The sequence below is a fragment of the Trachypithecus francoisi genome, unplaced genomic scaffold (genome assembly GCF_009764315.1).
Source record: "Trachypithecus francoisi isolate TF-2019V2 unplaced genomic scaffold, Tfra_2.0 Lachesis_group11, whole genome shotgun sequence".
Classification (NCBI taxonomy): domain Eukaryota; kingdom Metazoa; phylum Chordata; class Mammalia; order Primates; family Cercopithecidae; genus Trachypithecus; species Trachypithecus francoisi.
Window position 1 is genome coordinate 77519226 of NW_022681456.1, and position 121896 is coordinate 77641121.

Below are 121896 nucleotides of genomic sequence, written 5' to 3' on the forward strand. Positions count from 1 at the left end.
CACTCTATTGATACTTTCCTTTGTTGCACAGCTCTTTAGTTTAGTTAGATCCCACTTGTCAATTTTTGCTTTTGTTGTGATTGCTTTTTGTGTTGTCATTATGAAATCTTTCCCCATTCCCATGTCCAGAATGGTATTGCCTAGGTTGCCTTCCAGGGTTTATATAGTTTGGGTTTTACATTTAAGTCTTTGACCCATCTTGAATTGATTTTTGTATATGGCGTAAGGAAGGGGTCTAGTTTCAATTCTGCATGTGGGTAGCCAGTAATCCTAGAACCATTTATTGAATAAGGAATCTTTCCCCCATTGTTTGTTTTTATCAGGTCTGTCAAAGATCAATAGTTTTAAGTGTGCAGCCTTATTTCTGGGTTCTCTGTTCTGTTCCATTAGTCTATATATCTGTTTTTGTATGAGTACCATGCTGTTTTGATTACTGTAGCCCTTGTAGTGTAGTTTGAAGTTGGACAGTGTGATGCCTCCAGCTTTGTTCTTTTTGCTTAAGATTCTCTTGGCTATTCTGGCTCCTTTTTGGTTCCATATGAATTTTAAAATCTTTTTTTCTAGTTCTGTGAAGCGTGTTAATGGTAGTTTAATAGGAATACCGTTGAATCTATAAATGGCTTTGGGCAGTATGGCCATTTTTTTTGTTTTTGTTTTTGTTTTTGTTTTGAGATGGAGTCTTGCTCTGTCACCCAAGCTGGGGTGCAGTGGCCAGATCTCAGCTCACTGCAAGCTCCACCTCCCGGGTTTACGCCATTCTCCTGCCTCAGCCTCCCGAGTAACTGGGACTACAGGCGCCCGCCACCTTGCCCGGCTAGCTTTTTGTATTTTTTAGTAGAGACGGGGTTTCACCGTGTTAGCCAGGATGGTCTCGATCTCCTGACCTTGTGATCCTCCTGTCTCGGCCTCCCAAAGTATGGCCATTTCAACAATGTTGGTTCTTCCTATCCATGAGCATGAAATGTTTTTCCATTTATTTGTGTCATCTCTGATTTTTTTTTTTTTTTTTTTTGAAATGGAGTTTCACTCTTGTCACCCAGACTGGAGTGCAATGGCGCGATCTCAGCTCACTGCAACCTCCACCCACCAGGTTCAGGTGGTTCTCATGCCTCAGCCTCCCAAATAGCTTGGATTACAGGAGTGTGCCACCATGCCCAGCTAATTTTTTGTGTTTTTAGTAGAGATGGGATTTCACCATGTTGGCTAAGCTGGTCTTGAACTTCTGACCTCAGGTGATCCACCCCCCTTGGCCTCCCAAAGTGCTAGGATTACAGGCGTGAGCCACCATGCCCAGTCTTCGTCTCTAATTTCTTTCAGCAGTGTTTTGTAGTTCTCCTTGTAGAGGTCTTTCACCTTCCTGGTTACTTGTATTCCTAGGTATTTTACTTTTTTGTGGCAATTGAGAATGAGATTGAGTTCCTGATTTGGCTCTCAGCTTGACTGTTAGTGGTCTATAAGAACACTAGTGATTTTTTCACATGATTTGACCATAGTCTTTTAGAGAGAGAAAAGTTAAGATCCAAGACACATATTGCCCCAGGAACATTTCCTCCAATGTCTATTTCTAAAGCAAACAATCTATCAGCATTGCAGTTATTTAAATTTCAACTAATGTTTTATCTGTCTGGAGATGATGCAAACATACTCTGAATCGATAAAGCTTTTGGGTGGAATAAGGTGCGGGAACATGCCTATAATATGCCTACAATTAGCTGAGTGCAGCAAGATTCTCACAGGAACTGCCTCACTCTTGGCAGCACACAAAGGTGCCCTGGAATCATTTCCTCCTCGGCTACGGAAGTCTCTGCAGTCTTGTTTCAGGAATCCTCATCCTTGACCACCTTTTCCTATCTTTCCAGCTCACATACTGTAGTAGTAAATGTAGTAAATGTAGTAAATATCCTTACATCCCACCAGGATCTACCACACTTATTCTACCATCTCTTCACTGTCATTCACACCCTTCATGTATTCACTCCATGTATTCACTAGCCAGCTTACATTCCATGAACAATTGTTCCAATCCCTTGTTAATAATCAATTTATTTGCCTGTAATCCCAACACTTTGAGAGGCCAAGGCAGGAGGATCTCTAGAGGCCTGAAGTTTGAGACCAGCCTGGGCAACATAGGGAGACACCATCTCTACAATAAAAATTTTAAATTAACCAGATGTGGTAGTACACCTGTAGTCCCAGCTACTCAGGAGGCTAAGGTGAGCAGATCACATAAGCCCAGGAGTTCGAGGCTGCAGTGAGCTGTGATCGCCACCGTTGCACTCCAGCCTGGATGACCCTGCCTCTAAAAAAAAATTAATAGTATTAAGAAAATAATATTATAATTAACACTATAACAAAAGGCAAATACCTTAAACTATTCCTGCAATGTTGTTTTGTCCAGGCCAAAACCAAAACTGGAGCCCCCAAGGCTGTAGCAGGGAAATTCCCAAGAAGGATTATCTGCAAACCATTTGGAGATGGGGCCAGTTGGGATTCCAAAGAGAAGCACTAAACACCAGGGTAATTAGTCTAAAGTATTTATCGGGGGAACTTAATTACAAAAAGGGTCTGCAGGAATCCTCTCGACAGCAAGCAAAAGAGATGTTCCACCTAGCTATGTCTGCAATAAGGGGGTTGTGTTGTGGAGTTTATATGAGGGTTTGAGAAGTTTGGTTAAGGGCTGGGGCTAGTTTCTTTCAGTGTTCTGGACAACAACCTAAACACGTTTACCAGAGCCTGGGAATGTTCAAGGACCTGACTTAACCCTGCAAAAAAACACGCAACTGGCCAGGTCACAGAGGGGTCAAGGCACTCTGTATTTCTTAGTCAGGACAGATAAAAAGGTTGGGAAAACTAGAGGACCCTATGAATGTATTAGCCAAATAGTATTTGATCAAAAGCATAAATGAAAATTGATGATCCCAAGCATTCATGTGGGATATCATCTTTTTTTCTAGAACTTATCCAACAGTCTAGACAAAATTCTATTTCTGTAAAAAGTAATCAACTTACAAGATGTAGTTGAAAGAGTGATGATCAATATTGTTTCAGATTGCCTAGTACATTTTCTCATGTACTGATCTCGGTGTCCTCTCAGTTCACGCTCATCCAACCCAGCCTCCCCCATGTCATTTAAACAAGGAAAAGATGTGACTTTGTTTTTATTATCTAGGTTAGACAAAATGTTTTAATTTTGCCAAAGAAATGTAATCACAGTTCAATTAAAAGCCTGTCCTAAGTAGTCATTCCTCTATCTCTGAATTTATTGGCTATCCAGTTATCTTAAGGTTTAACCAGCACAAGTTTCTTTGACTAATTCTTACTTGCATTTAGAAAAGTCATGTTGTTAGTTTCTGGAGATTGACTTCAGCTGAGAACAGCTCCACCAAAGGTCATGGATGGCAGAACGGGCTGGCCATGAAAGACCTCTGAACTCCAGTGGAAAAGCAGATGGAACTTGGGAAGTGAACAAAGTCTACCTCAAAAGAATAGCCTTTGTCTTAGGGCAGGCAAGTCAATAGATTATATGAAAATTGTTCTGGGCTGGGTACAGTGGCTCATGGCTGTAATCCCAGCACTTTGGGAGGCTGAAGCAGGTGGATCACCTGAGATCAGGAGTTTGAGACAGCCTGGCCAACATGGTGAAACCCCGTCTCTACTAATAATACAAAAATTAGCTGGGTGTGGCGTCACACTCCTGTAATCCCAGATACTCGGGAAGCTGAGGCAAGAGAATTGCTTGAACCTGGGAGGCGGAGCTTGCAGTGAGCCGAGATAGCGCCATTGCACTCCAGCCTGGGCGACAAAACAAGACTCCGTCAAAATATAGAAAAGAAAAGAAAAGAAGAAAAGAAAGGAAAGAAAGGGAGGGAGGGGGAGGGGAGGGGAGGGGAGGGGAGGGGAGGGGGAGGGGAGGGGAGGGAAGGGAAGGGAAGGGAAGGGAAGGGAAGGGAAGGGAAGGGAAGGAAGGGAAGGGAAGGGAATTGACCAGGCATGGTGGCTCACACCTGTAATCCCAGCACTTTGGGAGGCCAAGGCGGGTGGATCATGAGGTCAAGAAATCAAGACCATCTTGGCCAACATGGTGAAACCCCATCTCTACTAAAAATACAAAAATTAGCTGGGTGTGGTGGCGCTCGCCTGTAGTCCCAGCTACTCTGGAGGCTGAGGCAGGAGAATCACTTGAACCTGTGAGGCAGAGGTTGCAATGAGCCAAGATCGCACACTTCACTCCAGCCTGGGGACAGAATGAGACTCCATCTCAAACCAAAAAAAAAAAAGAAGAAAAGAAAAGAGAATTGTTCTATACTGAAGTACCGTTAATTCTCCAGGACTTCCACTGACCCTTTCAGTTTAGGTTCCAAATCTTCAAATGGTATGTGAGATTTAGCCAAATAAAACCAATCAACTACCACGTGGATTCAGAAGTACATGGACTAAAGACGAAAAGAACTTTCACTTGAGAAACCCTGGGCAGAAATAACAGAACATCCAGGACAAAAATTTGACCTCACCAAATGGGGAAAGAGAGAGAGAAAGAGCCCAAGCATGAGAGGTTCTTGAAGACAACTCCACCTTGGCTAAAGTGAGACTAGAGACTAGGCACTGTGGCTCATGACTGTAATCCCAGCACTTTTGGAGGCCAAGGAGGGAGGATCGCTTCAACCCAGGAGTTTGAGATCAGCCTAAGCAATACAGTAAGACCCTTGTCTCTACGACATATATTTTTAAACAGATATATATTTTTTAGTCAGGCATGGTGGCACGTGCCTAAAGTCCCAGTAACCTGGGAGGCTGAGGCAGGAGGATCACTTGAGTCCAGGAGTTCAAGGCTGCAGTGAGCAATGATTGAACCACTGTACTGCAGCCTGGGTGACAGAGCCAGACCTTGACTCAAAAAAAAAGAAAAAAAGAAAAAGCAAGATTGGAAAACTCATTGATGAATTTAATATATGACCAGGTATATTACTCTCAATCATATTGATGCTTTGGAATATTTTTTCCTCAAATCAATTCCTTTTTTGTTCCTTAAATACCTTAATCTCATATTTCATAAAAACATAAACTCTGATGCTAACGTACCCACCCAAGATAAAGATCTTGACATTAAAGAAGTCTCTTTCATTCAAATGATACCTTGTAATATCTCTGCCCTGAGCAAATGTGAACCATGATGAACATGAAAGCCCAACAGTGGGCCAGGCGCAGTGGCTCAAGCCTGTAATCCCAGCACTTTGGGAGGCCGAGACGGGTGGATCACGAGGTCAGGAGATCGAGACCATTCTGGCTAACACGGTGAAACCCCGTCTCTACTAAAAAATACAAAAAAACTAGCCGGGCGAGGTGGCGGGCGCCTGTAGTCCCGGCTACTCAGGAGGCTGAGGCAGGAGAATGGCCTAAACCCGGGAGGCGGAGCTTGCAGTGAGCTGAGATCCAGCCACTGCACTCCAGCCTGGGTGACAAAGCAAGACTCCATCTCAAAAAAAAAAAAAAAGCCCAACAGTGTCAAAACCATCTATTTCAATACATTTGTCAATAATTCACACTTGTAAAAAGGTGTTAATGTCACAGAAATGTTATATAACTCACACTAGATGTTCTCCTGGCTGGGTTTACTGAATTTTGCCAGATAGTTTCTGTTTCAGCCTAACCCCAGATTGTTTTCTCTTTTAAGAAGTAAAGGGCCAGGCACACTGGTTCACACCTATATAATCAGAGTACTTTGGGAGGCTGGGCTCCCAAAGTGCTTGAGCCTAGGAATTCAAGACCAGCCTAGGCAACAGAGGAAGACCCCATCTTTAAAAAATAAAAAATAGGCTGGGTGCGGTGGCTCAAGCCTGTAATCCCAACACTTTGGGAGGCCGAGACGGGCGGATCACAAGGTCAGGAGATCGAGACCATCCTGGCTAACACGGTGAAACCCCGTCTCTACTAAAAAATACAAAAAAAAAAAAAATACAAAAAACTAGCCGGGCGAGGTGGCGGGCGCCTGTAGTCCTAGCTACACGGGAGGCTGAGGCAGGAGAATGGCATAAACCTGTGAGGCGGAGCTTGCAGTGAGCTGAGATCCGGCCACTGCACTCCAGACCGGGCCACAGAGCAAGACTCCGTCTCAAAATAAATAAATAAATAAATATAAATAAATAAATAAATAAATAAAAATAAATAAACAATAAAAATTAGCCGGGTGTGGTGGTACGCACCCATTGTCCCAGCTACTTGGGAGGCTGAGGAATTGTTTGAACCATGATCACACTGCTGCATTCCACCCTGGGCAACAGAGAGAAACCCCATATCAAAAAAAAAAAAAACTGGAAGCAAAAAAAATGGGTTTTTCATGTATGTACACTAGGCAATTTACAAAAGTGAAGAAGATAATTGCGCTTGGTCCTTTTAGATCACTGGCATTTCTCCTCACCGTCACTTTATATAATCAGTCACCAAGTCCCACTCATTCTTTCTTCGCAGTGTCTCTAGGATCTGTTCTTTCTCTCCATTTCAAAATAAGATAACAGTTTTTTAATGTTTTCTGTAAACTAGAAAGTACCATACAAATGTGAGATGTTATTTCCACTATGTTCTCCTTACTCCAGGTCATCATTGTCATCACCTCCTCTTAGTTAGGTCCTGTACCCTTCTGATTCCCCTTTCTCCAGTCTTACTCCTTATTCCCACTAATTTGACATTAAAGATCATAACTATCTTGGTCACAATTGTGTCTTCTCTCTGGGACACAGAAGGTGTAGCAAACATGATAAGCAAATACTTAATAGCTGTGTCATATAAAATGTCCATACATGTTGGTAGACAAAAACATCAAGACCCCATTAAATTAAAGAGCACAGAACTATGTATGTACCTGAGAATTGGAAAGTTACCAAAATAATTGATGCTCCTGGTGAGTCCTTCTCCTCCAAAAGCTCTTGCTTCCCCCAGAGGTAACCACCATCCTGCTACCTATTTTTTTCCCTGTTTTGTTTTATATATTTACTACATGTTAATATAGATATAGAGATATAGACATATATCTCTCTCCCTAAACAACGTTAAGTTAGTTTTCCTTGCTTTTGAACTTTATAAAAATCTTTTCACATTACAGTCTTCTAAACCTCCCTTTGTCACTCAGCCTTACATTACTAAGATTAATCCATGTCGATATTGTATAGTTAGTTAATTCATTCTCACTGCTGAATAATTTTCCACCATGCAACTATATCAAATTTTTGTATTTTATGGTGGCCAGGCACAGTGGCTTATGCCTGTAATCCCAGCACTTTGGAAGGCCATGGAGGGCAGATCGCCTGAGGTCAGGAGTTTGAGACCAGCCTGGCCAACACAGAGGAACCCCGTCTCTACTAAAAATACAAAAACTAGCCTGGTGTGGTGGCTGGCTCCTTTAATCCCAGCTACACGGGAGGCTGGGGCAAGAGAATGGCTTGAACCCGGGAGGAGGAGGTGGCAGTGAGCCGAGATCGTGCCATTGCACTCCAGCCTAGGCAATAAGAGCGAGACTTCGTCTTAAAAAAATAAAATAAAAATTTATGTGAATTTTTTTGGTTTTTTTTTTTTGATACAGAGTCTTGCTCTGTCACCCAGGCTGTAGTGCGATGGCATGATCTTGGTTCACTACAACTTCTGCCTCCTGGGTTCAAGAGATTCTCCTGCCTCAGCCTCCTGAGTAGCTGGGATTACAGGTGCCTGCCGCCACACCTGGCTAATTTTGTATTTTTAGTAGAGACGGTGTTTCACCATGTTGGTTGGGCTGGTCTCAAACTCCTGCCCTCAGGCGATCCACCCGCCCTGGCCTCCCAAAGTGCTGGGATTACAGGCGTAAGCCACTGCACCTGGCCACTATAAATAAGAAAACAAAAGTAAGATACATTTATTGTAGGTAATTGGAAAATACAGAAAAATAAAAATAAAGATCATTTGAAATCTCACCACTGTTAGCGTCTTGATTTATATATCATTTTGACCTGTATTTTTAACAGAATTTGGGTCATACCCAACATAATCTACATTTTACTTAACCATATAATATGAACATTTCCTCGTTCAGTAAGCATCATCCTTCTACAATTTGACCTTTAATGGCTATTTTTTACCGTAACATGGATGATGGATCCTGAAGTTTTTTGAGCAAGAGAACTGAGGTTGTCATGAAAAGGCGTTCTGAAAAGCAGGATGGGCAGAAGCTAAAGGTGAAAGGCCCATTCAGAGGCCAGTGAGGTCACCTGTAACAGACTTGCACCTGTAACAGACTTGCAATCACCTGTTATTCACCATTTTCTATTCTTCCAAAGGAGACATTTCTCTTCCCTGCTCCCCTTTCTGTGAGGGGACTCAGCTCCCACTTGTTTTCTCCCAATTTCCTCAGGAAAGATCCAGCCTGAAGGCCCACCAGCACCCTCAAGGGTGACTCAGCATAATTTTTACCTGACTTCAAATCCTTGAAAATGACTTTCAGCAAGTTCATATTTGTTTCACCAATCACTTCATGCCTTGTCAGCTCTTCAACACACACACCACCACCACCACCACACACATTATTTATTTGGAAGCAAATTTCTGCTTTACTTTCATGGCCTACTCACCTAGTACATTCTCTGAGAAATCTTCCCCAAATTATTTCCTTTCCCTCCCCTCTCTGAGCAATGACTCCTTTCTCTGAGCCCCACTGTCCCAGCACCAGCTGCTGCTGTCCCACATGGGAGGTAGTCTTTTGCTGCAGTTTAGGCTATGTGCCTTCCCAAGACAGGGATGCTTGCCTCCTGACCTCAGCAGTCCCAGTGCCTGGCTCATGGGAGCTCAGTTGTGTTAAATGGATACCAATTTGAAAACTAAAAGAAAAAGGAATATAAGAAAGGTTTAGGAGACATCAGATTTCCTTGGGTCTAGGCTGAAAAGAACTCAGCTCTAGGTAACTTTGTTATACAATCACTTCAGAAGTTTTTCACAGTACTATTTGCCACCGTGTTGTCTCAGTGCCCTGTGTGTTCCACATTAAACTGCCATTTTATTACCACTTCCACCCACGCCAAAAACCTGCAGTACATCTCAATGAGCAATTCTTTATATCTGCAAAGATCTAAAGTGCCTGTCCCTGCTTTCTCATTCAATGAATATTTAGTAAGCAACTATTATGTGCAAGGAACAATCTCTTTGGGCAGCCCTCTTGAGACCCACCGCAAGAAGTAAATAGGGGCATTATTATAAATGTACACCCAGACACTGAATAATGACGGATGAGGATGCGTCCAGCTTTACCTCTGCAACTTGTGCTTTCAAAATCAGTACATCCTGTCCTAGCTTTCCCTGTGCCTTTTAAACTTTATAACTTAGGTGCCCACATGATACAAGCCATCTAGAAACAGCTTTTAAAATAAGGCAATTTAAGTTTAGAAAAACTTTGTTGTTCATGATCACTCCTATGCCTAATGAGAAGTAACAATATGGGAAAAGTAAAGTGCGTCCTCATGCCGGCAGAACTGAAGGTCTTATCTCCTGTAACAAAATGCATCACTTTTCCTCATACCATTGAATTGCACAGAAATAGAAGTTCAGTTTCTCATGCGATAAAGAAGTTAACAAAGTTCATTCTGTGTTGAGAACTGGGCTGGAGTGAGGTAGAGGAAATCTGAGACACACAGAGGAAGGGGACCTCCTCAGAGGAGACTTAGGAAAACGTGGTATTATGGGGAAGAAATATAAAAAAGAATGGCAATCAAGGGGCAGACACTATAGCAACCTCAACTGAAGTAAAGGCTGACTAGCATCCACTAATTTTGCAATTCACGGGTTCCAAGCACAGTTTCAGTGCTGGCAATGAAAATGACTGAATTGCATTGGACTGAGGAAGGCATGAGGGTGACAACGTGGAGGGGAGGGTGTAAACTACTCTTTTAGGAATCTGATTTCAAAGGAAGACTAAGACAGGATAGTATCTAGAAAGAGGTTCCAGGGTACCAAGAGGGGCCTTTTAAAGACAGTGGAGATGCAAATGTGTATCTAGGCTTGGCAGACAGCCAGTAGACAGGAGAAGCTGAGGATGAGGGTGGGGGTGGGGGGCTGGAGATTGGATTCAGAACAGAGGGGAAGGACTTAGACCTCCATAGGAGAGGGACACTTCTTCCATAAAACTGCAGGGGAAGAAATTATACTGGTCAGTGGGGAAAACAGGAAATGAAGGGATTTCTCAAGTGACACAATTTTCTCTCAGTGTGATAAGTAGTCAGTGGTGTCAGGGCATTGAAAACAATGGTGAGTGTTTAAAATAACACTTGGGGAAATTGGAGACAGCTGGTTAGGGACATAGCCGCTGCAGTAAGCTCAGTGCTAGACTGCAAGCTCAGTATTGTATTAGCAAGTGGGTAACTGAAACAAAGGATGGTGAGCGTGGGGGCACATAGAGGAAGAAGCCACTCTCCCTTCTTCCTCCTCCTAGGAAAAAAGTGAAGGCAGGAGCAAGTTGATAGATTGAAGAAAATGGAGGCAATGGTCAAGGGACCTGCAGTTTCCATGAGGTCAAACAACAGGATCTGGGAGGACAGAAGGGAGACACCTGGAAAGATAGGACTACAAAATCAGGAATTAGGTACTGAAACTTAAGATTTCAAAGAAGGAGTGGCTCCGAGTGCTTAAAGTCCAGATTGAGGTTATGATCTGTGGTTGCCTGAAACAAATGAAGATCACTAAAGTCGGAGAGATCAAGGGTGAAGCTAAGATACTGTATCATCTCCATGAGCACCAGCCGGGCGCGGTGGCTCAAGCCTGTAATCCCAGCACTTTGGGAGGCCGAGACGGGCGGATCACGACGTCAGGAGATCGAGACCATCCTGGCTAACACGGTGAAACCCCGTCTCTACTAAAAAAAATACAAAAAACTAGCCGGGCGAGGTGGTGGGCGCCTGTAGTCCCAGCTACTCGGGAGGCTGAGGCAGGAGAATGGCGTAAACCCGGGAGGCGGAGCTTGCAGTGAGCTGAGATCCAGCCACTGCACTCCAGCCTGGGCGACAGAGCGAGACTCCGTCTCAAAAAAAAAAAAAAAAAAAAAAAATCTTCATGAGCACCAAAGACACTCAAAATGATGGCAGAACTGTGACGGAGAGGAAGGTCCTAAGCCAGGTGAAAGAACATAATGGGTACGGTGGACATTTGGTTTTTGATGGCCCAGCTTCCATTTCTTCCTCTTCTAATGTAGCACCCTGATTTCCTTTTGGAGAATTACCTCTCTTTGTGGTCTGCAGGCTAGGTGAGTATGTAAATCCCAACACCTTGTCCTCCACTATCCACAGTATGGGCACAACATCTCTCTATCCTCTCTCTCTCTCTCTCTCTCTCTCTCTCTCTCTCTCTCTCTCCCCCCCCTCGCCCCCCCTGCCACTCCCCCCCTCTCTCTCTCCCTCTCCCTCCCTCCCTTCCTTCCTCCCTTCCTGGACTTTGAGCAGTACAGAACAATATAAAAGTGAAAGATGGTTGGGACACATTTTTCAGGATGGTACTGTGACAAACCTGACAAGATTCTACTACTGAAAATCTTTCTCCATGTCTAGCTCTTTAGCCTTCAATTCTATACACCACCCCCAAAATTATGCCCATAAAGTGTCTTTTTGTGCATCTTGAGAGCCCTAATACAACTGAAAGATGACTACACATTCTAGTTTGCCTGGAGCATTGCCAGTTTATGCCTGCTGTTCCAGTGTTACATATAGTTTAGCATTTATCCTAAATTGTTCCTTTTGTAATGGAGTTTTTAAAGTAATTATTAAACCAAAATGGATTTGGAAGATTTCTACCTTCCATCATGCTTATCTGGTAGCACTAAAGTTAGTTCTCAGGTAGTTACATCCAAAAGAAAAACAGCATTAATGCATTTCTCTTTTCCCAACCTGTTCTAAGGTGTTTAATGATAAAACAAAATGAAAAGTGTGCTTGGTCGGATATGAGCAGATAGGGACAGCTAATGCCTTCTGGTCTCAAATGGTCAGTGCTAACTGCCGCCCCTAATGGTCACTTGGTGAAAGAACCAGCCAGTTGAACCACATTCTATGCTGTGGCCTGAGATACACATACCCTGCAAGAGAAAGTATAGGTTAAGTACACTTGAAATGTGTACAGGAAACAGACTGAATAACACTGCTGAGGTTTGAATGCTCTTGCTTAGAGTGATTTTGTACAAACACACAACTACATATTTTATTGCTTTATGATACTTTTTTAGTTGAGTAAACCTTTGTCAGCAATGAGCTTAAAATGCATATTTAATTTTAAAATTAAATAATAAATCTCCATTTCTTTAGAAAGTTAATGATGAATATAACTTGCACCGATTTATATTTGTTGACATATGAGGGCCATAGCGGTATTGCTGACCAACCCCATGAAAGCTGAAAAAGCATCTACATCTACTTCAAAAGTTAGTTATCATTTTAAGAAGACTGCACTGACCTGCCACCATGCCACCACGCCCAGCCTACACATTCTATTTTAAGGCTGCATGTTCAGTTTTCATAAATTCTTCAAGCCCCTGGTGGCTGCCATCATGCATCGCTATTGCTCGAAAGTTGACCCCTTCTTCCTGAGATTTTTTGAAAAGTAAATATTATTAACTAATTTCACTCTCAAACCACTTAATGTTTTACCTTTATTTGTAGTGTGCATACGAAAGCATGTGGTCAATCCTTGCTGCATTAGAGCTTTGAGAGACTCTTCTATATTAGGTGAACATCATTTATATACTTTTTCATTGAATATTAAGGACACTGAAATGTAAGATGCATGAAGAAAATCTAAGTGGAGAGGCCCTTTGTGGCTGACTTATAAGAATGTTGTAAATTATGCATGAGGTAGATGTTCAGGGTAACAGTCCTCTAAATTAAAGAAAGAAACATTTTGATTTTTCAAAATGGAGTGTAGTGGCATGATCTCAGCTCATTGCAACCTCTGCCTCCCAGGTTCAAGCCATTCTCCTGCCTCAGCCTCCTGAGTAGCTGGGACTACAGGCACACACCACCATGCCCAGCTAATTTTTGTATTTTCAGTAGAGATGGGGTTTCACCATGTTGGCCAGGCTGGTCTCGAACTCCTGACCTCAGGTGATCCACCCATCTTGGCCTCCCAAAGTGCTGAGCCACCGTGCCCTGCCTTTTTTTTTTTTTTTTTCTTTTTTGAGACAAGAGTCTTGCTCTGTGGCCTAGGCTGGAGTGCAGTGGTGTGATCTCGGCTCACTGCAACCTCTGCCTCCTAGGTTCAAGTGATTCTCATGCCTCAGCCTCCCAAGTAGGTGGAACCACAGGTGCAGGCCATCACACCAGCTAATTTTTGTATTTTTAGTAGAGACAGGGTTTCACCATGTTGGCCAGGATGGTCTGGAACTCCTCAGATCTGCCTGCCTCGGCCTCCCAAAGTGCTGGGATTATAGGCGTGAGTCACCATGCCCAGCCTACAAGATAATTGTTTTTAATGTGTGAAAGAAAAACAAAAGATTTTATGTTTTAATATTCACAAATATGTTATTTCAGAAAAAAATATTTTAAAATAGATTTTAGTAGAATTATGACATGTATTCTAATAAAAATAAAAGCTAATTTGTCAGCCAGGCATGGTAGCTCACACCTGTAATCCCAGAACTTTGGGAGGCTGAGGCATGTGGATTACTTGAGCTCAGGAGTTCGAGACCAGCCTGGTAAACATGGCGAAATCCCATCTCTATAGAAAGTACAAAAATTAGCTGGGTGTGGTGGTGTGCACATGCTACTCATGAGGCTGAGGTGGGAGGATCACATGAGCTTGGGAGGTAGAGGTTGCAGTGAGCCATGACTGCACCACTGCACTCCAGCCTGGTAAACAAAGCTAGACCCTGTCTCAAGAAAACCAAAAACGAATTTGTCAGTTAATACATATTTCAAAGATTATTATTTTATCACCAATTTCATTCCCAAAATTGTTCTGGTTCTGACAACAAATTATTTAGTCACCCTATATTTGTGATCATATACTATTTTACATCTGGGTTTTCTTTTCTTTCTTTTTTCATTTTTTTTTTTTGAATCAGGGTCTCACTCTGTTGTCCAGGCTGGAGTGCAGTGGCACAATCATAGCTCACTGCAGACTCAAACTCCTGGGTTCAAATGATCCTCAGCCTCCCAAATAGCTGGGACTACAGGCACATGCGACCACATCTGGCCAAGTTTCCTTCTTTTTTTTTTTTATAGAGATGGGGTCTCACTATGTTGCCCAGGCTGATCTCAAACTCCTGGCTTCAAGCATTCCTCCTGCCTCAGCCTCCCAAAGTGCTGGCGTTACAGGTGTAAGCCACTACACCTGGCCTGGTCGTTTGTTGCAATTAACATTACATCTTCAACATTCTCCCATGTTCAAATATCTTCAGAATATCCATTGAGTTTTCCACTTAGGATATGCATGTCTGTCTCTCTGCACTTGTCCCCATCCCTCCTTTAAAATAAACAACCTGTCTTGAAAGTCAAAGATAGGAATTTAACATATTTTGCCATGTTATGATTTGCTCTTTTCAATCTGACATATTGGTGCTGGAAAGTTGTTGACATCCATTTGTTCCACAGAATATTTACTGCGTTTATATCTGGCTAACCCTAGGGCTGGGTACTCAGAGGGGTATACTGTTCTCCAGAATGTTATAATCTACAGTGGCAGAGAAGTCTGTGGGTAGAAAACAGAAAGCAGCTCCGGAATAAAGTTGATGAAGTGGCACAGGAGTCCCTAGGAAGGAGAGGACACCTGGACGGGTCATTCGAGGGGGTAGGAATAGCGTGTATTATACTAAGATACAACCTAATACTAAGGTACAAAATTTGGATTATTGTTTAAAACCATACTCCAACCCCAAACCCTTATTTAACATACATGTAGGGAGACAACTGAACCAGAGATGTTCTTTGTATTTTTTATTCCTTCACTCTACAAACCTCTATGTACCAAGTACTGGCAGTCTCCAGGGGAAACTGAAGTCTTCAAAATTTTACAGGCTAGTGGAAGAAATAGCTAAGTTACTCAACACTGTGGTTATAATGTGGTAAGTGTTAGGGCAGCCATACATCCTGATGTGCTATGACCAGAAGAGAAGCAATTCATCAAATTAAGAGAAATAGAAGAGCAGTTGAGGAAGTGTTTTCAGAAGTGATCCCCGAACTGAGACTTTTTTATTGTAATAATAAAATATGCATAACATAAAATTTACCATTTTAAGTACTTTAAGTGTACAGTTCGGTGGCATTAATTACATTCACATTATCATGCAATCTGCCCTGAGACTTTAAAAAGTATTATTATTCCTTTTTTTTTCTTATTACAATCCTCATTGTAGAAAATTTAGGGCCAGGTGCAGTGGCTCACACTTTTAATCCCAGCATTTTGGGAGGTCAAGGCAGGTGGATCTCCTAAGGTCAGGAGTTCAAGACCAGCCTGGCCAACATGGTGAAACCCCATCTCTAAAAAACTACAAAAATTAGCCAGGCATGATGGTGGTGCCTGTAATCCCAGCTACTTGGGAGACTGAGGCAGGAGAATCTCTTGAACCTGGGAGGCAGAGGTTGCAGTGAGCCAAGATCACACCACTGCACTCTAGCCTGGGTGACAGAGCGAGGCTCTGTCTCAAAAAAAGAAAGAAAATTTAGGAAATATGATATACAGGAAGAAAGGAAAGAAAAAGTGAAGAACAAGGGTTGGGCACAGTGGCTCATGCCTGTAATCCCAGCTTTGGGAGGCCGAGGAGGGAGGATCATGAGGTCAAGAGTTCAAGATCAGTCTGGCCAACATGGTGAAACTGTCTCTATTAAAAATACAAAAAATTAGCCAGGCATGGTGGTGGGCACCTGTAATCTCAGCTACTCAGGAGGCTAAGGTAGGAGAATCACTTGAACCCAGGAGGCAGAGGTTGTAGTGAGCAGAGATGGCGCCATTGCACGCCAGCCTGGGTGACAGAGCAAGACACCATCTCAAGAAAAAAAAAAAGGAAGAAGAAATGAAGGAACAAAGGAAGGAAGGAAGGCAGACAAAGGATGGAAGAATTACAATAATCCCATGGGAGATAAACCTTGTGAATAATCATTGTGTATCCTTCCAGGCTTTTCTTAGTTGGATGTGTGTATTATGTATCCTATTTTAAAATCAAAGTGGGATCATACAATTCAGACTGATTTGTAGTACCTTTTCATTTTTGAAGTATATTATGAATATATGTATTAAATATTCTCCTATGATATGACTGCTTCATTTTTCATAAACCATTTTCATAAACCATTCCCCTATTTTTGACAATTCAGACTATTTCTCATTTATTCTTTATTATACGTGTGTGTGTGCATATGTGTGTGTGGATAGATAGGTAGGTAGATAGATAGATGATAGATAGATAGATGAGTTTTTTTGAAACAGGATCTTGTTCTGTCCCCCAGGCTGGAGTGCAATTATGCGAGTATAGCTCACTATAACCTCCGCCTCCTGGACTCAACCAATCCTCCCACCTCAGCTTCCTGAGTAGCTGGGACTACAGGCATACACCCCCACGCCCAGCTAATTTTTTTTTTTTTTGGTAGAGAAAAGTTTCACCATATTGCCCAGCCTGGTCTCCAACACCTAGGCTCGAGCGATCCTCCCACCTCAACCTCCAAAAGTACTGGAATTACAGGCATGAATCACCATCCCTGGCCTGTTCCTTATTATATTTTTTAATGCAGCCAGGAACATTCATTGTAATTTAGTCTTTGTTGGGTCTGTACTTTATTTCCATAGAATAAAGTCTTAAAATTAAATTTCTGTATGTAAAAGTATTCTAATGTTGCAACTTCAAATGATGTATACAAACTGACTCAAACAGAGTTGAATCAATTTATAGTCCCACAGTCAGTGGGTGAAAGTGCCCTGGGCCAGGACTTCAGACTTCCTTACAGACTTGCTGTCCCCATGTGGAGAGTGATAGTTGCTGCTGGCACAGAGTTAAAAGGTCCGAGTCAAGAAAAACCCTGAAAACCATTCTGGGACTTGACTTTCTTTAACAAGAAGTAAAGGCCTCACATCAAGAGCTACTTACTTGGTACTTCTGCAATAAGAAGCTCTGTAGGTGGTATCAACCTGGCCCTCAAATGATTACAGAGGCTTTGGTTGCAATAAGAAGCTCTACAGGTGGCAATAATATGGAAGTGCTGGGAAGGGAAGAGGGTGGTCCCTTTAAATGATACAGAAGCGGGGAAGGGATGTGCTGAGTAGAGGAGGGCATGGTCCCTGGCTAGGGCTCCATCCACATGGACCTAGGTGAGGATAGGCATTTCCTGCCCAAATGTTGCATTTCCCAAGACCTCCCCTGACCTGCCACACCCCTATTCTGTGCCTATAAAAACCCCCGAGACCCTAGCAGGCAGACACACAAGCTGCTGGATGTTGAGAGGAGGAGATCAGCGGAAGAAGACACAGGCAGCTGGACGTCAAGTGGAGTATATCAGCAGAGGAACACAGGGGCAGCTGGGCGTCAAGAAGAATGCACCGACAGGCACTGGTACACCAGTAGACCACTGACCAGCAGAAGCAGAATGACTCAGAATTTGGCCGGGGCAGTTGAAGGAGAGCCCAGGCCGCTGAGCAGCCTGACTCCAGGGGAAAATCTTCCCACTCCATCCCCTTTCTGGCTTCCCCCATCTGTTGAGAGCTACCTCCACTCAATAAAACCTTGCACTCATTCTCCAAGCCCAGGTGTGATCCGATTCTTCCAGTACTCTAGGGCAAGAAGCCAGGATACAGAAAGCCCTCTGTCCTTGCAACAAGGTAGAGGGTCTAATTGATCTGGTTAACACAAACCACCTATAGACAGCAAAACTAAAAGAGCACCCCTTAGCACACACCCACTGGAGCTTCAGGAGCTGTAAGCATCCACCCCAAGACGCTGCTATAGGGTCAGAGCATCACATTCTGCCCGTCTGTATGCTCCCCTAGAGGTTTGAGCAGTGGGGCATTGAAGAAGTGAGCAGCTCCCCCTGTCACACGCCCTGCAAGGGGGACAAGATAACTTTTCCCATTCGACTAAGTATATCAACCTGGCCTTCAAATGATTACAGAGGCTTTGGGTTGTGCTCTCCCTAGCACTCACCCTATCATCCATCCCAAATGTCTTTCTCCTACTCCCTAAGAACAAGAACCCCATCATGCTGCAGTAAGGAGGCACGACTGGGGCTCTATGCTTCATGGAGCCAGCGGGATCCAGGGACAAGCAGGAGCTCCACCACTTCTGAGTTGGTGGATCAGGAGCTCCCTGGATGCAGCCACAGCCACCCAAGTCATGGCTGCAAACCTGGGCCTCCTGCTACATGGAGGAGGCAAAAGCCCTAGCGCCCCTAATGCTGTGGACCTGGGCCTCCCTGTGCTCTTACGGGGGCCAGGACTAGGCAGGAGCCCTGCCTGCCTAGGCACAGCTGCAACCACTCAAACTACAGCTGCAGACCCAGACTACCCTGCACTCTTGGGGACCGAGGAAGGTCCCACCTGTCCTCACAGGCTCAGAAGTGTCAGCTTCTGCTGCCTGGCTTTCTCTCTGCTGTTGGCACTTGCTTTGATCTCAGAACAAAGTCAGGGCCAAACCTGGGTTCTGTCACAGCCCAGTCAGGTGTACACATGCTCAGTGCAGTGCTGACACGCCAGCCCCCTGCCAGCTCAGCCCCCTCCAGACATTGGTCACTGATGCGCCTAGGAGGGAAGTTGACAAGGGGCTGAGGGCAGCTCAGCACTGGCCTACAGGTGCACTTGGCACCTATAGCTTGGGTGCCATGAATGGCAGCAGGAGGCAGACAGGTCCCTGGGAGGAAGGGGGTGGGTCCCTGGTGAGGCCCCACCTTGAGGCCAGGGAGACCCTGAAGACTGGGAGCTGAGCATGCCAGTCTCACGGACCACAGAGGAAAGTTGTGTCTTTTCCAGACCTGCCCATGGCTGCCCATGGACCATCTGGTGTTCCTTTCCTCCCCTCTGAGGCCCATTAAAGCCCTGGGCTCAGCCAGAGCTGAGCAGATGTTGGGACAACCCACTGCAGAGAGGAGCAACCCACTCTAGGGCCTCCTCTCTGCTGAGAGCTGCAGAGTTGATGGAGAGATGACAGGGAGATGACAGGATGAACTGCCTGCAGAGGGGAGCCACCCACTCTAGGGTATCCTCTCTCCTGAGAGCTGTATAGATGATGAGACAACCAGCTGCAGAGAGGAGCTACCCTCTCTGCTAGGATCTGAACACCCATCAGGATAACCTGGCTGCAGAAAGGAGCTGCCCCCTGCAGGTTTCCTCTGAGATGTTATATTGCTCAGTAAAACTCCTCTTTGTCTTGTTCACCCTCCACTTGTCTATGTACCTCATTCTTCCTGGTCTCAGGACAAGAACTTGGGACCCACTGAAAGGTGAGGCTAAAAGAGCTGTAACACAAACAGGGCTGAGACATGCTTCCCCCTTGCTCTCCACGTTGCAGGCAAAGAGAAGGAAAGAAGAGCTGCAGCCCTTTGGGGAGCCCAGACCTGGGAGCTCCCCAAGCCTGGCCCATGACTCCCTCTTTGGGGCCCTGCAGTTCCTGGCATCTCCAAGCTTCCAGCCACCACCATATTCCCTGGTGCCAGCCATGGAAGCTGCTTGCAGTGCACCTGGTCCAGCCTTAGCCTAGCAGAAAGCCAGTGACCATGCCAGCACCTAGAGCTGCCTGGCCCACTGAAGCAGCCGGTATGTCTGACTGTGCACAGTGGTCAGACGCCATGCTTGCTCATACACCCTACGCCATTCCGCACCTGACTCACCCTTAGCAGGCATGGGAACCAGGCCAGTAACGTAAGCTGAACACAGACTGCCAGGCCAAGTGGACAAAATGGGCCCAGCAGGCCCCAGCAAAACTCAGGCAAAGGCACCACCAGCCACAGAGGTTTCCAGCGAGAAAAACAACACCCCAAAGATCCTGTAACATTTTGGGTGCTCATCCACGATCTGTGGAAGGGTAAGTAAAAGCAGATCTGCTCTTTCTGTCATTTTTTTGGAGCCCCTAAATTCCACAATAGCTAAAATGAAAGCAAAATACCAGCCTCTGTCAGCCAGTTAAAAGCAACTAGTGTGGCTGCTGGACTTAAGACACAGAGGATAGGCTTGCTGGAGAGGACACTGTCAATCTCCCATCACCCTCAGGTGTTGGGAATGTTGGCTTTATTCCAACCCGGTTTCTTTTCATGGAGGTCTAGTCATTGAGTGGAACACGAAGGAGGTTGTGGGGCAACTCAGGGAATCTGGCTGAGGCTACGCCTCATTGTTATCCAAAGGCCCCTGGACTAACTCCAGTCCCCAACTGCCCATTAGGGTGTTGCCACTAGGACCTCCCATCTTTTCTATCATTCTTTCTTCTTTCACAGCTGTCTTTATATACAATGTCAAATGTTAAAGATGTTGTTGCAAACCAGAGATATTATTGGGTAGAATGAGCATTTGGCTTAGTCTTCAAAAGTATGAAATGGAAGGTTAAGAGTAGCATAGCTGAAACAAAGTGAGCCTTGGTGTCTGTACATAAATTTGTGGTAAAAATGTTCTTGTCATTTCTTTGGTTGCCAATTTAGTGCCAAGAGCCTTGAGGGACAGAAGAGAAGTATGGCCTCAGGAAGAAAGCTTTTCTGTAATGCAAGGGCAAATGGTCCAAGGTCCCATGCATGCAGGCCTTCTTTGCCTTGCAGGGCAGTCCAAACCTTTGCTGATGTTGTAGAATTGATTCAGCTCACCTCACGGCCTTCTCAGCAGAGCCTGCAAGGGGCAGTCCCGGGCAAATAGGGAAGCAAACCCCAGAGGTACCTCCAGTGGGGGAATCAACCCCCTCCACTCCTCCCTCTCCAGGTTCTCTCTCAAGGTTGGCCCAGCCTAGAAATCCTCATTTTAGGCAGGTCCCAGTCACAACTGCCTCTACAACAGATGTCTGGTGCATATGGCCCCACTAAGGTCCAGGTTCCCTTTTGTCTACAGGACTTAAGGTAAATTAAGGGGGATCTTGGCAAGTTTTTAGGTGGCTCTGACAGGCATATAGGAGCTTTCCAGAACTTAACCAAAGTATTTGAGTTTCCTGGAAGGATGTCATGTTACTATTTTTTTGTTTTGTTTTTGTTTTTGAGACAGAGTCTCACTCTGTCACCCAGGCTAGAGTGCAGTAGCATGATCTCAGCTCACTGCAACCTCCACCTCCCAGATTCAGGCAATGCCTCAGCCTCCTGAGTAGCTGGGATTATGGGTGTACACCATCATAACCAGCTAATTTTTGTGTTTTTAGTAGAGACAGCATTTCACCATGTTGGCCAGGCTGGTCTCAAACTCTTGACTTCAGGTGACCTGCCTTCCTCAGCCTCCAAAAGTGCTGGGATTACAGGTGTGAGCCACTGCCCCCAGCTTCATGTTACTTTTGAATCAAACCTTGACCACCACTGAAAAAGCAGACCACCCTGCAAGTTGCACAGAATTTGGGAGACGAGCTTTGTATCTTTTTTTTTTTTTAAAAAAAAGATGGAATCTCACTCTGTCACCCAGGCTGGAGTGCAGTGGCGTGATCTCGGCTCACTGCAAGCTCCACCTCCCAGATTCACGCCATTCTCCCACCTCAGCCTTCTGAGTAGCTGGACTACAGGCACCCGCCAGCACGCCTGGCTAATTTTTTATATTTTTAGTACAGACAGGGTTTAACCATGTTAGCCAGGATGGTCTCAATCTCCTGACCTCATCATCCACCTGCCCCAGCCCCCAAAGTGCTGGGATTACAGGCATGAGCCACCGCACCTGGCCAATGAGCTTTATATCTTATATAGGACCAGGAAAGGGGATGAGACTTATCTGATTGGAAAAATAGCATGGAGGTTGAAAATTGGACCCCAATGATGAAATAGGAGAATGGAAGAGGAAACACTTTCAGATATGTATACTGGAGGGCTTATGAAGGACAAGGACTAAGGCCCTGAATTACACTAACCTATTCATGGTAGAATAGGGATTTGTTGAGAATCCCCACTGCCTTCCTGGAAAGGCTAAGAGAGAGGGGCCTTGGTAAAACACACCTCTCTATCTCCTGATTCAGTAGCAGAATAGCTGGTCCTACGCAATAAGTTTATCACACAGGTGGCCCCTGTGTCAGGAAGTGGCTACGGAAACGGGCTGTGCAACCAGATGGTACTTTGGAGGGCTTCCTGGTAGGGGCCACCTTGGTCTTTTGCAGTGGGAAATGGGAGGAAGTCCAGAAAAGAGGAGAGATAGAGGAAAAAGGCCAAGGCTCTAATAGCTGCTTTGTGGGCTCATGGACCTCAGAGTCCCTGAGATGCACCTGTTGACTGCTGCAAATGTGGCAGGCCAGGGCACTTTAGGAGGGACTGTCTGGACAGTGTGGGGAGGCCACCTCGACACTGTCCAGTTTGTGATGAGGACAATTAGAGGGCAGACTATCCCTGGAGACATGGGTCACCCAGTCCAGGACCAGCCTCCAATATGGTGCAGCAGGACTGATGAGCTCTGGGGCTCCTCTCCCTGGCTCCGGTGGTTCAGACTACCATTGCCACGCAGGAGGCCCAGGTGATTCTGGGCATCAAGGGAAGGAGGGTTGACTGCCTCCTGGACTCTGGAGCAGGTCTTTCAGTTCTCCTCTTCAATCTAGGCCCCCCTCCTCCCTTGGCACAACTGTGAGGGGCATCTCGGGTCTCCTTTCTGCCACTGTCATAGTCCTGCGAATACAGGAAGCTTTTTCTTGCACCAGGTTAACTTTTCTTCCTTTCAGGAGGCACCTTATTAGGCCAGGTCCCCAATTCCTGGGACTCCCTTTCTCTCCCTTGTTTGAAGAGGAACTGGTTCCACAACTTCACCTGCTCATGATAGGGAAGCAACAGAGGAGCAACCCCAGCCAGTTGCTAGCTGCAATTAGGTGAGGGCCACCTGGGACTAATTTAATGGGTCCATACACCCTCTCCAGGCACCTTTTTGTCCCAAGGTTTCTGATAATTTTGGAGATTGTGAACAGGAGTTTTTTTGGGTGAATGGCACTAATGGAAGACTAAAGTAATCTTTTTTGACATTTTGCTTGAACCATTGATGATCCTTTGTTTTGTTTTTCAGAATCAAGGAAGCTTTTCTTTTGAGATATTTTTAGCTTTTGACAATTGTGAGGGTGAACCAACCAGTGATCTCTGACTGCAGCTCAGAAGAAACAAAAAGGATGGGCCATCAAACTCTAATGGTCATGCAAATGGAGCCTCAGACAACGGCTCCCTTTTACTGGAGACTCTTATATAGGTCCCTGAGAGAAAATCTGACTGCCGTTTTCCCAAAAACAATGCCCTCTGTCAGCATGAAGCAGTTAAGAATGGTCACTGTCCCTATCCTAATGGCAGTTAGATGTACCTCTAAATAGGAGTGATTGATGGTAGTGGTGGGCCATCTATAGTGGCCACTGCCATCACATAGGCTGCAGCAGGGAGGTGCAGCCAGAGCTGTACACTTCATGGAGCTGGTGGGAGCTGCAGACAAGTGGGAGTCCTGCCCCTTCCGAGTTGTTGGGGTGGGAGCTCCCCAGGTGCAGACACAAGTCTGCCCAGGTTGTGGCTGCAGACTGGGCCTCCCAAAGCACAGAACAAGCAGAAGCCCCACCCCCTGGGGCACACCTTGAACTGCCCAAGTCATGACTGTAGAGCAGGACCTCCCACTCCACAGAGCAGGCAGAACCCCCACCCCCTAGATGCAGCTGCAGCCACCAAAACTGTGGCTGTGAACCCAGGCATCCCTGCACTCTTGGAGGCCAGGAAGGTCCTCTCCCTCTTCCCTCACAGGCTTGGAAGTACCTACTCCTGCTGCCTGGCTTCTCCCTGTTGTTGGTGCCCACTCCAATCTAAGAACAAAGTCATGGTCAAGCCTGAGCTCCGTCACAGCCCAGCCAGGTATGCACACACTCAGGGCAGTGTTGACACACCAGCCCGCTGCCACCTTAGCCCGCCTCTGGACCTTGGGTGCTGAAGAGCACAGGAGGGAAGCTGAGGGGGTGCTAAGGGCAGTTTGGCACTGTCCTGCAAGTGCCCCTTGGCTCCTACAGCCTGGGTGTCATGAATGGCAGCAGGAGGCAGACAGGTTCCTGGGTGGAAGGGAGTGGGTCCCAAGTGAGGCCCCACCTTCAAGCCAGGGAGGGCCTGAAGGCTGGGGTCCGCACTGCTAGTCCCATAAATTGCAGTGGAAACTTGCGGTGTCTTTTCCAGGCCCACCCATGGCTGCCTATGGAACAATCGGTGCTCACCTCCTCCCCTCTGAGGACCATAAAAGCCCTGCGTTTGGCCAGAGCCGAGCAGATTTTGGGATGACCTGCCAGGAGACAGGAGCTACCCTCTCTGCTGATACCCGAACACTTGTCAGAATGACTTGCCTAGCAGAGAGGAGTTACCCTCTCTGCTAGGAGCTCAACATGCATCAACACACCCTGGCTGCAGAAAGGAGCTGCCCCCTGCTGGTTTCCTCTGAGCTGTTCTATCACTCAATAAAGCTTCCCTTCATCTTGCTCATTCTCCTCTTTTCTGCCTACCTCATTCTTCCTGGTCACAGGACAAGAACTCAGGACCCACTGAATGGCAAGGATAAAAGAGCTGTAACACAAACAAGGCTGAGACATGCCCCTTGCTTGCCTCATTGTGGGCAAAGAGAAGGAAAGAAGAGCTGCAGCCCTTTGGGGAACCCAGACCTGGGAGCGCCCCAGACCAGGGCTGTGATTCCCTCTTTGGGGCCCTGTGATTCCTGGCATCTCCGAGATTCTGGGTGCCACCGTGTCACCCAGTGCCAGCCGTGGAAGCTGCTTGTGGTGTGCCTGGTCCAGCTGCAGCCTCACAGAGAGCCAGAGCCCATGCCAGCACCTGGAGCTGCCCGCCCCACTGCAGCAGCTGGTGTGTCTTACTGTGCACAGTGGCCAGATCCCACACTCACTCACACACTCCTCACTGTTCCATACCTGACTCACCCTTGGCAGGCGTGGGACCCAGGCCAGTAGGGTGAGCCAAACACAGCCTGCCAGGCCGAGTGGGCAAAACAAGCCCAGTGGGCCTAAGCAAAACTCGGACACAGGTGCCACCAGCCACAGAGGTTTCTGGCTAGAAAAACAACACCCCAAAGATCCCATAATACAGTGAGATACCATCTCACACCAGTCAGAATGACTATTATCAAAAAGTCAAAAAATACTAGACGCTGGTGAGGTTGCCAAGAAAAAGGAACGCTTATACACTGCTGGTTGGAGTGTAAATTAGTTCAACCATTGTGGAAAACAGTAAGGCAAGTCCTCAGAGAACTGAATACAGAACTACCATTCAACCCAGCAATCTCATTACTGGGTATATACCCAGAGGAATATAAATCATTCCACCATAAAGACACATGCACACTAATGTTCACTGCAGCACTACTCACAACAGCAAAGACATGGATCCAACCTAAATACCCATCAATGGTGGATTGGATAAACAAATGTGGTACATATATACCATGAAATTCTATGCAGCTGTAAAAAAGAACAAGATGATGTCCTTTGCAGGAACATGAATGAAGCTGGAGGTCATTATCCTTAGCAAACTACACAGGAACAGAAAACCAAAGACTGCATGTTCTCACGTGTAAGTAGGAGCTAAATAATGAGAACACATGGGCACAAAGACGGGAACAACAGACACTGGGGCCTGCTTGAGGGACTCAAGAGGGAGCAAGAGAGAGAATCAGGAAAAATAGCTATCAGGTACTACGCTTAGTACCTGGGTAACAAAATGATCTGTACACAAAATATCCATGACATGCATTTACCTGTATTAACAAACCTGCACATGTACGCCTGCCTGAATTAAAATAAAATTTAAAAATAAGCTGGGCATGGTGGCTCATGCCTGTAATCCTAGCATTTTGGGAGGCCAAGGCAGGTTAACTGCTTGAGCCCAGGAGTTTGGGACCAGCCTAGGTAACATGGCGAAACACCATCTCTACAAAAAATACAAAAAGTTGCCGGGTGTAGTGGTGTGTGCCTGTAGTTCCAACAATTTTGGGGGCTGAGGCAGGGGGATTGCCTGAACCTGGGAGGTTAAGGCTACAGTGAGCAGTGAGCTGAGACTACACCAGTACACTCTAGTCTGGGTGACGAAATGAGACCCTGTCTCAAAAGAAAGAAAAAAGAAAAAAAGTTTAATTTTTAACAAGTTAAAAAAAAAAATACATTAAAAAAATAATCTCTCTGTCACAAAGCATCAGAAAAACAGACTTTACACTTTATATGATTTTATATTTTCTGTGTTTGTTTCATTCAGCAAATATTTATTGAATAACTACTAGGTACAAGATCTTGTATCTACGTTAAAATTTTATTGACACATTTAATCATTTTCTTCCCAAGGACTAAGGTCTTTTGTAATGCCGATGCCCTCCAAACATTCTACACTTTACTTAGATGAGTTGCCAGGATTAAAAGGTCTTCCTGTTAATAATCAACTTGGAAAAAATTATTTAAAACAGTGTTTAGCCACAAGAAAATTCCCAGCAATATCCATTATCCACAAAATTAGCACAATCTGGTTCCACTTTGTATAATAAAATAATGTGTTGTTTTTCAATTGCCATTGACCCCAGGTTGCAAGTTATGTAAACTGAGTGTGCCCAAGTGAACCAAGAATGCAACCATGGACAGAACCTAAGTGTCTGAACCAAGGAAAGGGGATGGAATTAAGAAGTAGACACCAGGCCAGGCACAGTAGCTCACACCTGTAATGCCAGTCCTTTGGGAGGCTGGGGTGTGAAGATTTCTTGAGGTCATAAATTTGAGACCAACCTAGGCAACATAGCAAGACCATATCTCAACAAAAAAAAGAAAAAAAACAGAAGGGGACACTTCATGGCATGATCCATGATCCAATCAGATTGAACCCTGGCAACAGCCCATGGAATGATCCAATCAGATCATGCCTCGTTACCATCTTTAGACTCCAGCTTTTTTTTTTTTTTTTTTTTTTTTTTTTTTGAGGCGGAGTCTTGCTCTGTCGCCCGGACTGGAGTGCAGTGGCCGGATCTCAGCTCACTGCAAGCTCCGCCTCCCAGGTTTAGGCCATTCTCCTGCCTCAGCCTCCCGAGTAGCTGGGACTACAGGCGCCCGCCACCTCGCCCGGCTAGTTTTTGTATTTTTAGTAGAGACGGGGTTTCACCGTGTTAGCCAGGATGGTCTCGATCTCCTGACCTCGTGATCCACCCGTCTCAGCCTCCCAAAGTGCTGGGATTACAGGCTTGAGCCACCGCGCCCGGCCTTAGACTCCAGCTTGAAAGACAAATTTGAGCATTGCCTCCTGTATCCTGGCCAGTCAATTTGCAATAAAGCCTTGTTTTCTCAAAAGCTGGTGCAATAGTATTGGCTTCTATGCATATCAGACAGCAAGCCATTACTTGCTAGGTAACAATGAGAACATAGAAAAGCAGATTTAAATTACTAGTCCCTATTGAAAATATATATATATTTTTTTAATTCAACAAATGCTTTTTGACTGTTTTACACAAGGCATAGCAGTATGTGTGTAAAGTAGTTCCTACAGCGATTACACAGACCATGACATTTTATATTTATTGTTAAATATTTGAAGAATGCAAAATATTATAGAGAATATTGATTATCACCTATACTGATGCATCTAACCCATAAGGTGATGAAATAATCTGTACAACAAAATCCCCTAACATGAAAAAAATAATAATAATAAGGCCAGCATGGTGGTTCACGCCTGTAATCACAGCACTTTGGGAGGCCAAGGCAGGAGGATCACTTGAGGTCAGGAGTTTGAAACTTCGTCTCTATTAAAAATACAAAAATTAGCCAGGTGTGGTGGCGCGTGTCTACAGTCCCAGATCCTTAGGAGCCTGAGGCAGGAGGATCGCTTGAACCCAGAGGCGGGGTTGCAGTAAGCCAAGATCACACCACTGCACTCCAGCCTAAGTGACAGAGAGAGACTCTGTCCCAAAAAAAAAAAAAAAAATACATTACTCACTTCAGTTGACATCTCCAATATCCCTCCTCAATCCCCAAAGGTAACTACTGTCAACAATTTGATGTTTATCAGTCTCTCATTCTCAAAAATATTTTAATACTTTTGTTATATACATATATATCCATAAACAATATGTAGCACTTTCTGTAAGTTTTAACTTGTTTTTTGTTTTTTTTTTTTTGAGATGGTGTCTTGCTCTGTTGCCCAGGCTAGAGCGCAGTGGCATGATCTCAGCTCACTGCAACTTCCCCGTCCCAGGTTCAAAGGATCCTCCTGCCTCAGCCTTCCAAATAGCTGGTATTACAGGCACACCAGCATGCCCAGCTAATTTTTGTATTTTTAGTAGAGATGAGGTTTCACCATGTTGGTCAGGCTGGTCTCGAACTCCTGACCGCAAGTGATCCACCCGCCTAGGCCTCCAAAAGTGCTGGGATTACAGGAGTGAGCCACCACACCCAGCCAAATTTTAACATTTTAAACAAAATGTCATACCACTATTCACACGTTCTGCAACTTACTTTTTCATTCATTATGTTATTAAATTTTACCCACATTGATACATGCAAATCAATCTCATTCATGTTAACCATCATATAAAAAGGATACATGGATGAATAGGATGGATAGATAATAGATGTAAACAGACCAAAGGACCAACCATTGCATGAACACACTACAAGTTACCCATTCTCCTGTGAATGGGCATATACATTGTTTTCAGTTTATTATGATTCAAATAAAGCAATGAAGATTCATGTACTAGTCTTATTGTGTACATGCATGATATCTACCACCTGTATCTGAGATTGGAATTATTTGGTCACAGGGCAAACATGTTTCAAGTTTGACAGATATTTTCCAAACTGCTTACGGAAGTGGTTATACAAATTCACACTGCCCGAGAAGTGTTTAAGCTACACATTGGTTTACAGCTTTATTCATGGTATTGACTGACTTTTTTTTTTTTTGGCCACTATGAATAATGTAAAATTGTATCTCACTGTGGTTTTACTTTGCATTTACCTGACTACTAGTGAAAATTAGCATATTTTTATATTTATTGGCCATTCTTTCTGTTCCTCTGTCCACTTTTCTATGAAGATTTGTTTTGCTAACAAATGTATAAAAATTCTATTTCTTTTTTTTTAATTATATGTTGTTACTATAGTTTTTGGGGGTTTGGTTTTGTTTTGTTTTGTTTTTCACTTTAAGTTCCGGGATACATGTGCTGAACATGAAGGTTTGTTACATAGGTATACATGTGCCATGGTGCTTCGCTGCACCCATCAACCCGTCATCTAGGTTTTAAGCCCCACATGCATTAGATATTTGTCCTAATGCTCTCCCTCCCCTTGCCCCCCACACCCAACAGGCCCCAGTGTATGATGTTCCCCTCCCTGTGTCTATGTGCTCTCGTTCAACTCCCACTTACGAATGAGAACATGTGGTGTTTGGCTTTCTGTTCCAGTGTTAGTTTGCTGAGGATGATGGTTTTGAGCTTCATCCAAGTCCCTGCAAAGCACATGAATTCAAATGGCTGCATAATATTCCATGGTATATATGTGCCACATTTTCTTTATCCGGTCTATCATTGGTGGGCATTTGGGTTGGTTCCAAGTCTTTACTATTGTAAATAGTGCTTCAATTAACATTTGTATGCATGTCTTTATAGTAGAATGATTTATAATCCTTTGGGTATATACCCAGTAATGGAATTGCAGGGTCCAGTGGTATTTCTGGTTCTAGATCCTTGAGGAATCACCACACTGACTTCCAGAATGGTTGAACTAATTTACACTGCCACCACAGTGTAAAACCATTCCTATTTCTCTGCATCCTCTCCAGCATCTGTTTGTTTCCAGACTTTTCAATGACCGCCATTCTAAATGGTGTGAGATGATATCTCATTGTGGTTTTGATTTGCATTTCTCTAACGACCAGTGATGATGAGGTTTTGTTCATATGTTCATTGGCCGCATAAAAGTCTTCTTTTGAGAAGTGTCTATTCATATCTTTCACCCACTTTTTGACTGAGTTGCTTTTTTTCTTGTAAATTTGTTAAAGTTCCTTGTAGATTCTGGATATTAGACCTTTGTCAAATTGATAGTTTGCAAAAATTTTCTCCCATTCTGTAGGCTGCCTGTTCACTCTGATGATAGTTTATTTTGCTGAGCAGAAGCTCTTTCATTTAATTAGATACCATTTGTCAATTTTGGCTTTTGTTGCAACTGCCTTTGGTGTTTTAGTCATGAAGTCTTTACCCATGCCTATGTCCTGAATGGTATTTCCTAAGTTTTCTTCTACGGTTTTTATGGTTTTAGGTTTTATATTTAAGTCTTTATTTATCTTGAGTTAATTTTTGTATAAGGTGTAAGCCAGGGGTCCAGTTTCAGGTTTCTGCTTATGGCTAGCCAGTTTTCCCAGCACCATTTATTAAACAGGGAATCCTTTCCCCATTGCTTGTTTTTGTCACTTTGTCAAAAATCAGATGGTTGTAGATGTGTGGTGTTATTTCTGAGGGCTCTGTTCTGTTCCATTGGCCTATATATCTGTTTTGGTACCAGTACCTTGCTGTTTTGGTTACTGTAGCCTTGCAGTATAGTTTGAAGTCAGGTAGTGTTATGCCTCCAGCTTTATTCTTTTTGAGACAGAGTTTCTCTCTTGTTGCCAAGGCTGGAGTGCAATGGGGTGATCTCGGCTGACTGCAACCTCCGCCTCCCAGGTTCAAGCAATTCTGCTGCCTCACCCTCCCAAGTAGCTGGGATTACAGACATGAGCCACCACATCTGGCTAATTTTTTGTATTTAGTAGAGATGGGGTTTTGCCATGTTGGCCAGGCTGGTCTTGAACTCCTGACTTCAGGTAATCCACCTCCCTCAGTCTCCCAAAGTGCTGGGATTACAGGTGTACACCACCACGCCCAGCCTACAATTTCTATTTCTCTTTTTTTTTTTTTTGAGATGAAGTCTCACTCTGTCACCCAGTCTGGAGTGCAGTGGCGCGATTTCAGCTCACTGCAAGCTCCGCCTCCCAGGTTCACGCCATTCTTCTGCCTCAACCTCCCTAGTAGCTGGGACTACAGGCACCTGCCACCACACCTAGCTAATTTTTTGTATTTTTAGTAGAGGAAGGGTTTCACCATGTTAGCCAGGATGGTCTCGATCTCCTGACCTCATGATCTGCCCACCTCAGCCTCCCCAAAGTGCTGGGATTACAGGCGTGAACCACTGTGCCCAGCCCAAATTCTATTTCTTAACAATAAAACCTTGTGGTTATCTGTGGGCTAAATATATAGCCCAGTTGGTGGCTTGTCTTTTTGCTCTAAGTTAAGGGGTATTTTTATGTAGAGAAGTTCTTAATTTGGTCAAATTTAACAATCTTCCTTTGTGATTAAGTTTTGTGTACCTTGTTTCAAGAGGCTTCCCTGTCCTAAAGACATAAATATATTCTCAATTTTTTAAAAATCTTTTAAAGTTTTTTTTTCACATTTAGGTATTTATTGCACTGGGATTTGTTTTTGTGCCTGGTATGGGATAGGTATTATTCTGTTTTTTAAAAGTTGTCCTTTCACCACTTACTGGATCATTTCCCCACCACCTCATTTTCCTCCCACTGTCATATCAAGTTTTCATATACGTTTATTCTATTCTTTTTTTTTTTTTTTTTTTTTTTGAGACAGAATCTCACTCTGTCGCCCAGGCTGGAGTGCAATAGCGCAATCTTGGTTTACAGGTTCAAGCAATTCTCGTGCCTTAGCCAACCTAGTAGCTGGGATTACAGGCATGCGCCACCACACCCAGCTAATTTTTGCTTTTTTTGTAGAGAGGGGTTTCAAACTGGTCTCAAACTCCCGACCTCAGGTGATCTGGCCACCTTGGCCTCCCAAAGTGTTGGGATTACAGCCATGGGCCACTGCACCCAGCCTTTCCACTCTATTGCTTGCATCCATTTGTCTCTTTGCCTTGCACCTATTTGTTTATGTTACCACAGTTTTACTGTAAGTCTTAATGTTTGGGGAGGCAAGTTTCCCTCAGCTTGTCCTTCAAAATTGTCTTGGCTCTGCTTGCCCATTTGCTCTGCCAATTAAATTTGAAAATCAGATTTTAAAATTGAAAAAAAAAAACTATTGGAATTTTGATTGATTGAACTGGAATCATACTAAATTTATAAATTATTTGATATATGTTTTTATGATATTAAGACTCTTTATTCATGAGTATTGTATGTGTTTACATTTATTTAGGCCTTAATGTCTTCAATAAAATTTTATACTTTTCTTTTTTGTTTGACACCAAGTCTTGCTCTATCGCCCAGGCTGGAATGCAATGGAGCAATCTCAGCTTACTGCAACCTCCACCTCCCGGGTTCAAGCAATTTTCCTGTCTCCACCTCCCGAGTAGCTGGGATTACAGGCATGCACCACCATGCCTGGCTAACTTTTGTATTTTTAGTAGAGACGGGGTTTCACCATGTTGGGCAGGCTGGTCTTGAACTCCTGACCTCAAATGATCTGCCCTCCTCAGCCTCTGAAAGTGCTGGAATTACAGGCGTGAGCCACCGCGCCCGGCCAATCTTATACTTTTCTACGTGAAGGTATTATACAAAGTCTGTCAGATTTATTCCTAGGTACTTTATATTTTTGTTGTTGCTATTGCAAATTATAACTTTTTTTTTTTTTTTTTTTTTTTTGAGACGGAGTCTTGCTCTGTCGCCTGGGCTGGAGTGCAGTGGCCGGATCTCAGCTCACTGCAAGCTCCGCCTCCCGGGTTCACGCCATTCTCCTGCCTCAGCCTCCAGAGTAGCTGGGACTACAGGCGTCCGCCACCTCGCCCGGCTAGTTTTTTGTATTTTTAGTAGAGACGGGGTTTCACCGTGTTAGCCAGGATGGTCTCGATCTCCTGACCTTGTGATCCGCCCGTCTCGGCCTCCCAAAGTGCTGGGATTACAGGCTTGAGCCACCGCGCCCAGCCCAACATTTTTAAAATTACAGTTTCTATATTATGTGTGAGATTTGCTTCAAGACATAATGACATAAATGGTTTATAACTAATTGAATAAAATAAGAATTAGTCCATTCTTTTTTGCTGGGTGCAGTGGCACAATCTTGGCTCACTGCAACATCTGCCTCCCAGGTTCAAGCGATTCTTGTGCCTCAGCCTACCAAGCAGCTGGGATCACAGGTGCACACCATGATGCCCAGTTAATTTTTGTATTTTCAGTAGAGGTGGGGTTTTGCCATGTCGGCCAGGCTGGTCTTGAACTCCTGACCTCGGGTGATATATCCCCACCTCAGCCTCTCAAAGTGCTGGGATTACAGGCGTGAGCCACCTAACCCAGCCAATTAGTCCATTCTTAAATAAAAAATAAAGGAGATAGACATGTCACCTTTTAAACATAGATGGAATGATGAAGTTAGAAATCACTATTTGCAACCATCATAGTAATAACTGATTTAGATAAGAATCATTAGTAATTCTAAAAATTATTTGTTCAAGTTTGATGAGGAACAGGACATTTATACAATCTCAAGATATCCTCACAAATTACTTATTAATTACAAAGGAAAAAATGTTAACTTTACAGTGGAGAAGCATGGCAGACTCTAATCAAGGATTCAAAATTAATACCAAGAATGAGATAAACACATCTATGCCTACTGATGTGATGCAGTGAGAGGGACACAATATCACTTCTGTGGCATTTCTGCCAAAATGCACAGCCTGGATCTAAAAATGAGGACACAGCATACAATCCAACTTGGGGGCCGGGCGTGGTGGCTCAAGCCTATAATCTCAGCACTTTGGGAGGCCGAGGAGGGTGGATCACAAGGTCAGGAGATCGAGACCATCCTGGCTAACTCGGTGAAACCCCGTCTCTACTAAAAATACAAAAAAATTAGCCAGGCGTGGTGGCGGGCACCTGTAGTCTCAGCTACTCGGGAGGCTGAGGGAGGAGAATGGCGTGAATCTGGGAGGCGGAGCTTGCAGTGAGCCGAGATCGCGCCGCTGCACTCCAGCCTGGGCGACAGAGCAAGACTCCGTCTCAAACAAACAAACAAAAAACAATCCAACTTGGGGTCGCTTTACAAAATAACTGGCCCATACTCTTTAAAAATGTCAGAATTGTGAAAGACAGAATTGTGAAAAAGATTAAGTTATTCAAAATTAAGTGAAAACAGGAACATGGCAATTGAATGCAAAGTAAGATCCTGTATTAGATCCTGGGGAAAAAAATTAATTGCTATATAGAACATTTTTTGAACAACTGGCAGAATGTATATAAGAACTAAAGATTAGATAATGGTATTACATCAAAGCGGGGTGACCAGATGTCTCGATTTACCTGGGACAGTATTCATTTATATTTGCTATCCCTGTGTAATTTTTTTTTAATTTTTTGTATTGATACATAATAGATGTACTTATTTGGGGGATATATGTGATAATTTGATACATTCACATAATGTGTAAAGATGAAATCAGGGTTCCGTGTAAATGATTAATAGTTTCTCCTGGCCAGGCACGGTGGCTCACACCTGTGATCCCAGCACTTTGGGAGGCTGAGGTGGATGGATCACTTGAGGTCAGGAGTTTGAGACCAGCCTGGCTAACATGGTGAAACCCTCTCTCTACTAAAAATACAAAAATAGCTGGACATGGTGGCACACGCCTGTGATCCCAGATACTCAGGAGGCTGAGGCAAGGGAATCACTTGAACCCAAGAGGTGGAGGTTGCAGCGAGCTGAGATTGCGCCACTGCACTCCAGCCAGGGTAACAGAACAAGACTCTGACTCAAAAAATAAATAAATAGAAGTGCCTCCTTTTACTCTCAAAAGTAACCCGTATAGGGATCACCCATATAAGGGAACGTCTGCAGTGGGGATTTCTGATAAATCTTTTGTTCTCACAGAAGAGGACAGATGCAGACATCACCACCCTTCTCCCTTATACTATCATTGTGTTTTGTGTGAAAATTGCCAGAATCAAAATGGAGTCACTAATGTTTAAAGAAAGAAGAGCCCTGACAAATCGAGCCAGGGAAGGCCATGAAGAGAAGGTTCTTTAGGCTTGTATGCCTCACAAAAAAGACTCTGGAAAAACCATATCCTTGCACAGAAGCCATCTGAAACTTCCATAAAAAACATCTGCCCCAGAACTGCCCGTCCAGCCAGGACTGACATCATCCTTGTTATTGACCTTTGTAGCCAAATATAATTATTTAAAACAATTGTGCAGTCTGCCTCTTTTCTTTAAAAACCTTTGTCTTCCTTTACCTCCCTGAATATGCACATAGTTTACTATGACAGGTATATTCTCATTGCAGCACTCTATTCCCAAATAAATGTCTTTTTCTTTTAGAGAGGCTCCCTTTGTTTGTTATTTCGGTTGAACTATATGGTGTCACTTGAAATCTTAAGTGATGTCTGGATCTGCAGCAACCGTCTTACAACCTTGAGGTGACAAGCTAGAAGAAAAGGCCAGAAGACACACAGACTTTAATCCTGGCATAGATGAGTCACTGAAGCAATGCCAGTGACCTCCTATCTACTAATTTACTATTAATTAACAAACCTTTTTTTTTTTTGAGACAGGGTCTTGCTTTGTCACCCAGGCTGGAGTGCAGTGGTGCGATCTCAGCTCACTGCAAACTCCGTCTCCCAGGTTCAAGCTATTCTCATGCCTCAGCTTCCAGAGTAGCTGGGATTATAGGTGCGTACCACCACGCCTGGCTAATTTTTTTTTTTTTTTTTTTTTTTTTTTTTTGAGACAAAGTCTCACTCTGTCGCCCAGGCTAGAGAACTGTGGCGTGATCTCGCTCACTGCAACCTCTGCTGCCCGGGTTCAAGTGATTCTCCTGCCTCAGCCTCCTGAGCAGCTGGGATTACAGGCGCCCACCACTGCGCCTGGTTAATTTTTGTAGTTTTAGTAGAGACGGGGTTTCACCTTGTTGGCCACACTGTTCTCAAACTCCTGACCTGGTGATCCGCCCACCTCGGCCTCCCAAAGTGCTGGGATTACAGGCGTGAGCCACCAACCATGCCGGGCCAATTTTTGTATTTTTAGTAGAGACAGGGTTTCACCATGTTGGCCAAGCTGGTCTCAAACTCCTGACCACAGGTAATCCACCCCTGCCTCAGCCTCCCCAAAGTGCTAGGATTTCAGGCGTGAGCCACCATGCCTGGCCTAAGAAAACAAACTCTTACTTAAGTCATGCTACTATTTGAGCCAGTTCTCCCACTTATGCACCAAACTCAATCCTCTCTCAACCTTCTTGCCATCATTTCAGCAATTCTCCAATCTCTCTCCTACATCATGACTTGTACTAAGTACCCAGTACAATAACTGAATAGAAGATCTACCCCATGTCCATCATTGTGAAGTTTTAGAACACCTGCAATAAAAGATAAAGATTCCAGCCGGGCGCGGTGGCTCAAGCCTGTAATCCCAGCACTTTGGGAGGCCGAGACGGGCGGATCACAAGGTCAGGAGATCGAAACCATCCTGGCTAACACGGTGAAACCCCGTCTCTACTAAAAAATATGAAAAACTAGCCGGGCGAGGGGGCGGGCGCCTGTAGTCCCAGCTACTCGGGAGGCTGAGGCAGGAGAATGGCGTGAACCCGAGAGGCGGAGCTTGCAGTGAGCTGAGATCCGGCCACTGCACTCCAGCCTGGGCGACAGAGCGAGACTCCGTCTCAAAAAAAAAAAAAAAAAAGATAAAGATTCCAGATTCCAATTAAAATAAACATTTATGTACTTATCTTCTAAATAAAGAGCCTAAAACCTTCCATAGAATAGGGACAAAAAGGAACAAGAATCAAAATGGCATTAAGGTTCTTACTGGACACAACAAGAAAGTGAAGCAATGTCTTTAAAATCCTGAAAGAAAATTATTTTCAACTCTAGAAGTCCATACTCAGCCAATCTATTATAAGAACAGAGACCTTTTTTTTGTTTTGTTTTGTTTTTGAGACGGAGTCTCACCCTGTCGCCCAGGCTGGAGTGCAATGGTATGATATCAGCGCACTGCAACCTCCACCTCCCAGGCTCAAGCGATTCTCCTGCCTCAGCCTCCCAAGTAGCTGGGATTTCAGGTGCCCAACACTATGCCCAGCTAACTTTTGTATTTTTAGTAAGATGGGGTTTCATCATGTTGGTCAGGCTGGTCTCAAACTCCTAACCACAGGTGATCCACCCAGCTTGGCCTCCCAAAGTGCTGGGATTACAGGTGTGAGCCACCATGACTGGCCAGTAGAGCATACCTGGCCAACAAAGACCTTTTTTTTTTTTTTTTTTTTGAGACAGAGTCTCGCTCTGTCACCCAGTCTGGAGTGCACTGGCACGATCTTGGCTCACTGCAAGTCTGCCTCCCAGGTTCATGCCATTCTCCTGCCTCAGCCTTCTGAGTAGCTGGGACTACAGGCACCCGCCACCACGCCCAGCTAATTTTTTGTATTTTTAGTAGAGACAGGGTTTCATCGTGTTAGCCAGGATGGTCTCGATCTCCTGACCTTGTGACCCATCCTCCTCGGCCTCCCAAAGTGCTGGGATTACAGGCGTGAGCCACCATGCCCGGCCAATAATTTCTTTTTAAAAAAGGAAGAAATATATTGGGGAAAAAAGACTGCTGACAAAAAGGGAAGAGAAAGAAAAATCAAATATTTATTAAAAGTACCATAATACAGACCCATTTCAAGTAAGGACGAACACACTAACATATTTCTTAGTAGTTTCTTCACAATAGATTATTAAAGCATAGAACAATTATTCATATTCATAAAGAAATTACTTCAAAATAGGTTAAATTGTTTTCCATCTACTGTGTTTAATAAGGCAAGAACAAATGATTCACTCTGGAAAAATAGTGTCATCAAAAAAGGGGTGAAATAGTAAAGATTCATCAGCTAAAGTGGTAAGCTTTGGATATCTGAAAGATAAACATGTTAGTACTCTGATAATGACAGATAAATGAATTTAGGCAAGAAAATGCATTGTTACAAAAAGCCTGGGTTCTAAATCAGGATTACTGAGACACTAACAATTAATTTCAGATTTTTGTCTTCATTCCAAGAAGCACCAACCCAGTTTTCTTTAGACTGCCTGGGCTGGTTTGGGCCAAGATCTAGTCAAAATGTAGTCTGCAAGTGATGTAGGTAAATAAGATACAGGGATAAAGAAAAATTTAGCATCCCAGCCAGCTGAATATCGAGTTCGTGGATACACCGATGTCAGAGCATGTTCCATGCAGTCAGTGACCAGGTTCAGGTTTGTGCTACAACCCAACAGCCCTTTCTTGATGGTATTGTAAACTGTATACAAAAAAAGAAATGGTGGTCAACAATCTTATTCCTTATATTTTTATGATCATGCAGTCACAGAAGTCTAAGCACATCTAATTTCTACAAGATAGAATGATCTAGAATGTGCGTCCCGATATGATAGCCACTAGCCACATGTAGCTATTGAGCACTTAAACAATAGGTAATGCACTAGAATGAAAACTAAAGTCTGGATTTTATTTAATTTTAATTTTAAAACTCAATCATTTTTCTTTTGTTGTTTGGTTGGTTTTTTTGCGGGGGGGTTTTGAGACAGGGTCTTGCTCTGACACCCAGGTTGGAGTGCAGTGGTGCAATCTCAGCTCACTGCAACCTCTGTCTCCCAGGCTCAAGTGATCCTCCCTCCCCAGCTTCCCACATAGCTGGGACTACAGTTATGCATCCCCATGCCCAGCTAATTTTGTTTATTATTTATAGACACAAGGTCTCACTATGCTGCCCAGGCTGGTCTTGAATTCCTGGGCTTAAGCAATCCTCCCACATCACCCACATCGGCCTCCCAAAGTGCTGGAATTATAGGTGTGAGACGCCATGCCTGGCCTCAAAATTCAATTCTGATGGCTGGGCACAGTGGCTCATGCCTGTAATCCCAGCACTTTGGGAGGCCAAGGCGGGTGGATCATTTGAGGTCAGAAGTTCGAGACCAGCATGGTCAACATGGTGAAACCCCATGTCTACTAAAAATACAAAAATTAGCCAGGCTTGGTGGTGCATGCCTGTAGTCCCAGTTACTCAGGAGGCTGAGACAGGAGAATTGCTTGAACTCGGGAGGCAGAGGTTGCAGTGAGCCAAGATCACAGCCTGGGTGACAGAGTGAGACTCTGTCTCAAAAACACACACACACACACACACAACTCAATTCTGTTACTAGAGGAATTTAAAATATGTTTAGAACAACACAGATATGGGAATATACTTTTTCTTTTTTTTTTTTTTTGGACGGAGTCTCGCTCTGTCGCCCAGGCTGGAGTGCAGTGGCCAGATCTCAGCTCACTGCAAGATCCGCCTCCTGGGTTTACGCCATTCTCCTGCCTCAGCCTCCCGAGTAGCCTGGACTACCGGCGCCCGCCACCTCGCCCGGCTAGTTTTTTGTATTTTTTAGTAGAGACGGAGTTTCACCAGGTTAGCCAGGATGGTCTCGATCTCCTGACCTCGTGATCCACCTGTCTCGGCCTCCCAAAGTGCTGGGATTACAGGCTTGAGCCACCGCGCCCAGCCCGGGAATATACTTTTTCAACTGGAATTTTTTTTTAACATTCTTGAGATATAATTCATATATCATAAAATTCAGCCATTTAAAGTGTACAAATCAATAATTTTTGGTATATTCAGAGTTGTGCAATCATCATCACTATCTACATTTAGAACATTTTCATCATCTGGAAAAGAAGCCCTGTACCTATCAGAAGCCATTCCCATTTTTCACTGCCACCTCCTCCTCCAGGTCTTCAGAATAATATTCGTATAGGAAATTGACCAGTCCCACTCCCACAAGGCTCCTATCACCTGAACATGAGAAGTATAGCCTCAGGGAATGGCCCATAAGGCCCTGCAAAGACTTGTCCTCACTGACTTACCTCTTCCCACCTACATGCTTTCTCCTGTCACATTAAGACACATAGTTTGTGGACAAGCCCTTTGTTATCAAAAGGGTAAACAATGATGAAGACTGCACTTTACTTGAGCAGACATCTCACACCAGCCCTGCCACGCTACCAAGGGGCACACCCTCTCAAGCTTCCATGCCTCTAAATATGTAATAGCTCCTAGTGCTTGGGTGCCCACAGAGGACAGGGCAGGGAAGAGCCTGGCCCCAGGCTGCCTATATGTCCCCTTCCTCAACTGTGATAGTCATCAGACCAAGCCAACCATGAGAGCACTGGGACCTTCCTGACTTCCTTCTGTTCTGGGAAAGTTTTATTTAAGGAACTTTGTTCTGAAAGGATCTGCCAATCATTGTCCACCAACCCTCTTTTCCCTTTTTCATGCAAGGGTATTGATATGGTTTGGCTTTGTGTCCCTACCCAAATCTCATCTTGAATTATAGTCCCATAATCCCCACATGTCGTGGGAGGGACCTGGTGGGAGGTACTGAATCATGGGGGTGGTTCCCTCATGCTGCTCTTACAATAGTGAGTTCTCACAAGATCTGATGGTTTTATATGGGGCTTTCCTCTGCTTGCACTCATTCCCTCTCCTGCCATCCTGTGAAGAGGTGCCTTCTGCCATGATTGTAAGTTTCCTGAGGCCTCCCCAGCCATGCAGAACTGTGAGTCAATTAAACCTCTTTTCTTTATAAATTACCCAGTGTCAGTTATTTCTTCATAGTAGCATGAGAATGGACTAATACAGGGTACCCATTATCCCTATCAAAAGAAAAAAGCTTACAGGCATCAAAATACTGCTGTCCATAGGTCTCCTTAATATGCCTGGGGGCTTCTTTCCAACGTTGCTTCATTTCCTCTAAGGACTGTGTCAGGTTTGTCATTCCCGTTCTGAAGTAGCCAGGTTCAACTATGCTGATTTTCACCCCAAAATGTTGAAGCTCACGCCTGAAATAAAACCCCACAAGTTGTGATTAAAAACCACCACCATTTCAATGCTTTCAGGAAGGAAAAGCAAAATAAAAAAGATTATAAAATACCTTTACTGAATATTTTAAAGAATAAAGAAATGGAAAGGAAAAAAATTTAAATATAAACATCCCTGGATCCAACAATTAGGAAATTATTACACCAACTACCATAACCATTCAACTCTAGAATCACTCATTTAATAAAGAGTTGTTAAGTACCTACTGTGTGCTAGACTCTAGAGGCATGAAGGATACCAATGACAATAAATAAAATTAGCATTTATTATGACTGGCACTGTGCTAAGTGTCTCACAAACTCAGAAGATTAAGACTCAGTTCCTCACCTCAGAAAGCTCACAGTGGGTGAGTCCAACAAGTAGGTAAATAATTACAACACAACTCAAAAGAATGATAAAGGAGAGGCATTCAAGGGGCTATGAAAGTAGAGAGGGAGGTGCAGATAGATTTTCTGAGGGAGTCAGGGAAGTCTTCAGTGAGGAGAAAAGTATTTCAGTTGAGTCTTAAAGCAGGGATCCCCAAACCTGGGGTGCAGACTGGTAAGTCCACGGCCTGTTAGGGACTGGGCCACACAGCAGGAGGTGAGCAGTGGGCAAGCCAGCGTTATTACCGCCTGAGCCCAGCCTCCTGTCAGATCAGCCAGGTATTAGAGCCTCATAGGGGCATGAATCCTATTGTGAACTGTGCATGCGAGGGATCTAAGTTGTGCGCTCCCTGTAAGAATCCTGAGGTGGAACAGTTTCATCCTGAAACCATCTCTTTCTTCCCGCCAGCCCCACCCGGGGCAGTGAAAAAACTGTCTTCCACGAAACAGGTCCCTGGTGCCAAAAAGGTTGGAGACCATTATCTTAAAAGACAAAAGGAAATTTCCAAGTGAAGAAAAGGGAAGAATAACAAACCAGGCAATGGGAATTCCACATGCAAAAGCATGGGCTTGTGGAAAATGATAGTGTGTTGACTAAGAGATCACTAATGAAACAGGATGTGAGCATTAAAATTGCCAGTTCCAGAATATTCAAGTTAGTTCAACAAACAGTTCCAAAAATACTTATCAAGGGCTGATTATAGGCTAAGTACTGCACTAAGTGCCACCTACACCGAGAGAAGTAAGACAGCATTGTGCACCACGGCAGAGGCATACTCTAGGAGCTCTAGGGACAGTGATGAGGAGTGTTCCCTAAACTACAGGTTCAGGCAGCCTTGCTGGAGAAGACAAAGCTCAAGCTGACAGCAAGGAGAAACGTTTGAAATAATGGTCCATAAGGAGGCAGACCACAAAGCATTATGACCTCTAAGAAGTGGTTCTCAAAGTATGGACCCTGGATCAATGGCATCATCTCATCTGGTAACATTTTAGAAATGCAACGTATTTGGCCCCAGTCTAGGCTTACTAAATTAGAAACTCTGGGGGTGAGACTCAATAATCTGTTTTAATAAGCCTTCCAGGTGACTCTGAGGCATGCTAGAGTTTAAGAATTACTGTTCTAAGGGAAAAGCCTTGCTTACCAAACCAAAACCTTCCATGTTAGAGCTTCAAAAACAGTCTCCAGGTGCCCATATGCAATGGAGAAGAGGAAAGGGCTTTGCAGCCAGAGGTGACTCTCCTCCTCTAAATTCCACTTCTCCTTGGAGTTTTCTCACTCTGATTTCTACCACACCTTGTCTCCATTCCCCTTTAATACTCCAATGCAAATATAGAACAAAATTTCCTTTGCCTGTTTATCCTGAGCACAACTAGGGTGAACTTGAATTTTCTAAAGGAATTACATAGTCATTTGAATGATGGAAGGATATATCTTTGCTCTTAGTCTGGGAATGAGTCAAGGAGTCTGAGAGACCAGTCGCAGGTGATGGTAAATCACACAGCAGCCCTGTGGCAGTACACAGAACGTTAGATAGGCAGGAAGCCAAGTGAGGTGCCTACCACATGGTAACAACTCATGTACTTTCTTGGCTATTTCTCTGTTTCCTCCCTAGGCATGTAACACTCACATTGCAATACTTACACACCAGTCATGGTATGTGGTAGGCTAAATCAGGGCCCCCAAAGAGATCAGGTCCTAATCCCTGTAAATGTTACCTTATGTGACAAAGACTTTGCAGGTGTGATTAAGTTAAGGCTGTTGAGATAGGGGGTTATCCTAGATTTCTGCGTTGGCCCTAAATGCAATCACAAAGATCCTCATAAGAGAAGCAGAAGTGGATTTGATGACTGACAAAAGAGGAAAAGGCGATGTGACCATCAAGGCAGAGACTGGAGTGATGTAGCCACAGCCAAAGAATTTCAGAAGGAATGTGGCCCTGTCAACACCTCAGTTTTGACCCAGTGATACCAGTTACGAACTGATTACAAAAAAAAAAGTGTTGCTTTAAAATACCATATACCATAAATTACCTGTGGTAATTTATCACAGTGGTCATAGAAAGTCAATACATGTTGCCTTTAATATTCACAGCCCATTTCCAAGTGAAATTGCCCAAAAGTCAGCCCCTGCTAAAGAGGAGTGTGCACAGCAGTATTTTGGACCATGTTACTACAGCCTCTTGTCCACAGCTGATTGGACCAGGAAGGGGACTTGATAGGAGGAGAGTCCCTTGCAAGGCTGAACAGTAGCTCTGCCTGTAATTACCAATATGACCATGGGCAAATTACTAAACCTCTGTGCCTCAGTTTCCTCAGATGTACAATAAAAATAATGCCTTCTTCATTGGGTTGCTGTGAAAGTTAAATGATTTAATGGATGGAAAGTACTTCCAGCAGTGTCTTACCAATAACCATGCACAAAAATGTCACACAATGTGGTGTCGCCTGGCACACACAAAAAATGAACTCAGCCAATAGGATTCTCTCTCAAGAACTGTAAGGAAAATAGGCTGAGTGCAGTAGTGCAGGACTGTAGTCCTAGCTACTCAGCAGGCTAAGGCAGCAGGACAGCTTGAGCCCAGGAGTTCAAGGTTGTAGTAAGCTATGATCATGCCTGTGAATAGCCACTGCACTCCAGCCCATGCAACATAGTGAAATTCTCTCTTAAAAATAAATAAATGGGCCAGGCACAGTGGCTCACACTTGTAATCTCAGCACTTTGGGAGGCCAAGGTGGGTGGATCACATGAGGTCAGGAGTTCGAGACCATCCTAGCCAGCATGGTGAAACCCCGTCTCTGCTAAAAATAAAACAATTAGCCAGGTGTAGTGGCACATACCTATGGTCCCAGCTACTTGGGAGGCTGAGGCGCAAGAATCACTCGAACCCGGGAGTCAGAGGTTGCAGTGAGCCAAGATTTCATCACTGCACTCCAGCCTGGGCGACAGAGTGAGACTCTGTCTCAGAAAATAAATAAATACACACACACACATATATATGATACACACACATATATACTGGGGTGGGGGGTTCTATAAAAAGAATGAAGCAGCTGGTAGAAGGACATGGAACTGAAAGAATGCATGAATAAAAGTCAGGCCGGGCACAGTGTCTCATGCCTGTAATCCCAACATGTTCGGAGGCTGAGGCAGGAAGATCACTTTAGCCCAGGCGTTTGAGACTAGCCTGGGCAACAAAATGAGACTCCATCTCTGCAAACTACAAAAAATTAGCTGGGCATGGTGGTATGCACCCACAGTCCCAGCTACCAGGGAAGCTGAGGTGGGAGGATAGTTTGAGTGCAGGAGGTTGAGGCTGCAATGAACCATGATGATCACACAACTGCACTCCAGCTTGGGCAACAGAGTGAGACCCTGTCTCAAAACTAAAAAATAAATATTGAGAATTAAACTGTGACATAATGGTAGAAGATAAAGACCTGGGTCAAAACACAGTTCTGCCAAATTCTGGCTATGGTAGGTGAACTTTGGGAAAGATATGTAAATTTGAGGCTGTTGTCTATATAAAATAGACTAGTAATAATATCTGTGTATCAAGATTTGAGGAGTGATGAAATAAGATAGGTGAAAGCAACCAGCACAATGCCTGGGACATATTTCAGTGCTCAATAGTTGTTTTTGTTTTAACTTGAGAGAGTTACCTCAGAATATCTGAAAAGGCTTCCACTCCATACTTGGAGATACAGTAGACTCCTGCAAAGAAAGCAACTCTTCCCAGAATGCTGGAGACATTGACAATCCTTCCCCGTGCTCTCCTCACCAAGGGAAGCATGCTCAAGGTCACCTGGATCACACCAATGAGGTTCACTTTGAGGATATTCATAGAGTCCTCAGTGTTCAGCCACTCACATAAGGTCACTGGTTTAATAACGCCTGCATTGTTCACCAGTCCCCAGAGTCCTAAAACAATTAAAAGTCATATCAGAAGTTTCATTTCAGGCAAAAATACTCTATTTTGAACTTTGGTGGGGAAAGAATCACTCTTGAGGAATCATAACCACTAACTACCCCAGGAGAGTTTGCAGCCCAAATTATATAACATATAAGTTTGCTAAATATAATTTATTTTTGAGACAGAGTCTCACCCTGTCACCAGGCTGGAGTACAGTGGCACGATCTCAGCTCACTGCAACCTTTGCCTCCCGGGTTCAAGAGATTCTCCTGCCCTCAGGCTCCCAAGTAGCTGGGACTACAGGCACAGGCCACCACACCCAGCTAATGTTTGTATTTTTAGTAGAGATGGGGTTTCACCATGTTGGCCAGGATGGTCTCGATCTCTTGACCTCGTGATCCACCTGCCTCAGCCTCCCAAAGTGCTGGTATTACAGGCGTGAGCCACCGTGGCCAGCCTGCTAAATATAATTGTTAAATAAAAGCATTGAAAATATTAATAAAAATACTATAAAACTGATCAAGCAGATTTGCGAAAGAACCAAATAAAACTTCCAGAAATAAAAGATACAACTATTGAAATTTTTCAATTTGATAGACATTTTTAAATTTTAAAATTTGGTTTAATAGGAGATAGACATAGTGGAAGAAAGAAAATAGCAAACTGGGCCAGGCGCGGTAGCTCAAGCCTGTAATCCCAGCACTTTGGGAGGCCGAGGCGGGTGGATCACAAGGTCAGGAGATCGAGACCATCCTGGCTAACACGGTGAAACCCTGTCTCTACTAAAAAATACAAAAAACTAGCCGGGCGAGGTGGCGGGCGCCTGTAGTCCCAGCTACTCGGAGGCTGAGGCGGGAGAATGGCGTAAACCCGGTAGGCGGAGCTTGCAGTGAGCTGAGATCTGGCCACTGCACTCCAGCTTGGGCGACAGAGCGAGACTCCGTCTCAAAAAAAAAAAAGAAAAAAAAAAGAAAATAGCAAACTGGAAGACAGTAAAGAAAATTATACAGACTATGGCACAAATATAAAGAGATGAAAAACATGAAAGAAAAAGGAAGTCAGACCAAAGTAAAAACATTTAACATATGTCTAATCAGATCCAGAAATAAGGGAGGGAAATGGAATAAAGGCAGTATTTGAAGTAATGATGGCTAAGAATTTTCCAGAACTGATAATGAACAGATTAAAGAAGTCGTCCCTGTTTAAAGTGTTTGTTTTTTGGTGTCGTAAAGAAATAGCACTTGAACGTAAATTTAATTTTTTTAGTAAGGCCATTTTTTTTACTTTTTGCAGAAAGGGTATACTCGCCAGCAGTTTCGCCATGAGAGTATACGGAACATAGAAGACAGGGTCATTTATAACCCGACTTGTCTATTTTATTGCTGTGTCTGGTTTTTATTGGCTGCAACGGGACCTCACGTTTTGTATTTGTCTTGATTGGTTAGCAACTTAGAACTTTTTTTTTTTTTTTTTTTCAGACGGAGTCTTGCCTAGCAGGAGTGCAGTGGCGGTATCTCCACTCACTGCAAGCTCCGCCCCCAGGGTTCATGCCATTCTCCTGCCTCAGCCTCCCGAGTAGCTGGGACCATAGGGGCCCGCCACCACGCCCAGCTAATTTTTTTATTTTTATTTTTTTTGTATTTTTAGTAGAGGCGGAGTTTCGCCGTGTTCGCCAGGATGGTCTCGATCTCCCGACCTCGTGATCCGCCCGCCTCGACCTCCCAAAGTGCTGGGATTACAGGCGTAAACCACCACACCTGGCCTCATTTAGAACTTTTTAAAAGAGGCAAAGGCAGAGGAGAACAAAAGAAGGAAGAAGTAACTTGTGGAATGTTGAGAAAGGTAAAAACACCTTCAAATGAGGAAAAGGAACAGGCTATGACCTAATGCTTGTTTGGACCAGTATAAGCATGTCAGGCAAATATTTAGGTTAAATTGTGGGAGCTAAGAACAAAAAGTACATTGATTTCTTTATTACAGCTAGCAGATATTTAAGAATGTTAGTACAGGTCTTTGAATAAATTTTGTTTTTTAAAAAAGTCACTATTTATTCCTAATTAGATGGGGAGGAAAGTCTTTGAGGAGGAACCTCTGCTTTACTTTTTACACCCCCCAAAAAATAAATCCCAAGCAGTATAAACAGGGAAATCCATACCTAAACACACCAAAATAAAGATCAAAAAATAAAATAAAATCAGAGAAAGAGAATATCCTTAAATAGCCAGAAAGAAAGGACAGATTATTTTCAAAGGAAAAACAATTAGGCTAACAACCGACTTATCAAGGCATGAACAACAGGCTGGGAGCAGGGGCTCACGCCTGTAATCCCAGCACTTTGGGAGGCCGAGGCGGGTGGATCATGAGGTCAGGAGATCGAAACCATCCTGGCTAACATGGTGAAACCCCGTCTCTACTAAAAATACAAAAAAAAAAAAAAAAAAAAATTAGCCAGCATGGTGGCAGGCGCCTGTAGTCACAGGTGGAGACTGAGGCAGGAGAATGGCGTGAACCCAGGAAGCAGACCTTGCAGTGAGCCAGTTGCGCCACTGCACTCCAGCCTGGGCAACAGAGTGAGACGCCCTCTCAAAAAAAAAAAAAAGACATGAACAACAGGAGACAGAAGACTGGAATGGTGTCCAATGTGCCAAGAGAAAGTAATTATAAACATAGACTAGCCTATCTGCAAAAATATCTTTCAAGAATGAGGGTAATCAGACATTTAAATAAATATTTTTTTAAAAAAAAATATTTTGCCCCAGCACCTTCGAAATTCTAATTCTTAGGCATATATTCAGTAAGGAAGAAAGAAATTTTAGATGGAAAATTCAAGAAGGAATAATGAGCAAAAAAAAAAAGGTAAAAAGAGGATAAATCTAAACAAACATTACACATTGGAGAGCCAAAAACCAGAACTGAAATACACAGCAGCAATAGCATGTATGTCAGGAAGGATGACTGAAATGTGAGTGTTCTGAGGGCCTTGGATTACTCAGGAGAAAGGTAAAGATGTTAATTTTACATTTGGTAAATCACATATGCATTTAAAATTTCTACAGGAACTACTAGGGAAATAGAAATAGAGAATATTATAGTACTTTCAATTTAGTAGTGGAAAAAGTGGAATAAACAATCAATTCAAAAGAGGATAAAAGAAACAGGAAAAAATGGGACAAATAAAAAGCACAAAATAAGATGAAAGAAATAAATCCAAACATAACAATTAAGGCCAGGCTCAGTGGCTCATGCCTGTAATCCCAACACTTTGGGAAGCTGAGGCATTAGGATCACTTGAGACCAGGAGTTTGAGACCAGCCTGGGCAATGTAGTGAGACCCACTCTACAAAAATATTTTGTTTTAAGTTAGCTGAGTGTGGTGGTGCACACCTGCAATCCTAGCTACTCAGGAGGCTGAGGTGGGAGGATGGCTTGAGTCCAGGAATTGGACATTACAGTGAGCCGATCGTGGCACTACACTCCAACCTGGATGACAGAGTGAGACTTTGCCAATAATAATAATAACAAAGCAGTATAGATGAAAGAAATGTTCTACTTAAAAAATAAAAATTGTCTGATTGGATTTGTTTTTATATGAGCTATATGCTGCTTATAAGAGGCTCACATAAAATACGGAGATACAGAAAGGTTGAAAGTATAAGGATTAATATACTTATATATTGTATAATTATAATAATATAATATTAATATACTTATTAATATTTTTACCTTGGAGTCCAAGGTAAAAAGTCTTTGTAACTGAATGGATAGTAAATTATAAACTGAGAGAAGGACTAGAAAGAAAAGTAGAATTGGTGAAGAGAGGCTGAGCGCAGTGGCTCACGCCTGTAATCCCAGAACTTTGGAAGGCTGAGGCAGTCGGATCACCTGAGGTCAAGAGTTCGAGACGAGCCTGGGCCGGTCTTTACTAAAAATACAAAAATTAGACGGGCATGGTGGTGTGTGCCTGTAATCCCAGCTACCTAGGAGGCTGAGGCAGGAGAATCGCTGAGAACTGGGAAGCAGAGGCTGCAGTGAGCCAAGATCGTGCCACTGCACTCCAGCCTGGGCAACAAAGCAAGACTATCTCAAAAAAAAAAAAAAAAAAGAATTGGTGAAGAGCTGAGAGGAAAATAAAGACTCCTTTAGAATTTGTGAGTTTCAGGCACTAGTAGAATTTCCAGATGGAGAAATGCGGCAGGTAGTCGGAAATTCAAGTGTGAGGAGTAAGAAACCAAGGGCACAGATAAAAAGGGTGATAGGGCCGGGCGCGGGGGCTCAAGCCTGTAATCCCAGCACTTTGGGAGGCCGAGACGGGCGGATCACGAGGTCAGGAGATCAAGACCATCCTGGCTAACACGATGAAACCCCGTCTCTACTAAAAATACAAAAACTAGCCGGGCGAGGTGGCGGGCGCCTGTAGTCCCAGCTACTCGGGAGGCTGAGGCAGGAGAATGGCGTAAACCCGGGAGGCGGAGCATGCAGTGAGCTGAGATCTGGCCACTGCACTCCAGTCCGGGCGACAGAGCGAGAGTCCGCCTCAAAAAAAAAAAAAAAAAAAAAAAAGGTTGATAGACAAAAGTATGAGTATAGAGGATTCATTCAGCATTTGTTGAGCCCTTAACATGTACCAGGCAATATGCCAGAAGTTGGAAATATAAAAATGAGTAAGAGAAGCCCATATCTTCAAGGAGCTTACAGTCTAACAGATGGGAAAACAATAATAATACAATAGAAATAAATGGGTATGCACAGCAAAGAGGCTATAATTACCCATAACTTCTGACTCTGCCTTGGGGAGTTAAGAACATCCTCAGACAAGAAGTAATGTTTTATTTTATTTTTTTAATTGAAACCGTATCTCACTGTGTTGCCCAGGCTGGTCTCGAACTCCTGGGCTCAAGCAATCCTCCCACCTCGGCCTCCCAAAGTGCTGGAAGGAAGTAATATTTTAAAGTACATTTTAGATTTTCAAAATTTTTTTAGCCAAATCAGTACATTTTCAAGTTTAAAGTAAATTGTTTTTTAAAAAATTTACACTTTGGGCTGGGTGCAGCACCTCATACCTGTAATCCCAGCACTTTGGGAGGCCAAGACAGGTGGATCACCTGAGGTCAGGAGTTCGAGACCAGTCTGACCAACATGGAGAAACCCCGTCTCTACTAAAACTACAAAATTAGCAGGGTATGGTGGTGGGCGCCTGTAATCCCAGCTACTTGGGAGGCTGAGGCAGGAGAATCACTTGAACCTGGAAGGCAGAGGTTGCAATGAGCAGAGATCACACTGTTGCATGCCAGCCTGGGCAACAAGAGCAAAACTCCATCTCCAAAAAACAAAAAAAAATTACACTTTGGAAGGCCAAGGCGAGTGGATGGCCTGAGCCCAGGAGTTTGAGACCAACATGGACAACGTGGAGAAACCTCATGTCTACAAAAAATACAAAAATTAGCCAGGCATGGTGGTGCACACCTGTAGTTCCAGCTACTCTGGAGGCTAAGAGGTAGAAGGATCACTTGAGCCTGGGAGGTCAAGGCTGAAGTGAGCCAACCATGCCACTGCACTTCAGCTTGGGTGACAGAGCAGGACCCTGTCTCAAAAAATAAAGAAATAGGCCAGGCACAGTGTCTCACACCTGTAATCCCAGCACTTTGGGGGCCGAGGCGGGCGGATCATGAGGTCAGGAGATTGAGACCATCCTGGCTAACACGGTGAAACCCCATATCTAATAAAAATACAAAAACAAAATTAGCCGGGCGTGGTGTTGGGCACCTGTAGTCCCAGCTACTCAGGAGGCTGAGGTGGGAGAATGGTGTGAACTAGGGAGGCAGAGCTTGCAGTGAGCCGAGATCCCGCCACCGCACTCCAGCCTGGGCGACAGAGTGAGACTCCATCTCAAAAATAAATAAATAAATAAATAAATAACATCCTGCAACCCAAGCAAAGCAAGATTTTACTTTTTAGAGATGGGGTCTCACTGTGCTGTCTAGGCTGGAGTGCAGTGGCTATTCACAAGTGCTATCATAGCCCACTTAGCCTCAAACTCCTGCTCAAGCAATAGTCCCACCTCAGCCTCCCAGGTAGCTGGAACTATAGATGTGTAGCCACTATGCCCAGCCAAAAGAAGCAATTTCATTGCTACTTTGCAACTCCTAGAGTGAGGAGTTATTTAGGAGATCCAATTACCAGAAACTACTGAATCAAAAAACCAAGGGAGAAGGAGAAGAAGGGAATCAAAGAGGAGTTGAATAATTTCTAGACAAAATAGAACTTAAAAAGAGAATTTATTAATATTGCCAAAAACTGAAAACACCCAAGATATCCTTCAATAGGTGAATGATAAACGGTGGTACATACATACAATGGAATATTATGCAGCAAGAAAAAGAAATGAGCTGTCAGGCTTGGTGCAGTGGCTCATACCTATAATTCCAGCACTTTGGGAGGCTGAGGCAAGAGGATCACTTGAGCCCAGAAGTTCAGTGCTACAGTGAGCTATGATTGCACCACTGCACTTCAACCTGGGCAACAGAGTAAGACTTCCATCTCAACAAAACAAAACAAACAAAAAAACAGAAATGAGCTATGAAACCATGAAAAGACATGGAGAACAGGTATGGTAGCTCATGCCTGTAATCCCAACACTGTGAGGCCAAGGTAGGAGGATCAGTTGAGCCCAGGAGTTCAAGACCAGCCTGGGTGACACAGTGAGACAACATCTCTTAAAAAAATTTTTTTTAATTAGCCAGGCATGGTGGTGTGTACCTGTACTCCAGCTACTTGAGAGGCTGAGCTGGGAGGATCGCTTGACCCCAGGAGAGTGAGGCTGCAGTGACCATGATCAGGCCACTGCACTCAGGCCTAGGCAACAGAGGGAGATCCTGTCTCAAAAAAAAAAAAACAAAAACAAAAAAACAGGCAAGATATGAAGGAATCTTAAATGCATACTGCTAAGTGAAAGAAGCCAGTCTAAAAGACTACATATAATATTATTCTGGCTAGGCGCGATGGCTCACGCCTGTAATCCTAACACTTTGGGAGGCCGAGGTGGACAGATCACCTGAGGTCAGGAGTTCAAGACAAGCCTGTCCAACATGGTGAAACCCCATCTCTACTAAAAATACAAAAATTAGCCCAGCGTGGTGGCGCGTGCCTGTAGTCCCAGCTACTTGGGAGGCTGAGCAGGAGACTCGCTTGAAGCCGGGAGGTGAAAGTTGCAGTGAGCTGAGATCATGCCATTGCAAGAGTGAAATTCTGTCTCAAAAAAAAATATGATTCCAACTATATGACATCTGGAAATGGAAAAACTATGGAGACAGTAAAAACAGCAGTGGTTGCCAGGAATGTGGGGAGCAATGAATATGTAAAGTATGGGGGACTTTTAGGGAACTGAAACTTCTCTGTGTGACACAATAATGGTGGCTACTTGTCATTACACATTTGTTCAAACCCATAGAACTATATAATACAAAGTGAACCCTAATGTAAACTATGGACTTCAGTTAACGATAACATATCAACATTGGCTCAATTGTAACAAATGTACCACACCAATGAAAGATGTTAATAATAGGGAAAACTGGGTGGGCACAGTGGCTCACGCCTGTAATCCCTGCACTTTGGGAGGCTAAGGCAAGAGGATCGCCTGAGGTTGGGAGTTCAAGACCAGCCTGGCTAACATGATGAAACCCCGTCTCTACTAAAAATACAAAAACTAGCCAGGCATGGTGGTATGTGCCTTTAGTCCCAGCTACCTGGGAGGTTGAGTCATGAGAATTGTTTGAACCTGGGAGGCAGAGGTTGCAGTGAGCCAAGATTTCGCCACTGCACTCCAGTCTTGGCAACAGAGTAAAACTCTGTCTCAAAAAAAAGGGGAAAATTGTTGAGGGGGTATATAGGAACTCTGTACTTTCTGTTCGATTTTCTATAAACCTAAAATTTCTCTAAGAAATAGTGTGTTGATTTTTAAATAAAATGAAATTTTAAAACATTTTAAAGGTTTAAAGGTTTTAAAGACCAAAGGTTGACTTCAAGAAATGCCTATATTTTAATATTTTAAGTAGCAGCCAAGGGAAGGTAATCAGATTCTTAAGAACGTCTTAGCCTGGGCAATATACCAAGACCGTGTTTCTACTAAAAAAAAAAAAAAAAAAAAAAAATTAGCCAGGGATGGTGGCAACCGCCTCTAATCCCAGCTAATTGAGAGGGTGAGGCAGGAAGATCGCTTGAGCCCAGGAGATCAAGGCTGCAGTGAGCTATGATATGCCAGTGTACCCCAACTCCTCAAATATAAAGAATTATGTTTATAAATACTCTACTTGCAATATGAGATAATAGCTTCAAATCTATTGAGATTGTTTTTCAAAATAAACATTGTTAAGGAAATGAAATGCCACAAAAGACCTCAACAGTCTTTCAAATGAAGGCCAGCCTTCTAAGCCCAGCTTTTGATACACACAGCCCTTCATATCCATGGATTCAATCAACTATGGATAGAAAAAACAATTTTTAATTTGCATCTGTACTGAACATATATAGACTTTTTTCCTTGTCATTATTCCCTAAACCAGGGGTCTCCAGTGCCTGGGCCACAGACTAATACCAGCCCACACAGCAGGAGGTGAGCGGCAGGCAAGCAAGCAAAGCTTCATCTGTATTTACAGTCACTCCCCATCACGGGCATTACTGCCTGAGCTCCGCCTCCTGTCAGATCAGTGGCAGCAGCAGATTCTCACAGGAGCACTAACCCTATTGTGAACTGCACATGACAGGGATCTAGCCTGTGCGCTCCTGATGAGAATCTAATGCCTGATGATCTGTCAGTGTCTCTTATCACCCCCAGATGGAACAGTCTAGATATAGGAAAACAAGCTCAGAGCTCCCACTGATTCTACATCATGGTGAGTTGTATAATTATTTCATTACATGTTACAATGTAATAATATAATGAAGTGCACAATAAATGCAATGCACTTGAATCATCCCAAAACCATCCCCACTCCCTGTCCATGGAAAAATTGTCTTCCACAAAACTGGTTCCTGGTGCCAAAAAGGCTGGGGACGGCTGCCCTAAATAATACAGTATAACTACTATTTACGTATCGTTTACAAAGTATTTAGCATTTTATGTAACCCAGGCATGATTTAAAGTATCTATAACTTAAAGGATGTGCATAGGTTATAATCAAATACTGCACTATTTTATATAAGGGATTTGAGCATCCTCGGATTTTAGTATCCACAAGCAGTCCTTGAACCAATCCCCAGTAGACACCAAGGAACAACTGTATATATAACCTTAGTATCTTCGTGCCTAAATAATGAAAGGAGAAAATATTTCATACCTCTGTCCCCAACATGCTCCTTCACCCACTGAGTAGCTGCAGTGATGCTCTCCATCTTGGTAACATCAAGGGTCACCGTCTCCAGCCTGTCAGATGTCTGGCCCCTCAGCTGCTCGGCCCCCTTCTCCGTCAGACACGCAGCCAGCACTCTCAAGCCTCGTGCATCCAGCTGTCTGGCCAGCAGGTTCCCAAAGCCCGAGTCACAGCCCGTGATAAAGACATACTTGTCTTGGAGGTGGCTCACCACCTGCCTCTCCCGGTACCAGCGCAGAAGGTAGTACAGGCCCACAAAGGCCACCAGGTAGAGCCACATGGTGAGGGTGCTTCCTTCTCTTTCAATAGAAAGAAAACATTTTATTCCTTCCTTTTCTTTAACCAATATATCTATTTAATATTCACCATGTGCCAGGTATTGCACTAGGTGATAGGGACTCTTTATTGACTAATACTCGGTCCTACCCTCAAGGAGCCACAGTCTAGAGAGGGAAGTCAGTGAGGTAACCAAACAAATCCAATGCAGTGTGAAAGGTTCCATAACAAAAGTATACACACAGTCTACAAAGGAAGGTGACCAATAGCCTAGCACAGAAGCAATGATTTTGGTACTACCTCCTACCAAATAAGATAGGTAAGTTCAAAAAGTGGATAAAGATGATGACATTCCAGGCAGTAACAATGTGTACATGAAGGGAGTCGTGAGCAGCACAGAACTTCTTGAGACCTATAAACAATGCTGCATGAGTGCAGAGCAGAACATACAGAGGAAGAGACTGGAGATGAGGTAGTGAAGGGCCAAATAATGACGGACCTTGGAAGCCACACTACGGAATCTGGATGTTATCCTGTGGACAGAGTATGCTACTAGAAGACATTAAACAGAGTATGCTACTAGAGTCAGGTGGCCAGATTAAGTTTTAGGAAGATCTGTCTCACAGTGGCAGTGGAGGATAGATGAAACAGGTGTGGTGAAGGCAGTGAGATCCATTAGGAGATCCAATAGTTTGGGTGAGTTATTGCAGCCAAAGCAATTTGTAAACCTAGACCAATCAGAAGCATTGTTGAAATGAGTGTTCACAGATGCCTATGTTTCTATATGAAATTCTGGAGCAAAGTCCACCATGTTTTGGTAATCTATACATGTTGGCTGAACTAACATAATTCATAACAACATAGAGAGAGGTCAAAGATGGGTATGGGCCCACTAGCATCATAAGGCCTATACCACAACACCTGCATGAGGTGAGTCTATGCAATTCAAACTCCTTAGTTTGACATGAATGTCCCCAGCACTCTGGCTACTTAGGCTTCTCTCTTGCATCCTAATCTTTAGCCATAATAAACAACTTTCAGTCCCCTGCAACGCACAGGTTTTTTATGCCTCTGCACACACTTCTTTCTACTGGAAAGCAGTAGCCCTCATCTACTTGGCAAAAAACACTTTTTTTTTTTTTTTTGAAGCAGAGTTTCACTCTTTTTGCCCAGGCTGGAGTGCAATGGCGCAATCTCAACTCACTGCAACCTCCACCTCCCGGGTTCAAGTGATTCTCCTTGCCTCAGCCTCCCAAGTAGCGCATGCTACCATGTCGGGCTAATTTTGTATTTTTAGTAGGGAGAGACTGTTTTACCGTGTTGGCCAACTAGTCTCGAACTCCTGACCTCAGGTGATCCACCCACCTTGGCCTCCCAAAGTGCTGGGATTACAGGCGTGAGCCACCGCACCGGGCCATAAAGCTTATCTTTTAAGTCTTAGCCTAATCATTATTTTCATTCAGCAAACATTAATTCAACAACTACTTAAGTCAGACACAGTGTTAGGCACTGATACACAAGAGTGAACGGTACATAGTCTATTCTTCATTGAATTCACAGTCTCATTGTGAAGACTGACAACAATGCATTATAACATTTTTTTTTAAATTATCCTTTTGATATGGTTTGGCTTTGTGTCTGACACCTCTGGAAGGAGAGGGGAACAGAAGGAGGAGAAGGTAGGAAGAGCTTTAGACTGTAATAGAGCCCCAAGAAAGTCTCAGCCAGGCCCATGAGCCTGAGCAAAGACTGCCACTGGAGAAGTCCCACATTGGGCCGAACTGGTCCAGCTCCAGTACTGCCATCCTGCTGGTCACTGGCTGACCAGTGTCCAAGAGGAGCATGCCTCAGTATAAATACCACAGCAGATCGGAGAGTGCAACAACTGGAGGCTGGAAGTCAACCTCATTCCTCACAGCGGATTCTCTTGTGATCTGAGCAATGCACCTCCATGGCTGCCACACTGTTTCATAGGTGAGCACTGAGAGATTACATACAGAGGGGACAAGAATGGTCCAGGCAAGAGCTTTTCCTGCCTTCATTTAACCTGCCCCATGGTCTAACAGAATTGACTATACCCTCCTTAGTGTCCCCGTTGTGGCCTGGGTTTATCATGATGCCTGCTGCACTTCATTGTACTGCTTTTCCTCATTTTTAGACTATCAGGCCCTTAAGAGCCCAGGTTACATATTAGTCTGCACTTGGCCCAGTGAATGGCACATAGCAGATACTTAATAAATGTTAGATAAATGAAGTTATACTAAATAGCCGGGCGCGGTGGCTCAAGCCTGTAATCCCAGCACTTTGGGAGGCCGAGGCGGGCGGATCACGAGGTCAGGAGATCGAGACTATCCTGGCTAACACGGTGAACCCCGTCTCTACTAAAAAATACAAAAAACTAGCCAGGCGAGGTGGTGGGCGCCTGTAGTCCCAGCTACTCGGGAGGCTGAGGCAGGAGAATGGCGTGAACCCGGGAGGCGGAGCTTGTAGTGAGCTGAGATCCGGCCACTGCACTCCAGCCTGGGCCACAGAGCAAGACTCCATCTCAAAAAAAAAAAAAAAGTTATACTAAATAAAAATATCCTGAGGAAAAAAAGCAGGCAGAATGAGCCAGAGAAGTAGGAAAAAGAAAGCTGATGGAAGCCAAGGGAAGGGGGGCTTAATGAGGATCAGCAATGCAACCAGCAGGTCTGCTGAGTAATAGGAGGGCACTGGTGCTCTTAATGGGAAGACTCAGAGAGTGCAGGGCACAGAAGCCAATCTTCAGTGGGCTGCTGCATGAATTAGAGGGCAGGAAGTGGAGCTGAGTGGAGACTCTTTCAAAAGCCTAGTCTGGGAAGGAGAGGAGAGAAGGCAGTAGCGAGAGGGCAACTTAGGGTGTAGGCAAGTAAAATGGAAGGAGACAGTGAGGGGGAGAAAACAGTGGAGAGAGGCATCTATTGCTCCTCCCTCCCTCACCATCTTCTCTTTCTCTCCTTTTCCCCTCTTCCCCCATCTCTCTCCTTCCTTCTCTGAAGCCCTTTGCTTCTCTCCAATCGAGAGCTCTGTCTTCTCTAGCCAGCTGCCTCTGTTCTGCCCAACGGGCATTCCCTGATGCACTACAGTAACAGAGAGAGCTTCATCCTGACTGTTTATTGACTAAAAGGTAATTTTCTGTTGCCAGCCAAAGATGAAAACGTATTTCCCCCATTAGGGAGAAGTTTGGCCCTCACAGCCTCCCCTGGCATTACTATTCAGCCATCACATCCCTAACAGCAGGAAGACCTGCAGAAGAGATACGCCTGGCGGAATCCCAAACCCTGGGCCACACCTGAATGTGCCTCGAATATTTCAAATATCCAAATGCCCAAAGCGGCCTGCTTGCTTTTACAAACCATTCATCTGCAAAAGCTGTGCAATTACTTTACGTTTTTGCCTTTGACTCAAATTATTTATACACAGTACTTAAGCTGCTATTTCTTGATTTACCCATTTTTGACATTCTCAATTAACTTCCTGCTATGGTAAATGAGAATTCAGCTTTCTTTTTTTTTTTTTTTTTTTGAGGCGGAGTCTCGCTCTGTCGCCCGGACTGGAGTGCAGTGGCCAGATCTCAGCTCACTGCAAGCTCCGCCTCCCGGGTTTACGCCATTCTCCTGCCTCAGCCTCCTGAGTAGCTGGGACTACAGGCGCCCGCCACCTCGCCCGGCTAGTTTTTGTATTTTTAGTAGAGACGGGGTTTCACCGTGTTAGCCAGGATGGTCTCGATCTCCTGACCTCGTGATCCACCCGTCTCGGCCTCCCAAAGTGCTGGGATTACAGGCTTGAGCCACCACGCCCGGCCGAATTCAGCTTTCTTACATCATATTGTCAGTCTCTTCCTTTCTCATACACCATGCTATCTGGTTAATTTTCTTTAATGAGTTTTGAGGTTGAGCCTAGAAAACACCTTCATAATCACACATGCATAGGTTAAGAACTTCCACTGTTTATTTCAGGTCTGATCCCCATCTTGGGCTTCATCATTGCTTGAAGCTACTCTCCCACAAAGATCTTGAAAAGCTAGGCCAGGCACGGTGGCTCACGCTTGTAATCCCAGCACTTTGGGAAGCTGAGACAGGCAGATCACCTGAGGTCGGGAGTTCGAGACCAGCCTGGGCAACATGACCAAGCCCCATCTCTACTAAAACTACAAAAATTAGCTGGGTGTGGTGGCAGTGCCTGTAGTCCCAGCTAATTGGGAGGCGGAGGCACAAGGATCGCTTAAACCTGGGAGGTGGAGGTTGCAATGAGCCAAGATCACGCCACTGCACTCCAGCCTAAGTGACAGAGTGAGACACTGCCAAAAAAAAAAACCTTGAAAAGCTGAAATTGCCCTCTCTGCACAGCCCCATCCTATCTTTGGGGCTCTTCCCTTCCCCCCCCACCTCTTTCTTCCTGCTCTGCCTTCCTTTTCCTCAGCCTCTCTCTATTACTGCAATCCTCTCACAGTTTCATTTGCCTTCTTATTCAGCATAGGTCTCATAGTTGGCCACTTTAGGGATGCTTCACTATCACCCCAAAGCCTTTACCATCCCTGTTCTCTAGCTGCCAGCTGCCAAGTGGTGCTAGAGAAAGACCAGAAAACAAACTTTTATACAACAAATCAATGTTATCCTATCTCAACTGGGTCCCCCCCCATACAAGGCAAACCTTCTGTTTGCCTCCATTTGACCTTTCCCTTATTATTTCCCAACAACACCTGATCCAAATCTTTACTAACCTTCAAATTTTCCCAACCTCATGTTTACCTAGCTCCCCTTCCTCCACAGATGAGCATACATGTTGTCTCCCTGCCAAAATCCAGATCAGCTCAACCTGGACACTCTAATTCATACCCACAACATTTTGCCTGTCATCTCAGGGGGTTCCAGGGCCCAGTGAGGGTACCTCTGCTCTAAATGTCTCTATATTGTCCTCTATCCTCTTTCTTCTACCTTTCTTCCTCCCTAAGACCATCCTAACCTGCCACCCGTTTAATAACCATTCTCTCTCTTCCCCATATGGCCGAAACATTCAAAGGGCAAGCACAGGCCCTCTATTTTCTTGCCACCCGCGAGCTCCTTGCACTTCACCTTCCATTCCCATCACTCTCTGGAAACTCTCTCACAGCTCACCAAGGACTTATTAGCAGATAATTCCCAAGGCTTCCTCTCTCTCTTCTCCTCAGACCTCACTGCAATATTTAGCACCTTCTTTTTTCTTATGATTTTATCTGATTCTTAGATTCTAACCTAACCTTCGGTGAAGAAGGAGATTGCTTTCAGATCGTGCTGTGCTCTCGTTGGATTCTGTCTGTGACTCCCTGTCACCCACAGGATAAAGTCAGAACTCTTCGGCTTGACACATAATAATAATAGTAAACAGTTATAGAGAACTTTCCTTGCCAGGCACTATTTGAAACCATGTGTGTGTGTGTATATGTGTGTGTGTGTGTGTATGTATATATAATATACATACACACAATAGAGGGTATATGCAATCATTATGCCCATTTTTCACATGAGGAAACTGAAGCACAGATTAAGGCAAAAATTAAGTGACTTTTCCAAGGTGAAACAGAGTGAATAGTAGAGACAGGATCAAATCCAGAGTGTTCACCTGCAGAAGCCTTGCATCTAAACACTACACTACACTGCCTTTCCCTTTTGAGACCATCCTGGGCAACATAACTGAGCCCCATCTCTACTAAAAATACAAAAACTAGCTGACTTTTCATGGTCAGGCTGTGGCCTACGTTTGCCCCTCGGCTCCTGTCTCTCACAGTCAGAAACCATGGTTTAATCCTTCTGACTACCCAATATGAAGAACACGCTTCTCCCTTCACTTCTGAGATGCTCTACTCCCATTCTCCTACAGCAGTCACAGACAGTGTCCCTTTCCCTTCTCCCCTCCCAGCTCCTCCTCTCCCTTCTACACCCTAAATGCAAGGACTCCTCAATGCCCCTTGATTGGCCTATCACGAAGCTTTCTCACTAACCCCACAGTGTCACTCTCACTTCCCCTCTCATCCACATAGGGCTGTCTGGTTAATTTCCCTAAAGTGCAGCTCTGCCGATGTCACTCCCTAAATAGCATTCAACCTACTGAAAATCTAAATCTAAAACCTAGTTGTACAAGGCCCTCCATGATTGGATCTTAACCTTTTCTCCCCTTCCTCTTTCTCACACTGCCTATGGTCCATCGAAACCAAAGAGCTTTGGGCCGAGCGCCGTGGCTCAAGCCTGTAATCCCAGCACTTTGGGAGGCCGAGACGGGCGGATCACGAGGTCAGGAGATCGTAGACCATCCTGGCTAACACGGTGAAACCCCGTCTCTACTAAAAATACAAAAACTAGCTGACTTTTCATGGTCAGGCTGTGGCCTACGTTTGCCCCTCGGCTCCTGTCTCTCACAGTCAGAAACCATGGTTTAATCCTTCTGACTACCCATATGAAGAACACGCTTCTCCCTTCACTTCTGAGATGCTCTACTCCCATTCTCCTACAGCAGTCACAGACAGTGTCCCTTTCCCTTCTCCCCTCCCAGCTCCTCCTCTCCCTTCTACACCCTAAATGCAAGGACTCCTCAATGCCCTTGATTGGCCTATCACGAAGCTTTCTCACTAACCCCACAGTGTCACTCTCACTTCCCCTCTCATCCACATAGGGCTGTCTGGTTAATTTCCTAAAGTGCAGCTCTGCCGATGTCACTCCCTAAATAGCATTCAACCTACTGAAAATCTAAATCTAAAACCTAGTTGTACAAGGCCCTCCATGATTGGATCTTAACCTTTTCTCCCCTTCCTCTTTCTCACACTGCCTATGGTCCATCGAAACCAAAGAGCTTTGGGCCGAGCGCCGTGGCTCAAGCCTGTAATCCCAGCACTTTGGGAGGCCGAGACGGGCGGATCACGAGGTCAGGAGATCGTAGACCATCCTGGCTAACACGGTGAAATCCCATCTCTACAAAAATACAAAAATTAGGCAGGCATGGTGGAGACTGCCTGTAGACCCAGCTACTCTGGAGGCTGACAGGGAGGGGAATCACTTGAGCCTGGGAGGTCGAGGTTGCAGTGAGCCATGATTGCACTACTGCACTCTATCCTGGGCAACAGAGCAAGACTCTGTTTGGAAAAATCAATAGATAGATAGTAAGAAAAAAAAGGATTGTTGGGGTTTTTTTGTTGTTGTTTGTTTTGAGATGGAATCTCACTCTGTCGCTGGAGTGCAGTGGCATGATCTCGGCTCACTGCAACCTCCGCCTCCCGGGTTCCAGTGATTCTCCTGCCTCAGCCTCCCGAGTAGCTGGGACTACAGCCATGCACTACCATGCCCAGCTAATTTTTGTATTTTTTTAGTAGAGACAAGGTTTCACCATATTGTCCAGGCTGGTCTCGAATTCCTGATCTCGTAATCCGCCTGCTTCTGCCTTCCAAAGTGCTGGGATTACAGGCGTGAGCTACCGCACCCAGCCTAAAAAAATTTTTCTTAAATAGAATCATTAGGCCAGGCACAGTGGCTCATGCTTTTAATCCCAGAACTTTGGGAGGCTGAGGCAGGCAGATCACTTGAGGCCAGGAGTTCAAGACCAGCCTGGCCAACACAGCAAAACCCCAACTCTACTAAAAATACAAAAATTAGCCAGGTGTGGTCGTGGGCACCTGTATTCCTAGCTACTTAGGAGGCTGAGGCAGGAGAATAGCTTGAACCTGGAAGGCAGAGGCTGCAATGAGCTGAGATCACGCCACTGTACTCTAGTCTGGAAGACAGAGTGAGACTCTGTCTCAAAAGAAAAAAATAAAAAATAGAATCATGAGCATAGACTCTGAGGCCAGATGGCCTGGGTTCAAAATCAGGCTTTGACATTTACTTGTTCTGCAGCCTTGGGTAAATGAATTGGCCTCTGTTCCTGTGTGCTCATCTTCAAAATGGGAAAAAGAAACCTCAGTGATTTATTGAGAGGGTTAAATGAGTTAATGCATGTAAAGCAATACATAATTGTTAGATATTAGTATTATTTTGGGTCATTGTTGTCTTATTATTGCCATCTGAGACCTTTCTCTCTCTCTTACCATGAGACCTTACCTCTCATGGTAAGAGTCCAGGCTGCTCCACTCCCTCAAAGGGTTCTCACCAGTGTCGTCCTTGATCAGCTGCAGAATCAGATTTGTTATTGCCAAAATGAAAACCTGTCTATTTCCCTGAGCTTTCACAGAAGGAAACTGTGCCATGGGAATGTGCGTTATCTGGTGCATTACACCACCACTTTTCTGTAGTATGCATAATTCCACATATTGCAATATCCTTAATCATTTCTATCAGCTCTTTATCACTATTCTGGGCCAGCTCATGCACCTTAACTTTCTTCTGTCTCAAGCAAAGGACCTTTTTCCCTTCTTTGGTTAAAATCTTCAGATCTGGGTTTGTCTATAAACTCCAATCAGTTTAGTCACTGATCCTAAGAGCAAGTCTGTAAACAGCACATGGCTCCCTGAACTGATCCACCATGACATTGTTTTCTTCCCACCTTGGGCATACAGACTAAGTATTCTTCAAGTCAATAATTGTTTTTTCTTTTCTTTTTGATTTTTTTTTTTTTTTTTTTTTTGAGGCAGGGTCTGTCTGTCGCATAGGCTGGAGTGCAGTGGTGCAATCACAGCTCACTGTAGCCTCAACCTCCTGGGCTCAGGTGATCCTCCCTTCTTTTTTCTTATGATTTTATCTGATTTTTAGATTCTAACCTGACCTTCGGTGAAGAAGGAGATTGCTTTCAGATTGTGCTATGCTCTCGTTGGATTCTGTCTGTGACTCCCTGTCACCCACAGGATAAAGTCAGAACTCTTCAGCTTGACACATAATAATAATAGTAAACAGTTACAGAGAACTTTCCTTGCCAGCCACTGTTTGAAACCGTGTGTGTGTGTATGTGTGTGTGTGTGTGTGTATGTATATATAATATATATACAGACAATAGAGGGTATATGCAATTATTATGCCCATTTTTCACATGAGGAAACTGAAGCACAGATTAAGGCAAAAATTAAGTGACTTTTCCAAGGTGAAACAGAGTGAATAGTAGAGACACAATCAAATCCAGAGTGTTCACCTGCAGAAGCCTTACATCTAACCACTACACTATACTGAGGTCCTAACCTCCCAAGTGGCTAGGACCACAGGTATGCACCACCACACCTAGCTAAGTTTTTGTATTTTTTGTAGAGATGGGGTTTCACCATGTTGACCACGCTGGTCCCAAACTCTTGAGTTTAAGGGATCCTCGCTCCTCAACCTCTCAGAGTTCTGGGATCTTGGCCCAATCACAGAAGGCCCCTTTCCGCTTACCCAAAGTTTCATGAACTTACCCAACAGCTATCAGCATTAACCATGAAAGAGCTTGTTTCCCCCACTGCTGAGAATCCCATTTTCAGAGCATACCCAGGGTCCCTATTTTTAAGTATGAAATCACTCCCAACTTGTAACCAGTACTCTCCCAAACTTCATGGGAGTAAAGATCAAAAAAGCAGAGCAAGTAATCGTGACAAAATTTCTTTCAGGAATCAAAGTTGAAGGATCTTTTAAAATGATAAAAAATCATAATCAAAACCTGTCTCCAAACAGACCGTATCCCCTACACATACACACACACACACACATACACACACACCACCCCTACACACCTACACACCGGACTTGCTCAGGAAGAGTCCAGTCCTGGAGACTTGGAAGGACTTCTTTGCACACCAGGCAGCAGTCAGCTTTCTCCTGCCCCAACTGCTGCCCACCCCATCCTCCGCACTTTTTCACAACACCTCCCTCTGGTGGTAAGAGTCCAGGCTGCTCCACCCCCTCACAAGGTTCTCACCAGTGTCGTCCTTGATCAGCTGCAGAATCAGATTTGTTGTTGCCAAAATGAAAAGCAGAAAGAAAGAAAAGAGTTGCCCTGACCAGACAGAGAGTCTTATATGCTCCTCAGCCCACATCCTCTAATTTTTTTTTTTTTTTTTGAGACAGACTCTCGCTCTGTCACCCAGGCTGGAGTGTAGTGGCATGATCTCAGCTCACTGTAACCTCCACCTCCTTGGATCAAGCAATTCTCCTGCCTCAGCCTCTGGAGTAGCTGGGATTATAGGTGCCTGTAGAAATTTTTGTATTTTTAGTAGAGATTGGGTTTCACCAAGTTGGCCAGGCTGGTCTCGAGCTCCTGGCCTCAAGTGATCCACCCATCTTGGCCTCCCAAAGTGCTGGGATTACAGGCATGAGCCGCCGCACCCAGCCCTCTATTTATTTACTGAGACAGGGTTTCCCTCTGTCACCCAGTCTGGAGTGCAGTAGCACAATCTGGGCTCACTGCAGCCTCGACCTCCCAGGCTCAAGTGATCTTCCCACCTCAGCCTCCAGAGTAGCTGGGACTAAAGGCGTAGGCCACCATGCCCAGCTAATTTTGGGGGTTTTTGTTGTTGTTGTTGTTGTTGTTTTCTTTTTTTTTTTTCTTGTAGAGATGGGGTTTCACCAGCTTGCCCAGGCTGGTCTCGAACTCCTGGGCTCAAGCAATCTGCCTACCTCAGCTTCCTAAAGTGCTAGGACTACAGGCATGTGCCACCGTGCCTGGCCCCATCCTCTAATTTAAATTGGAATGCTGGAATGCAAATCCCCTGCTGGAAAGGGGTCGGAGGGCACGTTGATTTTAGCAAAGCCCACTTCTTAAGACTGCCAACCTGAGATCAGCTGCTGCAAACTGGGGCTGGCTCAGTCACCTTTCTGAAAGAACTGCAGCTGTTTCATAGCTTGAGCCCTGGACCTAGGGTTGTACATATATATATATTTTATAACAGCTTTATTGAGGCATAATTCACATACCATACAACTCACTCTTTTGAAGTGTACTATTCAGTGGGTTTTAGTATATTCACAGGGTTGTGCAACAATCGTCACTATCTAGTTTCAGAACACTTTTATTGCTCCCAAAAGAACCCCATACTCGGCCGGGCGCGGTGGCTCAAGCCTGTAATCCCAGCACTTTGGGAGGCCGAGACGGGCGGATCACGACGTCAGGAGATGGAGACCATCCTGGCTAACATGGTGAAATCCCGTCTCTACTAAAAAAAAATACAAAAAACTAGCCAGGCGCGGTGGCCGGCGCCTGTAGTCCCACCTGCTCGGGAGGCTGAGGCAGAAGAATGGCGTAAACCCGGGAGGCGGAGCTTGCAGTGAGCTGAGATCCGGCCACTGCACTCCAGCCTGGGCGACAGAGCGAGACTCGGTCTCAAAAAAAAAGAAAAAGAAAAAAAAAAAAAAAAGAACCCCATACTCCTTAGCAGTCACCTCCCATTCTTTCCTCCCCGACCCCACTCCTGGCAACCAGTAATCTACTTTCCATGTTTGTGGATTTGCCTATTCTGGACATTTCATATAAATGGAATCACACAATATGTGGCCTTTGTGACTGGCTTCTTCTGTTTAGCATAATGTTTTCAAGGTTCATCTATTTATCAGTACTTCATTTTAATGTCTGAATCATATTCCATTGTGTGACTATTCCACATTTTGTTTATGCATTCATCGGTTGATAAACATTTGGGTTGTTTCTGCTTTTTTGTGTTATTATAAATAATGTTGAAATGAATATTTACATATAGGTTTTTTGTGTAGACATATGCCTTCAATTCTTTTGAATATATATACCCTAAGAGTGAAGTTGCTGGGTCAAATGATAACTCTATTTTTAACATTTTGAGGAAGTCCCCAAACTGTTTTCCAAAGAGGCTGCATCATTTTACAATCTCACCAGCTTCATATGAGGGTTCCAAATTCTCCACATGCTCACTAACACTATCTTTATTTATTTTATTTTATTTTTTTGAGAGGAAGTCTCGCTCTGTCGCCCAGGCTGTAGGGCAGTGGCGCTATCTCAGCTCACTGCAACCTCTGCGTGCTGGATTCAAGGGATTCTCCCACCTCAGCCTCCTGAGTAGGTGGGATTACAGGCGCATGCCACCATGCCTGGCTAATTTTTGTATTTTTAGTAGAGACGAGGTTTCACCATGTTGACTAGGCTGATCTCGAACTCCTGACCTCAAGTGATCCACTCACCTTGGCCTCCCAAAGTGCTGGGATTACAGGCATGAGCCACCGCACCTGGCCATATTATCTTTTTTAATATTAGCCATCCTAGTTGGTATGGATTGATATCTCATTGTGATTTTGATTTGCATTTCCCTAATGACTAACGATGTTGAGCATCCTTTAATGTGCTTATTGGCTATTTGTTTGCCTTCTTTGGTGAAATGCCTATTCAAATCTTTTGCTCATTTTTCATTTTATATTAAATGTGAGGAGTCACAGCATGACCCCATAGTAAAATCATACTTAGGGAGAATCACAGCAGTACCTCAGACTCAACACATTCAAAACTAAAATAATGATGATTCACTGTAATCTGGTCCTCCTCCTTATTTTCATGTTATTCCCTATCTGCACATGTAGTCAACAAATTTAGTAAGTGCCTAATAGATGCCAGACAACTCCTTTCCATCCAGTTGCCCAAGTCTGAAACCTGGGAATCATCCTAGACCCCTTCCTCATCCCCCATGTCCAATCAGTATTAATTCTACTTCCTTAAGTCATTATGTCTATCCCATCCCTTCCGTCTCCACTTTACTGCCTTAGTCCAGGCCATGAGTATTTCTCACCTGGATTCTGGCAACAGTCTGCTAGGATTGCTCCACCTCTGGTTGCTCTCTCCCCTCCTATTTTCCCTCTACAGGGCTCCAGAGTTTATTTATAAAACACAACTCTGAGGCCAGGGGTGGTGGCTCACACCTGTAATCCCAGCACTTTGGAAGGCTGAGGTGGAAAGATCACTTGAGCCCAGGAGTTCGAGACCAGCCTGGCCAACATGGCAAAACCCCGTCTCTACACAAAATACAAAAATTAGCCGGGTGTGGTGGCGTACTCCCATAATCCCAGCTACTCAGGAGGCTGAGGTGGGAGGATCACCTGAGCCTGGGAAGGTGGAGGCTGCAGTGAGCCATGATCATGCCACTGCACTCCAGCTTGGATGACAGAGTGAGACGCTATCAAATAAATAAATAAATAAAACACAACTCTGATTATGTTTCTACTCTGCTTAAAACCCTTCCATGGGCCAGAAACGGTGGTTCACGCCTGTAACCCCAGCACTTTGGGAGGCCAAGGCAGGTGAATCACTTGAGGTCAGGAGTTCGAGACCAGCCTGGCCAACATGACAAAACCCCACCTCTACTAACAATACAAAAAAATTAGCTGGGAATGGTGGCACACGCCTGTAATTCCAGCTACTCGGGAGGCAGATGCATGAGAATTGCTTGAACCCAAGAGTCATCGCAAAAAAAAAAAAAAAAAAAAAACCTTCCATGGCTTCCCATTGTCTTCAGACAAATCCAAATTCCTGTGAAGGAACAAGACGATGTTGTGCTTTAATGTGAATCTGTGAATCCTTTATGTGAAGCAGTCTACTAGAAGACAGCTAGAGCCAAAAGATGTATAGCTTTATGGCTAACAAAAGAGCCTACACAATATTCATGTTGGCAGATTGCTTATCTAAAGTCTGGTAGGTTAATTTATAGTTTAGGTTTTAAAAACTCAGTTTACTATACCAAACGCATCAAATAGATTAAAGAGCAATTGCAATGTCCCAGAACGTGTTTTATTGGCTTTGTGATCATCACGTGCTCTGTTAGAGGGAACATTCCTGTGAGATCAATCTAAAACTCCGGCATTTAAACAAATATGACAGTACTCTCTGCTACTTTTCAATAGTTTATGATAACAAGAGACAGAGCTTATCATATTTAAACTGAGATGTGACTTTGGCCCCATTCTCCTTTTGTTTATTATGCTCCTGTGTCAATAGAACATATTTGGAACTGTCCTTATAAACCTTTTAAAATTAATCAGGAAAGAAGAGACGGAAAGAAATGAAAATAAACCAAGCTTGCGACACATTCAGCATTAGTCATTATGTCAGCTGGCTTTCTGACCTGCTCTGTCATCGTTGTTTAGGGCATATTGTCCTAGAATCACACAGATTGGATAGTGTAGTTCCCCTTAACTGCTCTGTTATAGATGACAACTTGAACATTATAAACTGTTGTTTTCCATTTGAGATATCCTTTCAGGTCCTACACACCAGTGAAACTAATGACATCAGTGGATCTGAAGGACCCTATTGACATCAGCAGTTCTGAAGCATCATACGAGGAGCTGACTCACCAAAGAATGCAGTTTCCACGTCCTGACGACTTTATCCCCTTGACCCCAACCACTCAATGACCCCAATTTTCCAGCCCCTCACTCTCCACAATCCCCTTAAGAACCCCAGCCCAGAACTCCTCAGGGAGATGGACTTGAAGATCTCCTCTCATCTCCTTGCTAAGCCACCCTGCAATCATTAAACTCTTTCTCTGCTGCAAACCCTACTGTCTCAACGTATTGGTCTGTTGCTGTGCAGTGGGCATACAAAGCTGTTGGTCCTGTAACGTATTTTCTAATCTTCTCTTCTTTATTTTATTAATGAGGAAAATAACTAACATAGGATTATTTCAAGTTTTCAAGCAACTTACTTCAACAGGATTTTAACTTCCAAGGCTTCTCATCAAATATTCATAGGATCAATAGTTTATTTTCATTTTAACCAAATAAAGTAAATGATGAATAATTTTTACTTCCACACTCCTTAACTTGGCAGGCAATGCTCTGACCATGGCTTACCTCTTAACCCCATCTCTCACTATGCCCTCCCTTGAAGTCTGGGGTCTGTCCATATGAAACTATTGGCAGCTTCCCAAAAGTGACATTTATACTTTTGTGCCTGTGTTCCCTGTACCAATCTTATCCACGTCTTAAGAACATGGCAAAACAGGCCGGGCGCGGTGGCTCAAGCCTGTAATCCCAGCACTTTGGGAGGCCGAGACAGGTGGATCACGAGGTCAGGAGATCGAGACCATCCTGGCTAATACGGTGAAACCCCGTCTCTACTTAAAAATACAAAAAACTAGCCGGGCGACGAGGCGGGCGCCTGTAGTCCCAGCTACTCGGGAGGCTGAGGCAGGAGAATGGCGTAAACCCGGGAGGCGGAGCTTGCAGTGAGCTGAGATCCGGCCACTGCACTCCAGCCTGGGTGGCAGAGCAAGACTCCGTCTCAAAAAAAAAAAAAAAAAAAAAGAACATGGCAAAACAAATAGACAATTGGGTTAAAAATGCACCTATAACACTTCATTACACCTTCTCTTTTTTTTTTTTCTTTTTTTTCTTTCTTTTTTTTTTTTTTTGAGACAGGGTCTTGCTCTATCATCCAGGCTGGAGTACAGTGGTGCAATCACAGCTCACTGCAGCCTCGACTTCCTGGACTCAAGCAATCCACCTCAGCCTCCCAAGTACCTGGGACTACAGGCATGAGCAACCATGCCACACTAATTATTGTATTTTTTGTAGAGACGCGGTTTCGCCATGTTGGCCAGGCTGGTGTCAAATTTCTGAGCTCAAGTGATCCACCTGAGTCAGCCTACCAAAGTGCTAGGATTACAGACATGAGCCACCGCGCCTGGCTCATTCATTACACTTTTTTATTTGTGTCTGTTGCCCCTAGTATGCTATAACTTTCTCAGAGGCAGAAACCATGTCATTAATTATTTTCCCCACAGTTCATCTCAGTGCCCAACACATACGTTCATTACCTATTTGTGGAATAAATGAATGAATTCATGAATGACTGAATTAACCATACCTTTACAGAACAGATCATCCTTTTAGATGCCAAAAACATCCAGAATAACAATAGGACTTAAACTATACAGGCAATCTGTGAGGCAAGTGTCAAGTCTGCAAACAACATGGGGAGAGAAACTTGAGGCTGATAGATATACTCCCAAAAAAGACTTAAAAGGATGGTAGAGCCAGGTAGTGAAAGGATTGAAGGAGAAAAGGGGTTTGCACCTATGTGGATGAAAGCACAAAGGGAAACAAACTGAATGATGATACCGCCTCCCAGTGGCACTTGAGATAAAGGCCTCTATGCCAGAGCACCTTTTTTTTTTTTTTTTTTTTTTTTTTTTTTTTTTTGAGACGGAGTCTCCCTCTGTCGCCAGGCTGCAGTGTAGTGGCACCATCTCGGCTCACTGAAACCTCCGACTCCCTGGTTCAAGTGATTCTCCTGCCTCAGCCTCCCGAGGAGCTGGGACTATAGGCACGTGCCACCACACCCAGCTAATTTTTGTATTTTTAGTAGAGATGAGGTTTCACTATGTTGGCCAGGATGGTCTTGTTCTCCTGACCTCGTGATCCGCCCGCCTCAGCCTCCCAAAGTGCTGGGATTACAGCCGTGAGCCACCTCACCCGGCCCAGGGCACTTTTAAGATATAATACCTTTCGACCAGGCGAGGTGGCTCATGCCCGTAATCCCAGCACTTTGGGAGGCTGAGGTGGGTGGATCACGAAGTCAGGAGATCGAGACCATCCTGACTAACATGGTGAAACCCCGTTTCCACTAAAAATACAAAAAATTACCCGGGGGTGGTGGTGGGCGCCTGTAGTCCCAGCTCCTCCAGAGGCTGAAACAGGAGAATGGCATGAACCAGGGAAGCGGCGCTTGCAGTGAGCCGGGATTGTGCCACTGCACTTCAGCCTGGGCTACAGAGTGAAACTCTGTCTCACAAAAGAAAAAAAAAATGATATAATAGCTTTCGCACATTGAGTGGTTCTGAACTATTGAGTGTGTGTGCCAGACATTCCTTAGTTTATCTCATTTAACCTTCCCAATGACTCCCTGTAGAGATACAGCATATAGTTTTGGGGTTAAACGCACATACTCTAGAGCCAATTTTTCTGATTCTCTGCTTAATGTGTCTCCCACTTACCCACTTACCAGCTGTGTGACTTTGGACAAATTTACTTAAGTTGTCTGCATATTCCCCCTTCTTTAAAATAGGAAAAGGCTGGGCATGGTGGCTCATGCCTGTGATCCCAGCACTTTGGGAGCCCGAGGTGGGCTGATTGCTTGAGCCCAGAAGTTCGAGACCAGCCTGGGCAAGATGGTGAGATCCCATTTCTACAAAAAATAAAAATAACAATAAATTTTAAATTTAGCCCTTTTCCCATTTGCCCCAAGAATACTTGCTGGCAGCACTTGTAGCTGAAGCATCTATCCAGATATAACTTTGCTGTGAAATATCTCACTGTTATTATTATTTTCACATTGCTCTAGTATAATGTTTGGAAACAAAAGACACAGCATTCTATTTCAGTAGTGGTATTTCCACTTACAAAATACAGTAATTCTGATCACTAAAACTGTCAAATCCTAGAAAATGCTGAATTCCTATGTATGATGTTAACATCATTCTTGAACAATTGTTGGCCAAAGATTCATTTGATGAACCCGATTTTTCCAAAACAATGATTCTAATTATTCCAATGACTTTAATGTTAGTTCTGTTTAGAAATAACTCCAAGAGACCAGGCGCGGTGGCTCCTACCTGTAATCCCAGCACTTTGGGAGGCTGAGGCAGGCAGATCGCCTGAGGTCAGGAGTTCAAGACCAGCCTGGCCAACATAGTGAAACCCCATCTCTACTAAAAATACAAAAATTAGCCAGGCATGTTGGCGGGCACCTGTAATCCCAGCTACTCGGGAGGCTGAGGCAGGAGAATGGCTTGAGCCCGGGAGGCAGAGGGTGCAGTGAGCCAAGATTGCACCACTGCACTCCAGACTGGGTGACTGAGTGGGACTCTATCTCAAAAAAAAGAAAGAAGGAAGGAAGGAAGGAAGGAAGTCCAAGAACAGTTTTTATATTTTATTTTGACATTGAAAATCAGTCAGATTTGTTTCAGCCTCAAAGAGTGTGCTTATGTAAAATTAAATGAGTGCCGGCAGCGAGCTGCACTTTTTTTTTCTAAACAGGAAAAGGGTAAAAAAAAAAAAAAAAAAAAAAGGAGGGTGGGTGCAGTGGCTCACACCTATAATCCCAGCACTTTGGAAGGCTGAGGTGGGCAGATCATGAGGTCAGGAGATCGAGAGCATCCTGGCTAACATAGTGAAACTCCGTCTCTACTAAAAAAATACAAAAAAAAAAAATTAGCCAGGCGTGGTGGCGGGCGCCTGTAGTCCCAGCTACTCGGGAGGCTGAGGTAGGAGAAAGGCGTGAACCCAGGAGACGGAGCTTGCAGTGAGCAGAGATCGAGTCACTGCACTCCAGCCTGGGCAACAGAGCAAGACTCTGTCTCAAAAAAAAAAGAAAAAGAAAATAGGGATAATGTATCCTATAACACCTATCACATAGAGTTCTCATGAGGGATAAATTCATTAAATGGTAACTGACATCATGGCAAAAGCTATGTACAGGCATACCTCATTTTATTGTGCTTCACATATTATTATGCTCCATAGATATTGCATTTTTACACATTGAAGCTTTGTGGCAACCCTACATAGAGTGAGTCTATTAGTGCAATTTTTCCAATAGCACGTGTTTGCTTCATGTCTCTATGTCACATTTTGGTAATCCTTGCAATATTTCAAACTTTTTCATTATTATTGTACCTGTTATAGTGATCCGTGATCAGTGATCTTTGATGTACTGTTGTAATTGTTTGCGGGTGCAACGAACTGTGCCCATATAAGAAGACAAACTTAATCAATAAATGTTGTGTGTGTTCTGACTGTTCCACCAGTCTGCTGTTCTCCTCTCTCTCTCCCTCTCCTCAGGCCTCCCTATTCCCTGAGACGCAACAATATTGAAACTAAGCCCATTAACAACCCTACAATGACCTCTAAGTACTCAAGTGAAGAAAAGAGCCCCACACCTCTCACTTTAAATCAAAAGGTAGACATGATTAAGCTTAGTGAGAAAGCAATGTTGAAAGCTGAGACAGACCAAAACTTAGGCCCCTTACACCAAGCAGTTAGCCAAGTTGTAAATACGAAGGAAAAGTTCTTTTTTTTTGAAACAGGGTCTCAGTCTGTTGCCCAGCTTGGAGTACAGTGTCCCAATCCTGGCTCACTGCACCCTCCGCCTCCTGGGCTCAAGTGATCCTCCCACCCCAGCCTCCCAAGTAGCTGGCACCACAGGCCTGCACCACCACACCTGACTAATTTTTGTAGTTTTTATAGAGATGAGGTCTCGCTATGTTGCCCAGGCTGGTCTCAAACTCCTGGACTCAGGCAATCCTCCCACCTTGGCCTCCCAAAGTGCTGGCATTACAGGCGTGAGCCACTGCACTTGGCCTTAAATTTGAGGCAGGGTCTTACTCTGTCACCCAGGCTGGAGTGCAATGGCACGATATTGGCTCACTGCAACCTCTGCCTGTCTGACTCAAGCGATCCTCCCACCTCAGCCTGTTGAACAGCTGAGGCCACAGATGCATGCCACCACACCCTGTTAATTTTTCTGGGCTTTTTTGTTTCTTTGGTTTGGTTTGGTAGAGACAGGGTTTTGCCATGTTGCCCAAGCTGGTCTTGAACTCCCTGACTCAAGCAATCCACCCACCTTGGCCTCCCAAAGAGCTGGGATTACAGGTGTGAGCTATCAGGCCTGGCCTGGAAAAGTTCCTTCCTGGAAAAGTTCCTGAAGAAAATTAAAAGTGCTACTTCAGGGAACACACAAATGATAAGAAGGTGAAACAGCCTTATTGCTGATATGGAGAAACTTAGCAGGCTGAATAGAAGATCAAACCAGCCATAACTTCCCTTAAGCCAAAGCTTCACCCACAGCAAGGCTACCCTCTTTTATTATATGAAAGCTGAGACAGGTGAGAAAGCTGCAGAAGTTTGAAGCCAGCAGAAGTTGGTTCATGAGGTTTAAGGGGAGAAACCATCTCCATAAGATAAAAGTGCAAGGCAAAGCTAGACACAGTGGCTCACACCAGTAATCCCAACACTTTAGGAGGCCAAGGCAGGTGGATCATTTGAGGCCAGGAGTTTCAGACCAGCCTGGCCAACCTAGTGAAACCCTGTCTCTACTAAAAATACAAAAATTAGCTGGGCATGGCAGCACACACTTGTAATCCTAGCCCTTTGGGAAGCTGAGGCATGAGAATTGCTTGAGCCTGGGTGACTGAGGTTGCAGTGAGCCATGATTGCACCACTGCATTCCAACCTGGGCGACAGAGCAAGACTCCATCTCAAAAAAATAAGTAAAATAAAATAAAACTATAGTTTTCATGTGATATGTTAATTCACGTGACTGCCCACTCTAGCCCACAATTGCCATAGGTATCATTACACAGTAAGAGTGATGGGCAGATCTTGGCCAGGCGCAGTAGCTCATGCCTGTAATCCCAGCACTTTGGGAGGCCGAAGTGGGCAGATCACGAGGTCAGGAGATCGAGACCATCCTGGCTAACACGGTGAAACCCTGTCTCTACTAAATATACAAAAAATTAGCCGGGCATGGTGGCCAGCGCCTGTGGTCCCAGCTAGTCGGGAGGCTGAGGCAGGAGAATGGCCTGTACCTGGGAGGCAGAGCTTGCAGTGAGCCGAGATGGCGCCACTGCCCTCCAGGTTGGGCCACAGAGCAAGACTCCGTGCCAAAAAAAAAAAAAAAAAAGAGTGATTGGCAGATCTGCACATCAATAGCAAATGGGTTCCCTTCATACTTGTAAAGCTCTCCACGATTCCGCAAGCCTCCTGTAATTCATATTTTCTTATACCTGGGCGTTCTATTTGAGAGACTGAATATATGAACAGCAGAAACCAACCCCCTTATCTATAATAAACAGCACAGGAAGCAAGCTTGCTACAAGTCAGACTTGTAGAAAATCAAACTGCTATCTCTAATGATGATACTGGAGGCCAAACAACAACCCCTATAGCAATGAGCCCAAATGCCTTAACTAGTATCTTACAGCTTCCTTAATCTTGTCACAGCTTCTAACATAGATCCAACCAAAGAAAGCCAGACATCCACCCCTAAACCAATCACATACCGCATCCTACTACTCCTTAGCCCAGGTACAGCTTCTCCATGCCAACAGCCTCCAATCAAAGAACACCTTGACGGCTTCCCTTTTTTATAAAGCTTTCCTAATCCTCTGCCTGCCTTTGAGTCCCTACCAAATGCAAGTGATGATGGCTGACTCCCTTGCTATAGTAAGCTCTGAATAAATAGCCTACGCTTTTCTCATTTGGTTAATATTTGTTTATTTCCACATATTGGATCTAGTAATTCATGAAATTCCATACAGAACTAATTTCCAAAACTTTTTTTTTTTAGACACAGTCTCTCTCTGTTGCCCAGACTGTAGTGCAGTGGCACTATCATGGCTCCCAACAGCCTTGACCTCCCAGGCTCAAGCGATTGATCGCCCCCCGCCCCGCCCCGCGCCCCCCGTCAGCCACCGCCAACCCGCCACTCCCGCCCCGCCCCGCTTCAGCCTCTGGGGCAGCTGGGACTACAGGCGCACGCAACTACTACTGGCTAGGGGTGTGTGTGTGTGTGTGTAGAGATAGATCTCACAATGTCGCCCCGACCGGTATCGAACTCCTAGCCTCAAGCGATCCTCCTGCCTTGGCCTCCCAAAGTGCTGAGGTTACAGGCATGAGTCACCGCGCCGGCCTCCAAACGTTTTTAAAAGATACTGGTGCTATTTCTAAAACATCCAAAAAGTTTGCGTGGAACATCCTTTTTACTTCATCTTAATAACCTAAATCAACATGCTATAGGTCTCGCATTTCCGAAGAACATCTTCTTCCTGGAATGGACGCGGTCTTCTGCCCACAAGAGCTATGGCCTTGGTGCCCGAGCGCGTGTGCAGAGCGTCAACTGCTGCGTCTCCCGCAGTCCCCGCCCGCACCAAGTGGAAACTACAATTCCCGGCGGCCCCGGCAGACGGCGGGCCGCAACCCGGGCTGACAGCTGGCCTCCGCCCTAGGCGCCTGCGCAGTAGCGGAGCTGCCGGCCGTGATGTTCCCGCCAATTCCTGTGGTAGTCCTGACTGTGCCGAGTTCAGCGCTCAATGGAGACGTTTGACCCCACCGAGCTGCCCGAGCTGCTTAAACTTTATTACCGGAGGCTCTTTCCCTACTCCCAGTACTATCGCTGGCTCAACTACGGCGGAGGTGATGGAGGCGAGGAATGGGGTCGGGAGCGGAGTGTGAGGAGGTTTGAGGCGGGGTGTCCTTAGAATGACAATATGAAGCTCCTTCTATGCGCCAGGCTTTGTGCCGCGCGCCTTCATTTGCTCTCTGGAGCACGCCCCACCACTTCCTAGGTGTAAATGGGCCGAAAGAGGATATAATAGCCAGCCTGCGGACACACGGTAAAAAAAAAAAAAAAAAAAAAAAGCAGAGCCACCGCTCCTACCTCTGCGTGGTCAAGCTCACATTAGGTGCCCCGTTTACCTGCTGCGGTGCCCAGGGGGTTACTGGGGTGTAGCGTGAAGCTGCAGAGACATAGTTTGCATCAGGAGCGGAAGGGCCTTTCGCAGAGGAGAAATACTTTCTTCCTTGCAGCTGAATTTATTAGTGCGAATCGAGGAGGGAGGGGTGGTGTTACATATTTAAAATAGTTATGTATCTGTTTCGTCTTTTGTACCTTTTCCTAGCAAATATGGAATGGTAACTGCTTTCAAATTAGGGACTAGTTCTTGGGGATTTTGTTTTGTTTTTCTTTTACATCTACCATGGTGTTGAGCATAGGGGGCTCATTAAAAACATCTTCTCAGGCCGAGTGCCGCGGCTCACGCCTGTAATCCAGCACTTTGGAAAGGAGGAGTAACTTCCAAGGTGGAAGTTACCTTTGGAAAGGAGGAGTAACTTCCACGGAGGACGGATTACCTGAGGTCAGGAGTTCGAGACCAACCTGGCCAACATGGTGAAACCCGGTCTCTACAAAAAATACAAAAATTATCTGGGCGTAGTGGCTCGCGTGCGTGTAGTCCTAGCTACAGTCTCCGGAGGCTGAGGTGGTAGGATCCCTTGAACCCGGGAGGCGGAGGTTGCAGTGAGCCTATATGGAGCCCCTGCACTCCAGTCTGGGCGACAGTGCAGGAAGCAAGATGCCCTTTCCGAAAAAAAAAAACTTCTCATTGGCTAAAGTTATAGTGTCCTGCGCCAAATAAAGTAGCAAATTAACTTTAAAATGTACATTTATTTTGCAGTGATAAAGAATTACTTTCAACACCGTGAATTTTCATTCACATTGAAAGATGATATTTACATTCGCTACCAATCCTTCAACAACCAGAGTGATCTGGAAAAGGAGATGCAGAAAATGAATCCATACAAGATTGATATAGGCGCAGTATATTCCCACAGAGTAAGAAATCTTTTTTTAATGTATTTTGTTGTTGTATTTTGTATACCAAGAATGGGTTAATTCCGCTTGCGTTTTGAGATTAAAGTTTTAGAGTTTATTCTAGATGAAAAGCCACTTTTTAATTGTTTGGCAAGTGATTAATCCTTTTTTGTTCTTTGACATTCTACATTACTGATGAAATCATTTGGGAGTGAATTGGTTGCATTCTTACTAGGACAAAAAAATTGAGTATCTGGCTATTAGGAAGAGAAAGTCGACGTGATTTAAGAAAGGGAAATAATTAGCCAGGCGTAGTGGTATGCACCTGTAATCCCAGCAACTCAGGAGGCTGAGGCAGGAGAATCGCTTGAACCCGGGAAGCAGAGGTTGCAGTGAGCCGAGATCGCGCCATTGCACTCCAGTCTGGGTGACAGAGCGAGACTTGGCCTCAACGAAAAAAAAAAGAGGGAAATAAAAGAGAATTACATTCTCTCCCACCTTGGAAGTTACTCCTTTTTTTTTTTTTTTTTTTTTTGATACGGAGCCTCGCTTTGTCGCCCAAGCTGAAGTGCAGTGGCGCAATCTCTGCTCACTTGCAAGCTCCGCCTCCACCCCGGCCGCCAGCACACCAGGCCAATTTTTTCTACTTTTTAGTAGAGACTGGGTTTAACCGTGTTAGCCAGGATGGTCTCGATCTCCTGACCTTGTGATCCACCTGTCTCGGTCTGCCAAAGTGCTGGGATTACAGGCGTGAGCCACCGCACCCGGCCTCTTTTTTTCTTTTAATTGTTTATTTTTATTGAGGTAAAATATACATACAAAATTATTATCTTTACCACATTGAAGTGTACAGTTCAGTCATAATAAATATTTGTATTATTTTTCCTTCATACCCCTGGAGTTATTCTTGATTCCTCTCTTTCTCACACTCCCATACCCATTCTATTAGGAAATCCCTTTGGCTCTACCATAAGTATATCTAAAATCCAACCACTACTGCCAGTGCTACCAACATTATCATCTCATCTGAATTACTGTAAAAACCTCCCAGCAGTTTGCCCTTGTAGAATCTAGAGTCCATTCTCAATACAGAAGCTAGAGTGATCCTTTTAAAACAACTCAGAATCTGTGATTCCTCTGCTCAAAACATTATCTGGTGGCTGCTCATTTCACTGACTAAAAGTCCTTCTCTCCCCCTTATTCATTCCTGCCACACTGACCCTTGCTCAAGCTGTTTCCACTGCCTAAAACCCATTTCTATACTTTGTTCATCCTCTCACCTCCTTCAAATCTTTGCTCAAATAGCACCTTCTCAGTGAAGTCTACTACAGTCTGCCACTCCTTCCATCCCCTGCCACTGGTATATTCTAAGTGCCTAGAAGAGTGCTTGGCGAGAGAGAGTACACTATAAATATTTGTTGAGTGAATGAACAAACCAAAATTGCCCTTCTTCCCCTTCTCAAATATACACACTAGTGGGTGGAGGGAATACATACATAGCATAATAGCTTTTATGTGGAGTTTTTCATATGTTATATAACTTGTTTCTTGTATCAATCCTCATTCTTTTTATAAAGGAGGAAACAGGTCCGGAGAACTTGAATAGTTTGCCCAAGCTCACACACTATTTCTAAATGATAGAGCTGGGACTTAAACCCAGGGTTTCTAACTCTAAATCCCAGACCTGTCTGTCATCATCAAAGTAAGGGGAGAAGAGGTAATAAAAGGCAAGTGGAAAAAATACTTTGGAGTTGTTTTACTTCCCCTTTATAGGTTGAGAATAAAACTGAAAATGAACTTCTAAGAAGGGTTAGGGTGCCACTCTACTTCCTTCCCCGTAATTACTAAAGGGAGAAAACATCTCATTTTTTTCTTGGGCCAAGACAGAAACATCTATAGACCTTTATTTACTCTTTGTGTTTTGTTTTGTGATTTTTATCAGTTATGTATGCACATGGTTTACAAAATCAGGTACTTCTATTCAGCTTTAAAAAAATCTACCAGGCTGGGCCGGTGGTTCATGCCTGTAACTCCAGCACTTTGAGAGGCTGAGGCAGGCAGATAACTTGAGGTCAGGAGTTCAAGATCAGCCTGGCCAACATGGTGAAACCCTATCTCTACCAAAAAATACAAAACAGCCGGACTTGGTGGCACACGCCTGTAGTCCCAGCCACTCAGGAGGCTGAGGCAGGAGAATTGCTTGAACCCAGTAGGCAGAGGTTGCAGTAGGTCAAGATCACGCCACTGCACTCCAGCCTGGGTGACAGAGTGAGACCCTGTCTAAAAAAAAATTCTGGCCGGGCGCGGTGGCTCAAGCCTGTAATCCCAGCACTTTGGGAGGCCGAGACGGGCGGATCACGAGGTCAAGAGATCGAGAGGAGACCATCCTAGCTAACACGGTGAAACCCCGTCTCTACTGAAAAAAAAAAAAAAAAAAAACTGGCCGGGCGAGGTGGCGGGCGCCTGTAGTCCCAGCTACTCGGGAGGCTGAGGCAGGAGAATGGCGTGAACCCGGGAGGCGGAGCTTGCAGTGAGCTGAGAGCCGGCCACTGCGCTCCAGCCTGGGCCGCGACAGAGCGAGACTCCGTCTCAAAAAAAAAAAAAAAAAAAAGAATTCTGCTACCCTTCCCCCTCATTTTTGGCTACCCAGAAGCAACCACTTTCTTTTTTTTATTTTTTATTATTTTTTTTTTATCTTTTTTTTGAGACGGAGTCTAGCTCTCTTGCCCAGGCTGGAGTGTAGTGGCTCGTCTCCGCTCACTGCAATTTCCACCTCTCAAGCGATTCTCCCACCTCAGCTTCCCGGGTAGCTAGGATTCTAGGCGCACACCACCACAACTTGTCTAATTTTTGTATTTTTCAGTAGAGATGGGGTTTTGCCATGTTGGCCAGGCTGGTCGCGAATTCCTGACCTCAAGTGACCCACCCGCCTTGGCCTTCCAAAGTCCTGGGATTACAGGTATGAGCTACTGCACCCGGACCCAGAAGTAACCACTTTCTTTTAGCTAAGTCTTTTTTTTTTTTTTTTTTTTTTGAGACAGGGTCTCACTCTGTCGCCCAGGCTGGAGGGCAGTGGTGCGATCTTGGCTCACTGCAACCTTCACCTCCGGGGTTCAAGCAATTCTCCTGCCTCAGCCTCCCGAGTAGCTGGGATTACAGACGTGTGCCACCACACCCGGCTAATTTTTTGTATTTTTAGTAGAGATGGGGTTTCACCATGTTAGCCAAGTTAGTCTCGATCTCCTGACCTCGTGACCCGCCCGCCTCAGCCTCCCAAAGTGTTGGGATTACAGGCATGAGCCACTGCGCCCAGCCCTGATCAGATAATTTAGAGAGGAATCTTCCAGCCTCCTGCATGAGTTGGTAGTGGAAGAGTACAGAAGTGGGTAGAAAGGGCTGGGTCTTAACATTCCACATATAAATGTCTAATTATTCCCCTAATATCAATTCATAATATCAGTACAACACACTCTTCAATTGTACTTGTTGTCCAAGTCCAGAGACCTTCTGTTTTATGCTCTCTAGAAAATAATTCAGGTGTCTTCTGCCAGGGAAATGAAAGAGCACTCACCTAGCTCTGCAAGCTAAGTATACCAATCTGGGGAGCTAACTGTTTCTTAACTAGGCTTTGACCCAATCCTCCTTTTTTTTTTCCTTCAGTCAAGGGTGGCCTTGAAAAATCTTCCTGTTTTTCATCTCAGCTTCACCACTAAACGTACTTACTCATTCCAGCAATACCTGGTTATCACCTATCCCTGAGCCTTTTGGAGTTCTGAGGTATAAATTGGGTTGCACCTCTTTTTTTTTTTTTTTTTTTTTTTTTTTTTTGAGACGGAGTCTCGCTCTGTCGCCCAGGCTGGAGTGCAGTGGCCGGATCTCAGCTCACTGCAAGCTCCGCCTCCCGGGTTCCCGCCATTCTCCTGCCTCAGCCTCCAAGTAGCTGGGACTACAGGCGCCCGCCACCTCGCCCGGCTAGTTTTTTTGTATTTTTTTAGTAGAGACAGGGTTTCACCGTGTTAGCCAGAATGGTCTCGATCTCCTGACCTCGTGATCCGCCCGTCTCGGCCTCCCAAAGTGCTGGGATTACAGGCTTGAGCCACCGCGCCCGGCCGGGTTGCACCTCTTATCTTTCCTTACCAACAGGCTAAGATTTAGTTTTTATGAATCTCCTCAGTTATCACTCCCTTCTGACTTACAGTTATAAAAACTTATGGTGGTATTACCCTCTCGGGTTCTTCTTTTTTTGAGACAGTCTCACCGTAGTCACCCCGGCTGGAGTGCAGTGGTGTGATCTTGGCCCACAGCAACTTCCACCTCCTAGGTTCAAATGATTCTCCTGCCTCAGCCTCCCAAATAGCTGGGACTACAGGCGTATGCCACCATACCCAGCTAATTTTTTTATCTTTGGTAGGGAGACAGAGTTTCACCATATTGGCCAGGCTGGTTTCGAACTCCTGACCTCAAGTGATCTGCCCGCCTCAGCCTCCCAAAGTGCTGGGATTACAGGCATGAGCCACCACGCCCAGCCTCTCATAGCCTCTTTATAATAAAGTCTCAATTCAAACTAATTGGGGAGATCTTTTTGAATTACTGAAAAATTTTAAATACTTGTATGTATAGTACATACAAGTAAAGGTTCTTAAAACACCTTGCAATAGGCCATTATTTGTATATGTTCCCTTGTCAGAAATCTAAAAACAGCTTTATTATTATCCTTATTGACCAACAAACATTTATGATGGATATATATTCATTAAACTCTGCTTTAAGTTGGTGAAAGTTAAGATTCTCATCAATTGTGTATGTGTGAGATCCAAAATAATGAACTTTCACTGCCATAAAGTTGGCATTATAGAGTCTCTTTGTTTCTCTTTGGTATCTTTTTCCATATGGGTAGAAAATAAGCAGATTTAGCAATATGGCAGCTCTTATAGAAACTTATCAATATTTTGTATTTGTAGCCCAATCAACACAATACGGTGAAGCTGGGAGCTTTCCAGGCTCAGGAAAAAGAACTGGTATTTGACATTGACATGACAGACTATGACGATGTGAGGAGATGTTGTAGGTGAGCACTGTGTCTTGCTGTTAGGGTGGGTGATACCACTGACAATGAGTAATGATGACTCTGCTCTAGTTCTGCAGACATATGTCCTAAGTGCTGGACCCTCATGACAATGGCCATACGCATCATTGACAGAGCATTGAAGGGCAAGTATCAGCAGTTTCTGAATGGGGTCAAGTGTGAGAATCGGTTTTCCTCTGACTACTATTAGTCTCTGTATTATGTGATCAAATCTCATTAATTTCTTTTTTTTTTTTTGAGACGGAGTCTCACTTTGTCAGCTGGACAAAGTGAGAGTGCAGTGGCGTGATCTCGACTCACTGCAACCTCCGCCTTCTGGGTTCAAGCGATTCTCCTGTCTCAGCCCCCTGAGTAGCTGGGACTACAGGTGTGTGCCACCACGCCCAGCTAATTTTTGTATTTTTAGTAGAGGCGGCATTTCACCATGTTGGTCAGGCTGGTCTCGAACTCCTGACCTCGTGATCCGCCTGCCTCGGCCTCCCAAAGTGCTGGGATTACAGGTGTGAGCCACCACGCCCAGCCTAATAAAATAATTTTTAAAAAAAGAAAAATTCCTAGCAGAGAGACTAGGATGGGTAAAGAGATGAAGCAAGAACATGGGGAGCACAGGAAACAACAAGTAATTTAATATATATTAATTAAGGAGTTTATGGATTTGTTTTAAAACCTATTATTTCTCTCCTCCTCAGAGGACTTTGGGTTTAAGCATCGTCTCTGGGTATATTCTGGAAGGAGAGGTGTTCATTGTTGGGTCTGCGATGAATCAGTTAGAAAATTGTCTTCTGCAGTACGTTCTGGGATAGTTGAGTATTTGAGCCTTATAAAGGTAAGGTCCTCTTAATTCTAATTTGCATTGCTTTAGTTTATAGATGTTACCAAGCCTGATATGTTTACTATCAAAGAAAATGAGACTATCTTTTTTTTTTCTTTTTTTTTTTGAGATGGAGTCTCACTCTGTTGCCCAGGCTGGACTATAATGTCACAATCTTGGCTCACTGCCAGCTCCATCTCCTGGGTCCAAGCAATTTTCCTCAGCCTCCAGAGTAGCTGGGACTACAGGCACCCGCCACCATGCCCAGCTAAATTTTGTATTTTTAGTAAAGACTGAGTTTCACCATGTTGGCCAGGCTGGTCTAGAACTCCTGGCCTCAGGTGATTCACCCACCTCAGCCTCCCAAAGTGCTGGGATTACAGGCATGAGCCACCGTGCTGGCCTGAAACTATCTTTAATGGCATTCACATCGCAGAGTAAATGATCTTACCAACAGATCATTTAAAGTCATAGTAGCTACATGTTTTAAGATATTTCATTTTATTTTGCTATAAAAATCTTCGTTTGTGGCATATATAAAATAATAGATAAGGCCGGACGCGGTGGCTCATGCTTGTAATCCCAGCACTTTGGGAGGCCAAGGCGGGCAGATCATCTGAGGTCGGGAGTTCGAGACCAGGCTGACCAACATGGAGAAACCCCGACTCTACTAAAAATACAAAATTAGCCAGGCATGGTTGTACATGCCTGTAATCCCAGCTACTAGGAGGCTGAGGCAGGAGAATCGCTTGAACCTGGGAGGCAGAGGTTGTGGTGAGCCGAGATCACACCATTGCACTCCAGCCTGGGCAACGAGCAAAACTCCATCTCAAAAAATAATAATAATAATAGATAAAATAGATTTATCGTATATAAAATAGTAGAACTTGTTAAAGTTTGGTTTTGATTTTGTTTTGTTGTTGTTGTTGTTTTTGAGACACGGTTTCACCCTGTCACCCAGGCTGGAGTACAGTGATGTGACCACAGCTTACTGCAGTCTTGACCTCCTGGTCTCAAGTGATCCTTCTACCTCAGCCCCCTGAGTAGCTGGGACTAAAGGATGCGCCACCATGCCCAGCTAATTTTTAAATTTTTTGCAAAAACAAGATCTCACTATATTGCCCAGGGTGTTCTTGAACTCCTAAACTCAAACTATCCTCCCACCTCTGCCTCCCAAAATGCTGAGATTACGGGTGTGAGCCACCGCATCCAGCCTATGAATTTTTTTTTTTTTTTTTTTGAGACAGTCTCGCTCTGTCGCCCAGGCTGGAGTGCAGTGGCGCAATCTCTGCTCACTGCAACCTCCGTGTCCCGGGTTCAAGCAATTCTTCTGTCTCAGCCTCCCAAGTAGCTGGGATTACAGGCACTTATCACCACGCCTGGCTAATTTTTGTATTTAGCCAGGTGTGGTGTCAAGTGGAAACAGGGTTTCATCATATTGGTCAGGCTGGTCTGGAACTCCTGACCTCAGGTGATCCACCCACCTCAGCCTCCCAAAGTGCTGGGATTACAGGTGTGAGCCACCACGTCCACCATCTTATATGCTGTCCGTCATTGACTAAAATGTCATTATGTTGCACATGACTGTATTTATACTGTGTACATGAAGTTCTTTTTTAATGATTTATTTTTCAGGGTGGTCAAGATGTTAAAAAGAAAGTTCACCTAAGTGAAAAAATTCACCCTTTTATCAGGTCTGTTGGAAAAGTCTCCATACGCTTTAAGGTGTCTCATTTACTGGCATGTGCCTTTAGAGTTAACTTGCTATCAATTTTCACTGCTGGGTAGCATTTTATAATAATAATAGCTATGGTTAATTGAGTGCCTATTTTATGCTGCAGTATTCCTAATAGGTGTTTTACAGATGTTCTCATTGCTCTTCACAAAAACCCCACAAGAGACTTGATGGTATCTCCATTTATAGATAAGGAAAGTGAGTTTTAGAGAGATTTTATAATAAGCTTGGCATCACACAACAAGTTAGTTGTTAAATTTAGGATTCATGCCCTGGTCTGCCTGACTCCAAAGCCCATGCTTTTTCCACTGAATTCACTACTTCTCTAGGATAGTGGAAAAAACCTTATATTAGGAGTAAAAATTCCTATTCTGCCATGTACTATGATCTTGATAAAATACTGCTGCCTCCATTTCCTTATCTCTATGATGGGAAGAACAACATCCACTCTACCTGTCTCACAGTTGTATCAATGATTAAGTGAAAGAGTTAAATGTGATGCATATTTGTGAACTGCAAACATTATATGATTGTTGAGATATTAATACAAGCAATTCACAGTGGAAAGTGTAGGCTGCATGCCACATTCTGCTACTGATGTATTATGGTGTCCTGGGTTGGTTACTTTCTACCCTTATTGCGTATATTAACCTTCTAAGTTGTGCGGTTTAAAAAGTAAACATTTCTTGTATACATATTCTGTGCCAGGTTCTATGCCAGGTTATTTTCCCTTAAAATGTCTCATTTAATTATCATAATCCTGCAAAGGGTGGTATTCCCATTTTACCTAGTTAAGTTCTAAAAATGTCATGAAAATAAGCAGTAGTCTTCCCTACAATGGCAGCAATACCTATGTGGCATATGTGTTACTAATAGTGTTGGGACTCTGTTGTTATTGTTGTTCCTACAGAAAATCTATTAACATAATAAAAAAATACTTTGAAGAATATGCCTTGGTTAATCAAGATATTCTCAAAAATAAAGAAAGCTGGGATAAGATTTTAGCCCTTGTTCCTGAAAATATCCTTTCCCGTGATCATTTCTGTGTGAGCTAGTTGTTTTGATCTGTGATATTATAAATGTTAGATATGTCTGCTTGTAAGTTGTCATATACTTATAAGTTTAATCTTTTTTATACAAAATATCTCTTGTATTTCTGGATTTTAGTATCTCTGGTCTGGAACACAATAAAAAATGGGGCCATGTTGCAAATCAGTTTTCTCATTTTGGAAGTTGGTCCTAGAATTAATGGCTAAAGAATGGTGAATCACATAGTCAAAACACATGCAGACCAGGGAAAACTTTACACCATACCTTATAGTTATTTTGGCACTCTTTTTGTTATATCATCACTGTATTTTTACAGTGGAAGATTTCAGTGATACAACTGGTGTTGGTTTGTTTTTTGGGGGTTGTTTGTTTTTTGAGACAGAGTCTCACTCTGTTGCCCAGGCTGGAGTGTGCAGTGTTGCGATCTTGGCTTACTGCAACCTCCGCCTCCCAGGTTCAAACGATTCTCCTGCCTCAGCCTCCCAAGTAGCTGGGACTACAGGCGTGCGCCACCATGCCCAGCTAATTTTTGTATTTTTAGTAGAGACAGGGTCTCACCATGTCGGCCAGGCTGGTCTCAAACTCCTGACCTCAAATGATCCACCCACCTTAGCCTCCCAAAGTGTTGGGAATACAGGCATGAGCCACTGTGCCCAGCCGAATACAGCTATTGAGTTTAACATTTGTGGGGTGGGTTGTTTGTCTGTTGAGATGGAGTCTCACTCTGTCACCCAGGCTGTAGTGCAGTGGCACAATCTCTGCTCACTGCAACCTTCACCTTGCGGGTTTAAACAATTTTCCTGCCTCAGCCTCCAGAGTAGCTACGATTACAGATGTGAGCCACCATGCCCTGCTGATTTTTCTATTTTTAGTAGAGATGGGGTTTCACCACGTTCGCCAGGCTGGTCTCAAACTCCTGACCTCACGTGATCCACCCACCTCAGCCTCCCAAAGTGCTGGGATTACAGGCTTGAGCCACCATGCCCGACCAACATTTATAGTTCAAGGAACATTAATAACTACTTTCTAAGTATCTATAAGATACCCTTGTGGTAATACATACTTAAAACTAAGTTGTTCATTGATGTCCCCTAAATGAGTCTGTTCCTTAATGACCCATCACCAATTCATGATGAACTTCAACAAGGCTTCCAAAAGTCTCAAAATTCACTTCAGCGTTGGGAGCACTTGAAGAAAGTAGCCAGCAGATGTCAGGTATGTTCCATTGAAATCTGTATTACAGCTATAATAATGCAATTCTTAATTAAGTTGATTGTTTTGCCTAGTCAGTTAAAGATGGTTGAAGATCTTTTTTTTTTTTTTTTGAGACGGAGTCTCACTCTGTCGCCCAGGCTGGAGTGCAGTGGCCGGATCTCAGCTCACTGCAAGCTCTGCCTCCCGGGTTCACGCCATTCTCCTGCCTCAACCTCCCAAGTAGCTGGGACTACAAGCGCCCACCACCTCACCCAGCTAGTTTTTTGTATTTTTTTAGTAGAGATGGGGTTTCACCGTGTTAGCCAGGATGGTCTCGATCTCCTGACCTCGTGATCCACCCGTCTCGGCCTCCTAAAGTGCTGAGATTACAGACTTGAGTCACTGCGCCTGGCCTGAAGATCATTTCTTTAACTTTCTTTAAAGAAATCCTCAACTGTTCCTACTGATCCTCATGTTGGCCTTGTATCTGCTTTTAGAATAACATCAAAAATGACAAATATGGACCCTGGCTGGAGTGGGAGATTATGCTCCAGTACTGTTTTCCACGGCTGGATATCAATGTCAGCAAAGGAATCAATCATCTACTGAAGAGCCCTTTTAGTGTTCATCCTAAAACAGGTACTACACAAGGGAACTAAGGAAAACTAAAAGAAAAATGAGTTGCTATTTGCTTTAGTAAGCATGGCATTAGGGCTGAATATATATAATGTCTGTGATTTAAAGGTAGAAGAATTGCTCTGTCACCTAATACCTAAATTAGTTTTTTATATTGTCAGTTAAGTAGCTACCAGATTAGTTTCTACTATGTAACTGTTTTTCAGTTGGGTTTCTGAGGTTCCATATTAGATTTGGAGAGGACCGTCAAAATCTTAGGACAACAACTCTCATTGTACAGATGAGAAAACGGTGGCCCAAGATGTAACTTATCCAAAGACATAAAAAAAAAAATTGTGTGTGGCCATATGTGGTGGCTTACTCCTGTAATCCCAGCACTTGAGGAGGGCAAGGTGGGCAAATCACTTGTGCCCCAGAGTCTGACACCAGCCTAGACAACATGTCTAAACCCCCTTTCTACAAAAAATACACAAAGTAACTAGACATGGTGGTGCATGCCTGTAGTTCCAGCTACTCAAGAGGCTAAGCCAGGAGGATCACTTGAGCCTGGGAAGTTAAGGCTGCAGTGAGCTGTGATGGTGCCACTGCACTCCAGTCTGGGCGACAGAGTGAGACCTTGTCTCACAAAAAAAAGAAAAAAGAAAAAAAGAAAGAAATGCAATGAACTCTACTAGCACTGACAAAAACAAAATTTTTTTTTTTTCGAGACAGAGTCTCATGCTGTCACCCAGGCTGGAGTGCACCGATGCAGTCTCGGCTCACTGAAGGCTCAATCTCCCAAACTCAAGCAATCCTTCTGCCTCACCCTCCTGAGTAGCTGCTACTACAGTCACGTGCTACCACAGCCAGCTAATATTTTGTAGACAGGGTTTTGCCATATTGCCCAGGATGGTCTTGAACTCTTGAGGTCAAGCAATTCACCTGCCCCAGTCTCCCAAAGTGCTGGGATTACAGACATGAGCCACTGCACCCAGCCTCATGTCATTTTTGAGATGTGTTAAATTCTGTATGGTATCCTAGAGGGGGTTAAAAGAGTAGAGTAATTTCTATTTTATTTCCAGAATGCTTTTTAAAGGTATCTGACATGTGGGTATCTGTATTGATCTCAATAAAAAAAAACCAAGCTAATGTAAATATAATATTTCCATCTATTTTGTTCTGTTTTCAGGACTTACTAAATCTGAGATTGTCCTGAACTTAAATATGGAATATTTAAATATACTTTATTTCTAAATATAGAAATAAAAGTAGGGATAAGAGCAACTGGGAAATAGCTCTTATTAAAACAGTCTTCATGGGCCGGGCGCAGTGGCTCAAGCCTGTAATCCCAGCACTTTGGGAGGCCGAGACAGGCGGATCACGAGGTCAGGAGATTGAGTCCATCCTGGCTAACACGGTGAAACCCCATCTCTACTAAAAAATCAAAAAAACTAGCCAGGCGAGGTGGTGGGCACCTGTAGTCCCAGCTACTCGGGAGGCTGAGGCAGGAGAATGGCGTGAACCTGGGAGGCGGAGCTTGCAGTGAGCTGAGATCCGGCCACTGCACTCCAGCCTGGGCGACAGAGCGAGACTCCGTCTCAAAAAAAAAAAAAAAGTCTTCACATTTGCTTTTTGGTGTTTTTGTTTTTTTTTTTTTTTTTTCCGAGACAGAGTCTCGCTCTGTCACCCAGGCTGGAATGCAGTGGCGTGATCTTGGCTCACTGCAACCTCCGCCTCCCAGGTTCAAGCAGTTCTCTACCTCTCCCTCCCAAGTAGCTGGGATTACAGGCACCCGCTATCACACCTGGCTAATTTTTGTATTTTTAGTAGAGACGGGGTTTCACTATCTTGGCCAGGCTGGTCCTGAACACTTGACCTCGTGATCCACCCTCCTCGGCCTCCCAAAGTGCTGGGATTACAGGTATGAGCTGCTGCGCCTGGCCAGTTGTTTTCTAAAGAGAAGTAAAAGGCATGCTGGACATGGTGGTTCACACCTGTAATCCTAGCAACTCAGGAGGCTGAGGCAAGAGGATTGTTTTGAGGCCAGAAGTTCAAGGCCAGCCTGGGCAACACAGTGAGACCCCCAACTCAACAAAAATTGAAAAACTGGCCAGGCCAGGTGCAGTAGCTCACATCTATAATCCCAGCACTTTGGGAGACAACTGAGGTGGGAGGATCACTTGAGCCCAGGACTTCAAGCCTGCAGTGAGCTATGACCATGCTACTATACTTCAGCATGGGTGACAAAGTGAGACCTTAACTCTAAAAACAAGTAAGGGCACAGCTAATGTGAAAGTACTTTAATTTATATTTCTAAATACAGTTCTTAACAGATAAGTTTAACCCTTTGTCTAAGCCTTAGATAAAAAATTGTAACGAAAAATAACTTATAGGAGATGCCTATAATGATTTATAGTCCACAATCATCAGTTTATAACTTTTGCTTCTTACAGGTCGCATATCTGTGCCTATTGATTTGCAGAAAGTGGACCAGTTTGATCCATTTACTGTTCCAACCATAAGGTATGTTTCAGATCATTGATCACTCCTTGTTTGTAATTGTTGTTCTGAATTTTAAATAAATTGGATTAGCCTCCTTCTTAGAGAATTAGTTGCATGGGAACGGTATATTTGGTTAGGGAAACCAAATAAGGTTCAAAGGTTAGATGATGATGCCCTAATAGAACAATACAAGCGTTTCACCTGCTGTTATGTAAGAAAAAGATTTTTTTTTTTTTTTTTTTTTTTTTTTTGAGACGGAGTCTGACTCTGTCGCCCAGGCTGGAGTGCGGTGGCCGGATCTCAGCTCACTGCAAGCTCCGCCTCCCAGGTTCACGCCATTCTCCTGCCTCAGCCTCCCAAGTAGCTGGGACTACAGGCGCCCGCCTCGTCGCCCGGCTAGTTTTTTGTATTCTTTAGTAGAGACGGGGTTTCACCGTATTAGCCAGGATGGTCTCGATCTCCTGACCTTGTGATCCGCCCGTCTCGGCCTCCCAAAGTGCTGGGATTACAGGCTTGAGCCACCGCGCCCGGCCAAGAAAAAGATTTTAAGGTCAAATAAATTTAGGAAATTCTGACTTAAACAGATTAAAAGTATCTTTTACTACAGTATTTCACGGTCTTTCATATGATAATATGCATGAAAAACTCCAAGAAGAGATCATGCTGTTTAGAATATCCCAAATTTAAGTTGACCACATAATTTTTTTACAGTAAATTTTATGGGATTCACATGCTATTATACACTGGATAATGCTGACCAGAAACTAACATTAAACTTCTCTTGTTCGTGGCCAGGCACGGTGGCTCATGCCTATAATCCCAACACTTTGAGAGGGCAGGGTGGGCGGATCACAAGGTCAAGAGATCGAGACCATCCTGGCCAACATGGTGAAACCCTGTCTCTACTAAAAATACAAAAATTAGCTGGGCTTGGTGGCACATGCCTGTAGTCCCAGCTACTCAGGAGGCTGAGGCAGGAGGATCACTTGAACCTGGGAGGCGGAGGTTGCAGTGAGCCAAGATCGTACCACTGCAGTCCAGCCTGGCAACAGAGTGAGACTCCATCTCAAAAAAAAAAAAAAAAAAAAAAATCTCGTTCTGCTCAAAAAAAAAAAAAAATTCTCTGGTTCTGTTACTTGCAGCTTCATCTGCCGTGAATTGGATGCCATTTCCACTAATGAAGAGGAAAAAGAGGAGAATGAAGCTGAATCTGATGTCAAACATACAACCAGAGGTAAGATAATATATTGAAGCTTCACTTTAATACAGGGTTTTTATATAGATATCCATCTGTCACTCCAATAATTAATTCTCTGATTCAGCCAGAATGGATCAGCATTTGTCCTGGAACTGCATACAATGTTTGTGTCCTTTCTTCAGCAGTTACCCAAGTGGTGTTACTGAATCCAGTCTGATTCAACACATATTTCCTAAACAACTTCTAAATGCTAGGATCTATACTGTAAGATTAAACTATCAATAAGTATGAATAATCAGTCTCTGAGATTCATCACCTATTTATTTAACAACTATTATATATGCAGTACTTTTGTTCTTTGTTTCTGATGCATATTGGTGGGTTTTATGGTAAACATATGTCTAAACTGTTTACCGAGTTGTATATTCAAGAATTTGAAGAAGCTGGCTGGGTGCAGTGGTTCACGCCTATAATCCCAGCATTTTGGGAGGCCGAGGCAGGCGGATCACTTGAGGTCAGGGGTTCAAGACCAGCCTGGCAACATGGTGAAACGCCATCTCTGTTAAATATACAAAAATTAACCAGGTGTAGTGGAAGGCGCCTGTAATCCTAGCTAGCCGGGAAGCTGAGGCAGAAGAATCGGTTGAACCCAGGAGGCAGAGGTTGCAGTGAGCCAAGATTGTGCCACTGCACTCCATCCTGGGCAAGAGAGGGAGACTGTCTCAAAAAAAAAAAAAAGACAAGAATTTGAAGAAGCTAAGGAATTTCTAAATCTTCTTGCTAATGGAAGGCAAATCTAACACCTAAGAGATACTGCAGGCCAGGCACGGTGGCTCACACCAGTAATCCCAGCACTTTGGGAGGCCCAGGTGGGCGGATCACCTGAGGTCATGAGTTCGAGACCAGCCTGACCAACATGGAGAAACCCCGTCTATCCAAAAAATACAAAATTAGCCAGGTGTGGTGGCACATGCCTGTAATCCCAGCTGCTTGGAAGGCAGAGGCAGGAGAATCGCTTGAACCTGGGAGGTGGAGGTTGTGGTGAGCCAAGATCACGCCATTGCATTCCAGCCTGGGCAACAAGAGTGAAACTCCGTCTCAAAAAAAAAAAGAGAGAGAGATGCTGCATAGCAGCACTCCCCAACCTTTTTGGCATCAGGGACCAGTTCTGTGGAAGACAATTTTTGCATGGACTTCAAAGAGATGAGGAGGAGTTGGGGATGGTTCCAGGATGAAACTTTTTTACCTCAAATCATCAGGCATTAGATTCTGATAAGAAGTGCACAACCTAGATCCCTCACATGCGCACTTCACAATAGGGTTCAAGGCCGGGCGCGGTGGCTCAAGCCTGTAATCCCAGCACTTTGGGAGGCCAAGACGGGCGGATCACGAGGTCAGGAGATCAAGACCATCCTGGCTAACACGGTGAAACTCCGTCTCTACTAAAAATAATACAAAAAACTAGCCGGGCGAGGTGGTGGGCGCCTGTAGTCCCAGCTACTAGGGAGGCTGAGGCAGGAGAATGGCGGGAACCCGGGAGGCGGAGCTTGCAGTGAGCTGAGATCCGGCCACTGCATTCCAGCCTGGGTGACAGAGCGAGACTCCGTCTCAAAAAAAAAAAAAATTGGGTTCATGCTCCTATGAGAATTTAGTGCTTCTGCTGATCTAACATAAGGCAGAGCTCAGGCAGTAATGCCCGCTAACCGCTCACCTCACACCTGTAATTCCAGCACTTTGGGAGGCTGAGGCAAGAGGATCACTTGAGCCCAGGAGTTTGAGACCACCCTGGGCAACACAGAGAGACCTTGTCTCTCCAAAAAAAAATTAGCTAGACATGCTGGCATACACCTGTGGTCTCAGCTACTCAAGAGGCTGTTTGAGCCAGGAGGTTAAGGCTGCAGTAAGCCCTGATCACACCACTGTACTCCAGCCTGGGTGTCAGAGAGATACCTTGTCTCAAAATAAAAATTATATGGCCGGGCATGGTGGCTCATGCCTGTAATCCCAGCACTCTGGGAAGTCAAGGTGGGTGGATCACCTGAGGTCAGGAATTTGAGACCAGCCTGGCCAACATGGTTAAACCCCATCTCTACTAAAAATACAAAAATTAGCCAGGCATGGTGGCGCACACCTGTAATCCCAGCTATTCAGGAGGCTGAGGCACAAGAATCACTTGAACCCGGGAGGCAGAGGTTGCAGTGAGCTGAGGTCACACCACTGCACTCCATCCTGGGCAACAGAGTGAGACTTCATCTCAAAAAAAAAGTATAATTTCTTTCTTACTCTTTTTAAAGAACTATTATGAGGATTCTTAATTCCATGCAAACATAGGATACTACTAAAATCCAAATTTTACGTGAAACTCCTTTCTTATTCTCAGTCATATTTTCCCATTGGGTATCATAGGTTATGTAATTAAGTGGATGAATAAAATTGTATATTCTTCTTTTTTTTTTTTTTAGAGAAAGAGTCTTACTCTGTCACCAGGCTGGAGTGCAGTGGTGCAATCTTGGCTCATTGCAACCTCCGCCTCCTGGGTTCAAGCGATTCTCCTGTCTCAGCCTCCCGAGTAGGTGGAGTTACAGATGCCTGCCACCACGTCCAGCTAATTTTTGTATTTTTAGTAGAGATGGGGTTTCTCCATGTTGGTCAGGCTGGTCTCGAACTCACGACCTCAGGTAATCCACCTGCCTTGGCCTCCCTAAGTTTTGGGATTACAGGCATGAGCCACTGCACCCTGCCTATATTCAAATTTTTGTTATGTACATTTTTTAAACTATTTTATAAATCAAAGAATACTTAATGCAGGCCAGGCAGAGTGGCTCATGCCTGTAATCCCAGCACTTTGGGAGGCTGAGGCGGGTGGGTCACCTGAAGTCAAGAGTTCCAAGACCAGCCTGGCCACATGGTGAAACCCCATCTTTACTAAAAATACAAAAATTAGCCGGGCGTGATGGTGGGCACATATAATCTCAGCTACTCGGGAGGCTGAGGCAGAAGAATCGCTTGAACCTGGGAGGTGGAGGTTGCAATGAGCCGAGATTGCCCCACTGCACTCCAGCCTGGGAGACAGAGCAAGACTCCATCTCAAAAAAAAAAAAAAAAAACAACAAAGCATACTCAATGTAAAAACTTCTAAATCTCCAAAAGGCATGACCCGAGCCTGAGCAACACAGCGAGACCTTGTCTCTACTAAAAATAAAAAATTAGCCAGCTGTGGTGGCACCCCCTGTGGTACCAGCCACTTGGGAGGCTGAGGTGAAGGATCTTTTTTTTTTTTTTTTTTTTTTTTTTTTTTTTTTTTTTGAGACGGAGTCTTGCTCTGCCGCCCAGGCTGGAGTGCAGTGGCCGGGTCTCAGCTCACTGCAAGCTCCGCCTCCTGGGTTTACGCCATTCTCCTGCCTCAGCCTCCCAAGCAGCTGGGACTACAGGCGCCCGCCATGTCGCCCGGCTAGTTTTTTTTGTATTTTTTAGTAGAGACGGGGTTTCACCATGTTAGCCAGGATGGTCTCGATCTCCTGACCTCGTGATCCGCCCGTCTCGGCCTCCCAAAGTGCTGGGATTACAGGCTTGAGCCACCGCGCCCGGCGTGAAGGATCATTTAAGGCATGGGCTGGGTGCGATGGCTCACACCTGTGATCCCAGCACTTTGGGAGGCCGAAGCGGGTAAATCACGAGGTCAGGAGTTCGCAACCAGCCTGACCAACATGGTGAAACCCCGTCTCTACTAAAAATACAACAGATTAGCTTGGTGTGGTGGCAGGCACCTGTAATCCCAGCTAGCTGGGAGGCTGAGGTAGGAGAATCACTTGAACCCGGGAGGCAGAAGTTGCAGTAAGCCAAGATCGCGCCACTGCACTCCAGCCTGGGCAACAGAGTCAGACTCTATCTCAAAACAAACAAACAAACAAAATATATATATATATATATATCTCTCACTAAAAGACTTTTATGAAAGAGTGTCATATATCTCAATTTTTATTACATGCAAAAATAATATTTTAGTTGGGCATGGTGGCATGTGTCTGTAATCTCAGCACTTTCAGAGGCTAAGGCTGGGAGATCACTTGAGCTCAGGAGTTCGAGACCAGCCCGGGCAACAGAGTGAGCCCTCGTCTCTACAGATACCAAAAAAAAAAAAAAATTAGTTGGGCATGGTGGTACATGCCTGTAGTTACAGCTACTCAGGAAGCAGACATGGGAGGATCCCTTGAGCCCAGGAAGTCGAGGCTGCCATGGGCCAGGACGGCACCCCTGAACTTCAGCCTGTGTGACAGAGTGAAATCTTGTCTCAATAATAATAATTTCACCTTTTTTAATGTGACTAATAGAGTATTCAAAAGTATATATGTGGCCTGACGCGGTGGCTCATGCCTGTAATCCCAGCACTTTGGGAGGCCAAGGCAGGTGGACCACAAGGTCAAGAGATCAAGACCATCCTGGCTAACATGGTGAAACCCCATCTCTACTAAAAATACAAAAAAAAAGGCCGGGTGCGGTGGCTCAAGCCTGTAATCCCAGCACTTTGGGAGGCCGAGACGGGCGGATCATGAGGTCAGGAAATCGAGACCATCCTGGCTAACCTGGTGAAACCCCGTCTCTACTAAAAAATACAAAAATCTAGCCGGGCGAGGTGGCGGGCGCCTGTAGTCCCAGCTACTCGGGAAGCTGAGGCAGGAGAATGGCGTAAACCCGAGAGGCGGAGCTTGCAGTGAGCTGAGATCCGGCCACTGCACTCCAGCCTGGGCGACAGAGCGAGACTCCGTCTCAAAAAAAAAAAAATTAGTTGGGCATGGTGGTACATGCCTGTAGTTACAGCTACTCAGGAAGCAGACATGGGAGGATCCCTTGAGCCCAGGAAGTCGAGGCTGCCATGGGCCAGGACGGCACCCCTGAACTTCAGCCTGTGTGACAGAGTGAAATCTTGTCTCAATAATAATAATTTCACCTTTTTTAATGTGACTAATAGAGTATTCAAAAGTATATATGTGGCCTGACGCGGTGGCTCATGCCTGTAATCCCAGCACTTTGGGAGGCCAAGGCAGGTGGACCACAAGGTCAAGAGATCAAGACCATCCTGGCTAACATGGTGAAACCCCATCTCTACTAAAAATACAAAAAAAAAGGCCGGGTGCGGTGGCTCAAGCCTGTAATCCCAGCACTTTGGGAGGCCGAGACGGGCGGATCATGAGGTCAGGAAATCGAGACCATCCTGGCTAACCGGTGAAACCCCGTCTCTACTAAAAATACAAAAATCTAGCCGGGCGAGGTGGCGGGCGCCTGTAGTCCCAGCTACTCGGGAAGCTGAGGCAGGAGAATGGCGTAAACCCGAGAGGCGGAGCTTGCAGTGAGCTGAGATCCGGCCACTGCACTCCAGCCTGGGCGACAGAGCGAGACTCCGTCTCAAAAAAAAAAAAATACAAAAAAAAAAATCAGCCGGGTGTGGTGGTGGGCACCTGTAGTCCAGCTACTTGGGAGGCTGAGGCAGAATGGCAGGAACCCGGGAGGCGGAGCTTGCAGTGAGCCGAGGTCACGCCACAGCACTCCAGCCTGGGTGACAGAGCAAGGCTCCGTCTCGAAAAAAAAAAAAAAAAAGTATATATGTTTCTCTCATATGTCCATTGGGCAGCACTATTCTAGAGAATTATTTTAAGAAACTTAGTTGTGCCGGGCGCGGTGGCTCACGCCTGTAATCCCAGCACTTTCGGAGGCTGAGGCCGGCAGATCACAAGGTCAGGAGATCGAGACCACGGTAAAACCCCGTCTCTACTAAAAATACAAAAAATTAGCCGGGCGCGGTAGCGGGCGCCTGTAATCCCAGCTACTCAGGAGGCTGAAGCAGGAGAATGGCATGAACTGGGGAGACGGAGCTTGCAGTGAGCCGAGATCGCGCCACTGCACTCCAGCCTGGGGGACAGAGCAAGACTCCGTCTCAAAAAAAAAAAAAAGAAACTTAATTGCGTTTTCATGTTATTGCTGCCACTATGCTAATTATAATGTACATTCTTCATAATTTAGATTATAAGAAGACCAGTCTAGCACCTTATGTGAAAGTTTTTGAACATTTTCTTGAAAACCTGGATAAATCCCGAAAAGGAGAACTTCTTAAGAAGAGTGGTAAGACTCTATACCTTTCCCTTCTATTTAGTTAGATCTTAGTATTAGTAGAAAAGGGCAATTTTTGAGTTCTGCTCTTTCTTTGCCCTCCTCCCAAAATTTACTGATTTATCTTACTATCCTTAATGTTTTGGAACTTGAGGTTCCTTAATTCAATTTAACACATAGTTATTAAACACATTCTAAGTATCAGGTCTATAAGGGAGACAAAGATGAATTAACATCATGCCCCCTTGCCCTTAAGAAGTACTAACTTGGCTGGGCACAATGGCTTATGCCTGTAATCCCAGCACTTTGGGAGACCAAGGCAGTTGGATCACTTGAGGTCAGGAGTTTGAGACCAGCCTGGCCAATATGGTGAAACCCTTTTCTACTAAAAATACAAAAAATTAGCTGGGCGTGGGGGTAGGCACCTGTAATCCCAGCTACTCAGGAGGTGGAGACATGAGAATCGCTTGAACCAGGGAGGCAGAGGTTGCAATGAGCTGAGATTGCACCATTGCACTCCAGCATGGGCAACAGAGCAAGACTCCATCTCAAAAAAAAAAGAAGTACTAACTTAGTACAAAACAAAAATGTACAAAATGCTAAGAAAGAGATTTTATCTGATGGACTCTTGAGATTTCATATGAAAATGGTGGTATCTGAACTCCTTTCAGTGAGCTGCTGTAAGAATTCTAATCCCTAGCCGGGTGCAGTGGCTCACACCTGTAACCCCAACACTTTGGGACGCTGAGGCAGGTGGATCACCTGAGGTCAGGAGTTCAAAACCAGCCTGGCCAACATAGTAAAACCCCATCTCTACTAAAAATACAAAAAATTAGCTGGGTGTGGTGGCGGGCACCTATAATCCCAGCTACTAGGGAAGCTGAGGCAGGAGAATCGCTTGAACCCAGGAGGTGGAGGTTGCAGTGAGCGGAGATCATGCCATTGCACTCCAGCCTGGGCAACAAGAGCAAAACTCTGTCTCAAAAAAAAAAAAAAAAATCCCTAGGCCGGACACAGCGGCTCACACCTATAATCCCAGCATTTTGGGAGACCGAAGCGGGCAGATCACCTGAGGTCAGGAGTTCAAGACCAGCCTGGCCAACACGGTGAAACCCCGTCTCTACTAAAAATACAAAAATTAGCCAGGCGTGTTATTGCGTGCCTGTAATCCCAGCTACTTGGGAGGCTGAGGCAGGAGAATCGCTTGAAGCCGGGAGGTGGAGGTTGCAGTGAGCCAAGATCACACTATTGTACTCCAGCCTGGGCAACGGAGCAAGACTCCATCTCAAAAAAAAAAAAAAAACTAATCCCTAATGCCAATATACTATACCATCAGGTGTGAAAAGGATTTCCACAAGCAGAAATTTGATGAGATAAGGGTATGGAGGTGGAAAAAGGCCAAGGGTTGTTCATTCTTGAAGGAACAGCAAGAGCAAAGACAGGAAAGCATCCAGTCACTCTGGAAGCCATCAAGTAGTACAGCTAATCTAGTAAACGGTGCGTCCAGAAGTGATGGGCTATAAATCCAAAGAAGCAAGCTGAATGGCCTTGAATTCCAAGCTTAGGTGTTTGGGCTTCGTTTTGGGCTTAATAGGAAGCTTTTAAAGGTTCTGAGGAAGGGAATGCCATGATTTGTAGTTTTTATCTAGACAGATAAATCTGGGCAAGGCAGGGACTAGAATAGAGCACAAGAGGCCAACTGAGCTATTGCCACTAGAACATTAGCACTGAAGATCTCCAAAAGGTGCAAATACTGGAACCATCCTTGAGACATGCTAATGATTTAGAAGTGAAGAGATGAAAGATGGAAGGGAAAATGTTATAGAAGCCAGGGAAAAGAAAAGTGCAAGATTATCAAGTGTCAGGTACAGTAGGAAACTAATAAAATCCTGCTGCATATAATAGCTGGAAGGAAATGCAAAGAGGATAGCAGTGCCAAATGAAGAGTACTCTGAATGGGAGACATCTGAGTATGTGTATAAACCAATAGGAAAAAAACCAGCAGATTGAATATTATTCAAGAGGATACTCTAGAAAACTGTGGCAATGTTATAGCAATACAAATTATCTTGCCACTTCATTTTTTATTTCAGTATGTGATAGTTTAAGCAGTAGTGCCTAAGATAATGCTCTACTCAGTAGGCACTTACATGTGTAATTACTGAATGAACGACTCTGAGCTTGGAAAGCCCGGTTGAAGCTGCCATTGCAACTGGCCATATTAAGGCCTTTGTATCCACACTGTTCCGTATTAGCTCAGCCTATAATGTGGACTTCAGCAAATGTGTAAGCATATCTTTGTGCACGATATGAGTTAAATAGAAGCATTAGGCAAAAAAGAATGTAAAAATAAAAGGGCTTTGTTCTGTTTTCCTTTGCTGTTCTTCCATATATTATCTATTCTATTTTAGATTTACAAAAAGATTTCTGAAGACAGAGCTCCTCAAACCAATGTGGATATCTTCTGCCTTCAACAACAGATCAAATACTTCAAAAGCCATTTAATAAATACAGCAGAACTATGTATGTGTCTTAAACCTCAAAGTACATTTTCCTTTACTTGAGAAATAATTTATGTTGAAAAGATTTCCTGGCCGGGCACAGTGGCTCACACCTGTAATCCCAGCACTTTGGGAGGCTGAGGCAGGCGGATCACCTGAGGTCAGCAGTTCAAGACTAGCCTGGCCAACATGGCAAAACCCCCATCTCTACTAAAACTACAAAAATTAGTCGGGTGTGGTGGTGCATACAGTAATCCTAGCTACTTGGGAGGCTGAGGCAGGAGAATTGCTTGAACCCAGGAGGCAGAGGTTGCAGTGAGCCAAGATCGCAGCCAATGGGTGACAGGCGAGACTCCATCTCAAAAAAGAAACAAAACAAAACAAAATAAGATTTCCTGAGACCACCAAAGGAGTGTCTAGGTTCCTGGAAGGAGAAATAAAAGGAGGCATAAGCGGATTGCAGATAATTTTGTAAAATTTAATATTATACAAGGATAATTCTAAGGCTTCTAATATAAATACCCAGTTCTACTACTTGCCATATATAGAGGTAAGTGAGCAGTAATAGGACTCTCAGCTCACTTGATACGTCATATATTTGGGTGAATGATTGTTTTTTCCTTAAGTTTTAGACATTTAATTATATCTAGAGGGCCAGGCACAGTGGCTCACACCTGTAATCCCAACACTTTGGGAGGCCAAGGCAGGCAGATTACTTGAAGTCGGGAGTTCAAGACCAGCTTGGCCAACATGGTGAAACCCGGTCTCCACTAAAAATACAAGAAAATTAGCCGGGTGTGGTGACAGGCACCTTTAATCCCAGCTACTAGGGAGGCTGAGGCAGGAGAATCGCCTGAACCCGGTGGAGGTTACACTGAGCCGAGATCACGCCACTGCACTCCATCCTGGGCAACGTAAATAAAAATTATTAAATAAATAAAACCTATTACACTTGTGAAAACACTTGGGACTTTTGGCTGGGCACGGTGGCTCAAGCCTGTAATCCCAGCACTTTGGGAGGCCGAGACGGGCGGATCACGAGGTCAGGAGATCGAGACCATCCTGGCTAATACGGTGAAACCCCGTCTCTACTAAAAAATACAAAAAACTAGCCGGGTGAGGTGGCGGGCGCCTGTAGTCCCAGCTACTTGGGAGGCTGAGGCAGGAGAATGGCGTAAACCCGGGGGGCGGAGCTTGCAGTGGGCTGAGATCCGGCCACTGCACTCCAGCCTGGGCGACAGAGCGAGACTCCGTCTCAAAAAAAAAAAAAAAAGAAAACACTTGGGACTTTTTATATATCTAGGTACTTCAATTTTTAAAGTTTGATTTTGTGAGATAGGTTCTAATGTGTCAGATTTCTCTTGCCCTGTTTTACAACCAATCTAAACAAAACAGGCATTCTAGTTTATATTCTGTCTTCTGAGAAACATTGAGAAGCAAGCTGTCAGGCTGGTGCTTTTAATGACAATGAAAATTTTCCCCGGCTGGCCGGGCACAGCGGCTCAAGCCTGTAATCTCAGCACTGTGGGAGGCCTTGACAGGCGGATCAGGAGGTCAGGAGATCCAGACCATCCCGGCTAACATGGTGAAACCCCATCTCTACTAAAAAATACAAAAAACTAGCCGGGCGCCGTGGCAGGTGCCTGTAGTCCCAGCTACTTGGGAGGCTGAGGCAGGAGAATGGGGTAAACCCAGGAGGCGGAGCTTGCAGTGAGCTGAGATCCGGCCACTGCACTCCAGCCTGGGCGACAGAGCAAGACTCCGTCTCAAAAAAAAAGAAAATTTTCCTTCCTTTGCATTTCCTTTAACATTGTTTCTGCTACAATCAGTCTTTTTTTATCTTCTGGCTTATATGAAACAGACTCACATTGATTCCTTGACCTATATTTTAAGAAAATTCCTGCCACGTGCAGTGGCTCACACCTGTAATCTCAGCACTTTGGGAGGCCGAGGCAGGTAGATCACTTGAGGTCAGGAATTTCAGACCAGCCTGACCAGCATGGTGAAACTACTAAAAATACAGACCTGGTGATGCACGCCTGTAATCCCAGCTACTTGGGAGGCTGAGGCAGGAGAATCACTGGAACCCGGGAGGTAGAGGTTGCAGTGAGCCAAGATTGCACCATTGCACTCCAGCCTGGGCAATAAGAGTGAAACTCCATCTCAAAAAAAAAGAAATTCCTCACTATTTGTTTGTTTTTTGTTTGTTTGTTTTTGAGCCAGAGTCTCATTCTGTCATCTAGGCTGGAGTGCAGTGGGGCAATCCGCCTCCCTGCAACCTCCGCCTCCCGGGTTCAAGCGATTCTCCTGCCTCAGCTTCCGAAGCAGCTGGGACTACAGGCGCATGCCGCCACACCCAGTTAATTTTTTGTACTTTTAGTAGAGACAAGTTTTCACCATGTTGCCCAGGCTGGTGTCAAACTCCTGAGCTCGGGCAATCCACCTGCCTTGGCCTCCTAGGCATGAACCACCTTGCCTGGCCCAAAAATTCCTCATTATTTGAGCTATGTGTACTATAGGTTATTAAGTCTTCAGGTTCTAGAAACAGTGGGTCGATTAAAATTCCTGAATACAAAATCACTAGAGACTCATTAGTCCAGAACTAATCAGTAAAGAACTCAGGACAGTGGAAAGATTAGTATGCTTTTAAAAAGAGACGACTTTTTTTTTTTTTTTTTTTTTTTTTGAGACGGAGTCTCACTCTGCGGCCCTGGCTGGAGTGCAGTGGCACCATCTCGGCTCACTGCAAGCTCCGCCTCCCGGGTTCACGCCATTCTCCTGTCTCAGCGTCCTGAGTAGCTGGGACTACAGGTGCATGCCATTGCGCCCGGCCGATTTTTTGTATTTTTAGTAGAGACGGGGTTTCACTGTGTTAGCCAGGATGGTCTCAATCTCCTGACCTCATGATCCGCCCGCCTCAGCCTCCCAAAGTGCTGGGATTACAGGCGTGAGCCACCGCGCCCAGCCTCAAAAAGAGACATTTTAAGCTTTCATTATTATTTTATAAATATGTCTAGCATTAAAGTGTCTTAACTCCTGGGCTCAAGGGATCCTCATGCTTCAGCTTCTGGAGTAGCTGAGACTACAGGTATGCACCACCTTGCCAGGCTTATGTTTTATTTTGTTGTGGAGATGGGGTCTTGCCATCTTACCCAGGCTGGTCTCTAATTCCTGGGTTAAGCAGTCCACCTGCGTTGGCCTCCCAAACTGCTGAGATTACAGGTGTGAGTCACAGCACCCAGCCAATGTTTAGTTCTTAAAGATAGCAAAAATATACCCAAAGACTATTGACTTCCCCTTTTCTTGATTTGCCAATTCAGTAACATATTAGAACTGTAGAAACAAAGGGTCACAGAAACGGCTTCTATCTTCAAAATTGCCAACTTGAGAAAAACACTAGCTAGGCATGGTGGCTCACACCTGTAATCCCAGCACTTTAGGAGGCCGAGTAGGCAGATCACTTGAGGCCAGGAGTTCAAGACGAGCCTGGGCAACATGGCAAAACCCTGTCTCTACAAAAAATACAAAAATTAACCAGGCGTGGTGGTGTGCGCCTATAGTCCCAGCTACTCGGGAGACTGAGGTGGGAGAATCGTTTAAGCCCAGGAGGCAGAGGCTGCAATGAGCCATAATCACCCCACTGTACTCCAGCCTGAGCAACAAAGCCAGACCCTACCTCAAAAAAAGGAAAAGAAAAAAATATATTCTTCCTTGGCTAGTCATTACCACAGAGAGAGGAAAAAGTAAGTGGGCTTGCTGGGGAAGAAAGAAAAATTGTCAATATGTAGTTTTGTCTAAGGAGATTGGTTATTTCTGGTACTTCTGAAGGTAAATGGACTAAAGGACTGCATTGAAAATCTTCCAGATCATGTATTTATTAGGTAGAAACTGATTATATCTACAATTTAATAGTAACAAACTTTTTAAGTTTTATATAAAGATTACATGTGATAATTTTATAAGACTCTTTTTCCTTCCAATTAGAGTGTGACAGTGTGTGTGTATACACAGACTAATTTAATCTTCCTAACAATCCTTTCAAGTAGCTACGATTTTTCCCATTTTACAGATCAGGAAACTGAGATGTATAGGTTAATTGCCTAAACTGACCTAATAGATTCAAACAAAGGAGTCTTATTTCAGAATCTGTCTGTAATGACTCCACAATATTGCCTCTCCTATTTGAGGAGGATTTCAGAATTTCCCATTCCTGGTAAACCCCACTATCTCACTTAATTCTAATTCACCAATCCTAATCCTCATTTCACTACACTAAGGATTTCAGAAATGTTAAAGTAGCTTTCAAAGCATTTTAAATTTTCACTGCTTCCCTTAAAAGGCGGCCACACCAGGTGCGGTGGCTCATGCCTGTAATCCTAGCACTATGGAAGGCCAAGGCGGGTGGATTGCCTGAGCTCAGGAGTTCGAGACCAGCCGGGGCAACACGGTGACACAGGAGAATTTTTGTGGCAGGAGAATTGCCAGAACCCGGGAGGTGGAGGTTGCAGTAAGCTGAGATCGCGCCACTGCACTCCAGACTGGGTGACAGAGCAAGACTCCATCTCAAAAAAAAAAAAAAAAAGGCGGCCACAGTTATCTTAAAGCTATTAAATCAGGCCAGGCACAGTGGCTCACACCTGTAATCCCAGCACTTCGGGAGGCTGAGGCAGGCGGATAACTTAAGGTCAGGAGTCCAGGCGGGGTGGCGGGTACCTATAATCCCAGCTACTCCGAGGTAAGAGAATTGCTTGAACCTGGGAGGCAGAGATTGCAGTAAACCGAGATCACGCCACTGCACTCCAGCCTGGGTGACAGAGCAAGACTCTGCCTCAAAAAAATAAATAAATAAAAAAGCGTTGACTGGTTTAGCTAATTCAGGTACAGCACATATTTGTTGAGTTCTTTTGTAGGGCTATGGGAAGAAATGGGAGCCTTTTCATTAACACAACACTGATTTTACATTCTACTTTTCAAAAATACAGTTGTACATAGCATGGTTTACGGTGGGGTCCCAGACACCTAGAATGAATAAGTTTAGAATATCCAAGAAGTGCTGGGGGCAGTAGCTCACGCGTGTAATCCCAGCACTTTGGGAGGCCGAAGCAGGCGGATCACCTGAAGTCAGGAGCAGACCAGCCTGGCCAACATGGAGAAACCCTGTCTCTACTAAAAATACAAAAAAATTACCCTGGCATGGTGGCGCATGCCTGTAATCCCAGGTACCCAGGAGGCTGAGACAGGAGAATTGCTTGAACCCGGGATGGAGAGGTTGCAGTGAGCAGAGATCCCACCTTTGCACCCCAGCCTGGGCAGTAAGAGCGAGACTCTGTCTCAAAAACAAAACAGATCAGGCACAGTGGCTCACGCCTATAATCCCAGCACTTTGGGAGGCCGAGGCAGGCGGATTACCTGAGGTCAGGAGTTCAAGACCAGCCTGGCCAACATGGTGAAACCCCATCACTACTAAAAATACAAAAATTAGCTGGGCATGGTGGCAAACACCTGTAATCCCAGCTACTCAGGAGGCTGAGGTGGGACAATTACTTGAGCCCAGGAGGTGGAGATTGCAGTGAGCTGAGATCATGCCACTGCACTCCAGCCTGGCCAACAGAGCAAGACTCTCTCAAAAAATATATATATATATCCAAGAAGTGCCCAAAATAGCAAGCAAAGGAATTGTATACGTGCCTATGTTCTTTTTTTCTGGAAAGGAGAATCTGCAGCTTTATAATTTCAACATCAGCCTAAACCGTCGTGAACCTAAAACAATCAAAAGGGCCAGAATCTGTTTAAAGAATGTATTCAAGGGCAGTGTGAGGATGGACCAACCAAAAAACCAACTCCAAAGAATGGAGGTCAGCCTTCAGAAGTAGGGAAGTTAAGATTTCATTTATTTAGGCAGACAGAAGTTTTTAGCTGGATTACGTTATCTAGACAAGGTTGGCACATAATTACAGAATTTGGTTACAAGCAGTGTTTTGGGTTTTTGTGTTTTTTTTTTTTTTTTTTTGAGGTGGGATACAGCTAACATTGTTTTACGGAGAGTTTAACACTCATGAGTTGCTGTCATGTGGTGACATCGTTTGAGTCTCTCCAGTCATTGAACAGAACAAGAAAAATAAATCGAATTAAATTTATAATCTGAAGTTATATGTGACCCATCACATCTGTCAAGTTTTAAAACGGGTTTTGTTTTTTTGGTGGGGGGAGCGTCCAGCAGCTTTTAAATGTTAATTTTCACATCGTGTGTTCCAAAAATAATTGGTTAGCCTAGGTCACTTCCACCCTCCAACGCTGTGAATACAGTCTCTGTAGCATTCGCTATTTAATGTCTTATCTTCCCGAGCTATTTGAGAAATCGCTACGTCGCCTCAATACCGCAGTCGCCACTTTGCGGACTGGAGGGCGGAGTCTGCTTCGTTCTGAGGACTGCGTGGCTCCGCGCAGAGAGCTCCTGCTAGGTCTGCGAGTCCTGTTCTGAATTCTTACCCTTATTTAGTCCTTGTCACCACCTCCGTCGTGGGAACGGCCTGACGGCCACTCGTCAAAGGAAGTGGCTGCCGGCAGCTCTTGACCCGGAATCGGATCCTAGTCCCACCCCCTCTGCTCCAGGCTTCCTTCTGCAACAGGCGTGGGTTACGCTCTCGCTCGCTCTCTTTCTGCCGCCATCTTGGTTCCGCGTTCCCTGCACAGTAAGTACTTTCTGTGCCGCTACTCTCTATCCGCAGCCATCCGCCTTTCTTTCGGGCTAAGCTGCCCCGGGGACTGAGAGTTAAGGAGAGTTGGAGGCTTTACGGGGCCACAGGGTTCCTGCTCGCCCCTGGGCCTCCTGACAAAATGGGGTCTGCGGTTGGTGTCCTGGCAAAAGGAGAGTAGAAGGGCTGCGGGCCGGGCCCGCAATCCGAGCCTGCAGAGATGGAAGCAGTTGCAGTGTTGAAGGCAGAAGAGAAGTTCGTCTTGTTTTGGGAACTGCTTCAAGGGATCCATAAAAGGGTCAGGGGTCACAGCCTTAGAACCTCCAACACCGTTCTCATTGTGACAAGCAAGTGTTGAACTTACAGCACCGTCTTTCCCCTCCTGGGTCCCCAAAGTCGACAAACGTAGTCCAGGAGGCCCCAGCCCAGCCAGTGTGAGTATTAGGAGTAGAAGGGGTTCACGGTAGCGTCTGAAGTCGCCCATGATCGGGAGCCAGCCCTTACCTCTCCCTCGGGTTGAGAATGCAACTGGGAATTGCTGGCCTTGATAGAGGCGTGAGGGTCACATATTTACCTCTTATTCCCAGGTGCTTTGGGGAAAGTTGTCCCCGAACACCCTCACGATTTTTTTCTAACGGCCCTCCACGGAGTTTTTAGGAATACTTGTCTCTGGGTTGGGCAAGTGAATGTATCCCAACCATTCAGGCCTCCTTTATATTCCCTTCCTTCAGAAATGCCCGGCGAAGCCACAGAAACCGTCCCTGCTACAGAGCAGGAGTTGCCGCAGCCCCAGGCTGAGACAGGTAGGTTCCCCTACCCCCCTTGCCATTAATTAAAATTGACCCTAAGGCCATTTGGTTGCAAAATGACCAAGAGGAAGTACACTGTGTCAGAAGAGGATGGGGTTGCAGCTTTACCGAGGAGGATAGACCGTAAAATTACTATCCTGGAGATACTTCTTTAGGAATTTGGAGTAAAAGTAATATTTTTAGATTCGTGGACGTTAAAAGTTCCCTAGCTTGCTTTCTGTTATGCCTGTTGCCTCTAAAGAAGCTCTCGTGTGGAACCCCCACCTCACATAGGAAAACTGAGCAGGGAAGGGGCTCGGTGATTCTTACCTATTGGAACTAGATGACACAGGCCAGGGAGCCCAGAGCATTTGTGAAGCCCCAGCCAGCAAGTTGCATCAAGGTTTTAGTTAGCAGAGCTTGGCATTGTGCCTTTATCACATGTCTGGATGAGATGTGTGCTGGTGGTAGGTGTGTCCTACTGGGCCCCAGAGTCCTTGTAGGTCGTATAACTTGTTTATGGATTGGTGGTGCTGAGATATTTCTAGTGTGCTGGAATAGTTCCTGCATCATTGTGTGAAACCCAGGATTGAAATAAATCCTTCTTTGATCCTCAACGTTGAAAGTAGTGACTGTGAAGGCTACTTTTTAAATTCTGGTTAAAACATATCTCTATAAAAAACTTAGGGGGAGGTAGTGAAAAGTTCTTAAAATGATAGCCTTTCTGAGTCAGTTGTGCAGTGCTAAATGAAGGAACTCTTCAGGCTGTAATCTTCATTCTCACCTTTTTATGATTTTTTTAATTTTATTTGTTATTTAAGGGCAAGTCCTTTCCCTTTTTGGAGTTACAGTAGAGTTGCTTATGGTTGAAAGCATTAAGCTTCCCACCTGTTTGATTTTAGCAGCTGAAGGGATTAATACAGCTGCTAGGAAGAATGGGGAGTTCTGAGCTGGAGTATAAACAATATGAAATTCTTGAAGTACAAGGGGCTTAAGGAAGGGAAAAAATAAAGTACTCTTCTCTAAAGATTCTGTGATTTCAGTACAAAACGAGATTTTAGAGATTGTGTCATTGAACAACTTAATTTTACAAATCTGAAGACTTGAAATTCAGATGAATTTAGAAAAATCTGATTCAAGCTTCAAAACTAATGCATTTACTTCTGCAACAGTCCTTAATGCTATTAAATGTATTCCTGAATTGTCTGAGTTGTATAGTAGGCTTATATTAAGGAAGTACCAATGATAAATACACAGGATTTTGTCTGTAATGATAGTCTATTAGAATGAAGTAGGAAGCTCAAGGAATTGGTTATGGTGTCAAAGCAAGTATTTGGGGCCTTATTCCATTTGAGGTACAGTCAGAAGAAAATATATTCCATGTTTTTCTGATTCATTATGTTTGGTAGTGTTTTCCTGTAATCGTTAGACTTTGGCCTACCCACTCTACAGGAAAAACTGGTTGAACCACCTTGTCTTTTCCATGGTAGCATGCCATAAGAACTTCAGAATTACTGGTTGAGTGAATTTTGAAATTTGAATTTTGGTACCATGGACTTTTTTTTCCCCCCGTTTAACATTGCCTTCTAAGCATTGAGCATTTGTTGATCCAATTCTGTGTTACCTCCTGAATGCCAGAGATACTGTCTTACTGTCATGCCAAATATTGGTGTATTTTGACATAATGAAATACTTAAATTCCAAGTTAAGGAGTGGGGATCCAGTGTATTCTCGCCACTCCAATTCTCTTCTTCTTTTCTTTTTTCTTTTTTTTTTTTTTTTTTTTTGAGACGGAGTTTCTCCCCGTTGCCTAGGCTGGAGTGCAGTGGTGCAATCTCGGCTCACTGCAACCTCCACCTCCTGGGTTCAAACAATTCTCCTGCCTCAGCCTCCTGAGTAGCTGGTATTACAGGTGCGTGCCACGACGCCCAGCTAATTTTTGTATTTTTAGTAGAGATGGGGCTTCACCATGTTGGTCAGGTCTGTCTCGAACTCTTGACCTCATGATCCGCCCTCCTAGGCATCCCAAAGTGCTGGGATTACAGGCGTGAGCTCACGGCCCTCCAGTTCTCTTCTTCCAAAATTGCACTACGATCTGGTTTAACAAGTTAGGTTACAGTTTCATAATACAATCCCTACCCTTGTGAGTAAGCTCTCTGCCTGGAGGTCTAATTCATCTTGGATTGATGTCTGAAGAATTAACATCATCTAGGAAGGTTTATAGAGACTATTACAGTCCTTTTGTGATTGGTTTTCTTGTTTGGGTTTTGTGAGTAAGTAAACTGGTAAGGTATAAAGAAGCTAAGTGACTTTAATACTTGCTATTAAATTCTGAAGCGTTTCAACTTTAGGAAGAACTGAATTGTGCTATGCACCTCCTTCCCAAAACTATTCTAACAGATTCAGATTTTTCCTAGCCTAGTGGGAGCCTGAAAGTATAAAAGCCTGTTTTTTCTTACTCACTTCAGGTTCCCCATCATCATCACTGCTCACTATTCTTCTTTGTTACAATTTTTGATATTTTTTCCATTAGTTCATGATACTTGGGTGGACAGAGTAGCATAGCTAGCTGTTCTTTGTGGTAATTCTGTTGGCCGTGAGAAAGACTTGGGAATACAGTCCATTTTAAGAAGTAAGGGGAGAGCACAACTGGGAAAGGGTAGAAAGCATGTTGTTCCCAACCTCCCAAGGATCTGTGCTCCCCATTTAGAGATAGGCTACTCTTAGACTGTTCTCACCCTAAAATAGTTGGTTTACTTTGGTAGAACTTGGGGAAGTGTGAGAAATTAGGAGAGGAATGTCTTCTCACTTGACCACTGAAAAATGTTTGGGGAAGGTTATTGTTGCCTGTCACCTTTATCTAATCCTGCGTGGTCATTAGACTGTCAGATTTTAAACTCCAGTGTTTCCTAGGAGGCATGTTGTACCAAGTTGGGCTGCATAACTCACCTTTTTTCTCCTCCCCCCCCCCCTTTCTTTATCTCCTTTTGCCTTTCTCCAGCTGTGCTACCTATGTCTTCAGCCTTGAGTGTCACTGCTGCCTTAGGGCAGCCTGGACCTACCCTCCCCCCTCCTTGCTCTCCTGCCCCACAACAGTGCCCTCTGTCGACTGCTAACCAGGCTGCCCCATTCCCTTCCCCCTCTACTATTGCCTCGACCCCTTTTGAAGTTCCTTTTACCCAGTCATCCTCTGGAACAGCCCTACCTTTGGGAACTGCCCCTGAAGCCCCAATCTTCCTACCAAACCTAATAGGGCCTCCCATCTCCCCAGCTGCCTTAGCTCTGGCCTCTCCCATGATAGCTCCAACTCTGAAAGGGACCCCTTCCTCTTCAGCTCCCTTAGCTCTGGTTGCCCTGGCTCCCCACTCAGTTCAGAAGAGTTCTGCTTTTCCACCTAACCTTCTTTCTTCACCTCCTTCAGTGGCTGTAGCTGAGTCAGGGTCAGTGATATCCCTGTCAGCTCCCATTGCTCCCTCAGAACCAAAGACTAATCTTATTAAAGTTCCCTCTGAGGTAGTCCCTAATCCAAAAGGCACCTCCAGTCCTCCATGTATAGTCAGTACGGTTCCTTACCACTGTGTGACTCCCGTGGCCTCCGTTCAATCTGGAATGGCCTCCCTTCCTCAGACAACACCTACAACTTCCCTAGCCATCACTTCCCCTCAAGTCAAAGATACCACCATTTCCTCAGCTCTGACTTCTCCGCAAAACCCAGGAAGCCTCAGCCTGAAGGGGCCTGTTAGTCCATCTGCTGCCTTACCTCTTTCAACTCAGTGTCTTCCTGTGGTGACCTCTTCTCAAAAGACTGCGGGTCCCAACACCCCCCCAGATCTTCCCATTTATCTGGGCTCTCATCTTGCACCTTTACATCAGAGTTCTTTTGGGTCTGTCCAACCTTTAGGTCAAACAAGTCCCAGTGCTTTGACAGACCCTACAGTGAAGACCATTTCTATAGATCATTCTTCCACAGGGGCCTCTTATCCTTCTCAGAGATCTGTAATTCCTCCCCTTCCTTCCAGAAATGAGGTAGTTCCTGCTACTGTGGCTGCCTTTCCAGTGGCGGCTCCATCTGTTGACAGAGGTCCCTCTACCATCACTAGCATAACCTACAGCCCTCCTGGCTCCTTAAATGTAGCTACCTCTTCTTCATTATCTCCTACAACCCCTCTCATTTTCAAAAGCTCTCCTAATGCCATTCATCATTATCCTTTAGTGGCCCAAATGCCTGTTTCTTCTGTTGGAACCACCCCACTTGTGGTGACTAACCCCTGTACAATTGATGCAGCAGCTACTACCTTTGAGGTAGCTACTTGTGTTTCTCCTCCAATTTCATCAGGTCCCATAAGTAATATAGAACCAACTTCCCCTGCTGCCTTGGTTATGGCACCTGTGGCTCCCAAAGAGCCTTCTACTCAAGTAGCAACCACTCTGAGGATACCAGTCTCTCCTCCTCTGCCAGACCCTGAGGACCTCAAAAATCTTCCCAGTTCAGTATTGGTTAAATTTCCAACACAAAAAGACCTCCAAACTGTACCTGCCTCTCCTGATGGAGCTGCTTTCTCTCCAGCCCAAGCAGAACTCACCACCAAGAAAGACCCTACTGTGTTACCATTAGCCCAGACAGCCCGTAAAAATTCCCCTTCTTTCCAAAGTACATCCTCTTCTCCAGAGATATCTCTTTCTCCTGAAACCACTGTAGCAAAGAAAAGCCTTGGAGGCCCTCTCCCTATAGGTAAGCCAACCAGCACTGTGACCTCCCCCGTGGGTGTTAACTCCTTGGCCTCTGTAATCAAGACAGATTCTTATGCAGACCCAGACTCTGCTGGTCTGCTTCTCAAAAGTTCTCTCATTACCCCAACAGTGACTGCATTTCCTTTGCAAAGTGCTGACCCTGCTGGGGTGGCTCCCACAATTGCCAAAGGTACCTCAACTTATACAGCTACAGCCAGCCCTTTTCTAGAAGGAACTGTCTCTTTAGCTCCTGAAAACCACCCAGTTAAGGAAGGTACTTCCACTCTTACTACTTTATCCTTGGTTCCTACAGCTTCAGATTGCCCTGTGGCTCCATCCCCCCAGAATACCTCTGCTCCTCTGGCTACCTTAGTGCTGGCCCCTGAAATCCCAAAGTCTGTGTCCTTACCCTCTCTTCCCGCAGCTGGGACTCCTCCAGGTACAAAAAAGGTTGATGGTATTTCTCATACTTCAGCATTGGCACCTGTTGCTTCCTCTCCCAAAGAGTGCCCAACTGAGGACTCTGGTGCTTCTGCTACTGCATCTTCCAAAGAAACTCTGACTTACCTAGCTGACTCCCCATCTCCTTTAGGGGTTAGTGTGTCTCAGATTAAAAGACCTCCAACCAAGAAGGGTTCTGCTGGCCCTGATACTCCTGTTGGAAATCTCTCGTCCCCTGTTTCTCCAGGTGAAGCTTCATTTCTTCCAGAGAATAGTCTTTCTTTCCAAGACTCTAAAGACTCACCAGCCATGAAGCAGTCTCCCACTCCTCCATCCCCCAAAGGGGCCCCTCCTCCCTCAGCTATGACTCCTCTGTCTCCCAAAAGAGTAACACTAGCCCCCAAAGAGACCTCCACTCCTTCAGTTGTGAATCCGCCCTTCCCCAAAGAGGGTCCAGCTACCCCAGCACCCAAACAGGCTCCCGCTCTATCCAGGACTTCTTCCTCCCTCAAAAAGGCCCCAGCTACCCCATCCCCCAAAGGGGCCCCCACACCCCCTGCTGCACCTCCTCCCTCCCCCAAAGGAGGTCCAGCTACCCCATCCCCCAAAGGGGCCCCCATCCCCCAGCTGCATCTCCTCCCTCCCCCAAAGGAGGCCCAGCTACCCCATCCCCCAAAGGGGCCCCCACACTCCCTGCTGCAACTCCTCCCTCCCGCAAAGGAGGTCCAGCTACCCCATCCCCCAAAGGGGCCCCCACACTCCCAGCTGCAACTCCTCCCTCCCCCAAAGGAGGCCCAGCTATCCCATCCCCCAAAGGGGCCCGCACTCCCCCAGCTGCAACTCCTCCCCCCCCAAAAGGAGGCCCAGCCACCCCATCCCCCAAAGGGGCCCCCACTCCCCCAGCTGCAACTCCTCCTTCCCCAAAAGGAGGTCCAGCTACCCCATCCCCCAAGGGGCCCCCACACCCCCAACTGTAACTCCTCCCTCCCCCAAAAGGGGCCCCCACACCCCTAGCTGCAACTCCTCCCTCCCCCAAAGGAGGCCCAGCTATCCCACCCCACAAAGGGGCTCCCACTCCCTCAGCTGTGACTCCTCCCTCCCCCAAAAGGAGGTTCAGCTACCCCATCCCCCAGAGGTACCCCCACTCCCCCAGCAGCAACTCCTCCTCCCCCAAAAGGAGGTCCAGCTACCCCATCCCCCAAAGGGGCCCCCAATCCCCCAGCTGCATCTCCTCCCTCCCCCAAAGGAGGCCCAGCTACCCCTCCCCCAAGGGGCCCCCACACTCCCTGCTGCAACTCCTCCCTCCCGCAAAGGAGGTCCAGCTACCCCATCCCCAAAAGGGGCCCCCACACTCCCAGCTGCAACTCCTCCCTCCCCCAAAGGAGGCCCAGCTATCCCATCCCCCAAAGGGGCCCGCACTCCCCCAGCTGCAAACCCTCCCCCCCCAAAAGGAGGCCCAGCCACCCCATCCCCCAAAGGGGCCCCCACTCCCCCAGCTGCAACTCCTCCTTCCCCAAAAGGAGGTCCAGCTACCCCATCCCCCAAAGGGGCCCCCACACCCCCAACTGTAACTCCTCCCTCCCCCAAAGGGGCCCCCACACCCCTAGCTGCAACTCCTCCCTCCCGAAAAGGAGGCCCAGCTATCCCACCCCACAAAGGGGCTCCCACTCCCTCAGCTGTGACTCCTCCCTCCCCAAAAGGAGGTTCAGCTACCCCATCCCCCAGAGGTACCCCCACTCCCCCAGCAGCAACTCCTCCCTCCCCAAAAGGAAATCTAGCTGCCCCACCCCACAAAGAGGCCCCCAGTCCTTCAGTTGTAACTTCTCCCTCTCCAAAAGGAGATCCAGCTACCTCACCCCCAAAAGGGGCCCCCAGTCCCCCGGCTGCAACTCCTCCCTCCCTTAAAGGGACCCCCACTCTCCCAACTACAACTCCCTCCTCTAAAGGAAGCCCAACTACCCCATCCTCCAAAGAGGACCCCACTCCCCCAGCTGCAACTCCCTCCCACAAAGGAGGTCCAGCTATGACTCCTCTCTCCCCTAAAAGAGGACCAGCTATCCCATCTCCCAAAGGGGACCCCACTTCCCCAGCAGTGATTCCTCTCTCCCCCAAAAAGGCTCTAGCAACTCCAGTCACCAGAGAAGGCCCAGCCACCCCATCCAGTGGGGATACCACTCCCCTAGCAGTGACTCCTGTCTCCCTCAAAAAGGCCCCAGCAACTTCAGCCCCCAAAGGAGGCCCAGCTACCCCATCCTCCAAAGGGGATCCCACCCTCCCAGCAGTGACTCCTCCTTCCCCCAAGGAGCCCCCAGTCCCCAAACAAGCTCCCACTTCTTCCTCTCCCAAAAAGGCCCCGGCAACTCCAGCCCCCATGGGGGCCCCCACTCTACCAGCTGTGATTCCTTCTTCCTCCAAAGAGGTCCCAGCTACCCCATCCTCCAGAAGGGACCCCATTGCCCAAACAGCAACTCCTCTCTCTAAAAAGACCCCAGCAACTCTAGCCCCCAAAGAGGCCCTCATTCCCCCAGCTATGACTCTTCCCTTCCCCAAAAAGAGCCCAGCAATTCCAGCCCCCAAAGAAGCCCCGGCTACCCCATCCTCCAAAGAGGCCTCCAGTCCCCCAGCAGTGACTCCTTCCTCTTACAAAGGGGCCCCATCTCCCAAAGAGGCCCCGACTCCTCCATCCCCCAAAAAGGGCCCAGCAACTCCAGCCCCCAAAGGGACCCCCACTTCCCCACCTGTGACTCCTTCCTCCCTCAAAGACTTCCCTGCGTCCCCAGTTTCTGTCACATGTGAAATGGGGGCCACTGTTCCTCAAGCATCTAAACGGCTTCCAGCAAAGAAAGGCCCCACAGCTCTCAAAGAAGTACTTGTTGCCCCAGCTCCAGAAAGTACGCCAGTCATCACAGCTCCCACTCGGAAAGGTCCACAGACCCAAAAGAGTTCTGCTACTTCACCTCCTATGTGCCCAGATCCCTCAGCTAAGAATGGTTCTAAAGGACCCCTTTCCACAGTGGCTCCAGCCCCTCTACTCCCTGCTCAGAAAGGCTCTTCAAAGACATCAAAAGGCAAAGATGCTTCTCATTCCCCAAAGGGCCCCTTGGCTCCTCCTGAGTCTAAGGCATCCAGCCCTCTAACAGCAGCTGCCTCTGAGAAGGTCCTTCCTAAACCTGAATCAGCATCTGTCTCTCCACCACCCACCCCACCAGTCTCTCTGCCTCTTGCTCCCTCCCCAGTTCCCACTCTGCCTCCTAAACAGCAATTTTTGCCGTCCTCTCCTGGGCTGGTGTTGGAATCACCCTCTAAACCCCTAGCCCCTGCTGATGAGGATGAGCTGCCGCCTCTGATACCCCCGGAACCAATCTCTGGGGGAGTGCCTTTCCAGTCAGTCCTCGTCAACATGCCCACCCCCAAAGCTGCTGGAATCCCTGTCCCAACCCCCTCTGCCAAGCAGCCTGTTATGAAGAACAACAAGGGTATTTGCCTTGGTTTGCCGTGTGCATGGTGTGTCTGTTGCCCACACCCCTCTTGGGGACTACCCACCAATACTAAACCTGTGATGCGCCGCTTTCTCAAGTGAATCTGCTTGGGTTTGGACGTAGAACATAGAATGATCATTTTAAATGCAAAAGCTCTAGGAATATGAAACTAAATCTTGGTTTTCATTACTTCAGATAGATACATAGTGTATTGTGTATCATTCAGTACAATGTGGCCCGGACTACCCTGAGCCTACCATGCCATCTATTTTACCTAATTGATCTGACATTGAAAACCAAGACCTGCCAGACCTTTTAATTTGCTCTAATCCCTACCACATCACTAACTAACCTTGTCCCTGAGCCTGAGATTTGCTAAAACATTGGAGAATTGAACTATTTGTATTTCTTTTTCAATTCTTAGACTTAGTAATGACCAGTTGCCCAGGGACTTCCTTTTCATAAAAATGTAGAAACCTGTTTTTCCTAGCCTGAAAATGGTGCAGGTATATGCTTTTTTTTCCTCAGTAGTCTTTACTGATGCTTGGCCTTTGAATTGAAAGAAATTTATGTGAATTATTTTGGAAAAATTAAGAGATACAAGTCAACATCGTTGAGAATCTTCTAACTATATTGATTAGATCACATTGCTGGGGTGAATGGTTTGAAAATGAGGCTGAATATGTGCACGTGACTGCTTTTGACTTGCTCCAACCCAGTTTAAAAGTTGAGGGAATGGCCGGGCGCGGTGGCTCATGCCTGTAATCCCAGCACTTTGGAAGGCCGAGGCTGGCGGATCACGAGTTCAGGAGATGGAGACCATCCTGGCTAACACAGTGAAACCCTGTCTCTACCAAAAATACGAAAAAAGGCCGGGCTTGGTGGCTCATGCCTGTAATCCCAGCACTCTGGGAGGCCGAGGTGGGCGGATCAGAAGGTCATGAGATCAAGACCATTCTGGCTAACAGGGTAAAACCCCGTCTCTACTAAAAAAAAAAATACAAAAAATTAACCGGGCGTGGTGATGGGCGCCTGTAGTCCCAGCTACTGGGGAGGCTGAGGCAGGAGAATGGCGTGAACCCGGGAGGCAGAGCTTGCAGTGAGCCAAGATGGCGCCACTGCACTCCAGCCTGGGTGACAGAGTGAGACTCCGTCTCAAAAAAAAAAAAAGTTGAGGGGAAATCCAACCTACCTGTTGCGCCTCCATGGTGTGATTTTTTTTTTTTTTCCACTTAAGTGTATCTGGGGGCACCTTCTGACAGAACTTTACAGGGATAATTATAATTGGACTACTGGGTAAAATTTAGAGTCAGTCATATGGGTCATTATTTGCCTGTGCCAAGAAACAAAGACCTTGAGGGAAAGAAAGCAGTTACAGTATGTTAAACTGCTCGGCTATTTCTAGTGATTACTTCTCATTTCTGGGGTTAGGGATGGGTCTTTACTAGATGTGTACCCACTAGTTAGTACTAAGTTAGGGGCTATCAAGCTGGCTTCACACAAGCCAGTTGGTTTACATTTAACATTCTTAGGTCTTGCATGAAGTGTTGACCTGTAGTCCAGGCAGGCTGTAGTGAAGTACCTTCTCTTATAATTTCTACTATAAAGCAGTAAAAGTTGTTTCTCATTTTAGGGTCTGGAACAGAATCTGACAGTGATGAATCAGTACCAGAGCTTGAAGAACAGGATTCCACCCAGGCAACCACACAACAAGCCCAGGTGGGTATTCTCTTACTAACTGGTATTGGGTCAAGGAAGCAGGGTTGATCAGGGCAACTTTTGTATTTGGAACTGTGAACCTTCATAAAGGAAAACCCACAAGGAAATTGTGCTATCCAGATCTTGGATTCTGGTTAACTAATACCTGTTTTGTCTTCTTAGCTGGCGGCAGCAGCTGAAATTGATGAAGAACCAGTCAGTAAAGCAAAACAGAGTCGGAGTGAAAAGAAGGCACGGAAGGTAAGATTTGAAAAGGATTTCAGGATCTAATGAAGCACCTTTATACAGAGTGGAACTCTTTATTTCCATAGGTTTTTGGGGAACAGGTGGTATTTTGATTACACGAGTAAGTACTTTAGTGGTGATTTTTGCGATTTTGGTGCACCCATCACCCAAGCAGTATACACTGAACCCAATTCTTAGTAGTGGTAGAATCCTGTTTAAAGTAGCAGAAGTAGCTGGATTGGTGGCTCACACTTGTAATCCCAGCACTCTGGAAGGCCAGGGTGGGTGGATCACTTGAGGTCAAGAGTTCAAGACCAGCCTGGCCAACATGGCGAAACCCCTATCTACTAAAAATACCAAAAAAAAAATAGCAGGGCGTGGTGGTACGCTCTTGTAGTCCCAGCTACGAAGGTGGTTGAGGCACGGCAGTTGCTTGAACCTGGGAGGCGGATGTTACATTGAGCCGAGATTGCACTACTGCACTCCAGCCTGGGCGACGGAGTGAGACCTGTCTCCAAAAATTAAAAAATAAAGTAGCAGAAGTTACTATGGCAGGCTGGGCGCGGTGGCTCAAGCCTGTAATCCCAGCACTTTGGGAGGCCGAGACGGGCGGATCACGAGGTCAGGAGATTGAGACCATCCTGGCTAACACAGTGAAACCCCGTCTCTACTAAAAAATACAAAGAAAAAAAACTAGCCGGGCGAGGTGGCGGGCGTCTGTAGTCCCAGCTACTCGGGAGGCTGAGGCAGGAGAATGGCGTGAACCCGGGAGGCGGAGCTTGCAGTGAGCTGAGATCCGGCCACTGCACTCCAGCCTGGGTGACAGAGTGAGACTCCGTCTCAAAAAAAAAAAAGAAGTTACTATGGCAGAAAACCCATTCTCTTTTCTTGTATGAACTTTTCTCAGCCTGGGGAAAGGCTTTGCTTTGGATGTTGTATTATGTTCCTTGCTTCTTTAAGCTGCTTCTAAAGAGGTTGCAAACTTGATACTATTTTCTCTTCTTTAGGCTATGTCCAAACTGGGTCTTCGACAGGTTACAGGAGTTACTAGAGTCACTATCCGGAAATCTAAGAATATCCTCTTTGTCATCACAAAACCAGATGTCTACAAGAGCCCTGCTTCGGATACTTACATAGTTTTTGGGGAAGCCAAGGTGAGTAAACTTTTCTTGGGCGTTGTTCTAGACCAGGGTTTCTCAACCTCAGCACTGCTGACATTTTGCCTCTGGTAGTTCTCTGTTATGGAAGGACTATCCTGTTCATTATGGATGCTTAGCAGCATTACATCCAGTTTTGATTACCCAAAAACTCCACTGCCATATATCTCCTGGGAGACATAACTACCCCCTAGTTGAGAACCACCGCTCTAAACCTAAAAACTAATCTGTCTACTGCAAGTGAGGGCAAGCAGTTTAAAGCCGTACAATAAGTTACCTGAAGTGGGTTTACAGAGAGTTGTGAAACTATATGATTTATTTTTCAAAGACTGCTGATCTACTCACATGAATCTGTATTCTCTACCCTGTAGATCGAAGATCTATCCCAGCAAGCACAACTAGCAGCTGCTGAGAAATTCAAAGTTCAAGGTGAAGCTGTCTCAAACATTCAAGAAAACACACAGACTCCAACCGTACAAGAGGAGAGTGAAGAGGAAGAGGTATACTAGGAAATCTTTCATACTTTAACTCTCGCCATATAGCAGTGTGTTCGTGTTGGTGAGCTATATTAAAAACTAGATTCAGGAGACTCCAAAGAACTGCTGAAATTGTTTTTGCCTTTAATTTACTGCTTTTTCCCTCTCCTGTCTCAGGTCGATGAAACAGGTGTAGAAGTCAAGGACATAGAATTGGTCATGTCACAAGCAAATGTGTCGAGAGCAAAGGCAGTCCGAGCCCTGAAGAACAACAGTAATGATATTGTAAATGCGATTATGGTAAGTGTTCAAGCCTTTGTTCCTTGACTCCCTCTGCCCTGACCAATTACGAGTGACTTTATTTTGTCTGCTAAATATCAGCCAATTAGGGAACCTCATTCCAGAGCCTCTTCTGAGTTGCCGTAGGTTTTAGTGACCTGAGTTCTCCTGATTTGCCTATAAGAACCGCTAATTATCTTTTCTCTCTTACAGGAATTAACAATGTAACCATCTGAAAGCAACTTTTTTTGGTGTCTCAAAGGAGTAACTGCAGCTTGGTTTGAAATTTGTACTGTTTCTATCATAAATAAAGTTAATGGCTTCTTGTTGGATGAACTCAGTCAATGACTGGTCTCTTCCCCGCCCGCCACAAAACAAACAAACAAAAAACTTGTAAAGGTTCTAATAATTTATTAATTGCTCCTAAGGCCTCCCTCATTTGATAAGGTTTAGTGCCACAGATTTCCCGCTTAAAATCTCAGACTTTATACCTCTTTTAAGAAGTCACTGGGCCGGGCGCAGTGGCTCAAGCCTGTAATCCCAGCACTTTGGGAGGCCGAGACGGGCGGATCACGAGGTCAGGAGATCTAGACCATCCTGGCTAACACGGTGAAACCCCATCTCTACTAAAAAATAGAAAAAAATTAGCCGGGCGAGGTGGCGGGCGCCTATAGTCCCAGCTACTCGGGAGGCTGAGGCAGGAGAATGGCGTGAACCCGGGAGGCGGAGCTTGCAGTGAGCTGAGATCTGGCCACAGCACTCCAGCCTGGGCGGCAGAGCGAGACTCCGTCTCAAAAAAAAAAAAAGAAGAAGAAGTCACTGGCCAGGCACGGTGGCTCACACCTGTAATTCCAGCACTTTGGGAAACCAAGGAGGGGTGGATCACGAGGTCAGGAGATCGAGACCATCCTGGCTAATACAGTGAAACCCCGTCTCTACTAAAAATACAAAAAATT

At 45.1% G+C, this 121896-nt stretch overlaps 3 protein-coding genes across 18 annotated transcripts; 2 read left to right on the plus strand and 1 right to left on the minus strand.

Annotated features, from left to right (window-relative positions):
* Positions 1 to 37676: 37676 nt before the first annotated feature.
* On the minus strand, positions 37677 to 80466 carry HSD17B6 (hydroxysteroid 17-beta dehydrogenase 6). Of its 10 annotated transcripts, none has more exons than XM_033221631.1 (6): positions 80448 to 80466; positions 64750 to 64813; positions 54580 to 54909; positions 44994 to 45252; positions 40765 to 40928; positions 37677 to 38346 (listed from the first exon to the last, which is right to left on the minus strand). In XM_033221631.1, exons 3-6 carry the CDS (start codon positions 54890 to 54892, stop codon positions 38129 to 38131), a joined length of 954 nt encoding a protein of 317 aa, XP_033077522.1. In that variant the 5' UTR covers positions 54893 to 54909; positions 64750 to 64813; positions 80448 to 80466; the 3' UTR covers positions 37677 to 38128. The 10 variants fall into 10 exon arrangements, with proteins under 10 accessions (XP_033077522.1, XP_033077518.1, XP_033077513.1 ...); XM_033221627.1 differs by lacking the exons at positions 64750 to 64813; positions 80448 to 80466 and adding exons at positions 63022 to 63040; positions 64565 to 64698; XM_033221622.1 differs by lacking the exons at positions 64750 to 64813; positions 80448 to 80466 and adding exons at positions 62973 to 63040; positions 64565 to 64698.
* Positions 76779 to 100973, plus strand: PRIM1 (DNA primase subunit 1). Its single transcript, XM_033221621.1, has 13 exons — positions 76779 to 76976; positions 78017 to 78174; positions 83115 to 83221; positions 83291 to 83364; positions 83929 to 84065; positions 85686 to 85744; positions 86696 to 86805; positions 87959 to 88050; positions 88527 to 88668; positions 91098 to 91167; positions 92289 to 92380; positions 98363 to 98461; positions 100861 to 100973. The coding sequence occupies exons 1-13, from the start codon at positions 76874 to 76876 to the stop codon at positions 100878 to 100880; spliced, it is 1263 nt and encodes a 420-aa protein (XP_033077512.1). The 5' UTR covers positions 76779 to 76873; the 3' UTR covers positions 100881 to 100973.
* Positions 100974 to 106603: 5630 nt separating this feature from the next.
* Positions 106604 to 121280, plus strand: NACA (nascent polypeptide associated complex subunit alpha). Of its 7 annotated transcripts, XM_033221633.1 has the most exons (10): positions 106604 to 107642; positions 108377 to 108448; positions 111435 to 113165; positions 116920 to 117081; positions 118718 to 118803; positions 118966 to 119043; positions 120036 to 120182; positions 120557 to 120685; positions 120839 to 120961; positions 121154 to 121280. In XM_033221633.1, exons 2-10 carry the CDS (start codon positions 108379 to 108381, stop codon positions 121166 to 121168), a joined length of 2541 nt encoding a protein of 846 aa, XP_033077524.1. In that variant the 5' UTR covers positions 106604 to 107642; positions 108377 to 108378; the 3' UTR covers positions 121169 to 121280. The 7 variants fall into 7 exon arrangements, 6 of the variants coding, with proteins under 6 accessions (XP_033077524.1, XP_033077529.1, XP_033077528.1 ...); XM_033221638.1 differs by lacking the exons at positions 111435 to 113165; positions 116920 to 117081 and having other exon boundaries at positions 108351 to 108448; XM_033221637.1 differs by lacking the exons at positions 111435 to 113165; positions 116920 to 117081.
* The last annotated feature ends 616 nt before the right edge of the window (positions 121281 to 121896 follow it).

What these genes read in the sequence shown, in the direction of transcription:
- NACA (XM_033221633.1), top strand. Translation starts at nt 108,379, where the DNA reads ATGCCCGGCGAAGCCACAGAAACCGTCCCTGCTACAGAGCAGGAGTTG. An exon ending in CAACCACACAACAAGCCCAG is followed by an intron (nt 118,804 to 118,965) that starts GTGGGTATTCTC and finishes TTGTCTTCTTAG; the next exon opens with CTGGCGGCAGCAGCTGAAAT. An exon ending in TAGTTTTTGGGGAAGCCAAG is followed by an intron (nt 120,183 to 120,556) that starts GTGAGTAAACTT and finishes TCTACCCTGTAG; the next exon opens with ATCGAAGATCTATCCCAGCA.
- PRIM1 (XM_033221621.1), top strand. Translation starts at nt 76,874, where the DNA reads ATGGAGACGTTTGACCCCACCGAGCTGCCCGAGCTGCTTAAACTTTAT. An exon ending in GCGCAGTATATTCCCACAGA is followed by an intron (nt 78,175 to 83,114) that starts GTAAGAAATCTT and finishes TTGTATTTGTAG; the next exon opens with CCCAATCAACACAATACGGT. An exon ending in CATTGACAGAGCATTGAAGG is followed by an intron (nt 83,365 to 83,928) that starts GCAAGTATCAGC and finishes TCTCCTCCTCAG; the next exon opens with AGGACTTTGGGTTTAAGCAT.
- HSD17B6 (XM_033221622.1), bottom strand. An exon ending in GGAGCATGTTGGGGACAGAG is followed by an intron (nt 45,253 to 54,579) that starts GTATGAAATATT and finishes TAATTGTTTTAG; the next exon opens with GACTCTGGGGACTGGTGAAC. An exon ending in GCCTTTTCAGATATTCTGAG is followed by an intron (nt 40,929 to 44,993) that starts GTAACTCTCTCA and finishes GTTTTATTTCAG; the next exon opens with GCGTGAGCTTCAACATTTTG.